At 40.4% G+C, this 111,046-nt stretch overlaps 3 protein-coding genes across 3 annotated transcripts; 1 reads left to right on the top strand and 2 right to left on the bottom strand.

Annotated features, from left to right (window-relative positions):
• Window positions 1-2,080: 2,080 nt before the first annotated feature.
• On the bottom strand, window positions 2,081-5,577 carry dio1 (iodothyronine deiodinase 1). The gene is made up of 4 exons (XM_022216664.2): window positions 5,153-5,577; window positions 4,931-5,074; window positions 4,174-4,373; window positions 2,081-3,805 (listed from the first exon to the last, which is right to left on the bottom strand). Exons 1-4 carry the CDS (start codon window positions 5,487-5,489, stop codon window positions 3,740-3,742), a joined length of 747 nt encoding a protein of 248 aa, XP_022072356.2. The 5' UTR covers window positions 5,490-5,577; the 3' UTR covers window positions 2,081-3,739.
• An 8,494-nt stretch (window positions 5,578-14,071) lies between these two features.
• On the top strand, window positions 14,072-96,456 carry LOC110967150 (zinc finger protein GLIS1). The gene is made up of 11 exons (XM_022216662.2): window positions 14,072-14,773; window positions 14,876-15,192; window positions 47,181-47,367; window positions 48,663-50,223; window positions 71,450-71,611; window positions 74,234-74,344; window positions 79,680-79,821; window positions 83,709-83,892; window positions 94,386-94,516; window positions 95,318-95,473; window positions 95,578-96,456. The coding sequence occupies exons 2-11, from the start codon at window positions 14,913-14,915 to the stop codon at window positions 95,712-95,714; spliced, it is 3,051 nt and encodes a 1,016-aa protein (XP_022072354.2). The 5' UTR covers window positions 14,072-14,773; window positions 14,876-14,912; the 3' UTR covers window positions 95,715-96,456.
• Window positions 96,457-96,514: 58 nt separating this feature from the next.
• On the bottom strand, window positions 96,515-102,791 carry elovl8b (ELOVL fatty acid elongase 8b). The gene is made up of 8 exons (XM_022223115.2): window positions 102,463-102,791; window positions 102,320-102,377; window positions 99,685-99,872; window positions 99,503-99,583; window positions 99,356-99,412; window positions 99,129-99,243; window positions 97,556-97,683; window positions 96,515-97,472 (listed from the first exon to the last, which is right to left on the bottom strand). The coding sequence occupies exons 2-8, from the start codon at window positions 102,375-102,377 to the stop codon at window positions 97,308-97,310; spliced, it is 792 nt and encodes a 263-aa protein (XP_022078807.1). The 5' UTR covers window positions 102,463-102,791; the 3' UTR covers window positions 96,515-97,307.
• Between the last annotated feature and the right edge of the window lie 8,255 nt (window positions 102,792-111,046).

Raw genomic sequence — 111,046 nt, 5'->3', positions numbered from 1 at the left:
ACCAAAGTGAACGTCATGTCGTCATGTGATGTAATTTGATCATTATTAGTGTCAGTTTTTTAGCAGCATCTTACTGTTGAACCTTCTACTGCCAGAACTGCTTTATGTATAGTTTTATATGCAGAGACACCAGATAAATCTGAAGGGTTACTGGATGATAAATAGGAGAGGAATGATGAATAATCTAAATTTTGTTTAGACAAATCTGGTGTCTGTTTTTTCTCTTTCATTGTTAGCAGGACGTTGGATCATTTGAACATCTGTTGAAATGACACCATGTGAGAAGTTTCGAGGGAAAAAAAATCACCATTTAGTGGCGCCATCTGAAGTGTGGCTCAAACTACATGTGGCTTTTTGTACAATGTCAGAAGCCCCAAGAATGTGAAACGCATAGGTTTAGTCCTTAACACAGTTTTGCACTTTAAAGGCTGTTTATATCATCCATCATGCAAAGTTTAAATCTTAAGAGTAACTAAAATGTATTAATCTAGGGGAGTAGAAACAACAGTATCTCCCTGTCAGATTTGGTGGAGCAGAAATAAACAGCAAAGACGGAAAATTCAAGGACCTCAAAGTACTCAGATCAGTTGACAGCCTTTAAATGGATCATCTCTTACTATCCAGTCCACCAAAACTACATCTGTGAATAGCTCCAGCGGATGTTTATCGAGATTCATTTAGATGTCGTCTCGTCTTGTTTAGTCTGTTTTCGATTTATTGCCACCTGCTGGTCGCAGGTGTGAAGGTAAGTCCAGCTGAAAGATAAGATGTGACGAGATCAGTGAAAACTTTAAGAATCCTGAAGGAAATTTTAGAGTATGTCTTGAGCTTGGAACTTCTCGTATTGAAGAACTGATTGATTCGTGAGGTAAGTATGGTTTGTTGTGAATATTTGTGCATTCTGTAGTATCTCTGCTGCCTTTCTGCCTTTAATTCTGTCTAAATTTATTTTATTAATCTTAACAGGACAAGTAATTTAAAAAGAAATGACTAAACTGAAAACAAAAAAGCCTAAATGATGATTTCATTGCATCTTTATGCTTGTTTTTTTCCTCTTAATTTATGTATTTCTGCAGTGCTAGCATCATTTCCTCAAGTATATTCCTTTAACTAGCCCTGTTGTAGCATTTTCATTATGCTGGTCTTGGTGCTGTAAGTTGGTCCTGACACTTTTGGGTCCATTATCCAACTCAGTCCATGGCTAAATTTATTCAAGTGTATGTGTTTTGTAATATTTCTTGATCAGTTAAAGCTGTTCTGTCTGGTTTAGAATTTAAAAATGTGTATCTGGACAATTTTTAAAAAGTTTTCTTGTCATAAATTTCTAATTTTAACATTTCTTTTCTTTGAGCTGATCTATTAAAGGCTCTCTTTTAGGTTTTAATGACGTGTGCAGGTGGATGTAAGTTGGATGTTTGCCATCTCATGTTGTATTTTAGAAACACCTGCCATCAATGCCTCAAATGGTGCATCTGTTGTCTTTGTGTAAAGCGTAGTCAGGTCACAATTCAGTGCAACTTAAACCCACTTTAAGCTGAACGAAGCTGATTTGAAAGATTTTAAACATTCAGCTGCACCAAAGTCCAACTATCAAACGGATAAACAGCTCTTCAAGTGCTGCTCCGTGTCTTCACATTGCCCTCTGCTGGGCTTCTGCAAACTCTCACACTTTGCAAAGACCTCAACGGCCTCGACACAGTATTTACAAAACACCTCCCGAATGCAGCTAACTCCTAATGCTGCACAACCAGGGTTTGGATTTTACTTTAAGACCCGAATTTTAATAAAAACTCCTCTGCTGGGAGGGTCTGACAGCGTTCTGCTTTGTCTCTTAACAAAAGGAAACAAGGCTAAGCTGCTGCTGGCTGCTCTCCACAGGATGTGGCCTGGCTGGGCAGGAGCCAAACCTATTCGCCAACTTCAGAGCCACACAGTTAATGTTATGAAAGCTGTAGCGACACAAAACTGCTTTGTTCGCCGCCGTATCCATGTAGTCGACTCGTAAAAGGAGCAGTAGTTTTCTGCGTGGTTTCTTATGAGGGGTTTATCATGGGGTCGTCTTGTGCTGCATGAGATAAAGTTCGCTTCAACATGGTTTATTATTACAGTTCTTTTAATACAAATCAGATAAGTCATGGTTGCACTAAGGCTGCTTTTTTAAATTTCTTGGAGCATGAATTTTTTTTACAGTTATTAATGGTGATAAGAAGAACTAGTCAGTTAAACTTATAAATAATACACTGCTGCACAATAGAGAGTCTGATTATTCTTGAGGCACATTCAAATTTGACCATTTTAACGACAACATTTCCCAGTATCCCTTGTGTTCAGTCACCAACACACAACCCATGAGAACACAAAAATAAAGAAAAAAAAACACGTTTGATTTAAATGTTATGTAACTTTATGGGTACTAGATGCCAAAATCGGTTAATGTGCAGCGATAAGACAGTTAGGTATTAACTCACATCAGGGCCTGAATGCCACACTGCAGGACTCCCATGTACATATGTGCCTGCAGACGATTTGCCGAAGTTGCGTAATCTGCATACCACACAGGGGATTTATCACTTCCAGACAAGACAGCAAACAACCGCCAGAATCTCACGTGGAAGAAGGCCGCTCGTGTGGGTCAACATTAATGCCCTCAGAGCTTTTTCTATAAAGGAACGTGGGGCAATAATGAACGCTTCAGCTTTGCAATGCATCAAGGGGTTTGTTAAAATCTTAGTAGCAGGGCTCAGTGAAGTGGCAATTAAATGGCAAAAGTAAGCCAAACAGTGTTGCACGAAGAGTTCTTCTGCATCGCATTTTAGTTTTATACTTATGCAGAACATGCATGAACTGAAAAACCTGATTTAACTGCAGGTTTTTCAGCTTGCAGGAGGGATACGGAGCACACCGATAGGCTGGTTTAATTCACGAGTAGAAACTGAATGCTGGCGTGCTGCCACGTGATTTCTCTAATGTAATGCAAACATTCCTTGATAAATGCCAAATAGAGCGGATTTATTCTGACACAGGACCTTGTTTTGCAAGATGCTTGCTGAGAATCGAACGTGTCAAATCCTAAATGCTCCATCGTAACTCGGAGAAGGCCTGCTTTTAAAGGAATCTTCCATCAAATTACAGCTACCAGTGGTTTGCACTGTAATCGTCATGTAAAAAAGCAGCCTCCTGTGGGATCACTTTGAAGAATTTAGAGACACAGATGAGTCGCTGTGATAAATACAGTACATGGGGGTACAGTGGCGCTGATGGTAACTGACCCTGGATGTGAAAACAAGTACTTCCACTGAATATTAAGGAGTTTTAAACAAGAAAATTACAACAACTTGGCAAATAAACAGAACTGACAGAACACCTCCTCCAAACTCTGATATCTCACACCCTGAGTGCACCATCTCTCTAGTGTTTCACTTCATCTGGCTGCAAAGGCCAACAGTTTAATCTGCAGCCGTCATTAAGAAACAAAGAGGCGGTTTCGAGCTCAGAGGTCTTCTGTCAGAGTGCAGGCGAGTCGAACGGCAAAATTAGTGCAAGTTTTCGAGGGGTTACAATGAGGCGAATGTAAAAGAGGCACTACGCAGCTACATGTAGACGTGGTGTTTGGATTTGAGAGGATTATAACAGTTATACATGTTGACTACAATGTAGATGCCCTAAAGAACCCCTCATTCCTCCATAGAAGGCCGGTACGGATGGCAAAAACGTGGCTCAGTTTGATTTAACAACCTTCTTATTTCATCTTCTGCAGGAAAGATCGAACCTCAGGTGGACTGTAGCCCCAAGGCCCCTCTGTTCCCTGGAAACACAGACAAGAATATGTGTGCGGAATAAATAACAGACACCAGTTTAATCCCAATCACAGAATGACCAACATTATCCTGCAGAAACATGCCTCCGTCTCGTAATCTACATTTCTGGCGAGGCGATCATGAGCCTGGCTCCCTGCCAAGAATTCCACTATTGTGTCTGTTTCTTTTCAGTGCTCCTACCCACGCGATAGCGTGAGTTGAGATAGCACCAGGGCATTCACGCCCTTAACGCTGGTATCACTTCCAAATCACGCTATTGCATGAAAGGAGCAGTGAAATCATTTCACCCTTGCCTGGAAATCTTGTAATCTCCTTGAGTAAATAATGAAGACAAAAAACTACTCAAACATCTCACCCTGTAGACGACTTTCCCGGCATGCAGCACGTAGAGCCTCTCAGGCAGGGCGCCGTACTTGATGGCGGTGATGTTGCTCATGTCATCCACCACCACGGGACACAGAGGATCCTCTTGGATCAGGATCTTAGCCGCAGACATCCGGTCCTCCAGGCTCTGGTGCTGGTTGATGTCGATGTTGTTGGTGAAGGCCCAACCATCTGAGAGAAGGAGAAAGAATGTGGTGTCACTGGAGGGGCCACTAAACGCCACAGTTAAGGAGCATACGCAGATGTGCATTAAAGCATCAAGCTGAAGCAGACCAGAGTAGAAAAGTGATCCTGGACCATCTGCAAGGACAGAGTCATAGATCTAAAGCAACTTTTTTTGTGATTAGTCATCAGACTTTTGGTAAAATGCAAAAAAAAAGATCCAAAGAGGATTTTTATCATCTTAAATAATTACTTTCTGAAGCTATAATTATGTTAAAATCTAAATTCTAACTTCTGCTTTTACATATTGTAATAAAGTGTTGACTATTACTGTTAAAAACAGATTATACTGATTATTAAGTAAAACAAGAAAAAAATCAAATGCATACATGCATCTGCAGAACTAAAAGGTTTATTGTTATCTAATGTGCATCTTTTAAATAAAAAAAAAAGTACAAATCAATCAAATTTGCTTTTCCTGACAGATCCTGGAAGCACCATTTCTCCACCAATAGGTGTTTATTGGTGGAGAGCCTGAGCTCACCTGGCCTGTTGCTTCCACTCACCTGTTGAATGCGCCTCGGCGATGTAGACCACCAGGAAGTCTCCAATATCGCTGAAGTCCTTGACGAGTTGCTTGAACTCCTCAAGTTTGTACATAAACGGGGGTCAGGTGCAGCTCCCGAAGCTCAGCACCAGCGGTCTGTTCCCTGCGGGAGACGAAAAAGGCGCAAAAAATTAAGCGCAAAATCCCAACAAAGCAGCTCCGTCTCCAAAACTGGACGCACCTTTGATGTACTTGCAGATGCTCGTCTTCTCTCCCTTCATGGTGAACACAGGAGTGTCCGGAGCAGCTTCGCCCCTGAACGCCTCCTGACCCAGAGACATCCACATGTGGTGGGTGACTGTTGCCATGAATTTGAACGACATTAAGGTGAGACCCCAGTCCTCGTACTTAAACTTGGGGTTCTGGGTCATGGTGGTCTTTTCACCCCATTTCAGGATGATCTTCTTGGCGAGGCTCGGACTGATGAAGTGCAGGATGGACAGGATGATGTTGAGCCCCACCATGAAGCAGAACGTGTAAAGCAGGTACAGATGCAACATCACCTTCTGCAGGAACATGGTGGCGTCCTGGTGGAGCAGCAGCCCCGGTTTCCACCGTGTCTCAGGCGCAGCTGTTTAAACGCTGCTGAAGTCCTCCGGTTACACCCACTCTGCCCACTGTTTGTTAACTGGTGCCTTCACGGCCCCTCGGTGAGCTCGTACTTTCCGGTTTACTTGTTGTAAACACTTCAAAGTTCAGCTAATTGGCTCCTTTTCAACCTTTAAACCACGAATTGGTGATAAAAATTGATGGGAAACTTCAGTCTGAGCCAAAATTCAAAGGGATTTTCAAAAACACACCTGCACAGACGCGCATTTTTGCAACATTTACTGCATTTTCTAATGTTTTGTCACCATTCTTTCTAATGATTCATGCGCTTTATGACATGATAAGCTTTATTAATCCCACAGTGGGGAATTTTGCATTGTTACAGCAGCTAATGGGAAGATGCAATCATAAGAAATATCACTAAATAAATAAAAAATAATAATAAATACAGTATAGTATAATGAAGTTCAGATTGTCCACATTTCTCTCCATGTGGACAGTAATATTGCACATATAACAGTATTGCACAGACTCATGAATAGAAATACTAATAAAGAAGTATTAGTATGGCACAGATTTTGTTTATTTATTTTGCGGGTATCTGTTTTTTTGGACTGATTTTTACAGGACTTTAATTTCCTCGTTCACGCTATTTTTTTTTTTTTAATTTAGCCTTTGACACTTTACGGTGGATTTTTCACTTTTTGTCCTTTTTTCAAAAACACAGAATGTTTTACAATTTATTGTGCATTTTTTACTTTAGTATATTCTTATTTGTAGCTGAAAAGGGTGCTTCTACTCAATACTGAGCACAGGGTCTGAATACTTCTGACCATGTGATATTTCAGTTTTTCTTTTTTAATAAATTTGCAAAAATTTCTACATTTCTGTTTTTTTCTGTCAAGATGGGGTGCTGAGTGTACGTTAATGAGAAATAAAATTAACTTTTTTGATTTTGGCAAATGGCTGCAATGAGACAGAGAGTGAAAAATTTCAAGGGGTCTGAATACTTTCCGTACCCACTGTAGATGTATAGTCCATGGGTATTATTATTATTAGATTAGATTAAACTTTATTGTCACAGGGCTAAAGTACTAAGACAACAAAATGCACTTTGGCATTAAACCAAAAATGCCACATGAGCTTTAGAGTGCATTATGTAATCTGTAGGTAGACACAGTAAGTTACAGTGTGAACAGAACACAAAGTATATGAATATATGAGATGTAGATAATAATATAAAGATGGATAAATGCACATGCACAGTTAGGAAGAAAGAGAAGTATGAGCATGATAAACAGTATATGCAGTATATTACATTGATTATTATCCCCCGCCTCCACGAAGTGGAAAAGAGGGATATAGGTTTGGCGTCCGTCCGTCCATCCGTCCGTCCGAGATGAAGGGGACAGCTTTTCTCGGAAACTGTTACAGCTAGGATTACGAAATTTAGTGTGTAGCTTCACACCATGGACGCCTTGATCAAGTTCGAAAATGAGACCTGTGCGATAATATTTAACAGAGTTATGGCCCTTGATCACTATTTTGGATATAGACTCATAGACATCACATGTGGCGGGGGATATTGATGACCATGTCGTCTTGTTATTATTGTTGCTGTTGCTGTTATTATTATCATCCTGCTAGGGCCTGTCCCATAAAGCGCACTAAAAAAAAAGAGCAAGGGTTAAAGTCCAACATCCGACATATGTGAAACCAGTTCAACAAAAGTCACTCAAATCTGGCAGTAAAGTGTGCTAAAGGCTGAAGTAGTTGAGATAATTTGTGTAATTCTGAAATAGATTTTCTGCAAACTTCAGTTTTTTTCTGACTGATACTGGGTAATAAAATCAAATAATATGAGAGTCAGTGGCTTTTCCATCAGGTCAGTGTTACAGGGACTCCGGTTAACTGACAGTTGAGCTGTTCTGGACCAGGTTAGTTTGCCAGCATAAGTTATGTAAATAGCTTGGCTTGAACTATGCTTAATTTGCTTTATAGAACCAAGATAAGCTCAAAGGAAGTCAGACTAACTGAAGTAAGCCTGGATTATTTGGTAATTTTGCTTTATAAAACAGGCCTCTGGAACTCCTGGCAAAGCTTTAATTTGTCCAGGTTAGTGTTCTCCTGTAGCAGGTCTCCTCTTGTGAAGGTATTTCCTGGTTTCACAGATGTTTAGTTTCCAACACTAAGTAAATAAATGCTGCTTGCATCAAGAAAAGTCAGTATTTTAATCCAACATTTCTTCAAACTTCATAGCTGACTAGTTTGTTGCGGTAATTTGAGATTACATCTGATTTGGATTTAGTTGAGCTATGAGTTATGAGTTTTGACCAGGGGGAAAAACAAAACAAGTTTAGCAGATAAATCAGGCTTATTTCATTGGTCTGAATTATTGTCAAGTTATTTAACTTCAATAAAGCAAGTTCGAGCTTAGTTACAACAGCTACAATATGCTAAAGTTATAAGTTTAGTTTTTTTTATCATTATTCCTATAAATCCAAATATGAATAGCAAGAATAAGAAAACAGATGCAAATTAGCTGCTGCTGCTACCTGCTATGCATGTAGAAAATATGTCAAATAATAAAAAAAGATGATGTTTTGCAGCCACACTTCATCAGAGATTTTGGGAACAGTATGGATGCTGGTATCCTTCACGCCTGAATCAGACTTATACCTAATTTTGCATATAAAGATACAAAGAAATATAAATGTATGGCAAAAACAGGATAATGTCAGTATGTTCTGCTTAAGTAATTCACACTGCATCACATACTGAGTTGCTACATGCATTAAACCAATTAATTTCTTGCAGCCTGTTTTTCTGGTTGTGTCTCTGGCAGCAGCATGACATTTGTGCCCTGCCCTAAATCAGACCCTGATTTCTTGCTTATTTTGATCTTAATAAGAGGATAATTTACCAAAAAACATCATGCTGCATTGATACAGTCCTGAAACTAGCGACCGAAACCCAGAAGCTCAGGAGGAAAATGTTTACTGAGTTACCAAATCATGTGAGAAGTAGGCTCATTTTCTAAAAGACCTCCATACAATCGGACTTCTTTTTGTTATGAGAGGAGTCGCCCCCCTACTGGATGTTAAAAATAATGCAAGTTTTGGGCACTTCTGCATTGGCTTTACTTTTTAAATCATCCATTTTTAAAGACAGCTAATGCATAAAGACAGGCAGGAAAGGATTGTTTTACTTCTAAATATGTAACTTCGATTACAGAAATGAGTTTTTAGGGGTGAAATCAATTACAGGAGATGACCCAGGTCACACTTTCATAATTTCATAATTAAATTATTCCATATTTAGAAATGAAAAGGACTGAATTTGGTCATCTAATGTGCAACTGATACGTACTAATAATGATGAGCTTACAACTGGATTTTCCTGGCTAGCAGCTAACTTAATCTGAAATATTTCCTTCCAACAGACTTCTCAGAGTAGGAGATGACTCATTTATTTTCAACAACAGAATACTTTACACAGATTTATTTTTAATAGTAGGAAAATTCCAAATCAAAACTGATTATCCCCAGCCATGTCATTGTGCGCGGTGGCCGGGAGCCTGGAAGTCCCCTAACTGGAAAGCTGACGTGATAATAATGACAGCTTTGTATTTCATCATGACAAGCCAATGAAAAGAGTCTACATCAAGGCTCCAAAGCAGTTTCGCTACATTAATTTTACTGTTTAATTTGTGTTTTTCTCAGTTGTTCAACCTGTCAACCAAGAAAAATTCCCATTAGTTTCAAAAGTCACAGAAGCTCACTTTGTCTCTTTTGGTCAGTGATAAAATAGTTAAATGCACATTTGACTGGGAATATGTGCCTCTAAAGCACAGTATCAGCTGACATGATAAGAAGTTCAAGGCGTTTGCAGGCCACATTATCTGGGGGCCCTGTCGAGGAAAATTGAACGGCCTCCATTATTTTGGGGAATTACTCAATCCTGGTGTCTCTGAGGAAAAAATATTTGTTTAGGATTGCAACTGATGATTGTTTACGTTCGGATTAATCTGATGAATGAACATTTTTGGATTGTCTGCTAATCTTTGATCTATAAAATGTCAGTGAAAATTCCTTTAACTGCATTTAAAGCACAAGATGACTCTTCAAATTTAGATTTTTTTCAACAAACAGTCTGAAAATGATCACAAATCAAACTGAAACTCTTTACATTTGTGAAGCTGCACCTGTTGGTAATTTGGTGATTATTTTGCTTGAAGAATAACTTGCATGATTAATTTTTCATCAAATTTGTTTCTGATAAATGTTCTATCTATTGACTCATCAATTAATCTACTGTTTCAACTTGAATAGCATTAATATTATATATGTTGCCCAGTGAAGCTCACTTCTCCTTGAAATGCACATTTCAGATTTTCAGCTCTAACAACAAATTACCTTTCAAATTGTTTTGTTTCTTTAGGGGGGTACTGTGTCTGTTTTTTCTTCTCTTTAAAACGTATTACAATTTGTTTTTTGTTTTTATCTCAAACTACATGTAAAATTATAGATAGATAGATAGATAGATAGATAGATAGATAGATGAAACCTCTCCTAGGTGTGTGGTGTGAAGCTGGCGGCAGGTGTGGCATATCATAATCAGCGGATGGATGAGGCACAGGTGGGAGCCGACTGATTGGGTTTCCCAATGGGCATAGTCTAATCTGATAGCAAAAGCCACAGGCGTTTCTAGCCCATTTTTGGGGATGCTCAAGCACCCCTAAATTGAATCCCAGCACCCCTAAAACCAGCACCTCTAAAATTTGAGGGTATTTTGTATTAACAAATTTTTGTATTGTGTGTCTTTTTTTAAACAAACCACTCAAATGTAAAAACCACACAGTACTTGGTTGATACGTAATGTTTTAGCAACAAAAAGACAGCCCCCTCCCCCCATCTTGCCTCAAAAATGGTTTGATCCCGCCCAACTTTCCCAACTCGGTCTCTGAGCCTCTACCTGCCTCCACGAGAAGCTAATGTGCAGTAGTGGTGTAAGTACCTGGTTTAAACCAGGCTATGTGGCACAATTATTAACTTCTACCACTCAATACCAACACAGTATTATCATTACAGGTCCTCATGTTTGCTGCATTTAATCATAGGTTACTGTTTATGTTGTTAGGTAGGAGTTAGCTGACGTTTTTTTTCTAGCTAGCAAACGTTACAGGTGGTCAGTGTCTGCTTGAACTGGACTGAGACAAGCTAGCTGTTGTGTAACGTGCATGTGTTAATATTAAAGCCAAGGTACTACTGACTAGCTAACTGACTGGATGGCCAATAACATTATAACTCCTATTGTGTGTGTGTGAGTATGTACAGACAGCTTCATCATGGAAGTAAGATCGTTTTTTCGAGAAAAAAAGAGCCAGGTTCTTACAGGTTCAGATAAGAGTGTAAGATCAAATGGTCTATCTGTCAAGAGTAATGTTTTAAGTTGGATCAGTGTATCAATATTTATATCTCTTATTAGATATAAAACATATTGTTTGGTTATTTGCCTTGAGGTTAACAGTACAAAGAGAGAGAGAGGATGTTATTTATTTGTATTTTTTCATATTTATGTAATTTTTCATCTAGTTAAATACAATCTATTTGTGTAAGCTTGTCAGTCCAAAGAGGGAGAGATGAAAGGGGAAGGAGAGGAGAGAGTGCAAGGTCAGGAAGAACCAGGTAAGAAAACAAACAGAGAATAGTGGCACGCAAAACACCACCTGTTAAGCTGACAAAGAATAACATTCCATTCACAATATAATTTTACATATATGTCATGGAAGTTATGTGTTCTCCCCACATTAAATGGTTGACTCCAGAAACATACATGCTGTTGTGTATGTTGAGGAGCTGCTGTATCTAAATGAGTCTTTTCCCAGGAATTAGGGTTATGATATGTTTCTTTTAGGATTCCAGTGCATTCCTCCTTTGCTGTGATTCAGCATTTTAACAACCTTTATCACATTGGTTGTTTTAGTCACAGACTTTTAAAAAAAAGTGTTATGCTTTTCTTTCACAAATTTGGGAATGAAATTGTGTTAAAATGTACAAAACAGTGAAATTTATCTTGCCTGGCCGGGCACCTCTGGGTGCACCCCTAAACCTCTGATCCTAGAATCGCCCCTTTGGCCAAAAGCTACATTTTGGTGTCATCAGACCAAAGATCCTTCTTCCAGTTGACTCTCACATGCCTTTTGGTGAACACTAGTTAATTTTTTTTTTTTTTTTGAAATGGTGGATTTCTCTTTGCCCCTGTCTTTTCCATGAAGCTTTGACTGGTGAAGAACAGGCTCAATGCAGTCTTTCTCATCTCAGCCGCTGAATCTTGCAACACCTTCGGAGGAGGTCATGGTTGTCTTGGTGGCCTCCCTCACTAGTCTCTTTCCTACACAGTCATTCAGTTTTTGAAAACAGCCTTTTCAAAACAGATTCATTTCTTACACTTTCCATTTCTGAATGATAAATTTAACATTCAATGGCAAGGAAATTTTCTTGTATTATCCCCTGACTTATGCTTTTCAATACCTTTTCACAGAGTTGCCGAGAGTTTTCTTTTGTCTTCACTTTGTAGTTACAGCCATTATTTCATTTCTAGCCTATACCGAGCATGATCATACCACCCTGTTCACTTTGTTAATACTGTATCATTCTGTAGTAGTCATACTGCATATACATTACTTTTGCATCTTGGATATTCATACATCTTGTGTACTTGCACGCACAGTTTATACTGTTTATATTCCTCATACTATATATATCTTAGTACATTTATACTGCTACTTAAAGCTTCTCCACTCAACCATGTCACCTTTCACTGCATTTTTCCTGCTTCTTTTGCTCTTCTGTTTAGATGCTAAACTGCATTTAGTTGTCTGCACTTTCACCCAGTGCAATAAAAGGGTGAAAGTGCAGCTGTCAAATCTTGCTCTCCAACTATCTAAGTAATCCATCTAAGTACAAGAAGTCAAAGTTCACAGCACACTCACAGTCTGTTTAACCCTCCTGTTGTCTTCGTTTACGGGCACCAAAACATACTGTTTCCTTCTCTGAAAAAAATAAAAAAATAAATTAAAAATTCAGCCAAAAAAAATCCCCAAATTTTTTGAAAATCTGCAAAACTTTCAGGGAAGAAAATCCCAATAATTCCTTAAAAAATTTCCCTTAAAAGTTTTATTTTAAAAAATCACCCAAATTTGGGAAGAAAATTCTTGTAAATATTATCAAAGATTTGTAAAAGTATTCCAAAAAAAATCCTAAAAAAATATCTAAAGAGATTATATATGTATCAGTAAAACTTCTAATATTTTCTTTAAGAACATTCACAAAAAATCAACCAAAATCCAGCGAATTTTGCTGGATTTTGGTAGATTTTTTGGTGAATGTTCTTAAACATTTTTAAGCATTTCTTTTCCACCAAAAAATGTTCAAAAATGTGGACACCAGAAGTTTCGCTGTGATTATTTTTTCCTCACATTTTCAAACTCTAGAACGTGTTAATTTGACCCGCAGGACAACACGAGGGTTAATATTCAATACTGAAGATGTGGATTATACCACATCTGCATGTAACAGCGTGTCCTGGGTGAAGGGCTTATCTAAGTAACTCATTCATGAGATTTCCAACGGCACGTGAAGGCAGCACAAGAACCAGTTGATCCTGTTAATGGCCATTCTCGCATTTCCGCATTTTTTACAGCTGAGTTATCAGATTTTAGCGCCACGAACAAACAGAAACAGAGCCCCTCTCCATCGTACTGCTTCTAAAATCCCGCTAGACGTGTTTGTTCACCGCTGTACGTTATTTGAACAATAACAGCCTGTTCTGTCGCCGTGTGCGGATCAACTTTGTCCACACTGAGGAGAAGGGAATGTCTGCAGAGCCGGAGGCAGCACCGAGAGGCCTGCGCATTCTTCTAAGGCCGCACATTTAGAGCACTTTTTAAAGACAGCGCCACCGACCGCAGTAGATGATCACTGAAGTGAACAAGTTGCGGTTTTAAAGGGATGATTTCACTCAAAATATACTTAGAATTTAAAATGTTTATTCAAGGAGTATTCCACTTTTATTTTGTCCCCAGTAAGTTTGTCCACAGAGCCAGAAGATGGATGCACTTTCAAGAAAACTTGATCCTTAGAAGACGTGTGCAGCCCTCTCTGCAGACACATTAGAGGGTTGTTCCCTTCCGCGTAAAAGCCACTAGATGGCGCTGCGTAATTGCACAGAAAAATGCAGCTTGTGTTTCAAAAACACTGAACACTGGGAGATAATCGATAATGAGAAAATGTATGCGATGTTAATCAGTTTTTCCCCAAAGGACATCTCATATTTTAATTTGTTACCAAGATATGGAGTTCTGCTTAATATTTTTGATGATTGGCAACACTTTCTTCTCATCTTTATGGACTTTTATAATCTATTAAACTCAAGGAAGCGAGATACCAGGTGCAGATTATATTTTTTAAATAATTCAATAGGATATGTAGTTAAGATAGTGAAGGTTGCTGAAAAACTCCATCTTGATGCGTTGTTATGAACTGTTTTTTATTCAGATTTTGGAAGGCTTCATGTTCATTTTTGCGTAATTTAAGCCAGTTGTCACTGGAAAAATAAAACAGTATAAAAGTACAAATTGAGCAGCATGCTGCTTTCCTTAATTAAATGTCATCATATATGTATTTTAAAAACCAGACGCGCATCTTATCACATTTGTGCGCATTTTCCCCTGAAGCTGTGCCGCATTGAACACTTGATTTCAGCGTTGTTGAGCAAACTGGCGCACTAATCTCTCCACAAACTCTTAATCGTAATAAAACTGTGCAGACGTGCTGTGCCAAAGTGCTGAGAAACAGTAAATGACCTGTTTTACATCCACATCTGCAGGATCATGGCACCACGTTGGGTGCGTTCTCCTCGACGGCACAAAGGATACAATTACGCGCAAGAATAATGTTGCAACATTTCCTCTCCAAAGCTCAGATTCACTACTACAACGTCCTGATCCACATCTTATCCTCCCACAGAAACACGGACGCTGCCTCCATTGGTGCTCCTGAATCCTGCAGATCAGTGGAGCTATTGGGTGTCAATCTCACAAAAGGAGAGAGAGGACGGAGGGGGGACGCACGGGATGCTGATCCTCGGGATGCTATCGATCCGGCTCGCAAATGCGCTCCTCTCCAGTTTGATAAACATGCAGATGTGCGTCATTACGCGTTTTCTGCTCCTCCTGAGCTAATTAAACAAGGTAGGTGTCACCAAATCCCCGACGTTTTAATCGGACTGTCCAAATATATGGATGCATATTTGCGTACTCAGGACCTAAACTCCGTCTTTCCCAACTTTTCAGGTAATGTGAGCAGCAGCGGGGAAAGCCCAAGTCATCAATGCAGAACTCCTCAGCGCTGTTCGGGATGGTGAGCCACTGTCAGACCCCAACTTTCGCGGACTTCACGGGCTTGGCGCTCTCCGTGTACGGCAGCAAGACGGACATCTGTGCGCGGCGAGCCGGCAACGCTGGCTTCGGATCTCCGATTTGCAGGAGCCCCCACGACGCACCGACTCACATGAACTGCGCCAGCCCGAAGCGAGTGACCGCATCCGAGGAAAAGGCGCATCTGGCACCCAAAACCCCACGCTTGTGTTTCTCTCTTCCACCGGTGCAAGGTAGGATTCGTGCTCTAACTGATGCTGCAGAGCTGAGTGATCTCCTAAAGTGAAATATCGTTTATCTAAGCAACTTAATTGCTTTTGTTCCAATTGCAAAATGACAAATTGAGCCAAATATCTGCAGTGTCAGTCAGCGACAGTTGAGCTAATTATCACTTTCAGGTTATATGATGATTTAGAGCCCTCATTTAAAACAATGCTGCCTCCACATGCCTCCTCTTGAGCATCCTTTGATGCAGATGTGGATTTGTGTTTGCAGTTATGGATTAGGAGCCTTAATTAAACACAGGGCTGCCTTTTTGGATCACTGTCCCATTCATAAATTACAGCAGAATCAAAGTTACTGTATCTCCGTGGCACCATAAGGAAGAGATGTGGAAGCAAAATAAGCAACAACAAGGCATTAAAGTTGACTGATTTATCTAAATATGGAAAATGTGTCACTTTAAACATTTTTAGATTTTAAATAATAATTGCATTTTAAGTATTTGTGCAGTTTTATCTTAATTTCTAGTTGCTAAATGCTCAGTTTGCCCCAAAATTAGATCTGAACAGGCTTTTACATCTTACAAAAAGAAGAAAAAGAAAGAAAAGTTTGACCTTGGCTCTTCAATGAAAGCCAGCTTTTTAAAACAACAATTACATAGATGAAATGAACACTGTCACACAGACAGCATGCAGAGTGGAAACTGGGCTTTCAGTGTGTGTGTGGAAAGCTGCTCCATCCTGTTTAGACACAGCGTTGTTGTGAGAAGGCGGAGGGGTAATTGCAGCCCCATCCCCTAAATTATGATTAGACCGAACAGACTTTTATATTAGCAATCATCCTTGCAGCAAGAAGAGGATCAACGGATTTGATTATTGTTTCTTCTCTGCAAACACAAACCATATGTCTGCCGAAATGCGTCTCAGCATTTATGAGTTCTCTTGGAGTGCCCTCAGCCCTCCATCCCCAGCATCCCAGAATGAATCGTCTCATTGTCTCCTGCGCCGCTTTTGAACTCGCTTCTTGTAAACTGTGGCAACGCAAGATGTGTTTTTGTGGATTATGCTGAGCCGATTAAGCAGACATTTGTTTTGTTCAGACTTTGTGGAGCAGCTGAGCGATGTTTCAATAATTTCAGTGCCCTGTGAGGATGTGAATCAGAAGAGTTTTCAACAAGCACGTGATTTGGAACTGACTTTCTAACTTTAATTAGTTCAAAGTTTCCTTTGTTTCTGCTTGATGCTGCCATCTCTAGCCTGTATGCTGTATTCCAGGCATTTTAATGTCATTTTATGCTCCTTTTAGGCTGAGCACAGAGTATGAAAGTGATCTCAGTGCTCATCAGTCTTTTGTATCATGCCTCATTTCAGCTTGATCATATTACATGCTCCCATTTGGGGACAGAGCTGGAGTTTAAGCTGCATTCTCCACCGTTGCTTTAGATTTATACAGAAAGGAATCTCTGAACAAACACAGGCTGTAATATTTATCCTGACGGAGACAGCGGAGGAAGAACTTACCTCAGACGGGAGATTTCTGACCTTTAACATGCACCCTGTGATTGCACAAAAAAGTGAACCATTACTCTGTGATAAAAAATGATTCAGATGTATGTGGTGATGTTTCATCTAATCCTCAGAGGAAAGCTGGATAAACATACTGTGAGACATTTGCATTTGTACATTCTGTACTGCTTTGCTGGTTTTCTAATCAGCTCCAAAGAGCAAATCCATGCTTTAGGGGAAATTTCTAATCATGTCTGACTGTGCAAGAGTGTAAATATGTGTGAGAGGAGAATTGGGTCAGGTAAGAGATGACACAGATGTAAATTCTGTCTTTTAACACTGTTCTGTATCCTGAATGCAAACATGATTTAAAACTGGGTGTTTTCTGTGCAGCTTTCCTCTTTCGACACCTTTGCATTTGAATTCAAGTAAAACTGTACTGTATTTTTGTACAAATCCCCGCCTGATGCCACAACCTGGTGTTTGAATCTTTGCTACTTTTCTAGTGCAATAGCAGCAGATCCTCTCGAGTCCACAGTGCTACAAATATTAGATAATACAAGATTAGATCCTTTATCCTGAATGCAGAAATAATTCAAAACGTTTAGCATTTTCTATGCAGCCTCCCTGTTTCTTTGTCTTTAGCATCTAAATAAATTTTAATTCAAGGAAAAGTTTTAGATATACATATGGCCAAATCCCTAACTTATGTCCCAACCTGCTGTGGAAACCTTCCCTACTTTTCTGGTGGAACAGCAACTGATCATTACAAATCACTGCAAGTCCACTGTGCTACAAATATTAGATGATACAAACTTAGATTCTGTTTTTAGACGCCATCCTGTATCCTACATGCAAAAAATAATTCAAAACTCGCAACGTTTTCTATGATCCCTGAAGGTTTCTGTGCCTTTTAGATAAAAATAAAAAAACTACCCTCAGTATGAATTCAGTCAAAACTGGACATATTTTCTTTGCATTAAGTCACACAAATCCTCAACTTATGTCACAATCTGTGTGGGAACTTTCTGCTTTTCCAGTGGAACAGGGCCTGATCACATGAAATCACTGCAAGTAAATATTAGATTCTGTTTTGAAAAGCCATTCTTTATCCTGAATGCATAAATAATTCAAAACTCTCAGTGTTTTTTTTTCCTGTTTCTATGTCTTTTGCACTTAAAGAAAATTGCTCTTAGCTTGAATTCAAGGAAAACTTTTACATACTTTTTAACTCAAATCCCTGACTTATTTTACAACCCGGTGTTCAAACCTCTTTTTTTTAATACTTTTCTAATGAAACACTGACTGGTCATCTCAAATCACTACAAGTCCACTGGGCCGTAAATATTACGATACAAGCTCAGATTCTGTTTTTAAAATGCCATCCTGTATCCTGCATGCAAAAATAGTTCAAAACTCTCAGCGTATTTTATGCAGTCTCCCTGTTTCTTTGCCTTTTGCTTTTCAAAAGCTGCTCCCAGCCCGAATTCAAGGCAACTTTTCTATATTTTTCACACAAATCCCTGCCTGATGTCACGGCCTGGTGCGTAAACCTTCGCTGCTTTTCTGGTGGAACAAGCGGCTGATCACCTCAAGTCACTGCAAGTCCACTGTGCTATAAATATTAGTGGCCATCAGCAAAGAAAATATTTGGCTTGCAAAGAAAAACACTTGACCCCTCTTGAAAACAGAATATGGGGTTTGAATGAAGTGTGTACTCTAGCATCATTTGATACCTTACTGAAGTTTCTCCTGGCCAGAAACGATGCTGCTGTGAGCCTGTTTGGGGGGGAAATGTTTGAGTTAGAGGAGCGAGTGGGTTTCAGTCCCACCGACCTCCTTCTCAGATAAATGCAGAGGTCTGTCTGTTGATTCAGCCTCTCAACAGATGAGTAATGGGCTCTAGTATTTGATCATTGTTGAAGCTGGATTCTGTCATCTTTTGCCAGGATACACATCGCCTGGTGACACGTTTTCTCTACATGTAGTTTTATCCACCTGCATACAAGTAAGCTCAAAAACATCCATACATGCTGAACCGCACGTTCACTCATATACATGCACTTTTTTCTTCTTTTTTTTTCCCCAGCAAAGTGGCACTGGCACCCACGTCGAATTCCCTCAAACTGACTTAGTTTCCTGTGTTTTCCCCTGCAGGATTTGTAGACGTCAGACCGCAGGGCGATAATCTGACTGTTATGAGAAACAACCTAGCGTTGCAGCGCCGCTTTGAGCCTCGGCAGTGTCAAACGTTTAATGACAGCTTCCCAGTAGCTCGTGAATAGTTCTGGTTGCACATTTTGTGAGAAAGACGTTAAGTGCTTTCGGTAAAGTCAGACTATGTGGTTTATTTATCATCACCTTATAGAAAGAAGAGTTGGCATTGATTTGGTCTGAGACAGCAGACGTTACTCTAGCGGCCCGGCAGTGTTTTTCCTGCTTAAAAATCAGATATTTAAGAGTAATTAGATTTTCCAAATGATCTTACTTATCATCAAAGTCATCAAAACAGAGCTGCTGAACTAAGCTTAAAAGGAAACTGGTCTAAGATATCCGTATTGCTTTGCTTTCTGTGGGTATTTGTTGACTTTCATCTGAGTAAATCATTAGATTTGCGTCACATAAAATGTTTATGTAACTATAATTCTGGGTAAACGTTTGCCCTCTGCTGTTTCAAGGGGTTTTAGATTTCTTAAAATGCCTCTAACTCGAGGCTTATAATTGCGTTAAGTTTGGCTTTGATGTTTGCACACAAGATATTACTCATTTATATTAGATTTCTGTATTTTCTTTTTGGATTGGGCGTTTACGCAGTTGTCGTTTCTGACAACTCATTTCGCCGGAGAGTGTGAAAATAATCCTTAGCAAATCAGAGATTAAAGAGTTGAAGTTGTGGTTAAATGGCTCGTTAACTTGTAGCTTGATGTTAAAGATCACAGAGACGTTACTGGAGCCCAAATCTTTAGAAAAGGCTGCTTTAATGGAGGCTGGATCACCATAGAGGGGAAATGAGTGAGCAGGTGATGCAGTGCAAATAATGAATGAGTCGACTGTAAAATTAGAGCCGAGCAGTTAAACAGATTATGCCTGTTTTGATCTTCTATGTGGGGCTCTGTGGAATAAATCAGAGAATTGTACTGTAATGTCTCATGGGGAGAATTGACTGTGGTGTCATAGTCTGCTTTGGCCATCTAACAGTGAAATTAAAATCCAGTTAAATTCCAAATCTTCTACATCTTATAGAGGAAATTTGAAGAAGAAGCTTGTAGAAGTTATACACTTTCAGCCTACTCAGCTGCTTTAAACAAATGGAAATAAATAGCAAAGCTAACTATTCAGTATATTTCCAAATGTTGCACAAAATTCACACCATTATTGCAGCTTTTTGTGCCATTGTGGTTTTTATTTAAAATGTGTGCATGTAAGATACATTATGCTGTATTTATGTATAAATGAAGCATGAAACTTGATGCCGAAGTTATTTTTTTATAAAATAAATCGATGTTTTTACTCCTTTTTTTACTAAATCAGTTGTGTTATCTTGGGTCTGGGAGAGTTGAAAACCAGTTTTAGCTGAATGATGCTCTATCCCTAATCACTATTTCCTTATTCCAAAACAAATTTTATTTTCCTCTTGCTGGATATTCAGAAAGACACTTAATCCCTGGCACCTCTGCTCATCATTTCTCCGTTGAAAAGCTAATTTGTCAATTCGAGTAGTGAAATATCAGTATATTCATTGTGGTTTTAAGTTTGACAGAATAACTGAGGGTCTCTCCGTCGCTGTTTGGCCAAAAAAAAAAAAAAAGTGGCAATGAGACAAACTTATAGCAGCTTTGTCTCCCACATGTTGCATTTTGCTGCTGCTGGAAGAGATCTGACCTTTTATTGAACTTCAGCTTCCACTGCTGAGGTTGACCGAAACTATTTTCGACCAGAAGATTATCTTTTTCGGTATCATTTTTTTTTTTTTTGCACCCAGCTGCACTTTATTTGGAACGTGTCAACAAGAGCCGACAGCCAGACATCCGCTCTTCCTGCGTTTCTTGATCCTAAATCACGCGGATGCGAACATGCGTGCCTGTTTATATCAAACTAGTACAGTGATAGTAACATTCTTCTCATGGGTTTTCTCACTAGTCAGTGCATTCCCATGAGCTAGAGCTGCCTCAGCCCACGTCTTTGCAAATTGCATGAGCTCAGCAGTGAGTTATGGGCAAATGTGAGGGTTGCTGCCTGGGAAGGGTGTTGCAGGGTGTAATGTTTGCAGCATGTTCCATTGATTCATAAAGCCTAAGCCCGGTGATGATGATTCTGCAGCGGTATTCCCGTAAAACCTCTGTCTGCATGAGAAAGCTGAGGAGGGAATGCTGGGTAATGGAACGAGAGCGCTCCTTGAGTCACAGCCACCAGAGATGGAGGCCGAGAGAAGAACAACCCCTGGTCTGGCATCTGCTGAGCTGAATCACCTCAGTCAAACTTGGCCCGAGATTCACATTACGTGTATGGAAACAGGAGATATGTGGCAGAGGAGGAGATGAGTGTTGCATCAGCTCGACTGAGGCTGGCTTCAAGGAGAGATTTATGGGAGTCTGTGGCAGCTTCTATCATCAGATGGTGCAAAAATGGGCATAAAATGTAAAACCTTAGCTCCTCTGTCCTGCTCCTTTTCCATTCTTGGTGTCAGTAAGGTCAGATGGTTTCATTTTTTTATGTGACCAGTGTGGTATGAGTATGGCATCTCACTCTAACCAAAGGCATTCTGACTTTCATTCTGCCAATGAATCCAAACAGTCACACAGCAGAAATATGATCTGGTTTGAGTAAGTGTTGAAATATCTCTGGAATACCAGAGGAAATGTGCTCCGGGCCTCGGCTTAATCAAGAAAAAGCTGCAGAGTTGGCTCAGATATGTCATCATAAAAACGTATTTTTAGCCCAGAAAGTTTAACGCGCTTTTGCTGATGAGAGAAACATGCTGCCAGGTTTAGTGAATCACAGCAGGATGTGCAGAAAAGATAAGGAAGACGTGTCTACTCTCTCTCTGGGCTCTGGACAGACATGCCACGGCTTCCCGCATGTCTATAGAGGCTGCATTACTCATGCATTTTCAGACGGCAGCGACTCCTCTCCGTGTATGACTGAGCACATGGGTGGGTTTTTGATTTACATCTCGGCTGTGCCACTTGCTGTTCTTGGCTCGACGCTGCTGTGTTTCATCAAAGAAAAATCCGCTCAGCTCTGACTGTGGCAGTGAAGACGGCCGTTCGCCACCGTGCTGCCGCTGCCAGAGTCGGGCTGAGAGCTCACCGGGCCCTCACAGCTGTCGGGTTAAGAAAATGAGACATGGCAGCGGAAAGACGTGGACATGAGGGCTTCACTGGCCTCCTGAAACAAGGAGTAAGGGCTCGGATCGTGTGAGCAATCATGAGGAAGCTGCTTTCTTTTTTCAGTCTTTCCCACTAGAGAGGACTGTCAGCAGATTATTTGTGATCAAGATGTGAGTAACATTCATAACAAATAAGAGTGCATCAGAGCTGTGTAAGGCATTTTTAAACTGCAACCTTTTTCAAATACTCATGCTGAACTTGTTTAAACAGTGTCTGTAACTTCCCCTTTTTTACAAGGCTGCAGATTAATCAGCCAGCCAATCAAACGCCGGCTTCAACCGAGTGGTCAAAAACAAACGGGCAAACATGATGTGAGCCGAGGCTGTTTTAATGCCTTCATTAGAGCCGAGGAGAAAGCAGCCAAAAAGCTGGAGTTTTATCCTCGCTCTTGTTCTCTCTCTGTCTCTGCCAGGAAGCTGCCATGGGGCAGTGCCCAGTCAGCTCACTGCTCCATTGGCTGGCGCCGCCCCAGAGGACTATGAAAGACATTATAAAGTCTAATAGTGCAGTTTATATATTTTATTAGTCCTCGTTAATAGAAGCCCAGCGTTCTGGACGAATTAGTTATTCTCTAGTCATGTGCAATGCAATCCAGCCCCAGCGCTGTATAAATTTACTTACCAGGACTTAATAAGTGCACATAGGATGGAATGAAGGTTGCTCGGAGAGAAAAATACTCCTGCCCGTCTGCGAAAGATGTGGGTTGACATCAATCACAAATCCCGAGCGTGACAACTCGTACTTCTCCACTCCGCTGATTTGGACTCAGATACGTGCATTATGTCTTGGCAGGTATAGATCTGTGTGCATTATTGTCCCACGTAGAGAGCCAAGTTTCATCACAGTCAATATCTATTGAATTATCTTTTGAAGGATGGACTCTAAAGCACTGACAAGCAAATCTCTGAGTCAGAATTTATTATAGCTTAGTGAAGTCAGTGCAGGGGAGTGATATCATCCCGTTCATCCAATCTAGCACAGGTGGACCCGGTGTTTTGTCAAAAATCTTTCTTTTTTAGTAGCAAATCTGGACAGAGCGGTACATGAGCGTGATGGGGAGGAAGTGGAGGATTTTGGGAAAGAAAAGGCTGGTGTCCGGATCAGGTTAATGCCTGTAAGTCCGAGTTGCAGGGAGCTGGGAGCGTCGCCAGGCCGACTCTGGATGTTAATAAAGTTTAGAGGCTCCTTGCCAGCACTGTGATCTGCAATGCTTAGGGTTATTTTTACAGACTTTTTACAGACAATTATATTTGAAAGGGAAGGCTGTTTTTCAGTGGGCTAATATCAGAACAAGGAGATAGTGTGTGAGATAAGAAGATGCAATTTCCCATGATGTGGAGCTGTTTTTTTTTCATTGTGTGGGAATATTTTTAGTTTGAGAACTTCCCATGAAATTCTGAAACAGCAAAGTAGTTTTCACTTGTATTAGTTTAATTAAAGATGTGTTTAAAAGCAAGAATGATCTTCTGGTTTTCCACAGAACCTCACAAACTAACACCTGGTTGTTATCTAACTAAAACCACGCACGGATGAGTGCCCTTAGGGATGCAGCGTACTAAAAAGGAGCATTATTGATTCATATTCTTTCTCAATTTCTGCAGAAATTCCAAGAATTGCTTGTTTATTCTCCCCCTCTTTTCTGCAAATGTCTTTGTTTAATCGTCATTTTGCCAACCTGTTGCCAAACAGGGAGCTGAAAGAATCTAAAATGACTCTGATTATAGCTGCTGTACTCATGTCAGCTTGATTTCATCCTCTGGAGCTGAAAAACCACATTTCACAGAAATTCCCACTGCAAACAGTAGACACATCTGTTATCTCCTGGCTTCTGTAGTCTCTTCCACATTGTCTTAACTGCAGAATCTGTACAGTTTTCATTCTGTTGGCTTTGTTTACCAGTAAAGAGAAGAAAGAAAATCAGTTGTAAGCATTAAAGGCAATCACTTCTGTCCTTCTTTTGATTTACCATTGCCAGGACTAAATGCTCCTTTTTCTGCATTTCTTACTCATGCAGGCTGTGCAGTAAGTGTGTTAAATGGCTCCATATTACACTGAGTAATAGCCTCAGTATGCACTCTTCATTAACGTGCTTAACATTCCCCCCAAGACCCAGAAGTCGGCTCATATAATAGAGCGCTTAACACAAACATCATGTTGTACAATCTCTTATGGGGCTCGTTGTTGGCTGTTTTTTAGCAGGGAGCTGATTTGTGTGTCAAGGTGGAGGACGAGACGGAGAAGTTGAACTCTGAGCACGAAAAGTTAATAAAAGATCCAGTTTTTTTGCCAAATAATTAGAGCAGAGATCCAGTGGGAAGCTGTAGGGAAGAGGTTAATACGCCGCGATGCCAAGTGTTTTTGTTTTTAGCTCGCTTTTGGCTCGGAGCTGAAGTCTGTCGCAACACTGGTCAGCCTCATGTTGCGTGTTTCCAAAAACAGGACACACAACTTTGTTTTTGAGAGTAAAGAAATCTCAATACTTGGCAAAAGGAAATACTGAGCCACTGATATTTCTCAACAATCCCATTAATCAATAAAAAAGATTTTCTGGTTGTTTAATAGTTTGGGACAGTTATAGTGATTATTGCTGAATGTAGGCACATGTTTGTCTTTGAAAACCACATTTTGGACATTATAGAGCGTGATTTCTTTCTTATTTAATAAAGATGGTGTGAAGAAGCTTGTGGTAAAAGTGGAAATTTAAAGATTTAGGAACCGGGTCGTAGCTGTCCTGGCGTTCAACCTTCACAACGGAGCCAAAATCCATCAAGAAGAACTTCATTCACCTTGAAATCGATGTGCTGAGATTCTTGGATTCACCCAGATGAGAGGCTCGAGTTCACACGGCTTCAGTAACCAACAAAATAATACTCTTTTCCTAGCAGGAAATGTGTCTTATATATCACCAGAAAGTTTTTTGACAAGAATATTTAGGATGAGTATCTGGCTTTTTCCCCAGAATGTCCTTGCCAAAGCTGAGTCACAGATTTACTGGAGCGATAAAGTGAGTGAAGAAAGGAGAGCAGAGCCTGATTTCTCCAGTCTCTTCTTTCTGTTTGTCTAACTCTTGCCCTTAAAAAAAAGTCCTCTCACAGCACATGTTGACTAATACTGCTAAAAAGACTAATCAGGCCCTTTCAGCTCGTATCGACAGTGATCTAATAGGCATGTGTTTGAAAGTTGAAATGAATTAGGCAGCGTCAGAGCCATGACAGCCAGGTGCTGAGCACTTGGCCGAGCGTGCTGAAACCTCAGCCAATTGGAAAATGCTTTGCAGAATTTATCTGCACCCTTCTCCCTTGACAAATTATTTTATTGTTCCTACACAGTTGGTTTTCATTTAGTCTTTTTTGGCTAATAATAGGCTGAGAGCATGTGTGCTATTGTTATTCCTTTATTCAACATAGATACTCTGACTGGAAATGTTCACATCTGATAGCATGCTGCCATGAAACCTATCAAAATCTGACACACAGAAGGAGGAAACTGAGCTTTTTTTACCTTCATATGCTGCATGTGGCTCCATCTCATGACCTTAGTGGACTCATATCAACCTGGTAATGCTGCAACAACTTCTATGTAATCTCCCCTCAGTGAACTCCAAGCACCTTTAATCATATTATTCAGTGTGTCTCATGTACCGGGACTAGTTGAAAATGCTGTGTGAGAACTGCAGATGGTGGAGATACGGGGAAGCTCGAATCGCGTCTGACCGCTGCACTTTGCCTGACCTGAGCTCGAGTACATCAGGACTAGGCCGCTAATCTTTTACAAATGCTGGGAGTCTCCGTGGCCGGGCCCTCGCTGAGATGGCTTAGTCAAAACAGCCGCGCTGCTCCTGAACACAATCCTCGGCCTCTAGCTTAATTCAAAAACGCTGATTAACTAACAAATACCTGCTGCTTGTTCCACAGCATTACACAGCCCGGTGCGCTCCGCTGTGCTCCATGGAGTTTGACAGTGTATTTGCTGTTCTGCAGGGGAACACACAGACCTACTGTGTTACAGGATTTGTTGGTAAAACGATACGGGACATGTTAAGTGAGCGGGAATAAGCGAAGAAATACTTTGCCGACATCTTTCATTTTTTTGTCTCTGAACTGGTGCTGACCTGCATTGTGAAAATCTGCAGTATATAAGAAGATAACCGAAGAAAAAGCTAAAAATCTGGACAACAAAGTCGAGTGTTTTCTCCCTGCGAGCATTTCTTACACTCAGATTGTGGAAATAAATCTTCAGAAAGGTAACAATTCACACAATAAACCATAAACCAAACAGCCAAGATTCAGACTGTCTGGCTTGGTCGCGTCATCAGTTTTCCTGCCAACTAACAGATGAAAGCAAAGCCCCTTTTTTTTGACCAGATAATGCAGGTAGAAGTGAAATACGACTGCCTTTTGTCCAGTATCAAATCCTGAAATCACCCTTCATGGTCCCCATTTTCCTAAGAAAGTCTGTTAGTTTTACTGCCAAACACATTTCCCATTGAATTAAACATCACTACTTGTGCTTTAGCTCTTAATCTCTGAGAAATATCCGATTGATTTTTTTTCATGTTTCAGCAGAATGTATTGTGAAATCAAACCCAGTACATGTGGTTTCAGTAGTTATTGTACTTGATAAATAATTCCAGTTTATTCTTGAGTCATTTTTATGCATCTGTGGTGCTTTAATCGTCATGGAACTCGTGTCTGATTGCACAAAAATGGCATAAATGGTTTAAAAGAATGCTGCTTTCTATTCCAACTTGAAAAGAATTCCAACAGTAACTGTAAACTGAATGATTTTTTTTTTTTCAAAAATAGGAATGTTCATACGAATGCGCTTCAGTTTGAGGCCTGGAAATGACTACAGTTTTTAAAAAAAAGTTTAACTTACGGCCCCCAAGTTCAACAAAAGTCAACAGGACTCGTTAGCCGTGCCCTTGATAGCTTTAGCCGTAAATGTAAGCACATAGTTTACCGCAGCGTCCACTTTTACTGGGCCAGACCTGTCATTTGACACGAAAATATGGCCAGTCGAGGCCACTGTAAAGATGCCAGTCTTCTACAAGCCTCAAGCGCTGTGAGCCATGAAGGAGTCCAGCAAGAGCGGCGGAGCATCAGTATATGTACACTGCAGCCTGCCAAAGTACACTCATTTAACAGCACAAAAAGACTCGTACTGAGAAGCCGCATGTTTGTGTTAGGGATGATGTAAAATGGCTAGAATTCATATTTCACATCAAATTTCTTCTTTCAAGATGGCTTCTCTCAATTTTTACATGCGAGGAAACAAACATTTGCATTTCAAAGTTCTTCAAATAAAAATAAATGAAAAGCAAACCCTTTTATGGGTTTGGAGACTATATTGGAAAACAGGTCAGGGGCGAAATGAATATTTTTTTATGGTTCATAAAAGAGCTTCACAATGAATGCCAGGTTATGTGAAAGGCTTGACACATGGTACAGGCCAGAGCCCTTTGAGATTCCCTCTTTATTCAGCCCTTATAGGCTCTCTGGCCAAGAGCAGCCAAACAACACACATGGCAGAGGCCAAGATCCAAATGAAGAATGATTTCTTTATTTCTGCTTGTTATCGTCTGATTAGGCTCCTTCTCACCACAAACCGGTCCAAAAAGCGATCAGCTGACAACCTTTACCTTTTCCTGTTGGGTTTGTCACTCTGGAGTTGAGGTATAATTAATTCTGTACTCACAGTGATTCCTGTTCACTTAGTGTTTGCTGACTTTTTTTTTTTTTACCAAAGTGCAAAGCAGTGAAATGACATAAGAGGTCCAGCTTCAAATATGTAACATGTTGTGTATGACCACATACATAAATATATGTCAGCCACATCAAAGTTTGCAAACAGGAATGCAAGATGTTTCGATTCTTCTTAGGAATTCTTCTCAGGAATGAATTATAAGCCTCACTGATGGTCAGCGAGGCTTATAATTCATTCTGCAGCATGACTGCGACCCCCAAAACATACAGCAAGTGTCATAAACAACTCATTTTAACAACAAGAAGCACACAGGGTCCTGCTACTGATGCGATGGCACCCACAAAACCAACTTGCATCCACAGATAAACAGTGATTAGGAACAACGTGTTTATCTGGATTTAAAAGTTAAGTTCTTTCGCTTTATATAATCCTAAACAGACTCCATGAGGTTGAGATCAGGACTTCGTGGATGCCACACCATCTGTTTAAGTCTCTTGTTCTTCTTGTTGCTGAAGATCCAGATGTTTGGGTCAATAATGCTGAATGAATGTGGGACAGAGCAAATGTCCATCTACTATAAAAATAAGTACAGGAATCTAAACCTATAATGCCTAAAGCTATTGAACGGTACTGCTTATGTATGTATCATACACAAAGTCATCTCTTTAGCTTAATCAAAAGCAAGGCAATGTCTTTTATTTTGTTTCTTAATCAAACTACATAGCTTCTAGGTAACAGGTATGTGTGGCATTCTTGGTCTGTAGCTGAGAGATGCTGTGTTTGTTGAAAGTGAACTGAAAAAACTGAATTGTTGAACCAATTTTAAATGAACTGCTCTAACTCTAGTTTAAGTTAAATCTACGTAAACCATTTGATTCCTCTCAAACAAACAGTTTGTATCGCTGCAACTTAATTTAAAGGAATTCGATTTTTTCTTCTTTTCATTCAACTGTTTGCTTTACCACAACACAAAATGTAAAAAAAAATGTGATTTTTGTCATTAGACTTGCTGTTCTTTCCTTTTGTTCACTCAAAGAAAACATCAGTTGAGCTGCAGAAGAAAAATCTCGTAAATCTTGGGCATTGTGATGCTGGAAACCTAATTTTTGCACTTTAGCTCAAATTGGAACATTAGTTTAAAGGGACAAAGTGTAATTTCAAGCTGATAGAATCCACCAAACTAAACTGTTATGACAGGAACATAAATGAGATTCATCCCAAGCCTGCTTCAACTGCAGCTCAAATCCACTTTCTACAGTGTGCCTTTATGTCCTTTTGTGCTACATTTCTATTTGATGTGTGTAAAAATCCAAATTCAGTCCTGTAAATCACTTGTTTATGTCCTTGTGATTTTACCGAAGATGCTCGAACTGACCTACTAGCAAAAAAAAACGTATAGTTTCCGACTCTGAAATCATTTCACCGTTGAGACCAAACCCGTGTCTCGCTTTGGCTGTAACTGTCGACTGACTCACGCGGCGGAGCGACGCAGTGAGAGCAGAAATCATAACAAAAGGAATCTTATTACAGCCATTAAACAAGAGAAGGGAAAACACAGGAGGCCTTTAATGCCTGGACATCTAAAATGCTTACGCAGTGAGAATATATTTGCTCATAAAGCTCTTTGATGGTGGCCCTGTCCGTTCCAACACGCGGGGCTCCTGTCTGGGTAAATAGCTGTGTATTGACCTCCCACCACACAAGATTGAATGTGTTTCCATTGGTGTCATTTGGTACCATTTTGGGTTTTTTACAGGCCCCACTGTGCCTTTAGTCGCTGTAACCGCGGGGGCTCAAGAGTCCAGCCATCACTTCTCAAATGGTGGCCAGCAGTGGGCTCTTCCTGAGGCCGAGGGCTTCGTTATGAACTGCAGCCCCCTCATCCTCCTTATGGAGCTCTGTTTGATGTTGGGTGATGTATGTCTGCTGGACTGTCCGTCTCAGGTTACCTACATGTTGCTGTCTCTATGTGTGATTGTGAAGGGGTGAAGCCACTGGTGAATGAGGACTCCCAGCACAATAAAAGAATGGTATTGCTGACTTCCTTAGGTATGTGTGGTTTGAAACTCAACACAGGTTTGCTCAGTGGAAAACCTGGGGCCCTCTCTTATTTATTCTGTATATTTATGAAAACCCCAATTCTGTGGTGCCCTGTGAGTCGAGGAGGTGGTCCCCAGGCCGGGTTATGGTCATTTTTCAGCGGCGTTTATGCCCTTCTGGTGGCAAACTGCTGTGCAATAGCACATTTCCTCACTGTTGGTTACAGAATATCAGCCATTTTGCTATTTGAGCCTGCAAATTAATGACTTTACTGAGACCCCATAATCATTGAGGCTATTTATTTAAATATAGCGTCATAAATTGTTGAACAAGTTGAGGGATCTTCTTATTTCGGGATATTTGTTGGAGAAAAATAATGTGAAACAGGATAAACAATGATGTCAACAAGTGAAGTCATGTTTCTTTATGACCAGACTGTAAAAACGTTTTTACAGTGCGTCATTAGATAGTCATGGTTGGTTTCTTTCAAATTATCAAGCACCATAATGTACTTTTTCTTGTGTCACATGTGTTGGAAAACATTTGTATGTCATACACAATTTACTTTGTGTATTAAAATATATAGATTTCGAAACTGGTGCCATGAAACAACACCACGAATAACATTAAAAAGAAAACTGCACTTCTGTTCCTCAAATTGTGGGTTTTTCTGTCAAAGAGCTGCTTGCCCGGCCATCTCCACTGGCTAATATTCATCTTGGACACTGTGGAGAAGCACTGACCCCAGTTTTAACCAGAAACTTCAAAAGCCAAAGCAATTACTATGCATACTTTGAACATATCCTTTTCACAAAGTAACATTCCATTATTCTTCCTGCACTAAAACAACACAAAGTTAGAAAAGAAGTAGGAAGTGAAATTGGATTCCTCTTTTGGGTTCCCAAAAACATCTGGTTTGGCCCTTGTTTTAAACAACTAGCATCCCTTCTGAGAATAACAGAAGGTTATGTGCACTGTGTGTAGGTAACAAAATAATCATTTTCAAATGTTGCTCCATCCAAATGTGATCTAATTACCAACACTTAAATTCAACCTCTCGGTCGGACCACCGACCATCAAGGGAGTTTTCCTCCAGACGCTTCCCTAACTATTCATTTATTTCTCCCCCACTGTTGCCTCAAAAGCATTAAAAATATACAGTAATTGCTGCAAATTGATCACTTGTTTTACAGAAGTCCTATAAATCTCCCCCTCTTGTCAAACTGTAATCGATGGCAGGAGGCGGTGCTGGGCAAGAAGAAGAGCGAGTGTCTGTCAGACAGGCCTTGATGCTCCGGCTACATGGAGATACTCTCATGTTGTGCGGTTTGAGTTTGGCCACTGTCATTTCCGAGGAATTTCCTGCCATCTGTGTTCAATCGAATTCTCTCACAGATCTGGGCTTGCTTGTAAATATTGGGTGCTGGCTGAGGAGGGCTGAAGGAGTGCTGTGAGTTTTGTACCGACGCTGGCACACAAGGACGAGTGAGGCTTACAAAACCTCATTAATCGCAGCTACAGTGGGACGGTGTAGAAACAAAGAGCTGGTCCATATCTGAAGTTACTTATAAGGAAATCAAGCAAGTCTTTTTCAGTGATTTTGCCCACTTTGGTAATATTAGCTGGTAGCTTATACTGGTTGGCCGGTCCAACATTTTGGTCCAAAGTGGAGTTTCTCAACAACTGCTGGCTGAAAAGTCATGAAATTTTGAAACACTCAAGTTGCCCAGAAGATAAATAACTTTGGTTGGTTTCCTGTAGTCACCAGGCATTCAAAGATTTCCCTAATTTATTGAAATATCTCAACATTTGACATTGCGTTTTGAACAGACATTTGTGTTTCCCAAACAGTTGACACCAGTGAACCCAGTAAACCTCTGACTTTTACCATCTATGTCTTCACACTTGTAGTTTTCAGTGAAATGCCTTGAATGGATGGCCATGAAATCTGGACCAGATGTTCACTTCCCCTCAGAATTCATCCCTCAATGTTTCCCTTTTGTACCTTTTATCAGGTCAAAATTTAAATTTGTACAGAAAGTCGGTTCATGAGCAAAGAAACTAAAGACATTCCCATCAGCCCCAGCTCTAGTTCATGCTTAGTGCTATAAAGGAAATGCCGCTATGTTAACTAGCTAAACTAAGATGGTGAAAATTGTTCATTATACCTGCTAAACATCAGTATTTTTGGAAATATCATTCTTGTTTGTGTTCCTTGCTTCTTAATTATTACCCATTAGATAATTACTATAAGAAACCCATTTTATTCATTTCTTAAAGACCCTCTCTGCAGAAAATCTCTTTTTTTAACCTGTTTATTTCCATTTGCTGTTTTTTTCTAATTATATGTTAGAAGGCACATCATGAGTGAAATAATCATCCAGCACTGTGGCTAAACATTTCCACCTGAAAACTGCAGTGTACTGATGACACTCTCAGACATAGATTAAAACAGGCACATTTTCCTATCTAACAAACCTAAGAAACCAATTAGAGGTTCTCTAAAGAACCATTTCTTTAAACTGAAATAATCTCAAAAGTGCCTTGAAGAACCATCAGAAATGGTATAATGTATAAGCTTTTGCTTCATCCATCCCCTTTTCAAACCAAGATATAATTTTATGTCTGTTGTCAAAAGAGCTGTTGTCAAAAGGATCCTTAAGGCGCTAGAACAGGTGCTCCAGCGTTGCTTAAGGAACATTTACAAGGTAGTTCTTGTGGACACACCTGGTTCTATTTTGATAACATAACTTGGTAATCATTGAAGTACTTTTTAGACAAAAAAAAAGGTCAAATGTAATGATGTTTCCTTATAACAAACTTATCATTTGGGGCAGTAGGTCTGATGGATTGCTATATTACAAGATCCCAACTTGGACGTTTGTCACTATTGATATTTTATTGACCTGATAATTAATCAACAATAAAACTGATGGTTAGCTGCAGCTCTAATTTCATGCTAAATGAAGAACCTTTATTACTTTAAAGAACAGCATGATGCATGCGAAGAACCATCCCCGAAACAAAGAGCTTCTTCAATTGGAGATGGTGCCTTAAAGAACCAGAGAGACATCTGGAGAACCAGCTAAGAAACAATAACTTTTCTAAGTCTGTCAACTTGCAGGGTGGGGCGTTCCCTATCATTATTCTTCATAAAGGTTTCCGTGTTACTCCATTATTAGGACTTATTGTGTAGATCACCATTGTGCTTTAGCTTCAGCTAACAGGGATACATGAAATCAAAAGCAGGGACTGTATAGATCCACATGTTGTAGAGGAGGTAATAGTGTAGTCGCTTATAAAGTATTTTAAGGCAGGTTGTGATTTTAAAAAGCATATAGATTTGTAAATTTGATACACTAAAATGAGTTTTTAGTGATTTAATGTCATATCATATACAGGTTATAGAACTTAATCATAGTATACAAATATGCAGTTGTTGTTAGTTTTTAAATATTGAATATTATTCTAATTTACAAACACGTTTAAAATATGGAAGCAATTATTAACCTAACTCTAATACTTGGAGTCAATAGGGGTGATTTCACTGCACATGTGCTTTAATTTGCAGCATTAAAGATCTTTTTGAAAGCTTATTTGCATCATGACAGGAGAGAAAAAAACGGAATCTGGAAACTTCTCTGAAAGTTTTTTTTTTCTTTTTGCTATGGCGTTCCTTTATGCCATTTGCATTCAAAACATGCAAAATAGGGGCCATAAAAGTTTACTTTAATGAATCGCGCCCTTGCTGTCGTGTCACATGGAAGAGATTTCCACATTAGAATGAAGCCATTGCTGCAAATGTCATGTGTTTCGACAAAAGTTATTTTCCTAGCCCAGCCGTTCTCAACACAGCAGATTTATTGCGCCGTTACAACAGTTTTGACATCGAGAGGCTCCACGCTGATGTTTGACGAATGGATGAGATTTCGATGCCGTTTCTGAGGGACGTCGGCTGTGTTTTGATACGAGCGCACAGAAACTGAGGCCTATTGTTTGTGCAGGAAAACGCAGCTTCTGCACTAAATCGACGTGCTTTTTTTTTACGGCAGATTTATACACACTGGTTATTCTCATGAGTGAACCCAAATAAACATGACACATGCAACAACTTAGGCACCCAAAAGTAGCCTTAACCCACAAGATCTTAAGCCGTTCAAGTAAACACTGATTTAAACCATTTTGAAGTGCTTTGCAACACAATTTATATCCAGTTGTTAAGAGAAATTCTAATGAGAAGTGCACCAGATTCCTCATTTCACACTTCCTCTGAGGGTGTGGTGCTTCGAAAACTCTGCACCGGCTACATCACTCTGCCGCTATTTACTGCTGCCTCCCCAAACAGAGTAACCTCTTGTCTGGCTTTGAAGCGCCTCCTGATCCCATGCCGAGGTTTTCAGCGCTCTTGGCCTCGCTCCGGAGCGCCGTGTTGTTCACCAGCCCTATAAAGGTGTCTGTCACGAAGCCAGACGTCCCTGTCGTGTCCACCGGCCAAGTGCATCACCATTTGTCAGTCTGCTGCTCTATCAAGTCAGCCGCCGACGCTTTTCTTTCTGAGTGCACTGTTTTGGCCTTTACACTTATGTGGCTTCTCTGTCAAATTATAGGATGTGGCTTGGCCGAGCGCTGCTTGTAAAACGTTGTGATTGTCTGTGATTAATCCCGGCAGCGTACAGATTTGTGGGGGGAAAAAAGTCCTGCTATGATAGCGATTGTCAGGACAGAGTTGAGGCTACTTGCGGCTTTAATGTGGTTTGTTGACTGTGCACATTTTTTTGCTTTATTAACAGCTAAAGACTTGAAGACGGAGGATATGCTTATTTTTGTGACAATCAATCACTGCTATGATGTTTTGTTTGTTCTGTTTTACTGCTTCTCCCCAGAGGTCAGTGTGCAAACAGTGTCCCTGAGTCCTGTGAGACCTTATTATTGGATTTCCTGATGCCTAAGTCTGGTTTTCTATTTACAAAGTTCTTTTCTTTCTCTGTTCAGTTACTGTTATCACTGCTCATGCAAATTACTCATTCCTGTTCACTGTGAACCTGCTGAATTTATGACAGTGATATGAAACAGATAGTTATACATTAGAAGTTTTTAAAGGCTTTACTGTCATGCAGCAATAACAAAGTCATCAATGCAATGGAATTCCCTGTTCTCTGTCTTTACTTAGCGTCATAATTAACTTATTTGCAGAATACATTTATTCAGACACTGTTATCTCCTCATACATTCTAAGGTAACAAAAAAAAGAAAATACAAAAACTGTAAAAGAGGGTATGTACAGACAAAACTGAAAACAAAACTAGTAAATATAAGACATGCTGGATTTTTAGACCGGAAAATGTAGGTTTTATAAAAACGTTACTCAGTCTAATTGGCAAAAAAAAAAACGACATTCATTTGTATGTAAAAATATAAAAGTGCAATTTGTATGCATGCACAAACATTTAAAACATGACAAAAATCCTCATTTGAAAAATCCAGTCCAGAAAAAGAGAATATTTCATTTACCACATTTCTTTTTTTTCCTGAATACTTCACATTTGTGGAGGTTTTCTATTAAAACCTTTTGAATGAACACATGAAAATGCTAAAAAAAAAAAAACTGACTCCGATGAAATCATGCAATAATAAACAGAACGGATATGACATGAGAACCGGTGCTTTAAAATTCAAGCAAAATATCTTCTAACTGCAGTCTGACTGGTGTGATCTTTAAATGTCTTTTCTCAGATTGTGCTTCATCTGCAAATGTCCGTTTTAAAAAATGATAACCTGTGAAGCGCCACCAGTGACAAAGTGCTACCACCAGGTGGTGACATGCACAAGTGTAAAGCTCTAATTATGTTAATCAGGGAGGACAGCAGAGGAGATGATTGGCTCTGATGGTTGATGAGAGATGACAGCAGCCTCTAAGAGCATCTTCCTTTGTCATATTTCAGTGTGAATGTGATGTTTTCTTTTCTTTTTTTAGGCTGAGTTGCGTGTGTACATGTCAGAAACAAAGAAAGAGTGTATGTGTCTAATGCATTCTCTCCTGTGTTTGGGTTTTGAATGACAGCGCCCTTCTTTTAGCAGTGCGGTGAAGTAGTTGGACTTGGCGGGCACCGAGTCTGGCGCTGGAATGGGGTGGGGCGGGGTAGGCTGGTGGGGCTGGGAAGGGTTTGCTGGCTGCCAACTATTTGTTTGTGTTCATGACTGCGGTTAGCCCTGCTCCATTTGAAGAGCCTGGTGTTATGAGGACGCCTGCTTCCCACAACATGTTCCATCTTCTCTAAAAGACAGGAGGGCTAATCATTTACCGACCGCTGGCTTCATCAGAATGGCTTAAAACTGTGTAGCCACTTAGCAGGAACAACCAGTCGTATCCACAAAGAGGTTTGTTTGGATGGCTGAGGTTCGGTCCTCCACAGTTGTTATTGACAGTGTACTAATGATTTCTCTAATGCTGTTGCTTTTTTTCTGGAGCTGAAGTAAGAAATTTCCCTGCTGTGCCCAGGAATAGTTTGCAGCTGGAGCCACATGAGCTTCCTTTGACTCTGTAGCAGCTAATCTGGGGTTACTATATGACCGAGCTGATCATGAGAAAACTGGGAAGGAACAAAGTTACCTGGTTGTAAAATCAGCCAGAACAAATTGATTTTATCCTCATGAAGGTTCTCATGTCTGCTGGTACTGGTAATCCCGCTATGAAAACACTGACATTTCTGTGCTCCAGCAGTAATTTAATCGAGTTTTTCTCCTCTGTGAGCGCCGCACCTGCTTTAAGATGAGCTTCCTCCCTAGACATTGTTATTTTTCATTTACTTGTGCCCCCAGGTTTTTCAATCATACATCCATTACTAAGCAAACAAATAAGTTCCGGGCCTTTTGCCGCAGACACAAATATAGACACGAGTTATGAGATTCAGAGGAGCCGGAAAAGACTTTTGGTCCCTAATACGCAACATCTGCACCGGACAAAACCAGAGCATCCCACTACAAAGTCCTGCAGTCTGCTGTCGCACACTTGTATGTGTTGACCTGTCTCATGTTGAAAAGAGAGGAAGGATCGGAGGGGGGAGAAAACCGTGGCAGGTGGTGCTGCCGGGGGAGCCGGGAATAAAATGATCATTATTAACTGTTTAAGTGCTGAATGTTATGATTTATGGAGCCAAAGTGGGGCCAGTTGAGGTGTCACGTCGGATTTCCAGAGGCATCTGTCTTGCGGTTTTGGCAGCTTGTTGTACCTTGGGTTCAGATGTTTGCATCGCGCTCCTGACAACCCGTTTCCCCCACCCCACCAGCCTCCTCCTGCTTTAAGTACAGTACACCTCTGATCACTCGCTCCCTCTTTCCTCTCCTTAAACCATCCATCCATCCGCACATCTGCTTTTCATTGAGGCCTGCATGTCTCCGAAGACTTGAACGCATTAAACGCTGGCACAAGTGCATGCTCACTCTGGCACTTAACACAACGCTTAGGTGACTTAAAAGGGAGAGGCGAGAATTATAGAAAATGAAGTGTCACCAAAATAAAAAATCGCCCCAGATTACCACCAATTACACTTAATAATGCTGTCCAGGCCATCTGTTGATCAGATGGTGGACCAGCATTGTCTGTGAAAGCAATAATAACAGCAGAAAGAGTGAGAAGGAGAGAGATTCACTCGGCTATGCGATGATGTGGTTTGATCTTTTCAGCACTGTATGGATTGGAATGCTTTGTATGGCAATGCAGTCATAACTGCGTTTCTTGGGATAATAGCCATGTTGTTCCAGAGGGGTTAAGTTCTGCTAGATTGGAGACATGTGTCTGCTCAGCTTTATTAGTCATTTATTAGTCACTGAGGTCAGGGGAGAGTTTTTTAAGCCAAGGCACAACACTGCTGAACTTGAACATGAGTCTGATCATCAGCCCCTGAGGCAGCTCCAATAGGTGTACAATTACGGCGCACCATAACCGGCCCGCCATCCCCGACAAATTCATCCAGCTATGCGAAGCGTGCTTAACAATCAATGTAATCGCAGTCACAGCGACCGCAAACTCCCACTAAAGAGTGAGTCGTGCTCTAATTATCAGAATTAGCGAGTCTGCATTCACTCATTGTTCCTGTCTATTGTCTTACTCTTCAGCCACAGTGGCCGCATTAATCAGCAGGAAAAAACGATGAGAAAGCCCTTTTCCACTCACCATCATCTGAGTTTTATAAGTCTGTGCGCATGTGTTCCCAGTGGATTTTGACAAGAAGGGATCATGACAAATGGATGACATCAGAGCAGACACATTGGAGGGTGATTGGAACCCTCCACATCCTGGGCCGGAAAATAATCAAACATGTCCCAAAACAAGTTCTCAAATAACCACGTTTATCCCTTTATAATTGCAATCTTATTTGAAGTATTAGTTTTATGTATTCATTTCCAATGGAGCATACATACTGGCACACTGCTCCTTTAATCTTCCTTCTCCTCTTATAGCGAGCTCCTCAGTTTACCGTCATCCTTTAGCGATGCTCACTGAAGGGAACGTAGTGCTTTAATTATACAGGAGAGGAGGCACAGTGAGCAATAGATACCATGTGATGACATTTATGGAACGGAAGATCCAACTTCAGCTGTAACTTAGTATTATTAGACACCGTGTTATGAACAGGGCCTGGTTTAAATGAGACGTTTTTTTTTTCTTCTTTTTAGCGGTGCTGTTTTAGGAGGCCGATAACAATAGAGTCCTTATTTGTGCCTGCGTCTTTAGTTGGCAATGCTGACATCAGTGGCTCTTTGTGAGGATGAGCCAACACATCTGTACATGGTCTCTGCACTGAACACAACACTTGCCCCTGGTGCTTCTGGCACCGTCCTGCCTCTTTCTTTCTGCCCCTGCATCACTGATCTCACGCCCTTCAAGCGTCATTCCTAATTGGGCCTGAATGCTTGCAACTGTGTATATCAGAGCACCATCCCACCCTGCTTGTTCTAAAGTGCTTACCAGGATTGGATGCAAACACTAAATTTAGTTTCCATTGCAGTACTGTGACGGATTGAGTTTAGTTTAAAGGTACCTCCTCAGCTACAATCTGAGAAAGCTCTGCAGAGTTCTAGTGATGTTTTTGGCAAATTTTTTAAAAGTTCCCAGAGTTTTTTCTTTCTTCTTCTAAAAGACAGGATAAAATCCTCTAAAGACACATTGAAAATATGCTTCCTTTGTTGTAATGCAACATTGTAGGAACATTTTTTGGAAGAACTCACGAGCAGCGTCCCCAAAACTTCCAAAATGTTCCTCCTCATGTTGCTTTACACCAAAATTTTATAAAAACACACCCTGTCTTCTGAAGCCATTATATAATCGTGAAAACATCTTCTAAATGTTGGTTTGAAATCTTTTGTTATCATATAATATAATCTAACAACATCCTCCAAACATCCTCTGAATGTTCTGTCTTAGTTTACTCTGACCCTCATTCGAACATTATTTGAAATGATATCCTTATTGTTTGAGCATTAAAATTAAAATATTTTCTTTAAAACATCACAAGAACTTCAAAGTAATATTGTAGGAACATTCCCTGCTTGCTGGGTTGTGAATAAGCGCTTTTTATCAAACCAAACTGTGTGTATCCATCAGGTTTAACAAATGTGTTGAAGGCATTTCCTTCCTCGTAAAATATTTGCAGAAGTAATTTATTTCTTTGGAATATTTTGCAGCTGCTACTGTTCACTTTAATGGCTATGTCCCAAATTCATACTTTTTCTTTTTTACTTTCAGTGCAGCTGCATTCTCAAAGTACATACTGTTTTACACAGTATTCATACAGTTGGAATGTACTACTTCGTCATGCTAATATGCCTTAAACTTTGACTGTTGCAGTCTGTATTTCTGTGGCGTACCTGTACAGAGTATTGTGGGTCAGAATATCCAGAAAAGCATGCTGCCTTACAAACTATAAAATCCCACTGGATGTAGTAGATCTTGGTATTTTTAGCCTACTACATATGACATACTATGCATTTTATCACACTAAATCCTTTTCTGGCAGGATATATAGCATAGTAGAATGGATATTGGAAGAAAGCCCATGTTTCTTTGCTTGCAACCTTCTTCTGCATGCCTTTGCTTGCACATTGCTATGCGTTTTTAAGTGTTACTGCCACCAATTGCCCATCAGGGAATAGCATAAAACTGGTGATGGAACTTTGTAAAATATTGCCTGTGAGCTTGTGCACTCACTGCCATGAACAATAATTTAGTTACACTTGTAAAGACCATGCATATTATGGCAGTCTTGACTTCACAATGACCATTGCAACTCTGAGTTTTCTATGATGGAATCATTGGTCAAAAATATAGATACAGAAACTCGAGTTATCAGTTGTGGTAATGTAGAAAGCTGTGTTAAGTCAGTCCTTCCTCTAGAAACAGCATCGTAAAGATCAACGGAAGTTTGCTGCTGATCACATGGGCAAAGAAAAGGCCTTCTTGCAACAAGTTCTGTGTTCAAATGAAACAAAAAAATAGCTATTAAGCCACAATGACCCAAAATATATTTGGAGGAGAGAAGGCCCCCAAGAACACCAAACCTACCATAAAGCATGGTGGTGGCAGTATCATGCTCCAGGGCTGTTTTGATGCCAGTGGAACTGGTGCTTTACACAAAGTAAATTGAATAGTGAAGAAGGTAGATAGTCTCCACATTCTTCAAGAAAACCTAAAATCATCAGCCAGAAGATTGATCTCGATTGGAGTTTGGTGTTTCAACAAGACAATGACCACAAACACGCACGTCAAAAGAGGTGAAGAAATGGTTAAATCAGCCTATAATTGAGGTTTTAGACTGGTCTCTCCAAAGCCCTGTCTTTAAACTCATTTAGAATCTGTGGACTGTGCTAAAGAACTGCACCAGTTCTGTCAAGAGGAGACAAAGACACAACCAGAAGCTTGTGGATGGCTGCCAAGAGTACCTAGATGAGGTGAAAATGACCAAAGGACAATTAAACAAATATTAGCATTGTTGTATGGATATTTTTGACATAGCAGATTTTGTCGTATTTCCAGAAGACCTTAATATATCTATAAATGTACCAAAATGCATGGTTGTTTTTGGTGACAAAGTAGAATGTGCTTAAATGATTCCATCAAAGAAAATTGAGAGTAATAGGAGCCACTGGAAGCTCAAGATTGCCATGATTTAGATTTAGCCTTTACAAGTGTATGTCAACTACATGGCGCAACCAAAAGGGAAGAAAATTGTAAAATCATTGCTCCATAGCGCTGACTTCACTGGATACCTTTAATTTTTATGTCTCAATTAAACCAAGTGATCACTCACACAAATTTTTCATTTTCAAGTTTTCCCCAAAACATGGAAAATATTTAACCCCAGAGTCAAAGGAATGTGAAGCATGCTGAACACATAGCTGCCTTGCTCAACAGACCACCCATAAAGTTTGCACAATTAAAAGACCAACGATTCATCTCGTCTCAAAGTCACGCGCTCTTTCATTCACGTGCACCTTCTTCTCTTCACCTGTCACTGCTGATGGATGTCTTACATTTGACCTCCGTCCCCGCTGCTCTCTCTGGCTTCCACCTCCTGATCAAACCGGCCTCTAACACACAATGAAATGTTGAACGCTGAATTACCATGGCACATTCAATATAAACCGAATTTACTGTTGGGCTCCATCCAAGCCACCATATGCTGAAGAGCCTGCTGTTTCCCCAACCGGAGCATGACTGATTCTGTTAATGTAGCAAAGCTCTAAATCACTGGGGCGCAAACTTTCTGCAGAGGGGGGATCAAGACCTCTAGCACTCATTTAACACTCTGGCTTTAACATTCGAGAGACACACAGAAGGTCTCCAGACACTTGAGTCCACTTAGTTACAACATTCATCGTGAACATTGCGCACACAAGGAAAAGAAAACAAAGGAATTGCTTCTACCTGTTTGAATAAGTAAATCAAAGCCATGCATGTAGGGCTTTGGTGACACCCTCCATCTCATCTCCAGACCAATTGATGATCTGTCACAAATTGTCACGCAAATTCCAAGATTCTAATTAAAACACATGTGAAAGTCAGATGTGCGTGGGACGCTCTTTTGTAACTTAATCTGAAAAAGCACAGTTAAAAATGGCTTACAAACAAAGGGGACTTTGAAGCTGTCATAGATCATTTTGCGTGGTAGCTCCAAATTTGTTCAAAAGCTAAAATCCAGACATTAATTTTTTTTTTTTGTTCTGCATCTTAGTTTGCTTGCTTTGTGAGTTCAGCAAGCCAGGGGAGATTGTTTTAAATGCCGCTGTATTCAGTATATTTCTATTAACACTGGATCACATTGCTACTTGTATGTGAAATAAGTATGTAAAAGGATCTGTGGCAACCCTGTTGTGTTTTGGTGTCTTTTAAACTCATCATTCTGGTTTTACAGTCTGCAACTTTACTGGCTTAGTTCACTCTCACCAATCCCAACAATCTTTTCCAGCTGCCGCCTGCAGATTCTTTCAGTTTGAAAATAGAATTATCTCACACTACCTGCAAACAATAAATCAGCGGATAGACAAACTGGGAAGCTTAGTGCAACATTTAGTGGCTATAGATATTTCCTGATGGAAGAGGTGGTGACCAAAATCGGAGCTAAAAGGAGGGTAGTATCTGCAGGTGGACAGAAAAATTCAAAATGAATGTTGCTATTAATCAGCTGGATTTGAAATTATGCAACTTTTGCTTGAAAAATGTAATATGTCAGTGTTTACAGCGAATTTCAGCTGCTTCCTAAAAAATATGGTTTTTGCAGGATTAAACAAGAGCTCTAAATGACAAGTGGTTTAGAGCGTGGTGGTCTATTCTATCATACTCATGTCGTCACACTCTAAAACAAGAAAGCACTCAGAGAGCGCAGTACTCCACGAAGGCTGTTCATTCCCCGTATGGCATTGTCAGAAATGCAGCATTTTTTTTTTTTGAAATACAGCATTTGTTTTTAGTTATTGATGATCAGAAATCACGGCACTACAGAATGTGGCCATTTAGTATAGATGTACCCACAAACAAATGACTTTGCACTGAGCACAGGTGTGTGTTCTGCATGTGTACGTTATGTACGGATACCGAATTCCGTGACCTAAATATGTAGCGGGCGGCGTGAATTGATGGAACTCAGAAACACCCCCACAATTAAAGCAGCTGTGAATTTGTAGTAAAATCGCAGTCGTGATCGTCATCAGGCAGCTGACGTAGCGTTCACTTGTTGTCATAGTTACAGTGACGCTGTGCCGTTATCTTGCAATGATACAGAAATCTTTAACAAATCTGTAGTTCCAGAGTATAAGTCGCATCAATGCCAGAATCTAATGAGGTGATCCTTGAGCCATTTCTGACCTTCCCTGAAGATTTCATCCAAATCTGTTCGTCCGTTTTTGAGTAATGTTGCACACAGACGGAAGGACAAACGTATGTCGATTGTCACATAGCTTCCACATTTCTCAACGGAGTAAAAATCATGATTAGGCTCAAGAGCAACAACAACAAATTAACACAACATTCCCATTTCTCCTTTTTTTTTTTGGAGTTGTGACAAATAGCAAAATTGTGTTCAATCAACAAACCACATCGAATTAGGGGAAATAGTTTCTCCTCTACAATCAAAAGTATTTTTAATTAAGTCCTAACTGTCTGAAAATGTCCAGGCATGTTAAAAAAAAAAAAAGGAAGAGACTTGAAATCCTAAAATGAAGGTAAAGAAAAATGAAGTTATCAAACCAATTTTATAAGGTTGCCTCCACTAATGCAGCAATTTGAGTTGAAGCTGCACATATTAGGTTGATTCAATTAATAATGTAAACATAAGTGTTTATCTCACTCAGTTAAGCCATTTTTTAAAATCTTGCATTTAATTCAGTGCTGGTAATAGGTCCCTTGATTTACTTTCTAGAGTGCAGTTGAAGTATGTGCACCTTAGTAATAGAAATAATAGCAGATGGGGTTTGGCATAACTATACAGGACTTTTATCAATACCATACAGTATTTGGTGAAAAAAAAACATTAATTTAGTGAAAGAAATAGATTTACCCGACATATATGCTGCCTAAACACATGCAGATGTCCAAAAACATGAACAGATTAGTGTAAAACAGACTTTTTGGTACCATAAAGTATTGAGGTTTGATAGTCAGTCCTGTTTATTTGCATAAAACATGTCAAATCAAGTTCAGTGTGCAGCCCATGCTCACTGATGTCTGCGTCCGTTGAGATTTTGCTGCAGAACAATGGCTTTATTATCAGTCTGTTTCTGCAAAACATTGTGCAGAAAGGTAATTGGTGTTCTCAGATCATCTCTGTCTTTCCTCTCTGCTCATTTACATGGTTAACTTTTCCTGGCAATCATCCCCCAGCGGAGCAGAGCAGCGAGCATTGTCCTGTAATTCACATTAGATTTATTGGGCTGCCTGGTTCTGTGCGGTTCTGTGTTTTTTTTGTTTTTTGTTTTTTTTTGAAGGCTGGTGACTCTGATATGTGTGTGAGAAGAGAGCATGTGCATTCAGTCAAGGCCTCGTTGACCAAATGCCAGTCCATTAAGTGCTTTACGATGACACTGTTTTTATTTAGTTGTTTTTTTTTAAATATTCTGTACACACATGAACAGTCAAGGCCTAATTAAAAGACCTGTTTGTCATCTCCATTCTGATTCATATCACTTCTGGCCATCCTGATTGAATTACTCAAGTCGAGGGGGAAACACTTGGCTTCGCGTCAGCAGGCCTTGAAACTCTCATACGGTTGTATACACTAACTGGTGGGGATGCTCGGCCAAGAAATGGTGAAAAAAAAAACAAAACACACTCAACCGAAACAAAAGAGAATGAGCAATCCTGATAAACAGAACAATTTGTATTGCTTGAAAACAGACCAGAGCTGAAAGACAGTTTGCCTTCTGTGAGCAGCTTTGAGTGAAACCAGCGTCGTCCCTGCGGTCCCTCCTGGCCATGCCGGACTGTTTGCGTTGCTCGCTTTTGCCTTCTCGCTGCTTCTTTGTGTTTCTGCCGTGACCCGCGACAAGACAAATGCAGAGGAGACTGTGGACACATCAGCTGTAGGCGGGAAAAGATGCTCGTTAAACTGAGGATAACACGGCCATAAAGTGCCCTTGTTTTCTCTTGTCTTTTGTTCTTTCTTCTAACCTTTTTCCCATATTCCAGAACATTTCCTCCCTTTCTCTCCTCTCTTGTTTACCCTCTTTTTCCATCTGCTACTCATGTTGTAATATGTTTCTTTGTACTTTGTTAGGCGTCTTATTTCTCCCTCTTTTAGATTCAGTTCATTTTTTCCCCTTACGTTCTTGTGCATTTCCCTTCCAGCACCTTTTTTCATGTCCTCCTTCAAGTGCAGAATGTTTGTGTGACTTTATTAATAATAGCTCATGATGTGTGATAGCATTATCAATAACATTGTTAGGAGAAAATTAAATTTGAGAAATTGAGTTAAGAGAGTTGGAACAGGGGGACGCGTGGTCGCCTGCACATGAGCGTTCGGGGATATCGACTTACCCTTCACAAACATTTCCTCATACAGCGAGCCCTCCCTACTCCCACGTTGACCTTCCTCCTTCCTATTTTTAAGACATTCATGAAGTTTTAAATGCTAGAAATTATAAATTATTATGAGCTGTGTGCAGTGGGTTGCCCTTGAATTAGAACTTTTGGATTAAATCGCGGAGTACTTTCAGTTTTTTTCCTCCAAAAATGAACAATTTATCAATTAACAAAATATAAATAAAGAAAACAAATGAATTAAGTCAATTAATGAGGTCACTGTTGTCACAAAAGAACTGATTGCATGAAATTTAAACAACTGATACAAGTGTAAACGAGCAGTGTGCGATTAAAACGACTGTATGATGAAACGGTTCCACTTTTTCTGCCCGGACCTGCGGTACAAATTCATTTGAGCTGGTTTACTTTTCCAAACTGGATGTATTACCATTTGGAATATAATTCCTCAATTACTCCAGTAATAATATTTGGCAGTTAATCTGCCTGCCGTTATTCTTACTGCCACCAGTTGGACTTTGCCAAGGAACTCTCCATATATCACTAGACGCTGCAGTGGTGGCAGCCAACGATTATTCCTCAAGAGAATATTCATAATGTAATAAGATTTCAACATGTCACTGATGGCGTGGATCCCATTATAAAGCAATTATTCATCTAGGACAGTCAGCAGATCAGTAAATGTGATCCACAGAGCCAGTTTTTAACTGGAGAGTGACACTGGCTCACTGCTCTGGTGCTATAAAACTAAATATTAGTGCATGTTAAGTATGCACTAGTCTTTCTGTGGGGAAAAAAAGGGGGGGGGGGGGGTGGATGTGCAAATGTATTTAAACAGTTAGCTACACTGTAAAAATGTATGTTTCCTTAACTACATTTTTAAACAATTTACTCTTACATTAAAGTCCCTGTTTTAGTAAACTACAGATGTTTACTAAAAGCCCAGAAAAAATATTCATTTGTCTTGATTTTAAAAGAAACAGCACATTCATAACTATTTCTACTGTATTCAAAAACAAGTATTACGTACTTTTATTTTAAAGAAGAATTATGGTTATTAGGATTGCAAAATGATAAATAATTTTTAAACTATTTCAGATTTTTTCTGTTTTGTTCAATTAAAGATAAATATAATGTTTTAGGTAATATCTAAAATCACAGGAAAAAGTAATAATTTACTAGTAAACAGTAAAACAACAGAAAACAAAACACGGCAAGACTGTGAATAATAGATGATAAAATTTCACAATATTTTACAGATGTAAAACATAATTATACTGAGGAACGGTTATTTTGCAGATTTTACAAGACAATATCTAGTAAGGTCTGACAGTATTTATGTACTTATTTACACATAAACCTTGGAAAAGAAAATAACAAAACTGGTCAAAATTGTAATAATGTCCACATTATTTTTTTACAGATAATTTATTCTGTCATAACATTTTACTACTAAATTATATTATTTTGTCTGTTTTAAATCTGAAAAAAATCAATATTTTACAGATAGAAAATTTATTAACGATTAAAAAATCTCAGCTAATTTTTTTAGCAGTTGTTTTGCTAATTTTTTCATACTATAGCGAGATTTTTTGGAGTATTAATTTACAAATAAACCGTGAAACAAACCCATAAAATCACCCTAATGTATTTAAATCAGTTAAAATGTTTTTATGTTGTAGATATTTGCTTTTCTCTTCACAGTTTTTAACATTACAATATGCCACCCTTTAATGCATAGATTCTGCTATCAGATTTTCAATGTTTTTACAGTGTACATTGTTTGTAAAGTGGCTAATATACTAATATTGTCCTTGTTTCTTTTCCAGTGAACGGTGCCTACTGCTCAGAGAAGGATGCTGAGCTGGGCGATGCTGAGGGCAGCTTGATGCGGTGTGGGCAGAGCTTAGCGCTGCCAGCTGGGGGTCATTCAGAGGGGATTTACCCTCAGAGCATCCAGTGCAGCAGACCCACACCTGACCTCCTCCTGCAGGACGGCCCTCACCAAGACACCAGGTACAGTGTCACTGTTACTCCTGTTTCATAATATTCTTTTCCCAGTTCCAGTTTTGACTGTTTCCTGTTTGGTATAGTATTACTAACAACATGCAGGTACAATGTGGTTCTCATTACCTTTGCTATTGTGGATCGGATGCACACATATGTTGCTGGAAAACTTTTCCCAGTCTCATAAAAACACGCTAAGGGGGGGCTGAGGTACAACATTTATGTTGCACTAATGCGACTCTTCTGTTGAGCAACCTGCGACTACTGTTGGTCAAGTCAGAAGGAATTTCCAGAGAGTTGCTCAGTTCGTTTCTCCTCCTCCCCCCGTCTTTCTTTCTGTCTATCCTCGATGCTTCTGGAGAGATTTTCTTTTCTCTCATATTGTCTCCCAATATTTTCACTACAGCCAAACAGGAAATCGCGCTCATGAATAGAAAGAGATGGGAGGGGAAGGGGTTGGGGGGGTGGGGGGGAGTCACGTATTTATTAACAACAACGATGACAAAGTCTGCCCAGTGGCTTTCTGCAGGCCTAGCTGGCGTTAGCTCTGTTTTTTCCCCCCGGTACACTCAGGGGAAAGGGACAAAGACGGTACCTTCATGAGAAAAGAGAGCTCTTGTCACATCACTCAGGGGCTTTGGACAAAATCCATAATGAGCCAACTGACAGGAATGATTATGTAGGAGATCACAGCAACGCATGGAGAAATCTGACCTGGGTGCCCCATTCAGCAGGGCAAAGATTCCCACCATAATACACAGTATTGTAAACGGTGACCCTTCATAGGCTGCAATTATTGCCACCAAAAACAGGTGACTCCCTATTTATCCCCAATGTTGGGTTGGGTTTAACCCCTTTGTGTCATCAAAGCCTGCCAGATGGACACACTAGCCAGTGGCCTCTCCGTCTCAGTCGCCATCTAGCCCTCCCCCATCTCTCTATTCTTAAATGCCCATTCATATCCTCTCACTACAAGAAGATCCTGTTTCATTTATTCATAAAAAACACTTTGGATCATCAGCAAGTTTATGCTACGTGTTTTGCAACATCACATAGCATAAGTAACAATACTCACACAGCGTTGACTGATCACTGATTGATCGTCTCAGTTGAAATATTTTAGGTCAGTGGGACTCATTGGATGACGTGATTTTCATGTAAACCGAGAAAAAGATTTTAAAGAGGAGGGGCTGCGGGAGGCAAAACGCTGACAGTGCTGCTGGTGGGAAGGATGAACCAGTCGGTGTCTGTCAACACACGCTGAGCTAATGGCTCATATTCTCTTTGTGTTTTGCTCCTTGCAGATCCTCCCCTGCTTTCCAGAGGAGCCTGCCAGGAGCCTCACCCGGTCTGGGCTGTGGTGCCAACGGGACTCGCTCCTCCGTCCCATACCCAATCAAACAGGAGAACTCAATGGGCTACAAGATTTCCAGCACGGGATCCAGGGTCTGTAGCGCACCTCAGGGTGGGTTTCAGGCCTGTAGAGGAGGTCAAGATTTGGAGGTGTCACGGGACGAGATAGTCGGAGCTCTGCATGTTAGCAACAACGGTAATGGCGTCTGCTCAGTGAACGGCGTGGACAGTGCACTGTCAGGGGACGTCGTGCAGTCGTTTAATAATGAAAATGGCTCCTCCCCGCTGGCTTTGTCCCCAACTGGCTCCCGTCATTCAGCGCGGCTGCTCAGTGCTAGCAGTCTGAAGAGACGCTGCCTGTCTCTGGCCTCACAGTCATCCGCCGCCGCTGCTGGCACCAACAGCGTCGCTGCCACTGGTTCCCCATTAGCTCCTGGCGCTGCTACTGAGGAGATCAATATCACCGCCATCATCTGCTCCTCCTCCCAGATGTCAATGGTTGCTTGCGTCAACGGGTTCCGCGCTAACCTCTCGCCCAGCCACACCAGCAGCGCCGGCTTCTCCTCCTCTTCCTCCTCCTCTTCCTCCTCCTCTTCGACGTCTCCACCCTCTAACTCCTGCTCTCGGGAAACCCTCCAAAGGCCCCCGCCTCACGCCAGCCCCCAGCAGGCCTCACTACAGGAGAGCTGTCAGCTGTCCTCACCTGCCACCTGCCTGCTGTCTCTCTCTTCCTCCTGCTCCTCCTCCTCGTCTTCCTCTTCAGCGTCACTAGTGGAGCCGGAGCAGGGCCAGGGCCAGAGCCTGGGGCTGTGTGAGGAGCCGGGCTCCATGCTGCCGGGGCGTGGGGCTGGAGGATCAGCCGAGGGAGGAGTGGAAGGAGGCTCGGACGGGTTGGGCCTGTTGATGAGTGGGGCCCTGATGTCTGGGACGTTGCATTCGGGGCCTGAAACCGGGGGTTTCCTAGACGGGATCCAAAGATCTGGAGCTGCCCTCAAGCAGGAACCCCTCGATGACTTCTCTCCCAGTGAGGACGAACTCTTTCAGCACCACTATCACCACCACCATCATTTGAGTGGCCGCAGCGGGCACCTTCGCCACCACCCGCCACGACCTGCCATGCCTCCGCCTTACCACTTGCACCAGTACGTGGGGCCCAGTCCCGGGGGCCCACTGCACCACCAGAGCCAGCAGACGGCAACAGCCTCCTCCCTGGGACTCAAATCAGCCTCTGGAGGTCCTTCTGGGAACCACACGGCCCCGGAGAGGGAAGACGTTGGAGGAGGAGCGGTGGCGGATAAGCAGGTGTGTCGCTGGATTGACTGCAGTGCTGCGTACGAGCAGCAGGAGGAGCTTGTGAGACATATCGAGAAGGTCCACATCGACCAGCGGAAAGGTGAGGACTTCACCTGTTTCTGGGCCGGCTGCATTCGCCGCTACAAGCCCTTCAACGCACGCTACAAGCTGCTCATCCACATGAGGGTCCACTCTGGAGAGAAACCCAACAAGTGCATGGTGAGTCTCCATGAACCAATAAATTATCCCAACTCAAAAACCACTGGTCAGCCTCACAACACACACACACACACACACACACACACACACACACACACACACACACACACACACACACACACACACACACACACACACACACACACACCGCATACTGTTAAAAAATCCCCTCACAGTCAGGATTTTTACTAATTTTGCTTCTATTTGAAGGTATTAGGTTGTATTTATTGCTTTAATATGAGTCTAATTTATCTCATAATTGCAACCACCTGTTAGTTTTTTGGTTTAAATTAAACATAAGCACATTTCACAAGGTAATACAGACCTTTGAGATGATTTTTTTTCCTCAGCAAGATACACATCAATCGTGTCCAAAAACAAGACTGGACTTGCTTGACTGCTGATTATGTTTCAACAGAAACTTTTATTTTGTTTTGGTTGAGAAACAGTTATGATTGTAATGCCTGTATTTTTAGTGGAACATGTTAAAAAAAATTAAAAACAGACAGGTTTTTTTTTTTTTCCACTGAAGATGTGAGCTGCTGTAGGAGTAGCGCTAGCTCGTCAGTATAAATAGATTTGCGGTTGTATTTCTTTACAGGTGAGGCTCCAATTCCACAAGTGAACACTAATCAATGTCAAGCTGTCACTCCCCCCACATCCCTTCACAAATGGAAAAAGCCCTCCAACCTTAAGAATGATTTAGTCCAAATACACAATTAGTCCACAATTTGTGTAGGGCGAAGCCATGTTTATTTTCACAAGCACTCCCGGTTTTGTTTTTTTTTGAGCAAGGATTCAGATCATGCAAAGCCAACACATATGGTTAACATAACCAAACAATGCCTACACTTGATCCTTTTAAATGGGAGCTTTAAATGTTTAACTGTCCCACAAGTATTAAGTGAATTGGCCTCATGTCCAAGCCAAACATGATGAGAAATGTAGTAGTCTAGAGCAGGGAGCCGCAGAGGGATAGCCGGTAACATTCGCTAGTCTTGCTCAATTCACAGTTTCACCCAAAGCCCCCCTGTCAGAAGTGGTCCTCTTCAAGTCCAGGGAATCCATCCAAATTCCTAATTCTAATTGAAAAGCTGAGCCTGTAATATCACTGCAGCACCTGTTTTTTCTCAAAACCCAGGTCTTGTTTGTTTTTCTGAATAACACTGACTTTTGAAATTAGCTGAGGTGAGAGTCTTTTCTCATTCGTGGCTGTTTTTCTGAAGAGGGTTGAGTAAGAGCTTCATTTTAATTCTGACTGATACATGCAAATGCACATCTGAGCTGAGCTCTGCTTGCAGCCAAAACGGCACAAACTCAAATAACGCTGCCGCTCTGCCTGCTTTGCGTCACTCCGGAGTATTAGTGTTTCTGCTACCTTGGCTCGACGTGAACTTCAGAATTTGGAAGTAATTATTCGTGCTGTACGTGCCCAAACTGTTAATTCAGCTGCAGGAGTGTGTTGTATTACAGGCTGTCATTTGTCTCTTTTTATTTGTCGTCATTGTTGCACTTTGGAGCGGCTGTTGTGTCTCTGCAGCAGCGAGGACTAAAGTTTGGGTGCAGCAAACAGACACCGTGTGAATGTTTATGCCAGATAGGTTTATACAGAAATGTGTGTTTTCTTGGAGATGTTTGCCATATGTGAGCACAAGAACAATTCGGCTCAGTGTGGACGAGCCGCTGGACTCTGTCTGAGGCTCTGTGAAACTGTGCAACACACCCGAACCTCCTGATCACCCTTATTTGCAGCACACAGACACAGCAATGCAAAAATGGGCACATTGTGTCCGTCGACTCTCACAATAGGAAGTATTGATTCGGCATACAGTACGTCCGGCTGCTTTTTCCGACAGAACCTAAACATGAATGTGAAATGTTGTCAAGCTTGAATCAACACATGTAATCAGCAGGGATTCGATGTATGTTGATGTGGGACTTTGGCAGATAAACCTGGAGGCCCTGAGAAAATAAATACCCTCTCTGTGTGTATTTGTAACTCTGTTTGTGTTTGGAGTCTGTACGGATTTGAATAAGTGCTCCTAGGAAACCTAGTGTGCGTCTGCAAGGCTGTGTTTAAGTTATGTCTGTCCCTTGTATTTTTGTCTGAGCACTTTTTGCCACTAGCGCTGCAGCCCTGTTGTGTTTTGCCGCAATAGACAAAGGCATTCAAGCATCCGAGCAATTTTTGCAGAGGAAGCGGATGAGACATTCGGTTTCGGGGAGCAAACGCTCTAGAAAAACCGGTTCTAATCTTTCTGTTATCTTTCCAGCGGCAGATTCCAGCAGGCGTTCATGAAGCGGGGCTCGCCTGACATCCAAACATAACACATCTCCCTCCTCTGCCATCTCTGTTCTCCACACAGCTGCACAGCGTTTGCTTCACGCTGCTTCTTGGCAGCAAAAAGTCATTATCACAACACACAAAGTCGTACCTCGACCCCTGCGTGGGCCTGTCGCGGCCCGTACCTGACTGATATTTTTCAGAAAGTTTAACAAATAAATCAGCCATATGTAGAGTCCTGCTGCCTTCTTTACAAAGCATGTTCGGTTCCCGCTCGCCTCCCAATTAAAGCCGGTTGTGGGTTGTTGTGTAGTTCAGGCAAGCGCTGAGGGACACTACGGGTGAAAGGGAAACAACATAATCTCTCAGCAATATCCTGTTGTGTTTCATGCCTAATTCACTTGTTGTTTTAGTTTATTACATTTTTTTCCCCTGCGTCTGCATAAATATTAAAAATATATCCAGCAAGAGCAGCCCCTGTCATGGTCCTAGACTTTGATATTGTTCTGCCTCTGCCCGGTGGATTTCAAGCGTCTGAAGTTCTTGTACTGCGAGCTATGAAATTTCAAGAGAACATCTTCCTGAAGCACTGAGGCTCGGACACAGTGTTTACATGGCGGAGTGACTTCAGGCAAGAGTGCAGCATTGTGCACTTTTATTTGGTTTGTTTGGCAGCGTGGGTTAGATCAGATGTTGGAGAGAAATGTACCCCAAAAAAAGAAAAACCTCAGCTGGCTTTTAATATTATAAGATGCTGTTGAGTGATGAATGATTAAATCTGTTGTTGAAGGCATGAAGCGAGTTTTTGCTGATGCCAGTGTGTTTATATGCAAAGAAAATCATGTTTTGGGAAGATTTATTAATTTTTAGAAGTTTGATGAAATGCCCAGTTTGCACATGTTGAATTATGAGCTGCACATGGTGAGTGTAATATTGTTTTATTATGACTGCTTTGGCCTGGATGCGATATTAAGGCGTTGCTTAGAATTAATTTTTTTCAATATATATGATGTAAGGTGGTTATTAAGTAATATCTCATAGAGTAAAGAGATGCTTTAACTATTTAAACTGCCCTCTTTTAAAGGCTAGATCCACATATTTTGGTGTTGCTCATGCATTTGAGCCAAAAGCCTGACAGTGAGCCACCCCTTTATTTCACAATGACAAAACCCAGCCAGCATTAGCTGCTTAATGGAGCTCTGTCCAATGCACATGCACACAAACACCAAAACACACACACACACACCGAGTCCAGCCACTTGTTGAAGGAAACTTGGATGTTGACGCCTGCTGGAAAAAAGGCGCAGATCATGGAATTTCCTCTTTTTTCACAGAGTGTGAAACCAGCTAACGTATATATTTAGATTTACTAGACTGATTTTTGGAAGAGAGCGGCGAACTCCCTCGGCACTGAGACACCGAGTTGGTCGCTGCCAACATGTCGTGTGTTTTCGGGGGTAAATGGAGTCTTTTGTGAGCAATCAGCTCAGGTGCAGGAGATAAAACAGGGAGCACCATTAGCTAATTAAAACTGAGGTTCTGCACATGACCCGACTTTTCCTCTGAATGCTGCCTGAAACTGGAGCTGTCTGGGCGCTGGGTGCCGGTGGCGAGTGACGCTGATATTAATGTGTTTGTGCCCATATGAGCCTCTGGTCTTTCTGTCTGGCCACAGTCTCCGAGTAGAGCCTCGGAAAGCTGCGGTGGACATGCACGGAGATCAACCAGATTATCCTAAAAACAGAACTAAAGAGGAGACACAGGTGTAATTTCTGCAAAAATGCTGACTTTTTAGTAAGTTTTTTCCCTATTTGTGCATCAGCATATCATTCATCAGTGATAAAGATCTACAGAACAACATGCAGCCACTCAAACTCACCCAATTACCTCCTCAGGCTGCTCACAAACCTTTTCAGTCCAGCATAAGAGTAGAAGAAAAGGTGTGTGTACGGCTCATTTAAACTAATCAGTGTCTATCGAGGAGAACAGGCATCGATTCATTGTGTCAGGAGTAGCTCCATTCTTAGCGAGCAGAGCTGCTAAAGTCTGTTAAGTTGGCACAAATGCAACCACCTAATCAGAACCAAATAAGCGCTTGGCAGAGTTGAACTTTTAGCACTTTTGTCTGAGGGTCCTCTTCAGCTCGTTAGATCATTCTCAGCATCAGCTCTGTCAGTCATTCCCGAGGCAAATGAGTTCATTAGGCAGCTACTTAGTCTAATTTCTTCTACAAACCCACGATAATCCCCCCATCCTGCAGATATCCTCTGTGCTCCCGTCAGATCTGCACTCCGGCCGTCACGCTGTTTGGTAACACAACACTGTCCATGTGTGATGTTCGTATGATGAAACTGCTGGTGGAGCGGTTCTGAAACTGATGTTTTGGCGAACGAATGAAAGGCCTGGATGGACGAATGTTGCTTGTTTTCCGTGTTGTGCGAACCGAGCCAACTTCTTGTCAGGTCGAAAAAGTTTTCCAGTCAATCTTTTTGCGGTAATGTAATCCAGTACTCACCCTCACCTCCCTCTCTCAGTCTCTCCCATTATCTATTATTTAGAGGTGAATTTAGGACTGCTTTGATACACTCAACACTGACTGCATCTGCACAACCACAGCGTATAACTCCATGTAACCTCCTGATCTTTTTTGTTTAAGTAAATAGCGAAACAGTTTACCTGTTTTCTGTGGTCTTACAGACGTTTAATTAAGTTATTCCATGGTGTTTGTAGAACTGATCAAAAAGATAATCCTCATTTAATGACTGTTAGGTCTGCTTTTGGCATAAAGATCAAGCCTTTGTTTTGTGCTGTTGTTGCGTTTTGTTGGGTAGCACTGCCAAAATTAGTGTTTTTGTGGTTTTTTTTTAATCCAATTTGGAACTTAAAATAAACTTAAACATACTTTAAGATAGGATTTATCCTTACAAAATTATTTTAAAAAATGATTATAGTGAACTGAAATGTAATCAAACTAATATATATATATATAATTTTTTTGAATATTCTGTCTGTGAAAAATTGTTTTTTAAAGAGATTACAGGATGCAATACAGACGTAAGAAGCAGACCTCAAAAGCTGCATGTTTTGAATAAAGTTTGACTTTAAAGATACCTTCTGAAGAAATACGTTCTGTTAAACTTATTCATTTATCTATTGATGACATGAACAAGTGAACATTTAAAAAAATATTGAAAAGTTAACAAATAGACAGTGTATCAATGCAGTACACTTGGGTATAATTAATAGATTATGACAAAAAAAGTTAATGAATTATAGTCTAGTACAAAATGTAAATTATTAACTCCATTCCAACAGCTAAAACCTTAAAGAGCGTCCATTTTTAATGATGTGACATATTTTTTGCCGTCTTTTTCTCAGTCTATATGATGCTCATCAGCGTGTTAAACTGGAATCGGTGTGTTGCTGAGATGTTGCTCCAAAGCAGAAATGGTGCAACTTCTCACAGCCTGCTTATTTATTTCAGGTTTGGAAGAAAATTATACTTTCACTTCGCCAAGTTTCCAATTTAGAAATTTCCAGGGACATTCCAAATGCACCCTCTGGTTGACCTCTAGTGATTTGCATCAGTTAGTATTGGTACAAAAGTGTGTTTTTTCATGTGTAATAACTTATTGTTTGACTTTAGCCAACAAGCATCACAAACAGACATGTCTGAGAACTGCCAGTCACGATCTTTTAGCGTGTTGGATCTGCAACTGGATTATTGTCATAAATCATAATTTGCAACCAGAAACATGTCAGCGTGGATTTGTTTTTGTTTTATTTACTCATGTATTTTGGGCACCCGTGTGATAAAGCAGGAGAAATTGTGAAATTGAACAACTGAAATCGTTGATTTAAGAAGCACATCCAACAGTTGGTAGAACATGCACTGAAGGAATAGTGGAGCAGTTCTTGACATTTTCTGCAGCTACAGGTACCTTCCTTCCAACCTCCTAACCAGGTATCAAAGCGTGCAGGATTTGCTGCATGTGATACACTTTAATTGCATTTGTCTGGAATGCAGTATTTTGAGTTTCCCCATTTCCTCAACATTTAATCGCACTCTGGTATCAGAAACCTGAAGACTGAGGGGCTGCGGCTGGTCATACATTGCACAGAGGTTGTGTCATAATTGTGTCCCATCCAAAAAAAAAAGCCTTAATCAGTTTAACCTCTCTACTGAGCTGGATCAGTTTACTAATACATGGGAGATATGGAGCTGGGGTGAGCGTTTGGGGTCTCAAACACCGATCGTGGAGCAGAAAGAGGACAGTAAAGAGCTGTGGGATGTCTTTTACGAGTGTTTTTAGACTCCCCTCTAGACTTTTGCTCAATGGTTGTGTACAGTCACGGATCATGTGCGTTCTGTGTGCGTAACCATTTCTCTGCGACGGTCAAACAGATAATTATAGCCGCAGTTTGTGGCGTTTTATAAGGCCGAGACATAACAGGGTCTTTCTCGTCTGATCCTCGTATTCACACACCGTCCTTGTTTTGTGCCAGACGCATTTTGTGCCACAGCTCTGCAAACAAACCCACCAAACCGGTCGGTCGGTCGGTCAGTCGTATATGCGCAAACTAAATCTCAGATGTTTGTTTTCTCATTTTTCGCTGACTTGTTAGTGTTTCAGAGGTCAGTGCAGAGGACCAAGTCCAGCCCCAACCGCCTTCACATCATCTCCAACCAAATAAGAAGGGCATTTATACACACCGGGACTACTTTAACCTCAGGGCCGCAGCACAGCCCTCAGGATGACGGTATCCTTTCACCCGCACCAGAAGAGAGCAGCCCGGACCTGAAACTTCTATATGAGAAACTGAGTTGCTACCGTACAAAATAAACACAGAGAGAAGCACGGCTAAATTATGTAGCGAAAGACATGTTTACGTTTAGGGTGTCAAGTTTAAATTATGCACCGCGGCGTTCTGCGGTTAGTGTGCCGGCTTTAATTTGAATGTTTGGGAGTAGAAGTGACGGCTGAAAGAAACGGAGCCAGACAGGCAGTCCAGCTCCACTGATGTCATCCCGAAAACCGGCGTTTTTTAGAAGTTTTTCTTAAGCCCAGATTTCAACACAAGACATTATGCACGACAAGTGATGCCGGTATGCGCTGAATGTGGACTTGAGAGCATTTTTGAAGCGTTAGCAAGAGTGTATGATACAGGTCGACTTCAGCATTCCAAGGTGAGAGTTTGGGTGTGTTTATGCAGTCAAACCCCTCAGAGAGCCAAATGGAAACTCAAGGTAGAATGTCGAAGCTTTTTCTGCTGCTAAACTGCACATCTACTGCAGTGATTGATAAGAAGAGGCAGATTTGAGAGAGTTAGGACCAAAACTCTTCTCAGTGGGACATGTAAGGACATGACACGCATAATGATCCACTTTCTTATTGCCCTATTTTATGATTATGTGACCCAGCAGAACTGGCATTAGAGACTCTGATATTTAAGCTGGGATTTACCTCTCCCCCATGGAGTTTTACATCCCAATAATCTCCAGAAAGTACCCCCTTTTTCTCTCTTTCTCTCAAAGCATCTGTTTCAAGTTCAATCTGTTCTGCTCTCGGAATTAGTTTAACATCAATGTGAAAGAGGTTTTAGAAGCAGATTGGTTCACTTATTTGGGCAGAATCACAGTAGAAGTCTTGAAGTTGTTTCTCGTGTGTTCTACCAGCTTCTTTCATACTGTATCACGTAGCAGCTGTCACTGAGGCAAAGCAAACAGAACATCAGTATCACCAGCTTTTTGTAAGAAAGAAGGAATTTAGATTAGGTCATGCATGATTTACAGTACAGTCAGGAAATAAATATTCTATATGGGGAATGATGTTGTAATGCGCCCGCTCTCTAACTGGCAAATTGTGTGAGTACCAGGCTTTGGACTCGTATTACAGCTAACATAAACACACGTCTGATGAGAAATTTGAAGGAAATATTCTATAAATATGAAAACATTTACCAAAGAATGCCGGCGAGGAGAGGAACCTGAGGGTCTTTTCTGCCCGTCGGCGGCTCGCTCGAGCGCGTCGTAATTGCGCAGGAATGGGGAGTGGTTTCACACCAGAATAAATGTGTTTTCCTATAAGGACGGCAAACGCAGAAATGCAAGCGACTTATTGAATAGAGGACCGTACACTGAAAATGCGGTCGGCTGATTTATTGAAATGCGAATGGATGCTGATGCGCTCGCTGAGAACGCTTGAGCCGTGATTGGACTTGACACATTGAATGTCTGATGTATTCCAACCAGCCATATCCACATAACTGGAAACTGGACCCCGAAACCCACAGAGAGCAGAAAAGAACACAACCTTGGCACGCCGAGGAGTGAACAAATCTAGGGGCACCATGGCATCGCCGTTGCACCACATTTCTTTGGCAGCAGCTTTTTTTTTCTTCTTCTTTACCCAGAAGGCTTTGTGGTCTGGTCTCCCTCCAGAGGGTTGCATAAATGCACTCTCTTCCCCTTCGCCCTGCTCGAACGAGTCCTTGAAGCTGGCGTTGATCACGATGCCATGTTGACCTATTGTTTAATTCTGCTGGCATGTTTTCTGTCTGAATGCTATAGTACTTCTGGCATCGAGGTATTTGGCTTGGCAGCTCGCGGGGCTTCTGCAATGTTTATTTGTTGTCACGTCAGAGTTATAGAGTCGCCAGTGTGCTGCTGCAGCCTTTAGACAGCTGTGTCAACTCTTGCATTGTGTGGATAACGAATAGTCTGGCAGATAAAGGGAGAAGGGCTTTTATTTCTTTACCTAACAAGTGTGTATGATGCAGCAACACTTCAACCCTGGTATTCATTCTGTCAGGTTGTCACACAACAAAATTTAAATCAGCTGAGTTCAGTTTATCAGCTTTAATAACACAACAGTCAAAAGTGACCGTGTTTGCATAGAAATGAAAATAAAACTATAAGCAGACCACAGCAAGAATCCATATTTTAAAACAATAACCCCAAAAACAGCTATTGGCACCGATTGCAGCGGTTTCGTGGTGGATTTATTTTCTGTTTTTGACCATGAACGGTTAATGTCACGAGTTGGTTTCTTTCCAGCCCTGTGGCAATATCCAAAGATGCCAAGTTCTCCGTTACCAGCAACCTTAATAGACCAAAATTAAATGAAATCACAACACATGTTGCGTTTTGAGCAAGCAGTGTGGCACAACTTTTTTGGGCAATTTTCACTCTGGGAGATGAAGAAGTAAGAAATAAGCAGATGTAGACGAGGTTTGAAAGGCATGTTGTCTTTAAAAAACTGCCAGAAAATGTCAAATCAGAAAGAATTATGGGATTTTAAGCTTTCCAGCGATCCCTAAACTAATTATGTGTGACGTGTTGTTCTGTCGGGAAAATCAATCAAATCTGACCCTTAAAATCAAAAGCACTTTATTCTACATGTCTCTTCTAAGTAATTGCCAAAAATTGATGTTTTGCTCTAACCAGATTCTGTTAAAAAAAAAGCAAAAAAATCTCCATCAATTGGCACAAGGGTGAAGATACCAATGACTCCGCTGTGATTAACAGTGATATGACAAGAATTTAGGGAATTTTCGGCTGAACTGCAGGCAGTGTTTATACAGAGTACGTAGGAGACAAATAGGGAAAGAAATTAAAATTATAAGTAATAGTCAGATATCTGTAGTATGTGGATCTAGCAATTGTTCAAGTATTGGTAACATTGTATAGGTTAATTCCTTGTATTTAAAAAAGCAAAATAGAAGAAAAATTCAATTTTAATCTGTTCTTTGTTCTTTTTTATAACTTATTGCCATTTTTTAAGTTTTGTTTACTTCTAGGTGTGGCTTTTCCATTTCCGTTGAGGTGCAGGACTTTAAATTACAGTAAAAAATGTGAATAAAAATGTGACGGGAACAAAAAAAAAACAACCTCAGAAGCTGCTTTGAGTTCAGAAGGTTAAAGTAAAAATCGAGAAAAAGAGAAAGCCTGGCTCAAAAAAAAAAATTCGGGAGGAAAACATGGTGATGGTCCAATAAAAAGATGGCTTCAAAGCAGAGGCTGATCATCACAGCTGATTATACAGCATTCGTCAGATAATCTAATAAAAGAGCGATAAAGCTGATCACTTTAGTGTAGCGTTCACTGTCTGACAATGAGCTGGTGTCTGTCGTCTCTCAACATAAACTGGAGACATGGAGCACAATGAGGTATACCCAAAGATGCCAATTTCTCCATCACCAACAGCCTTAATAGACTACAACGAAATGAAATCGCCACACGTTATTTCGAACAAGTAGTGTAGCACAAATTTCCTCTGGGAGACAAAGAAGTGTTAGTCACTTTATTCTACATGTGTAATTTTTTTTTTAAATGACAAAAATAGACCTTTGGCTTTATTCAAATTCTGTAAACTAAAAAAAATCTGCATTCCTTGGCACAAGGGGGAAGCCATTAAACACTCATGTGTGACCAACAGTGACATGTGAACAATTTAGGGAATTTTTGGCTGAACTGCAGGCAGTGTTTACCCAGAGAAGATAAGAGACAAGTATGGCAAGAAATGAAAATTTAAAGTAGTAAAATATCTTTAATGTGAAGAGTTGCCATTTTTCGCATATCGATAACACCGTGTTGATCCAGCTTCGTTAAAACTGTTGAACATAAAATTTTAACATGGTTGTTTTTCTTTTTTTGTGACGTATGGCCATGTATTGGAGGTTCTGTTTACGTAGAGCCATGACCTTCCTGTTTCCACTTGAGTGCAGGACTTTATATTGCCGTGAAAAAAAGAGCCCATAGTAAATAACAATGTGACAGGAGCAAAAAAAAAAAAACGCACAAAAACTCCTTAGAGTTAAGACAGTTAAAGTAAAAATAGACAAAAAGAGAGAGTCAGGCACAAATAAATTCTAAAAAATGGACAAGCTCTATGGAAAAGTGACAGAGGGAGGAAAAAACATTGATGATCCAATATAAAGATGACTTCAAAGCAATGGCTGATCATCACAGTGGATCATACAGCAAAATTGCGATAAAGCGGATCATTTCAATGCAACGTTATTACTGGCTGACATTGAACTGGTGTCTGTCGTCTCCCAGTGCCGCCAAAATAAACTGGAGCACACCGAGCTACATAACACTCCATCACAGAGCGAGAGGAGCTTACTGGCAGAAGGGGGGTAAAAGAGAGACGGCGAGAGAAAGCGAGAGTGAGAATGGAAGCAGGTGTGAGTGAAAGGTGCTGAATAGATTGAAGTCCGGGTGTCAGAGGACGCTGTAGCTCATGGGCCTGTCAGAGTGGATCCTGTATTGACTGCCAGTAACATCAGTCCAGGCGCCGGCTCGGAACACAGATCATGTTTAGGATTTTCGTTGCGTAACCCCCAGTCTGTCTTTTTCGTGGTGGGTTCGGATTTCGTGAATGGGTTTATAATTAATGCCTCGATGGTTACTAATGGCCGCGGCCCTGGAAGCTTTGTGTTGCACTCTAATTAGCTGTTATAAATGGTTGGGATTGCTGCGAGCATAAACACGCTGTCATGGGACAAAGTGGGATGGATCTCTGAAGGAGCCTTTCATTGAAGGAAAGCTCACGTGATCACGTCTCACCCCAAATCCTTCTCATGTTCAACAGTTATTGCATTATTGTGGAACACTCATGTAAGCAGATATCTACTGTGCAGTGTCAGAATGCCACAAGTCCACTTCTTCAACAGTTAAATGAATCGAAGAGTGCGGCAGAGTCCCTGTCTAAAGATGGGCTTAAGAACCTGCAAACTGCCGCTGTGGTTCTGGTTTTGATGCATACAACATCGACATGGATGAAATCAGAAACATGATCTGGTGTCATAAAGAGAATCTGTTACAAAGTTAACTCCACATCTGGCCCCTGTTCACGCAGCTGAGTTTCTGACAATGATCTCTTGACACCCTGAGTCTCTGCCCAAAAGGAAAATGAAATATGCCGACGCAATTTCGCTGGAATTGTGCTCAGAAGTGTTAACTGGAGCCAGTGATGATTCTTCAGTGGTGCCATAGAAGAATCATTTTTGGTTTGACAAACAACTTTACAGCAGGAGGTTCTTCAGCCCCAAAAGATGCCTCAAAGAAGCATTTAGATATGCTATTTTAGGTCCAACACGAGGGGCTTCAAACAATTTTAGCACATATAGTTTTTAAAGAAACATTTTTTAGATGGCTCTTTGTGAAAAGAAGCATTTTTGAAAACAATTCTTTGCAAACTCCCAACGGTGCCTCTAAGAACCATCAAAAAAAATGGTTAATCAAAATAAATGGTAGAAAGGAATTAACTATTGTCAAGATAGCTCTTTATGGATCCAGCTGGATCCATAAATAACTTCTTTTAAATGTGTCTAAAGTAATTTTTCAAAATAAATGTTTCTGTGAGCGTTTTAAATCAAATTTTTATGTGTCGGTTCAAAAATGAGCACATTGATGTAGTTGTTGGCCATTTATTAACGTTCCACTGTCCTTACATTAATGCAAGTAAAGTATTAAAAATGACAGCTTTAGAGAAGCAAAAAGTAAGTTAAATGGACTTTTTGGCCAAACACAAACCCAGGCACTTTGAATCAGAATCAGAATCAGAGAATTTATTGTCATTGCACACTTTAGTATACAATGAAATTACATTTGAGGGGGAACCTAAAAATCTAAGTGCATTTGGCAGCAATAGACACATTTATTTTAAAAAACTTTTAAGTTTCAATTGTATGTAATCCTAATAAAAAAGCAACTAGATGGATAGAGCCATTCATAGACGCACTGATAGATGTTTTATTGATCCTTTGCAGTAAATCCCTTTGTTCCAGCTACTACAATCATAAAAAAAAATAACCCACATTTATTACAAAACATAAAACATTTAAGGCACAACAACTATTCACTGAAAACTCATGACAATATTTGTATTATGCAATGTGCAAAATATGCAATATAGGAAACATGCAAAGTGCAAAGATGTAAAAAAAAAATGCATAAAGTGAAAAATCTAAAATGTCCAAAATGACTTGCATAGACAAAATGTGCAGAAATGTCACATTTTGCAGCATTTCTGGGCCTTCTATCACAGTACATTTGATATGTTGGGTTCTGGACTGTGGATCAAACAGAACAACATGTCACAAGACGCCAACTTGGGAAACTGTGATGGACACTTCTCACACTTCTCTGACATTTTATTGACTAAATAACTCAAATTTACCACTTTAAAGAACCACATAAAGACCATGAAGAACCATCCTCTAGATAAAGAAGTTCTTCCACTGGTGAAGATGCTTTGAAGAACCATTTCAGAGCCATTACAGTATATTTCCTAAAGCAAGTTGAGTTTCCTGCTAACGCTGCATGATAAAACACCGTACGTATCTTTTCCCCTGTCAGTCCACTTCATCTCTTTGAGAACGTGACCCTGTTTTCCTTTTCCCCCTCAACCTGGTGAACCAGTAAACCCCAGGCTGCCCGCTTTGAAAGGAAATCACATCTTAGCTCTCTAATCTGATGCAGGGCTGTGGAGCTGGTTGACATTTGAAAGAAGGCCTCTGAATCACAGCAGGTTAAGTGCTTCCATGAAAGCTCACCGTGTTGTTGTGCAGCCAGGCCGTGCCAGGCCTCCATCGCTGCTTCACTTCCTCCTCAATCTTCAGCAAACAGCCTGCGAGAGGAACAAAACAGCTGGGCAGGCTCATTATGTGAGCAGCTCCCATTTAGTCATCATAGGAAAGGCTTCCTGTTGTGCCATCCACATAGTTTTTAATCTGGCCCCAAAACTATTCGGGCATGAGTGCAAAATGGCTGTTAAGTACAATTTCTTTCGTCATTTACATGACTACTTCCTCCCACCAATTTATCGGCTGAGCTCTTGCTCTGTTTTCATGTTCATTCGCATCTGGACAACACTCCCAGTCGTTCGGTCGGTGTGTGTGTGTGTGTGTGTGTGTGTGTGTGTGTGTGTGTGTGTGTGTGTGTGTGTGTGTTCATATCTCACCATTCATAAATCAAACCTTCCTAAAAATTACCAGACACTGGGGAGAGAGAAGACGCTTCAAGAAGATGCAATGCAAGTGAATTAATTTCTCTTGTTGAGAAAAAAAATGGCTGTCTTTGATTCTAATTAAAGCCCTATTCACAGCAGATGAGGCTGGCTGCTAAAAAAAAAAAAAAAAAAAAAAAAAAGGGTCCCGATTCGCAGTGGAAATGATATGTGTAAACTATGTAATGTGAAATGTTTTAGCCAAGCTGTGTTTAATTTTGTATCCTGACGAAGCGCATGAGAAACCTGCCTCTCCTTAGCTGTCTCGTTGAATCATATGGATATAATTTCATCCATTTACGTTTTTCTGCTCTTTGCTGTGGTTGCCACAGGGCATTTGGAAGCAGGCAGATTAAATGCACATGTTCCTCTCATCCGTAGCCGGGCCACTCTGCTGCTCAGCCATCCCTCCGAACAGAATCTGAAGTGTTGGTGGTTTTCCTCGTTGGTCAGGGCCAGAGAAAGACACCTTGTGATAAACCAGCTCAGTTCCTCCAAACCCTCCCTGTGTTTTTTCATAATGTTATACAACCTGCTTTTGAGCTTTGGCACTTTATAACATGTTTTATTTGGCTGATTTTTTCATTTGCACCCTAAACTTTTTCTTTCCCCTTCATCTTGTCTGTCAGGCTTAAAGGATGTTGTAGGTTTTCTTTTATTGGGGGCCTCCTGAACATGAGTAATAGTGGATTTCATGCTAGTTAGCAGGCGAACAGTCGAATATAATCTATTAGTCAGAGACCTGATCTACAATTACTGCCCCAGGCCCAGAGAGATTAGGGCTGAAGGAGATATCAAAGGCTTCCTTCACATCTGTAGCAGAAGAGAAAATCCTGGAGAATAAACTTAAAGAAAAAATGACTTCTGTAGATGGTTGCAAGGACCGAGAAGCTCTGTCCATGACCTGCACTTCACATCAGTTTCTTTGGCTTCCATCTAAAAACCAAGAAGAGAATTTTTAAATTGAATGTTGTTGAATGAGCCTTTTTGCATTTTGTGGTGTTCTTGCATTGTGCATACTAAGATAATCCATAGACTTTAATGTGCTGTATAAGGTCCAGACCTGGAATGAAGATGGGGTTGGAAATGCTCACAGGGTTTAAGAGTCAGGCTAATTCCTGGGTAGGTTTTCTGTGGTGCAGACCAGGAAGAATCTGGGTTGCCAATGAAATCACAATTTTGAGGGATATCCTCCCTAAACAGTACTCATTTCTGACAGTTTGGTCAATATTTGTGCAATACTTTTGCCACTGAAATAGGAAATGCTCTTTTAAGATGCATATTTTGGACAAAGTCACTTTTATAATGTTAATATAATTTTTATTTCCATTTTGATCCCCAATTTTTCCCTATGAATCTTTCATCTTTCTTCTTCTTCTTCTTCCATTCATTAAGGCCCTTAATCAGATTTCTGTTGCACATGTCAGCAGCCATATTTCCCCCAGCGCCCCTCCATAACGGCCGGTTTGTTCCCGTCATCCGCAGCTCCTGCAGGTTTGCTAATGAGCCGCCACATGCGAGCAGCGAGCGGCACACTGCAGCCTTTTAGCTCCGACACTGTTTGGCCTTTTCTCCCTGCCAGTCAGGAGTCATTTCCCATGAAGGCCTCAGGCGCGTCGCACCCTCCACTCGTCCGCATGCTGGGCCCATAATCTGTCTGTTGTGATCAGCTGCCCGTCCGGCCTTTCAACCGGCTCTCAGCCCCCTTCAGCCGTGTCAGGACCCCGCTGTCATCCCCAATGTTTACCGAGCTCCTGAGCCCCCCGACTCCAGAGTGAGATGGTGTCAAACAGGGCTTCGTGTGGCGATGGGGCTGGTTTACGCCGAGACAGGGGTTTTCAGAGAGAAAAACTAAACATGTTTAAAGCAATTAATGTGATTAGCACCGGCTAAAGTGTTTTCGTAGGTGATATCAAAGGTAAAATTGATCCTAAGTCTGTGCTTTCTATACATTTTATATTTTTCCTCGTGGATGATACTGCATGTATTATTTTTAGAAGCTTTTAATGGTCAGTTTAGTGGGAATGAAAACACAACTCGGGATATGCAATTGCCTTGGGTCACTTTTTTTCCTCCGTAACCAGAAATATGCCCACATGAGCACTGTTTCACATCCTTCAGTACCAGCAGCAGTAGTGCATTTCATTCAAACAGAACCCCAAATGTACAAAATGAACTTGACAGCCACTGAACTCACTGAAAGCGGTCATTTAAACCAGCAGATTGGCCACACTTAAACATCTTACTTTAAGCATAAAATTTTTCATGCAGGCTTTCTGGGTAGCGTCCATGCCTGGAGGTGGCAGTGCCTTTTGGCTTCCCAGCAGGCAGGAAAACCTCCGGCCGTTTCCCTACGAGTCCAGCTCCCCGAGTAATAATACGCTCGACACGATTAACACGCTTTCCTCCACGGACCCCTAACTATAATTCAGCCTCAAATTTGTATTGCGGAAAAGAAAGCAATGAAAGAGTGATTATTCCCTTATGCATAAATACACAGGTTTGGCACGTCAATAACAGCCGTGTTTGTTTTCCAAACTCCGAATGCTCGGCGCCATGTTTCAGCAGTCAGCATGGCCTGTGTCTGTCATGACGGCTGTGGCGGTGCGGATGTTCCTCAGCACTGAGATTTTTATTAAACTTTCCCACCGTCTCTGCCTGCCTCCTTTCCATCCAAAACATTTGATTGGCATAAGTCTAGAATAATAAGTTTCCGCTACACAGGATTGTGTGATCTTTTAAAGAGATTTTCCACGGTTGTTATGCTGAACCTTGGACAGAATGTGTCTGTGTGTAATGTTGAGGTTGATATTTTTGCCTTTTCTTTCATTTCAGTCCTCCTTACTGCAAGTTTGCATTGCTGTGTAGTCAGACAGTTAGACGTTGTAGCCGTGCACATTTTCTGCATTTCCCATCGGTACACATTTACCACCACACCTTACCTCGGCTTATTAAACAACTGTTGAAAGTTGGAATTAAAATGTTGGGTTAGATTTTTGATCTGACAAACAACACTTTCTGGTAATAGGGAAAAAATATAATATACAAAAGCATGAGATTAATTGGAGCCTCACAGTTCTTTATTCCAAGCTTCCAAGGTGCACCTTTGCCTTGAAATTTGAAAGGGGTGGTCGCATTCAAAGGTGACACTCTTTGCAATGTAACCAGGAAAATAAGAACATGACCTCTGCAGTATATTTAGATTATCTGGAAATGGAGCATTTTACCTAAAAACACATTCCATCAGTGGTTAAGAGTACAAGATTACACTGGATATGGAAGTAACAGTAGAAAAAATGTAAATAAAACAATTAAAAAACCATCACTCTCTCTTCAGACTTACTGTAAAGCCCTTCATGAATTGACAATCACACAAACTTCGCTAAACCAAGCTGAACAAGTTGAACAATAAACCAAACTATAAGTAAAACCCACAATGGAAATGAACTGAAACTGAGCTGAATTCAAACTGGAAATTAGATCGAAAGGGAAAAAATACAGAACTATTAACTCTAACTACAATATCTCTGCAACCATATCTTTAAATTAAGCAAATAAGATGTTACAAAAATAAACATTTATATTTGAATTTAGAATAAATTTTCCAAATCACAAAACAAAGTAAAATTAGCATCCACATGCCTGTTTTGGCCACTTCCTGTTTACTAGTATGAAAGGAAGTAATATTTTGTGGAAGCAAAAGCAACCCAATTAAATAAAATGAACTTATGCACATGAGTATAAATCCTGTAGCATTCTATCTGTAGCTAACATATACACACATATGAATATTTCCTACCAGATTATGGTTTTGAACATTTTCAGCTTTAGTCTTCATCTGGATGAACCTGCTGGGATTTAGTCATTAAATTAAATTTGCTTCCAGTCATCTTTTTTTTTTTTTAAATTTAGTTAACTAAAGTCCATATATGTGTATTTGTGCATGTGTACTGACACTTTGGAGATGCTTAACTGATCAGACAAAATAGTTTTATAGAAAAGCATCTTTATTTTTAGCTGAGTAGGATATTAAGATTATTTATTATCGTCCCCAAAGATCGGATGTCACATTGGCACCAACAATATTCAGGCGTACCTGGATGCGATAATACAACTTCAAGCTTAGCGTTCTTTTGAAGACATTTATAAACCTGCATGCTATGTTCTAGCACATTTATTTTTGCCCAGCTTCACCATCGCTGTGTAAATTTTTAGTTTGCGACTTCAGACAGGTGGAGACAAAAGTGTCCATCTCATCACAATGAAGGGAAGCTTTTGTTTCCAAACTCATCGGCTCAAAGCTCTTTCAAACTTCATGAGGACCTATGTGTTGTGTGGCCATAATTGGGCAGATTAAGACTCTCTTACTGCGCCGCACAGGCACGTGCACAGATCAGCACGGTCACCCAAAACGGCGCTACCATGACAGGCTTAGGTTTCGCTTATATTAAATGGAGCCCGGGTGAATAGAAGGCCCGGCCGGTGCTGCCTGAGTGAATGAAGGAGACCAGGGATGAGCGCTGAGCCTCGATGGAGCTGAAGGCCCATTAGAAGAATGGTGTCACTCTCTCCTTAGTCGTAACCCGACCTGTTGTCAGCCGGCTTCACTAAAGGTCAGCGGCACAATGGACAGTAGAGACCGCAGCATGCCGGCAACAGGTTGTAGATGAAGGTTTGTTCGTGCTGAGATCAGCTTAGGCATGTGCAAACATTCACCACCTTTAGAAGACAGAGTCTGACTTTTAAGACGAGATAAGATGGGAAAAGATAAGACAGGATGAGATGAGTTAAGAGAAGACAAAGATAAGATAGGAGAAGATCAAATACGATATGACAAACTATGATACGATTGTCTAAGATCAAATAAAATTAAGATAAACTAGGATAGGATAAGTTAGGATGCAGTAAGTTAGGATATGATAATACAGGATAAGACAAACTATAACAAGATTTAGGATAAGATAAAGATATAATAAAACTAAGATAGCATAGAAAAGGATGAAGCAGGATATAATACGATTGGACAGGATAAGATGGGATGTGCTAGTATGGGATAAAATAAATTGTATGGATCCCTCAGTGGGGAGATTTATATGTTGCAGCAGCTAAGCCTGGAAGAAGCAAGACAAGAGTAACGCTAAAAATAAAGATATAATAAAGACTTTGCACACCTTACATATGTACAGATGAGGCCTAATGGATATGCATATGGATATATGCAGGTGTTTCAGGATGAATAATGCACCCAATGGAAGGACTTACATAGTGTGTAGAATTGTACATTTATCCAGAATAGTGGTACTAAATTTCTGTCATTGCACCCAAAAAGCCATCAAGAGAAAGACCAGCATTGACCTGATGCTTTTACACATGAAGTGTCACGGTGTAATTTTTGGGAACCCCTGAGAGACCACTCAGAACAGCAGAAGGCAGATCAACTTAGTTTATTACAGCGACTATATTAACAATCACCAGCACTCTCAACAGAACGGAGAGGATGGGGTCGGGCTCCAGAGAGCGGCAGTCCGGGTGGCCCTCATCGGCCGGTCGGGGCAGTCCAGGGAGGGGGGGGAAAGGTCCACGCCCTTCTTGGCTAGGGTGGCAGGGGTCCAGTCCTTCACACAAGGACGACGGGGTGAGAACGCCGGTGGCTTGTGGGCTCTCCTCTCAAGCCTGTCCACGAACTGAACAGGACGATCCGCCGTCCCCTGCCCTGTGAAGCCGGTCTTTATAGCAGCAGATGGAAATGCGCTACCGGTGTGGGGCTCCCACAGCTGCGACCAATCCACTGATTAGCAGCTGCAGAGAGCCTCACAGACTGGCAACACACCGCCGGGGGAACGGGCGGCTGCAAGGGCCCAGCCTGAGCCCAGCCTGTGACATAAAGAGAACAGTGTTATATTTTGTTGTTGATCTCAGCGAGCTATAAGGAGAAAAATCAGCGTTACATTTTGCTGTTGAGCTGTATGGAAACAAGTACATACTTAAGGTGAATATTTAGTTTGTAGTTGTGTGTTTTGATCTGAGTTTCATTGCTCGCTGTGAGTGTTTTAAACTGAAGAGTTTTCACTTCTCTCCTGCTCTAATTGCATCCTGTGAAAGTCTAGTCTCAGTGATACTAACTACCTGTGGGACTAAGTAAAAACATGCAACACTGAACTCTGCTTCCCATACTATTGTGCATCTTGTGACTCTTTACCCAGCAGGCCCTGCAGGGGGTCCTGATGGAGGAACCGCCTTCGTCCACCAATCGTCCGCGTTTTCTGCTTAAGAGCGGCGGCGGACATGCGAGAAGCCTCATGAATCATTCACATGTTAACAAATCTGTGGTGTTCATTGGCTGAGTGGTCGGGATCAAATGAGCCAAGCTGGGTCGGATATGAGCTTGTTTACAGTCACTGTCACTTGTCAGTCTAATGCACTATACACAGCAGAATACTTATCTCGTGCTATGCATTACAGCCCATTAAGCGCCGCCGTATGGCACACTCCAGTTTCCCCCTCTGCAATTTAGACAGGCGGCCTTGAGGCAGGTGTACCGTCATGCGTGCTTTTTTTGAAGTAGATTCAACAAAAGGTCCTTGGATTGGCAGCGTAACTCAAGAGCAATGGAAAAAATGCTCACAATTATACCACCGGTGTTCTTGTGCATTTTCAATAGCTGGTGGAGTGTGTGTGTGTGTGTGTGTGTGTGTGTGTGTCCATGTGTGTGAGGGAAAGAGTGGGACAACTTATTTCTGAGTCACACATATACAGAACCCACATTGTGCCTAAATTTACAGCTTCACCCTGATTGATTTCTTTTCTTCTGTGCATGTGGGCGTATCGTTTATTTCCCCCCCATGTGTGGTCCAGTGCATACCTGCCTCGGCCTGGTTGTCTATGTGCCCGTGTGACGTTATTGTGTCTTCCCTTCCTCCTTCCGCAGTTCGAGGGCTGCAACAAAGCGTTTTCTCGTCTGGAGAACCTGAAGATCCACCTGAGGAGCCACACAGGAGAAAAGCCGTACCTGTGCCAGCACCCCGGCTGCCAGAAAGCTTTCAGCAACTCCAGCGATCGAGCCAAGCATCAGCGCACTCACCTGGACACGGTCAGAAACTAAGTCTCTGCTCTCTCACCTCCCCATGTTTCACCAGAGTGGATTCATGTTTAAAATGTCCTGGGCCAGCAGTTAAAATAGTCTGGGTGGTCGAAAGGGTTGCGGCATAAAATTATGACCTATAAATGTTTACATATGTCAGATAAAGGCTGCATTTACTTTCTATTAAATCCATTTAGGCTCATGTGCTTGATGCAAAATGCAAAAATGAGTTGCAGAGAAGCAAGCAGTGATGTATGTGTGATGTATGCTCATACTGCACCCCTCCTTTGCTTTTACAACGTTAAAAACCTGCGCTGCCATCCAAGCCTCAATGGGTATTTCCACATCTTGACAGTGTTACACTTTAATTTGCCGTCAGTCAGCGAGCCGTGCGGCGTTCTCACTCTCTGTGCTCGAGCAGTGACATGCCACAGATCATTAAACGATCAGTGCCATTAGACCAAGTCGCAGTTTGCGCCGTAGCGGACTTGGATCGGGGCTGAGAGCTCAGACAGAGCTTCGCCTGTTTCCCCGACCTGTGCAAAGGGAAGGAAAGGTTGAGTCAGCCATCGCTGCCACTCGTCATGTCTCAGTAACTCCACTAATTTACCACCCACTTTATCACCATCCGCACGCCAACACAGCCAGGGAGTAAATAAGTTGTTTGGCTCAAATTATGCACTTAAGTAAGTTGGGCTTATTTGTTTTCTCTGCTGTTCGAGGGAACTTTCCACTTTTCTATACTATATTTTTTCACAATTTGCACATTTTATCACACTACTGCAGCCTAAACTCATTCTGATGATGCTAATAAAAACATAAAGTCAATGACACGTGTGCAGTTTAAACCAACCCAACTGGGCAGCTCTTTAAGGGAGCCTTGCAAAAGTTAAAATACATAGATTTCATGCAATTATAAAGCAGGTGTTTATATGAATTCAGAATTTACACTTCTTGCTGCTGCCATAGAGTGATATGCAGTCAGGTTTAAGGGGGGAGAAGTCTGCATCTCTGCAAAAAGATCATTTATGATCAGCAAGATAGCATATTTAGATGTAAGCATGTGCCAGATTTACCATTTCTCTTGCCTCTGTTTTCACATTTTATCTCATCCTGTGCGCGAGCTTGAACATGCACAAGCCTGAATGTGCATACAAGTTGTATGAATCAATCTGAGACACATTTTTTCCCATTTAGAGCCAGGGCTATGTACAAAAACTGAATTTTTTCCCCCAGCTAATAGAGCAGGAGGAGATATTTGACTAAATTTGACTAAGTGCATTGGATTAGACTGACTTATACCAACATTTATGCTGGTATTTTTATTGCAAATTTGTCTCAAGAGGGTTTAACAATCTAAAAAACATGCAACCCTAATTGCAGACTAGGAAAAGTCCAAGAAAAGAAAACAAGAAGAAATAGGAGGCAGGATGGACAGACAGGGACACGTATAGCCTCTAAAACATTTACTTGTTTTATTCTTTAACAGAGATGAAGATTTTTTTTCCTCAAAATCTAAGTTGTGAGCCTTACAATATTGCAATAGAGGGTCTCTCTTTATTTAACATTGTAAAAAGAGGTTCCCTTTTTCCATTACCTGATCAGAAAGGTGGATTCATGCTTTATGAGCACAGGGAAAGAGAACAGAAAGAGAGCTTAAGCAGCACAGAGTCACCCTTAAATTCCCTTTCATTCACTACTTCCTATTTAAAAAATATTAACTGAAAACCAATTTAACTTAAGCAGTATTTTTATAATATTTATATTACCAGAATACTTTCCCCTGTGTTCCTGCGTTGGCCAGACACCAATACGTTGGTGCATGCAATAGTAAATCATTCAGAATTTTCACCTACGTTGAAATGTGAATGCAGACTTGTGTTATTCTATCAGTAATGGATTTTTCTCCCACCACCCAGTCCTTCCACAGTAGGCCAAATGATACAACTAATCTGGGACCCCGATGCTTATGGCTTCACATTAACACCCTGCTTAGGCCTTCGCGCTGCCTGCCCAGCCGCCTGCGCTGCCAGAAGCACTTTGGGGGAAAATCACTCTCAAGCTTTAATGATATTTCGCCTCCACAGAAGTTGATTTTTTTTTTTTTTTGACTCGGAGGGGTTTTGTGCTGTGTTGGGTACGTTGCTTGGCAAAATAAACATGGCGGATATGAGTGGGACTGTTTGAATAACAATGGGTTATTTAGAGAGAGCATGGCGGTATGGAGCCAGAGCTAATAAAGACGTATATCACCTTACCGGTGAGAGAGGGAGTAAAAAAGTGGGATACTGTAAATGCAACTGTAGTGAAACACAATACACAGCAATCAGCTTGAATTCATGAATAATAAATAAACCTCAACTTTGTCGTGTCTTACACGGGGATATTTTGGTGTTGAAATAATTCTCTTTTCCTTTCACCCTTTTTCTGCTCTTCCTCCCTTTTTTTCCGCTCAGCTGACAGGTAGGCCTTTAACTTTGCATTTACTTCAACAAGTTTCACATTTTCTGTTTGTCTTTGCACTTCTTTTTGCACTTTCTTCTTCAGCTGTTCTGCTTTTTCCTTCGTACAAGTGAATTTTAATGCATTTTTATTCTAAAAACTGATGAGAAATATGTTCTCTCGTCACAGAAACCGTACGCATGTCAGATCTCGGGCTGCACCAAGCGCTACACGGATCCCAGCTCCCTACGCAAACATGTCAAGATCCACTCGGCCAAAGAGCAACAGGTGCGTAGAAAGGTAAGAGTCTCTGTGCTGGAGTGGAAAGTCTTTACATAAACCAGCAGTGTAGCAAGAAAATAATGTCACTAAAGGACCATTTTATTCGCTGTTTTCTCGTCTTTTGAGCATTCAGTCAAAGCAAAAATTGAACTTGAAGTTTGAAATACTGTAAAATATTTTCTGTCACGGTCCATTTCACCCCTAAACTCTAAAAAATAACATTTGTGCTCAGCAGCAACAACAAAAAAATGAACAGTTTGCATCATTTTTTGCAAGTTATTACAAATTTTATAGAAATTGTCTTCAACCAATAAACTACACCGAGTTAAAGGTATTAGCTTTTTCTGTGCAATTAAAGGTATTTTTCATCACCAGTTAATTACCAGTCTTAAGGTCTGATAGAGAAGGAGACCTGAAATCCTGAACTCAAGGTGAAGAAAAGTTAAGTTGTAAAGTCAATTTTAACCCTACTTCAATTAAGATTTTAATCAACCGGTGCAGAAAATTGAGTTTAAATTACACATAATATTAGGTTGATGCAATTATCAGCATTTTTATTTCAACAAAACTCCTCAAAGTAACATTTGATAAATTAGTTAATTTGATTTTTTTATCTTGCAACAATGCATCTAATTAAATGGTGAGAATAGGTTCCTTGAATTACTTTTTAGAGTGAAGAAAAATTAAGTCATTTTCATTAAGTTAAATCAACTGACAGACATTTGACTGCAAATTATGCACAATATTAAGTTCATGGAACCAATTATGTCAAAACAACCTATTAAAAGATATATCTAAATCAGTAATTTAGGCTTTTTTAAAATCCTGCATCATGCATTTATTTAAATGATAGATCTAGGTCCTTACATTACTATTCATTTAATTACATGGTAGGGGTAGAGAAAAATTTGATTACCAAGTTATCCTTAATCACCCATCATAGATATTTGCAGTTTAAAAGGTTTATCAAAATCAATAAATGTGATTTGTTTTAACAGGCAGTCTTATAATTAAGAGGGGACTTCAAATTCTCAGCTTGAGATGAAGAAAAAGGAGGTTTTCCTGTCAGTTTTATTACGTTTTCTCAACTTGAATTTGGCTTTGAATCACAGAAAATGTATTAAAAAACGACTCACAATATTAAGTTGATGCAATTACCAGCATTATTATTTCAACCTAACCCTTCAAAGTGATGTTTGCTGTTTATAAGTAACATTTTTGGTTTAAAATTAGAATGAAGTGATAGGAGCAGGTTGATTGAGTTATGTTTTAGAGTGTAGTTGCCATGTGTACAGTAGATATGGATGGTTTAACCTGTATGGGCTAATTACGACGTATCCAAATTGAGAGCTACTGTTTCTTTTCTTTCTCAGTCTCTAGTGTAACATTTAAGTCAATTCAGCAACAGAGCAACAAGTTTTCCAAACAGACCACTTCATGTAATCTGTCCTGATCTGATGCACATTATCCACAAATCCATTCAGTCGCGCTAATCGAGGGGTTTTGAGGCCGGGGTTGGAGATGGAGGGGCATCTTTGAGAACCGCTTCCCCAACAATAGATCAGGTTCGACCACATTTCATCGTGCTCATGGTCAAAAGCTCATTCTTTCCCCTGACTGGAAGCGAGTAAATAACAGAGAGAAAGGGCTCATTGTTGTGGAAAAGGGCTGGATAGTGGCAGGCTGGATGATGTGTTCCTTTGCTTAGCGTCGTAAAGGGAAACACATGTGTGCTTGTAGCATTGTTAATAAGCTGTAGTGCGGAATACCCCAGTGGCCAGATGTTATGGACAAATGTCAAACAAACGCTCTTACTCCAGCTCTTGGAGTCGGCCCAGATAAAAAAAGAAACTGTTAGGAGTGTCGCTGTGGAGAAAACAGAGCACCAATTACGTGTGATGAATGCTTCTCTGGGCACTCGTGAGGATCCCCAGCACACACACACACACACATTCACTGATATACAGTATCTAAGTGTGAAATCAGAAGGTGGAGGATGCCAGCTGTAAAACCGAAGAACAAAAACATGTTGAAAAGCTTAATGACTTGTGATTTCAGGAGCCAGATAGGCTGAAGGTCTTGAAAGATGGAAGTCAGAGATAGAATCATCTGTCCGCTTGGCTCACTGCGGTCGATGAACTCCGTGGGAATAATCAGAGGGCAGAGTCGAAGCGTTGATACTAACAAACGTTTTCACCCACGGTTCAGCCACAAAATCAAAATGTGGGGTTGATTTTTTTTTTATGGAATAACCGAGGCATGGATGGACAGACAGAAAAACTGACTGATTTAAAGAGCTGGATGTATGACATTGTCGCTGTCGCCTGCAAATAGAGCTCCGTGTTGTAAAAATACACTTGACTCACTGGTTTGAATGACTCACAGCAGCACTGCCAGGCTTTTATGCCTCTTGGCATCATAAAGTTATCACTTCTCACTATGACACACTCCAGCGAGAAATATGGATCAGTCAATATAGTTCACATCACAGCACGATGACAGAAACTTGACTTATATTGAATTTAAATGATCATTTCAGATTCAGCCAAGTTCTAAGAGATGTTTACTAGAGATATAAATATTACTGGATTATTCTGTGACCCCCATAACACAGCAGGTTTGAAAGGCCTGTTAGTTTTTAAAAAACCACCAAAATTACTCCATTTATCAGAGTCAGAAACTGTAAAAAACGTAAAGAATCGTCATATTTTCAACTTTCTGACCACTCATTTGTGACTTTTGTTCAGTAAATATCCAAAACTGAATCTTAAAATCATGATATTTCATTCTAATCACTTTGTTCTACAGGTCTCCTTTAACAGTTTGCCAACAATAAACTATTTGTTCCAACCGGAGTCTATGATAAACAGAGAATTCTGCTCTCCTCAGCACAACAATGAAGACATTAGTGAGTCATCTATGAGCAACAGTCATGTGGCAAAAATTCAGGGATTTTTCAGCTACACTGCAGGCTGTGTTTACACAAAACAGATAGGAAACAAACAATGTATGTCGAGCCAACATTTACTTTCCAATATTTGTAACATCTGTGGGCACTTGCTGAAAGTTAGATATATATTTTTTTCAAGATTTATTTTATAGTAACTTTGTTATACTGCAAACAATTAATTTGTTTGTTCTCTCTACTTCCATCCATAGTTGTGCTGTATCCATAGAGGTGTAGGATTTTATATTGCTGTGAAATATTAGCCCACAGTGAGTAAAATGTGACAAAAAAAAATGTCCAACAAGAAGTTTTGCCAAACTTGGACCGCCTGGCGACAAAGATGACCCCTGTGACCTTGAAAATGAGGTCACGGTCACCCAATGCGAACTTGACCTGTGTCTTATTATGGTACACCTGTCTACCAAATATGGTGAGGCTACATCAATATTTTATCGAGTTATCGCGCGGAAACCAAATTGTTACAGACAAACAAGCAAGCAAGCAAGCAAGACCATGCAGCTGAAAACAATACCTTCCGGAAAACGCAGTTTTGCCGGGCGGTAAAAACTTCTAGGGATTCAGTGGGTTTGAAACTGGAAACTTTTTTTTTTGTGAACAAAGCCTAGAGAAAAAAAACATGCACTTTTTAATTCAGATTTGAAAATATCCATTTACCAAATGGACATATTTACTGCTAAGTAGCTAAAAGACCTCGCTAGCAAGGTTAAGGTTGTCTTGCTAATGTATAGCAGTTGACCCAATCAGATTAAAGAGGAAAAGGTGGACCAGAAAATGCCCTGACACTTGATCAATACCATTTTGAATTACACAAATGATAGCAAGTTCAGCATGACAATGTTTAACCATTAACTAATCACATAATGTTGTTTGGTTGAATGCATATCTGTCCATCATACTGAGGAAACATAACACTCAGCAGACCTCCCTAACCCCTTGTTAATGTCCGTAGGGTGTTTTTAGAAGCTGGAAGACTCATCATGAGCAAAATAAGTAGTAGATGAGCATTTCCACTTTGAAGCTGCAGCGTACTGATGACGGTTTGAAAAACACAGATTCAGACTTCAGGGTTTCATACTTTAACCTCAGAAACCAGCTCTGTCTGCTTGCAAAGCGAGGTTTTCCGCATCATTGTTCGTCTTCAAAATAGGCTTCCGGTTCAAGCGTGTGTGGCTGAATTATTCCAATATCACAGCTTTCAACTGTGTAGTGCAGAGTAGTTTTACAGCGTTTAGTCATGGGTGAGCTGGTGTGCTCAAGCTGCAGTAAGTAGCAGAGAAGTTCCAGAGGTAGCAGCAAAATAGAGTTATACCTGAGGAATTTTGTGGCAGGAATTGATTATTTATATAGAGAAAAGTGTAAATATGTCATTTTTTTGATGCATGGAGTTGAATTTTTCAGGGTTTAATCAAAGGATTATAAGAGATTTAATCATTCGTGGACAATAGTTGAGCTGCATGGCACAGGCAGTACTTGTTAGTAGGTTATTAGGCTGGTTTTGGTCTTGGTCTTGGTTCATGAGATTAGTTGACAATAAGAAACCAGATTTATTGCTTAACTTCTCAAAGAAAAGTCAGCTGTACATGGTAAATTCCAGTAAGACCTTTGGTAGTTCCCCGTTTCCTCCTGTCAGTGTCTTAGTTCTGCCCATAATTCATTACACACTGTTGGTTTAAAATTACTTTTCTTTCTGCCTACATCAGATAATGAGCGATTGTACCGTCCCATTCTCTGTAGCCACTCTTCGGGGTCTTTGAAGCTAAATCTCCCGAGAGGTGGATCGACATGGTTGTTAGCACAGTCCTGGTGTGTACCTCAGCAACTGTAATGTTTTATTACACTGAAATCCACTGATGTGTACAGCAGAGGTCAGCTGTTGCACTGATCCATAAGGCAGATGTCCCATTTCGCCAACTGACACGAGTTTCCTTGGGTTTAGGTTTCTTCTCCGTGGCCTGTGATCGAATATCCAGCTGAAATGTGTCTTCGGTTGCCCCCATTACTGTTGGCAGCGACAGAAAACGAAGCAAATCTCAGATTGGCTCCGAGTTGGTACCGTGATCGGTTACCCATTACGTCTAAGGCCAATGCATGACTCAAAAAGTAGCATGTGGTCTTTCTTCTGGTTCCTCTTGACCGACGATTTATTATTATTTGCTGAATTACTGTTTCAGATTAACTTTACTATCATATTATTGCAAAAACTATGCAAAAGCACAAAGAAACCCACATCCCACAAAGGGTCCACCCCACAAACAGACAAAACTGAAGCTGTGCTCTGTTCTGAGGTTGAGTAATCTTGCAGTCCAGATGGAATTCTCTCTAAATAGCTGCATTTGTTGTAAATATTTGATATAGTACATTCTCATTTTTGTGTATTTCCTTCAGCTTCGGCCCTGCCCTCACCTGGAACCAGACGTCCTGAGCGACTGTCTGTCCATGCAGCACCTCCAGAGCTCCACGTCCTCACAGCACCTCTACAACGGCAAAGATGGCCGATCTCCAGCGCTGGGCCAAGACATCTTCACAGGTGCACACAAGATGCTGGCCTGTCATCCAACACCGTGACAGCGCAACTTCTTCCCCTAATGAAGCCATTAAGTAATCGAATCATTATGCGAACTAAAGAACTCGGGTTTCTAGTTACAATTTCGCAAAACATGCTTGAATGGAAGCTAAATAGAGCATAGATTCAACCAAAATGTGTATTTTACTAAGTAATAGTGCTTAATTAATTGAATCCAACATCCAGAAGGAGCAGAAACGTCCTCAGTGGCTGAATTGTGAGTGCAAAAGACTGGCCGTGTCTCAAATAAATCGATGGCCAGGGAGTATTTATTCCAAAACAGACGAACAGGCCAGCAAGCGAGATCTGACCGCCAGAAATCCCAACACCTGGCAAAGCAATCACCGAGTCATTGGTGGTAATCAGCAGCCATGTCAACATTCCTGCAGATGTATTGTGGTAATTTTGTGCTCTCAGGCAGCGAAAATCAAACTCGCAGTCAAATACAAACAACACAGGCAGCATAATTCATCTTTAATTCCTCATTTAATGTCAGCATATTAGCTGTTTCGGTCATGCTCGGGCTGTTTATAAAGGAAGTGCTACAACATCGCACGTTTTGTTTGGTTTGTACTCCATAACCATGTCGTGTTAAACCTGTCTTCTTGTCATGCAAAGTCTGCAAAAACCATTAGCAGCCGCCACAAACGGAAAATTTTATTCATCGCGTGTGGCCTTTAAACTTCCAAATTTTTCTAATTGATGAATCTGACCGCCACTGAGAAGTCAACGCCGTGCTGGATTGCGGGGAGCAGGAGGGAGATAAATGGATTATAACAACCCTGAAGACAAGACGAGATGCCCCGCAGCTTCCTCCACGTTTATGGACACATCTGTTTTCTGCCTCTAATCCGTTCTCGCTCCCTGTTTGCCGTTCTGTTGTTGTTGCTGGAACTCTGAGTGACTGTGAACGCTGAACTTGCCTCTAAATGTCAAAGCAGGCCTCCAAAATTTTACTTTTGTTTTTACTAAACGTCTGCTTCCTTGTGTTTCCGAGTGGATGCTGCTTGCTTCTCTTGTTTTAAATGCTTTAAAAAGCCCCAGAGGAACTGTCTTTTGTAAGCCAAAGCATTCAAGGATACTGTGTAATTCAAGACCCTGCAAAGATGTCTCAGGTTGGCAAATCAGGATCTCTTTTTACATGAGTTTTCACTTTGTTCTGCGGCCAATAGGATGCATGGAAGAAGCAAAGCGGGCAGCCGTCCCATCATTAACACTTGTGGAGCAGAAAATGACTCATGCTTCCAGTCAGAGCTCAACTTGTTTTCCTGTTCGCTGGCTAAGTGTGCTCGTATTCACATGTCTGAAGCAGAGACTTACGAGAAACCCCCTCTCTGTTTTATAGAGCCTAATTAGAGTGTTCTCTGATTAACCAGAGGAAGGACTCATCATAGTTTTAGTACAGTTGTTTGCATGCTCCTGTTGTTATGCTGAGTGGCTGATATATATACCTCTCCAGCTCCTTCTCACACACAGATTTCCCCCTTTAAACCCAACCAGAAGCCTTTCACAGTCAACCCGCAACGTGTTCGGAGCACAATTCTCTTAAAGAGCGCCATCAGATCCTCTCTCTCCGCAAGCAAAACTAGTGATGAAATTGAGGCAATCACGGCCATTATTTGTCGACTGTTTTTGCCGGTGTGGTAGCAGATGTTGGGGCTAAAGGGGAAAACATTTAAGGTCTGTGATTGATGATTTGGGGGTAATGAATCAAGCTTGTAACCATTTCAGAGCTCTGTCAGATCAGGCCTCGGCATGCTTCCACTTGAGAACAGCTGGGCTCTTTGGAAAACTGCAAAACCAGGAGCACCAATCTTTTCTCTTCCTTTCATCTCCTGCTGTCTCCTGCTCTAGTCGCCGGTTAACTGGCCCAGACAGTCGGTGCGTCGCTCTCTCCCCTCCTCGCGGATGCTGGGAAAGAAATCAGCCGATAAACGGAGCAGAAGAGTAAATTTACGGTGCGAGGAGCGGAGTCTTTCCCGAAAAGACTCGGTGCCGCTCCCCTAGAGAAACATGCTGATGGAATTAAACTTGCTGGAAAGTTGTCATGTTTCAGAGAATATGGAGCACCTCACTGCAGGTCACCAGCATAAGGAATAACTATTAAGGAGTGTAAGGAGTACAGAGTTTTTATTGCAGAAATTCTCTTTTACAGTTCATATTAATCCAGCTTAATCCCAGCTTTTCCCACAACCACACTAGTGCACACTACAAACCTTGCTCATATAAGGAGATAACACTTAGAAATTTTTAATTACTGTCATAGCCACCAAGTAATAAAACACCTCTTGAAGCTGCACTGACTGCCTGATTCAACTGTATTACGATTAATAATTGGTAGAAGAAGCAGATTGACAAAAAAAAAACATAAATAAAGAACAGAAAATTAGTCTTCAACAGATGTTTGTGTCCACTACCAGATGGCTAGTTCAATGCTAAAAAAATGCTAACGCTGATTCTCCTCAGGGAAGCGACAATCTTCCTTTGAAGTATACTGAAAGCATTTTATTACAATAACAATATTAATTTTATCATAATAATATAATAATACATACTAATTGAATGCTTACAACTAAATGACTAAGCTTTAAAATATCTGTTTTGTTCAACTAACCTCCTACTGATCACCAGCTGCCCACAACCCTGCACAGAAACACATCTGAAATCGATTAAAACACTAAATGTCGCACACATTTGTCCGCAAATCCATTGCGCTGCCCTACACACAAAACTGATTTAGGCTGCAGCAGAGTGGAGCGAGGTTATGCACCTGCTGGAAACATCTCAAGCTAGTTTGAGCTATCTTCATATCTGCAAATCCTCACTAATTTATGCATTTGGTCTTTTCTTGCAGTGCCACAGCATTCAGATTCAGATTCATTTATTAATGGCCACACATCAAAATTGGTGGAATTTGTTTTCAGTACAGCATTTCATGCTCACATCTACTGTGTCATTAAAAAATACAATGAACAATACAATACTAATACAAATACATGACAAGAACAAACAAACAAAGCACAATAGGTCACATCAGGGCATTGATTTGTTTAGTACAGAAGCATTGCAGCAGATTTGTAGCGAGAAAAGAAATTCCCAAAGGGCTTGTAGACACATAAACAAAGTGAGAACATATTATGAGAAAATGCAAGCAAGCAAAAACTCCTCATTTGTTTAGATTTACTGCTTTTGTCTGGTTGTATCTTTGTAACTTTATAAAAGGAGGAAATGAATTCGTTTGGGTTTGAAACTGCAGGTTGGACAAAGCAGTTCAAATCAACATGGCAACTTTGGCCTTGCATTTTCACTAAAACTATTGGTGACAGTTATTAGTTGCAGTTCCTGGTTTGCGTGGCATCCTGGATCAGTTTTTAATAATAGTTTGCAGCTTGACGCAGCAGTGGAAGTTGGCAACGTGCAGCCAGCAGGAGTAGAAAATAATGAAATGTAAATCAAATATGTAAAAATGATTAAAAAAAAAACTAAAAGACATATTGAACTAGAGCAAGCCAGCAAGTAAAAAAAAACCAAATCCCTCCTTTTAAATGCCCTACTGTTCAAACACATGCAACATTTTAGTTCATTTATTGTGTAATAAGGGAAAAAAATAGCTGAAAGGACAAATGGGGCCAATCCCCGTGGCAGTGCAAACAATGTATCCTAAATTACAACCAGCACAAACAGAACATTTGATTTCACAAAGTGCTCTGATTGGATGAAGGTTGTCGAAACAAAACAAAAAAAAAAAGAAATCCCGTTGCCGTGAAATGACTTTTAATTGGCTCAAAGGAAAGCTGAACCCTTGAGCTTATTTGGCACATTTTACTGAGTTAGCTTTGTTTGTCTTTCAGGCCTGTACGCCGGCTCCAGCACGCCCCATCACAGCGCCTCGGTGGAGCTCCTCTCCCCGACCCCCAACCCCTCTGCTTCCACCGCCGCCGACCTGCCCTCCTCCCGACAGCACCGGCTGGATCGGGACCTCGGCAGCCCCCATCACCTGTCGCCGCTGGCTGCCATGGATGGAGCGAGAGACGGGTGAGTCCTCCGTGGAAAACAAACCGTGGATGTTTTCAGATGTTGGGATGCGTCATGCTCCGATGCTCCGGGTCACTGAGAAGGGTGGGAAGATTAGAAATGTGTCAGCAGGGTGGGACGTATAAACATAAATCTGCACTTTTACTGAGTTATGGGTGGAAAATCGTACAAATGATCGTGTAAGGCTTTGTCATAGTCCTGTCACATGACCAGAATTGACCCCCAACAGCACTAAATACATATATCTAAGTTTTAGAGCCATTTTTATGTCTCTTTTCATTAAACAGGAACAAATACAGTATTTCTTGAATCTATATATAGCGCCCTCCGTAATTATTGGCACCCCTGGTTAAGATGTTTTCTTTAGCTTCTAATAAATTAATTTTTTTTCTAAATAATATAGGACCACAATGAAAAAAGAGGAAAATCCAACCTTTAATTCAAGTGCATTTATTCAGTGAGGGAAAAATCACACATTAAGAAATAATTCTTTTACATCAAATCATGTGTGCCACAATTATTAGCACCTCTGATGTTAAGACTTTGTACAACCCCTTTTGCCAACAAAACAGCACCTAGTCTTCTCCTATAATACATTTTTGTACAATTTTCAGTGTGACAGTATGCTTCTACAATAAAAATTTATTTATTTTAAGGCTTTCACCACATCTTAACCAGGTGTGCCAATAATTATGGAGGGCACTGTAGGTACATGGGGGGTGATCCCACCTAAATTCACCAAATTTTAAACCAAGTTCATGCCTGATCTTCTCATATTTATCAGATTTTTTCTGTGCATGTTTTAAGGAAAACGTGCTAAATCTGAGTCCACGTGTAAGTTTTTTAGTTAAAAATTCTTCACCATTTGTGCATAACTTCAGAAATAGTGTAGCCAGAGTCCTGAAGTTTTAGAAGTTCAATGATGTGGACGTCTGGCCTTCGATGGTACAACCCTGCTTTGACAGGACTACACAAATCAGTTACATGATGGTCCAGATTTGGTCTAAGGATGTTTTTTCAATTCAATAACTATCTAGATTTTACACATTGTCAGCTCAAATAATTTTCACCACTTTATAATAAAAAAATCTGTCAATTTGAAGATGCTCATTTGGTGAAATGAGTTAGAATGGCTCATATGCATCCTCACCAGTACATAAAAGTCAGTAGCACTTAGTGAACTTTCTCCCTGTTAAGCCTCTCTCTTGCTGCTTCCATTGTTTTTTCACCCACTTATCATCTCGCAGGCCGAACCCTCTTAGATCATGTTGAGCCTCGTGTGTCCTGCTGACAAACCCATTTGGCTTTTCTTACTCAAAACAAAAATCAACCTTCTCAACTCTTAAGATGTCCCCCGTGGGAAGAGAAGGCAGCGCTGGTCACCAAGCGGTCATCGTGACACATTTGTACTCCGGGCGGACGTGATTCACACTTTAAATGAGAGTAAACTATCGACACGATGGAATAGTATCATCTTGTGGCGTTTTACCCTCAACAGATTGCGTCATTTCGTCCAAATCTACCGCAGGTACTCGTGTTTTATAGACCAGCATATGCTGCTGTTGGAATACAAACAATGAACTCTCAAATACAATGATGCATCTTTTAGATAATTATGAAAATCGCTACATCTGGAGATGCTTTTGAAGACAAAACAATAAAACTGAAGACAATTCAGTGTTATTTTGGCGTTCGTACCACATCTTTTGCAAAAGAATTCATTGATTAACTGCAACGTCTTTGCCAAGTTGCCCCCTATGTTAGATACAAAGCTTGTAGAGGCGTAACTGCCCTGCTCAAGGACACTTCAGCTCTTTTCATGTATCTGTTTTTCCTGTATGTGTGCGTGTGCATGTTTCTTATTAAAGCCAATGATTTCCCCAGAGAGCCTACAGAGTTACAGAGTGTCGTCAGGAGGCACAGTTTGTACTGCGCTGAGCAATGTGTCTAAAAACCAGGGAGGTAGAGGAGAAAAAACACCCTTTTACAGTTTAATAACATTGAGAAAGAGTGGAAGGAATCAAGCATCATAAAGTCAAAAGTGACTGTGTTGCATAAACGTGCTTTCTTCTGCCGCTCTTTGGGTGTCTGTGTGCACTTTAATGGGAGTGGAAGGAGAAGGAGGTTTGATGTCTTCCTTACTTTGCGTGTCTCTGTGTGTGGGATTATGTATAGTAGTAGTGCAGGAAACGTACATGATTGCGTCTGATTGGGTTGGTGTGAGGTACAGCAGACATCGAGCACAAACAGTGCAGTCGAGCAGCTAAACCGTCTGGATGTAAACGTCCGAAGCGGTGCTTGGAAGCGTCTGGAAGGCAGTGTGTTGTTTCAAGCCTTGAAAGCAGAAAAAGGAGAACACCGTGAAAATTACCTTGCGGTTTTTCTGTGCTTCTTTTCTCGACAGCACGCGCAATTAGCGGCGCGAGGACAGGCATGGAAAGTGAAAAGGGACCTTAGTAGGGGGAGTTACACATTGAGGGTGACATATTGGATGTGAGGTTTGTTCCTTCATGTGCCTGATGAGGAACAGCTGATCATTCTGAGTGTGTGTGTGGTGAGAATCCACCTTTTTTTCCTAACATATGTAACCTAAGTGCCCTAATGAGTAACCTCCCTTGTTCATGTATATCTTTCCTTCCCCAGCTTTAAGCTCCTACTGATGTGATGACAACGCTGCATTAAAATTGCAGCAATTTCCAAATTTACAGATTTCATCGAATCAAGATGTTTGCCCCCAAAAGCACTCTCGAGTTCACCTACACACTGTCTTATCTGTTCATCGCGCGGTATAGACGGAGGAGTCAAAAAGCGAGCCGTGGCAGGGACCCGCGAGAAGCCGAGCATGAAACGTCGACTCGCATTTTCCTGAAGATGGAGCATTTGATTTACATGTTTAAAGCCTTGAGTATACAGGCTGCTGCCAAAGTCAATATCAGCGCCGCACTTGTTTTTCCCAAACGGTTTAGCAGGACATTAAACATTTTGACAAAATTATCAAACTAACCTGCCTCTAGTGTGGCAGCCTCTGACCTCATGGCTAAATGTGTTTACTCTGGCTCAAATGGGCCATTTAGACTCCTTTTACTTTGCAAATACCAGTGTCATTTTTCTGAAGCTAATATTAAGATATGCCAGTTAAAATACATTTGGCGATCGCCGTGGCACGAGGCCTCTCTCATAGAGGCGGCTGTTCGACCATGGCGGCCCGAGCTCAGAGAAAGATGGGTGGTAAATGTTGTCATTCACTGCTTCGGCCATATGTGGTTATATAATTGCAGAGGAGGGGGTGGAAGGGAGGCTGCTGCCTTTTACCTGCGTATTGATATTAGAGCCCCTCTGTAAATATTAGTCTGAGGTGGTTTGATACCTCGGCAGTGATTGACACAGGCTAATTGAATTAGAGTGGCAGCACAGAGCTACATTAAGAGTTCCTGCTCTGAAGGGGGACGTTCACGGCTCGTAACTCTACACTGTCTGTCTCCCAGCCATTATCATTCCCCAGTCATCCAGTAAAAATGAGTGTCAATCTCGCAAAACCCAAACAAAGGCATTTTTTGAGGTGGTCGCTCATGGCAGCATGCGGTGAGTCGCTCATTTTGTGGTGCTCGGTTAATAACGGGCAGCCTTCAATTAAGCACAAACGGTTAAACTCGGAGAAAAGATTCAGATGATTTACTGTCAAATCCCCTCTAAGGAGGGCAGCGATTAAAGATGGATCCTTTGTGTTTGGGGGCACCGATCTTTCTGGGACTAACTGAGAGCTTTCAGGGCCTTAAAAATATCACATTGGGGGCCTGCAGGGCTGGCTTAGCTTTAGCTTAGCTTAGCTTCAGCCAGGATGCTGCAGTCTGTCTCTCAAGCAGTGCTTTAGTTTGCTAACTAGAACCAGAAGCGTTCCCACCGATCCGCGCCAGAGAAGCCCCCATCATCCATCAGAAGGGCTTAATGGTCGACTGCAGAAGGGGGGAGATGAGAAGGGCAAGTGGAGGGTGTTTGTGGAGATCGGAGGGTCTGTGGAGGACGAGGTCTGATCCCTGCTCCCTGGTGGGACAGTCCTCTGCAGGTGAAGGAAGATGAATGAGGAGCAGAGCAGCTCTGTTCATGAATCTTTGGGGTTTCTTTCCATACAATCATGCCTCCACACAGCAGCCGAGACTTCACGGGTAGATTCTCTTTAATAAGACAAGCTGTGATGCGTTTGACGTCCGTGTACAAACATCTGAAGAGTAATTTTGTCTGGTCTTTTTTGACTTCAGGGCAGCTTTGAGTAGTTTGGGTTCAGATATCTTTGTGATCTTCTACTGTAGCATGCAAAAGCCAGAGTTTAGTCACAAATCTCATTCCCAGAAGACCGTTTTAACGTATGGGGATGCATCAAAAAGCTCTCAGCTTCATCCAGAAACAAGTGACGCAACTCCCATTTTGGAGTGTATCTGTATACTATAAAGCCTTATGTCACTGCACACAAATACCCAAATATTTGAAGCATTCAAAGAAAAAAGGAGAGGAACATCCAATCGTCATAGTTTTCTGTTTCCCAGATTGATGATTAAGTCGTGCAGGCTGTTCAGGAGCATGCACAACTTCATCACTTCCGCAAAAGGATGGCAATAGTCGACCAAGTGTTTTAAAGTTAGAGATTATGTTGGAAAAACAATGCAAGAAGAATCTTTCTCCTGTTTTCTGGTGAGGATGAGAACTTTCTGAAGTACCCTCATGTTGCTCGAAAAAAGAAATTGAACAACTCAAGCTAAAGCCACTAAGCTGGTGTTTGTTAGCGGTGCAAAAATTCAGCCGTCATAAACAATAAACCCAGCGAGCATGAAACGTTCCCACAACATCACCTACACATTCTAGGAATGTTTGAAAGAAAGAAATTTTATCCAAAGAACGTTTTAAGGATATTTGTCATTTCAAATAATGTTGCTACGAAGTTAAAAGTGAACAAAGACGCAGCGTTTAACATTCAGAGGATGTTTGGAGGATTTTGTCAGATTATGTTACATGATAACAAAACATCTCAAACCAACATTCAGAAAATGGTTTCAAGATGTTATCGAGGCCTCAGAAGACAGAATGTGTTTGTGTTTTGTCATATATTAACAAAGGTGGGACATTTTTGTCTGCATTATTCTGGTGATGATTAGCTGATGTTGCAAATGTGGCCTGATGACAAAGGAAGAACGTTGTTGTTGCAAAATACGGAAAATGTTTTTAGGACATTTTTAGAGCATCTTTAGAGAACTTTATTCTGGGAACTAAAAGAAAACTTCCTGCTGAACACATTACTGGAACTTTACAGAACATTTTCAGTACAAAAAGAAATCTAGCCTGGAAGTTTCTGGCCCTTGTTTTATTATAAACTCTCTGAACATCTCTTCCTGAAGCAAGTTCAGCAGCAGACGAGTATTTTCCACATCTCTTTCTCTGTATATCAATCTAATGGCTTCACCTTTATGTTCCCTCCAGCTCCACCTTCAGAGATCATCAGGTCAGTGGTCAAATTGCTCTCTCATTACAGCTGGACAGGAGTGTGTGATCTGCCTGGAAAAAGCAGAGGATGGTCAGTGAAGATGAATTTCAGGGGAGAGATTAATGCGGCATATGAAAGATTCCCCTCATACCTTGAGTTTGAGTAGGTAGCAGGCTGGAGAGCAGCGAGAGCAGGGCTGGGGGCAGCTGGCAATGATTAGCTTATGATTCACTTTAGCTGCACATAGAGGCAGCTTGTAAAAATATGAACAGTATAACTGTTTCCTGAGTTTGTGCTGACAGCAGCTCCTGAGGGAATGCTGCTCTCTGCAGGAACACATGGCCACGCACTGGGCCTGTGCCAACACACGGATTAGCCAGCCTCACTAGCAGCTAGCCTCTCCAGGGCTGGACTAACACAAGGTGCCACACAAGCATCCTCGGTTCTGTAGCGATAGACAGTGAAATCAGGTGCAGAGTGCATACAATCTGCACTCACACTGGGTACTCAAGTGATTTCAGAATGGCAGGTAGAGGGCACTCAGTGAAATACTTCCATTTCTGCAACCGTGCATTTCTCCCAAAGTCAACAGTCCTCAATTTTAACTTGATAGATTTGCTAGTTCTGTGAACTTTGGCATTTGGAAAGTCCCTTTTTAATTTGGAAAGTCCCTTTTTAATTCTACAAAACTTAAAGTAGCAACACCATACTATAAAAAAAAATACAAATGTTTAAGTTTTTCCAAGTCTTGAATCCTAACTTTTACTTGAGTAAAAGTATTGGCATCAAAATGAAGTTAAAGAATCACAAGTTACTGAATTTATCAGGTGACTATCATAAGATTATGATATACCTTGTAAACAGCATTTAAATATATTAGCTGCTTGAGGTGGAGATGACCCTGTCCACTTTAATAAAAATAAATCCCATACCATTATCTCATCGTGCTTTTTCTGTAAAGATCTTTATCTGCAATGTAATAGAGATTCAAAAAGTGCAAAGTTTTCCCTTTAAATGAGGTGGACCTTTAATGTTTGCTGGTCTGAGACTTTTTTTGTCCCCACAAACATTTTGGTTTTGTAGTGACGGACAATTCCAATTCTCCAACTGTGCATTTCTCCCAGAGTCAACGGTACCAGCACCTCAGCTTTAACTTCTATTTATTTGCTAATTCTACAACGCTGGCATTTAGAATTTCCTCTCTTTGTTTCTTTCAAAGTGAAGAGGTTTTGATAACTTTTACAAAACTAGAAGTGGCAACGCCGCACTCTAAAACATGTTCCTTTTCAAGTCCTGCCTTAAAATTGGAACAATAGTGAAGGTATTGGCATTTAAAATGTAGTCAAAGAATTGTAAGTTACAATTTTCTTTAGGAGACATTTATTAGATTGTTATATTACTATGTAAACAGCATTTAATTGGCTGCTTGAGGTGGAGATAATGACGACCATTTTCATCTGAAAAACAGATGACATTTCTTGAACTTATCGTGCTTTGTGCGCAGAATCTTTATCTGCAATGTAGTAGTTGAAAAAAGGTCAAGTATTTTTCCCTTTGCTAAACTAAAAATAGCAACACCACATTATAAATATGTTGCTTTTCAAGTCCTGCATTCAAAGTGCTGCTATTGTAAAGAATTAAGCATCAACGTGTAGCTAAAGAATCAGAAGTCCTGCACTCAAAAGGTTGCTTTAATAAAAGCAGCGTTAGCATCAAAATGTTGGAAAATAGCCATAAACTGCAGTATTTATAAGGTGACTAGTCTGTTTATTATAGATTGTGATGTATTGCCATGTAAACAATGTTTTATTAGCTGCTTGTGGTGGAGTTAATTCTGACCATTTTAAACTGAAAAGCAGACGACATTTCATAAACTTATCGTGCTTTGTGTGCAAAATCTTTTATCAGCAGTCTAATAGTAGGGGGGAAAAAAGTGCAATATATTCCTCTAAAACTGGGTGAAACTAATATTTGCTGGCTTGAGGCCTGTTTGTCCACCAGATTTCCTGTAATCATGCAGAAGACAGACAGTAAACATGACCTCTCTTGCAGGACCGATAGATTATCCCAGGGAGTGTGATTTCTGTACAGTTGTATCATGATCTCTGTTGACAAAGACAGAAACGCCGGGCGCCTGAAGCTATGCCCTGCGGCTAAACTAAAACACAAAATAAATCCAGCACTGGCGAGAGGGCCTTCCAGATTCTTGCACTTTCCTTCGACATCGTTTACCATCACATCCCCTCACCGGTGAACTCGCTGCCAAATGCCCCGCACCGAGCGGCTGCCAGCTACTGAGTGCTGGGTGGGACATCGCTTATGCATAGAGCAGGAGGTCGTATAGCAGAGGCTCCAGCCAGGCCAGCAACGAGCAGTCATCTGAGGGCTCGGTCGCCTCCAGCAGCACTCTGTCATCACATTCGTATAGCGCTTAGTGCAAACCATATGCCTTAGCAGCTCATAGTAACACAGCAGCAGTTTATGTGTTGGCATTCCTGATGTGCAGTCATAAGTAGCTGCTGAATATTTCGACGAGGTGATTGGCCCGCTTTCTTTCTTCTTTTTTAAAGCCAGGTCTGTTGCCCATCAGTCTGGATTTGGACCAGTTTGCTGTTTCATTAAGTTAATGTCAAGTGTACAACGTTAAGTCGTTAAATCGCTCATTGTGAGTTTAGTGTAAACTTTAACATTCAAGACAAGTGGTTCTTACCACTTCTGGGTGCGTTTATTGCCATTATGTGATGAAGGCACTCATTTAATACATTTTTTGTGTGTTTATTTAAACGTGTGCTGGTTGTGTAGCCTCTGCTAAAGGAATAATTGTTTGCTTTGTGCCAAATTAAATGAGAAGATTGATCAGCTGAAGGCAGTTTGCTTATTTTAGCAGTGAAAATGGACAAGCAGTTAGTGTGAAGGTAAAATCTGCCTTCCAGCAACTCTGAGCATCAATAATTAACAAGTTATATCTCATTTGGTGTAAGTTCTCATTGTAGTGTGTTTGTATTGATTAAATAAATGAGTGAAAGTATGGTAGTTAATCAAATTTAAGGTTGAAGTCGGGCTTATTTTCTTACCTTTTGACCGAGCCAGGCTAGATATCCAACTTTTAGCATATTTTCCAAAGTATCCAAACAGTCTTTTATAGTGACAACATTCAGTTCATACTTGCGCCGTGTTATAAATATAAAGAGAATCTCACCGGGGGGCAGTTCTGTGAGACTTTTAAGTGACTCAGACACTTATTTCGAGCCTCATGTTAGATGTTCTCCCTGTGCCTGCGTAGGTTTGATGTGTACTCTGGCTGCTTCTCGCAGTCCAAACACATACATGGCAGGTTAATTTGTGAGTCTAAACTGGTCGTAGGTGTGAGTTTGCATGGTTGTCTGTCTGCGTTAGTCCTCTGACGGACTGGTGGCTTGTCCAGCTTTTATGTAGCCTGGAAGAGACTCCATCACTCACATGAAGCTTTACAGCAGGGGTGTCAAACTCATTTTAGTTCAGGGGCCGGAAAAGAAGAATCACAGCAAAATAACCTATAGATGACCACAACTCCAAATTTTTCCCCTTTGTTTTAGTGCAAAAAGGTACATTCTGAACGTGTTCTTTCTGCAGAACATTATGGACAAACGGACATTTCTGAAGAAAATCAAATGCAGTTTAAACAATATAAAGCCTCAGTTTATCGTTTGCATGTTACAACTTATAGATCAGTGTTTCTACAAAGGCTCAAAACATTCACTTACAGGTATCTGAAAGTGAACAATATAGTGTTTTACTGTACGATCAGAGCAACTTTTCAAGATCTGGAACTGTTTTTAATTTCACATCAATTCATCACAAGATTGAGGTTTTCCCAGAGCACACTCTGGCTTTTAGAAGCTGAGAGTGAAGGAAACTCGCTCCATTTAAATATTAGTCAAGGGTGGCACAGTGTTGGCAAGTTAGAGACCACAACCTGCTGTAAAAAAACAGAATAGTGGGACCGACCTAATAACTGATGAGCTGTTAAATGAAGTTTACCGACCTTTACTTTGCCACCGTTTTAAGTTTGATCTGTTCAAATAATTTGATTCCCTTTCAAGTAGACAATCTAAAGTGCTGCAGCTTAATTTGAATAAAAGTTAACTTAAAGTTACCAATTTTTCCAAATAGTTGTTCACTTTTACCAAACACAAAATGTAAAACGTGATGTTGTCATTAGACTTACCATCATATAATCGTTTTCCCGATTTAAACGTCAAAGTCTTCAATACGATTGGACACTGGATCTGCATTTTTGTTTTTCCTCGTTCACTTTGCATTTCTAGTCAAAGAAAACACTGGTTGTCTTCATGATGTCAGATGCACAATGCTGAAGGAGCAGTAGACCAAATTTTCACACTTTTCCTGAAATTCAAACACCAGTTTAAAGATGCAAAGTTGACAGAATCCACAAAAGTAAACATCCATGACCAAAGCAGGAAGATAAATGATCCATTCTGAAACAGTACTTCAATTACAGCTCAACCTCACCTTTTTTTTTTTTTACAGTGCACTGAATGACAAATGCATCCAATAAACAGGACAAATCTTGACTTAAATCATCAAATATCCACAAAACCGGGAGTCCATATAGTCACACACATGTTAACTTAATATTCCTTCACTCAGAACTCTTGAATGTAAAAACTCCTGGCCACAAAGTCACGGGTTACTGCCACAGTGTGAGAGTGTGTGTCCATTTAAATGCACGCTCTGCTGTTTGTTGACTTAAGATCATAATATGTGGTAGGAGGACGATTACGTGTGGGGAGCCCAAGTTTCCACACGCCTGGAGTGTTTCTTCTTCTTCTGTGTGTTTAGGATCACAACTGCTCCGCCGGGTTTGTGGGATCATGTGGTCGGCGGGTCGCTCTGGCTTTGGTTGGGATGTCATAAAGCATAACAATGAGAAGTGACTGAGAGCTGTCAAGAAGAGGGATAACAGTGAAGGGAGAGGTTTAGATTCAGACTTGAGCCGTCTTTTCTGCGTCTCCTGCAGGGTGTCGGGTCCCCTCCTGTCTCCTGGGATGAAGGGAACAGCGACGCCTCCTCCTCCGCTGGAGAAGCAGCACATCCACCAGCACCACAAGCCCTACGCTCACTATCACCATCACCAGCCTGTCAGCGACGGTAAGGCTAACCCAAAGACTTCTGGCTGCATGCAGCTTAGCTTGTTTCAGGAAATCTGTTCTGGCTCCACTTTGAAAACATTCATTGGTGTTCAAATTTAATATCCTTAAAATGTTTCCGGTGGCAGGTGATTCAGTAACAGGAAGCCCGTGTGTTGCTTCCTGTGATGGAAGCACCACAACACTTGAATATAATTCAGTTCTGAACACCCTTATGTTCCTTTTTTAACGCTTGCTGTTCCACCAGACCCACATGAAAGGCCTCTGAGAGAGGAAGTTGTCTCTTAGAGCAGCGATACTGCCCCTGTGGCTCTGTCAGAACATTTTCAGGACAGAGAGAGATTGGAGTTGTAGAGACAGAGTGGGGAAAACCACATGCCGGAAGCCTTTTCCCTGCTCTGAATTAGCCAACAAAACGCTGGCTCATGTGTTCAGCTGTCTCTCAGCGTCCTAACGCGGCAGGCTCGGCTGTCACTCCCGAGCCTTTTTCCTAATGCCTTAAACACTGTTTTCCCTGTAAAGATCTACACATGGACGTCTCTCTAACCACGCTGTGGCCGGGGAGTTGCGTAAAAGCGCTCCAGGAAGGTTGCTTTCCCATTATCATGACTCCTGCGGTTGATTCTGAGTACAAACTGAGACGATGGGGACAAATGCAACACACTATGGGAGTTTATAGTTAGCACAAATATAGCATTGTCATAATTTCAGATCCACGTTAGGTTGGAAACAATCGGCCATAGTGGCAGCTGATCAAGTCTGGCTTCTATTTTTCTCCTCTACATCCTCTCTGGTTTCCTAGAATACCAAGGCAGCTTTCAGAGCTGCTTCCAGTTTGGAGACTCCTACAGGATGGAGCAGACGGTCGGTGGTGTCCACGTCCCCGGAGACTCTCACGCCTACACTCCCCATCAGCACAATGGCTTCCACATGCCGGGCAGCAACACTGGCTCTGCAGGTGAGGAGTCTGTACCTGAAACCTGTGCACCAGATTCATAAAAGATCACCTGAATGACTTCTTTAAAATATTAAGCAAGCTGTGTTTTCTCATATTTGTTCTAGGTTTCAGCTTGACCCAGGAGCTGCAAGGAGGCGCAGGGTGCCAGTTCTCCTCCAGCCCAGAGGAGAGCATCTTCTTCCAGGTGGGCAGCTTCGACCGCAGCTTGAGCCACATGTCATCCGTCTACACAGAGACATGAAGCAACACTGGAGCAGGACACGCTTCACCACACCCACTCTGCTCTGCAGTCCAACTTCCTCCACACTCAGTTTCTTTTCCAAAATATTACCGGTCACGTTGTAAATGAGTAGTTCTGTCTTAGTTATGCACCAAACGGAAACCAGCAAAATGAAACACATTAAAAGTTTTACAGGTCAGTTAAGCAGCATGTAATTATGACACTGAACTGACATTATCTGAATGGAAAAAACACAGCTGTGGTTCCCAACCTTTTTCAATTATGACCCCTTAAATGGAAAAAAAAAGTCTGTTTGGGACCTCTCATCAGCAGTTAAAGCCTAGAAATATGATTTTCATTACTTTACATAAATAATTTAACGTTAACTTATTCCATAAATATGAGAAAATGAACAAAGATGATTATCGGATGCATCACCGGTATTTTCTACCTTCATATTCTGTTAAAGGCGCCATTTTTACACATAAAAATCTGTTAACTTTGGATATTTTTTTACCTCTCATCTTCTCGTGGATCAGTTTTGACCGTTCTGTTGTTAATCTGGATCTTGCTTCATAAAAGCTACTCACTAAAAGGTCCCTTTTAAATGATCTTGCAACAATTTTGATTTCTACTGTGACTCAGACCTAGAAGTTGGGAACCAGTAAGCTAGAATACCTTTCAATATTTCAGAAAGAAAGAAAGAAAAAACAGTATTTAATCTGGTTCCAACTCACAGAATTTTACTTGCTTAAATGAGGGAATGATGCGAGTCAGAAAAATGACTTGGATGTGAAGGAAAAACAACATCTGGCCGTCAGTAGCTGAACAGTCTTTTCTTTCTTAGGTTCACGTTTATTGTCCAGGAATTCATCACGTACAGGGAATCTGACTTTAATACGCTGGTGCTAAGAGTTGCACACTTAAAGTTCAATCAGACTGAGCTTATTCATGCAATACTTTGTGGTTTTAATACACAAACACTCCTGAACAGACTTTAAATCAAACATCCTCTCTCTCCCTCCCTCCTCTTTGTGTTATTTTCTCTTTAATCTACATCTTTCAATCTGTTTTAGACTGAAGTGTAGATAAGAATATATCATTTTGCTGTGCTGTTTTTAGCAGTGGAAAAAAAAGTTTGCATTTCTGTATTTTGTTAAGTTGTTTTTTTTTTTGTTTGTTTTTTTTTGCTTTTGGATTTATCCCTGGAGGAGGTTTGGCCTCATTAATTCTGCAATAATGCAGAGAAACCAACCTACTTTATTATTATTATTATTATTATTATATGTATAAAATGTACAGTTTGTTTACATCAATCATTTGAATGTTTGTCATTTCTCAATTTAAGAAATAAATAACTGAATGATCACACAATTGTTAACATTATTCCTGCCTGTAAAGTACTGAACGTTTTAACTGTAGCACCCTGAGAAAGACCTTCAGATTGTGGGCATGTTGTGCCCTCTACTGGACACTGATGAATACTGCAGATAAACAAAAAAAAGAACTGAATTCACTGTATAAAAACCTTCCAGCTGACAGAACACTCTCATATCAGCGCTTTGCATAAAGCCTCAGTGTGTTTGGTTATATGTAACGTCTCATCACTGCACCTCATTTCTGCTTCTTCTTACTGACGTAGCTCTTATAATAGAAGTTACTGAAGAGGATGATGAGGGTGATGCAGTAGCCAAACACCAGCATGTTCATGGAGTCGGGGAAGTCGCACTCTGCGTATATGTTCTGGCCGGTGTACACGATGAACATCACAAACTGCACCTGGAGAGGCAGCCGACAGAGTTCGCATTAGCTTAAAATATATAAAAGTGTAACATCTGTTCCAGAGAGGCGGAGGAGCTCACCAGCTGCAGAGACGTCAGGTAACGTTTCCACCATAAATACTTCTGCATGTGAGGCCCGATTGCAGCCAGGCCGTAGTAAGAGTACATGACAACGTGAACAAAGGTGTTGACCAGGCCGATGAAGAACGCTGCAGGATGTGGTGCAGACAAAAGAATATAAAACAAGAGTTTGTAAAAATTAAATAAGATATTTAGTTAAGAAGATATCCATCCAATATCCACACACTGCTTAATCCTCTGTAGGAAAAGACTAAAAACCCAGCTCCTCACTGCACACCTTTGCGCTTGACAGACTGCAAAAAAACTTAAAAATCCTATTAGGTCTGCACTGCCTACAGACACTACAGTCCTATTGTGACTCTTGAACTTGTTTTATGGCACTTATTCAAGTTGTTTTCTCCTGATTAGATCCTTGCTTGTGTTGCATCAATTTTCAGATGTACGTCGCTTTGGATAAAAGTGTCTGCTAAATGAAATTGTAGGATCACGGGGGGCTGGAGTCTGTTCCAGCTGACTTACGGTGAAGGAGACACCCTGGACAAGTCGCCAGTCTGTCGCAGCGCTACACAGTGAGACAACCAAGCACACTCACATTCACACCTACAAACAATTTAGCATCACCAATTAACCTCTGCATTTTTTGGGGTTTTAGAAGGAAGTCGGAGAAAACCCACGATGCACAGAGAGACCATGCAAACTCCACACAGAAAGATCCCAGGCCGGGACACGAACCAGGGATGTTCTTTCTAAGATGGCTCCACTGAATTTCAATTTGTATACCCTGTATTTATTATTGGAAAATTATTATACATGAATTACGAAGCAGCGTCTAATGTTGTGGTGGAGCTACAGAATACAAATAAAGTGAGCGTCCAGTTTAATTTAAACCTCAAATAATTACATCACCTCTCAATAATAGCATTATTTCTAATCTAACATATAGAATATTCCCTCATATGAACGATCAAAAGCTAATATTTTTGAAACACTATACTGAAAATACAGGCCCCAAAGTAGAAACACTGACACATAAATGAGATCACTGAAACTGCTCCTGTGATTTCCAATTAGTCATAATCACAGTCAACAGACTTTAATCCAACAGAGCACCTTTGGGTTTTGTAAAGGAAAAGACTGAGCAACACAATCCCTCCCATTTGATTAAAAATAGTCTCCAAAGAATGCATCTCTGCAGAAATGTGCAGAGGAGGACTGAGTCTGTCATCAGAAATAAAGGTGGACATAGGAAGTATTGGAAAAAATTAAAGATTTGAAAGTCAGTAATGACTTTCCTAATGACGTTCCTACCGTGGGGTCTGCATTTTTAGTAGAGCTACTGTTCAGGACTAGCACAATGACTGAAAGGAGATACAGTTTTAAACCACGTTACATTTAAATGACAATGCACAGGGAAGCGCTCACTTCTGTTGTAAACTGTAGTTCCAGTTTATTGCTGATTTTAGGGTTGTTATGTGATTAGCTGGCAGCCAGACAGCAACCTTTACCAAGGTCAAACAACTCTTATTTAGCTGTCATTACACGTCTTAGATCATTACTACAGTAGCTGACTTACACTGTCCTCCAGCCACATACTTGACTCCCAGCCACCAGTTGAAGATCATGGTGCCGTGGTGGTAAACGTGAAGGAAAGTCAGCTGATTGTTCTTCTTCCTCAGGATGAAGAAAAGCTGCTCCGGAACACAGAGAATCAGACAGATCGTCACCATTCTGCAGTGTAAAGCTTTGAAAAAAATGTCACAGATAATAAATAGAGTAATAAATGTAATAACAAAAGCATACAGTGTCGCTGAGCTCTATGACTTTGGAGAAGAAAAACCACCAGCACACTCTGGCCATCTGAGGGAGGAGAAGATGTCATTACAATCTGAATAGATTAAACTTCTGTTAGTAAAATGACTGCATATATCCAGTGAGAGAGCTTCTTACCCTCATTGCCAGCGGACTGGTGCTGTAATCTACAGGCTGACAGAGGAGGCTGTAGCTCGAGAGCCACGATGTGACCAGGAACTGAAAACAATCAAGAATTGTGTATTTGCAATTTAAATCATAAAACAAGCAACAAGTAAAATGAAACAAATACGACTGTTTTCAGTCATAACGTCACACACCTCATAGCACATGTATGAGGACAGGCCAACCATGGCGAAGTTGTAAACAATGAGAACTATTTTGAGGTCCACGGGTTCTCTGTTTTTCATCAGACGTGGACCAGCCCAGACCACACCGAGGTAAACCAGGAAGATGAGGGCCACCGGGACGGGGGAGTAGACCAGCAGCCATGGATCCGTCCTCTTATCTGGAGGATAATACAACTCTACGTCAGGGACTGTCAATGAATTATTCACAGTTTAACAAATAAATGACAGGAAGCATCTCTAGTTTGAGGCAGAAGTTGTAGAAGCTGTCCTGATTTCACCCAGCTTTCACCACTAACTTGTTTTAGTCCACTCAAGGTTTCATGGTTTGTGATACTGTGTTCAGATGCATTTGCTGTTTTGTAAACAAAATTGAGTTTTAACCACTCATAAAGCTAAACTTGACAATAGAAAATAGCGTTTTCTTCTGATATTTAAGAGTCAACCAAGAATCAACAAAAAGCAGGTCTTCAATGAATTAGAAACTGATGTAAAACTGGTGTCAGTATCCGCAGTGTGTAGCATCACTATGAAGAAAGTCCGTCCTCTAGAAACAGCCCCTCAAAGCTCAACTAAAGTTTGCTGCTGATCACAAGGACAAAAAAAAAAGACCTTCTGGATGAAAGTTCTGCGCTCAGGTGAAACAAAATTGAGCTATTTAGCCACAATGACCAGAAACATGTTTGGAGGGAAGAAGGTGAGGCCTTTAACCCTAGAACACCAAACCTACCATCAGGCACGGTGGTGGCAGTATTATGCTCTGGATCTGTTTGGCTGCCAGTGGAACTTGTGTTCTACACAAAGCAAATGGAATAATGAAGAGGGAGGATTACCGCCACATTCTTCAAGAAAACCTGAAATTATCATCCAGGATGCAGCTGGGTGTTTCAACAAGACAATGACCCCAAAACACACAACAAAAGTCGTGAAGAAATGTTGAAATCAGGCTAGAATTGAGGTTTACAACTGGCCTACCTAAAGTAATGACTTAAACCTCAACAAGAACCTGTAGACTGTGATGAAGAAGCAAAGTCTGTTTCAGAAAGCCAACAAATTTAGTCTAGCTGTCAAGAGGAGGGTCTAAGATACGACCAGAAGCTTGTGAACGGCGACTAAAGGTACAAAACTGAAGCAAAAGAGGTCAAAAGACATTCAACTAATCATTAAAATTGCTGTACAGGTCTTTTTCACAGGGCAGATTTAGTCGTGTTTCCAGAAGATGTAGAATAAATTTAGAAAAGAATCAAAATGCTCGATTGCCTTTTACAAACACAGCTAAAGGAATCATTGGAAGATCAAGACTGCCAGGATTTGCAGATTCTTTACTAGCTTATGTAAACTTCTGTTCATAACTATATGAGCTACTTTAAACTTATTTAGATACTGTTTTATTCACAAGGACGGCATTAAATCCGAGGACTTGTCACGTTATTAATGGGGCAGGAAAGAACAAATCTGTTTATAGTTTTGAGTTTTCTCTAGTCTTTGATTTTTCGTAACATATTGGATCACTTGAACATTCGTCGAATTAAAACCACAAGAGAGGTTTAAAGGAGGAAATTACTACTTGGTACAACCGTTAACAACTCAGCACGTGAAACACGACCCAACTACACACTCCCTTCCGTAAGACATCAGATGACAGCCTTTTGTTGTGTGTAGAGGAATTTTTTTTGCGCTTTCCAAAGACATTTAAGTTGGTGATAAAGTCACCTGTACCTCACTGATAAGACGAAACAATGTTGTTGATTCGGATTTCATTCATTCAAGCATACAAGGTGTTTTCGTTTTCTGTAAGGCAGCACACTTCTTGCCTTTTGTGTGCACGGACTGATCACTCTTACTCATCTAACTGGACTTTTTAACGGCGATTGGGATATGAGTCATGATTTGAGAGGCAACTGCAGCTTTTGAATTCCTTTCCACTGAGATACAACTAGAAAAATAAAGTAATGATTGGATTTTTGCTGTAGACTGTACACCCGCATATTCTCTTACGTCAGTAGACATGATTTATAGATCATCTGTTCAGCATCGCTTCAGCATCAGAACGCTTCATTTATGATGGCATGTCATGACGCATTACAGCGTTATCAAAAAATTTGCAGCTCTTGCGAGTTGGATATTGCACTTTACAATATACTAATTTCACTAATTAGCCCAGACAAGCCTGTCCTGAGCCATAAAACCTTGTTAAAGTCAGAAAGGTTGGAATCCACCAGTTTAATCTTTAACAATGCGTTATATTTTAAAAGCACTCAAAACTGTCAGATGATTGTCATTGGAGCAGGAAGTGGAATTTTCCCCTCTGAAATGTGGTCAAGTTTAGGTATAAAGTAGCAAAAAAAAAGATGGACTTTTTCAAATAAAGCAAAAGCACAGCAAAACTGTGCTTAAGTGCAATACTTGAGTAAATGTACTTTGTTACTTTCCACCACTGGTACAATTCACAAAGCAGTCATTGTGAAGGCAAACAGAGGAGCAGCTCCCACACATTTATCAGACACACAAGGCTTTCTTTTACGCTGCTAATCCGCTGTACAAGTGCAAGGAAGAGACATGCAAAGAAAAAAAACTGGACATGTGGGAAACATAATTACTATCATACCTCCATTGTCCACTATCCTCTGGTGCGCAGACAGGACACTTTGCCATGCTGATTCCATCTGTAAGCAGGAAGGAATTCAAAGATTTAGAAAAGAATGAAGGAAAAATACTCAAATGTGTACAGATCTGCTGAGTAGTGCTCACCTTGCAAACGGTGATTCAGCAGAGATCCTCGGTGCCAGCAGTAGAAAACCTTTGGACACTGTCTGAAACGGTTTGTTAAATAACTGCAGGCAAAGTTGAACTTGAAGCCCGCCCTGCAGCAGCAGCCGGAGTCAGATCCTCTGATAAATGAATGAAGACAAACCGGAAGGAAGGTCTGCACCGACAGGTATAACCGCTAAATAAGCTCTGTAGCTATGTAGAAACCGCCCTTCTTCCGAGTAACTTTGAATTAAGTGGAGAAACTGCTGAGGAAACATCGATCACTTCCTGTTTGTTCTGCTTCAGATCGTCTGGTGGCAGGCTGGAGCCACCAGGGGGCGCTGTTCACTGCCAAACTGTGACCTGCAGGGATTTCTGCTTTTAATCTGTTGCTTCTGTGTTGTCATAACATTAAATATTGTTTTATTAAATAGTAATAAATGCTTAAATAAATATCAATAATAAATAAGTAAATATAGCTTTGAAATATATTCTGCAATAGAGAAATGTGGCATGATGAGAGAAGTCCCCTGAAATAAATAAAAATGGGCATAAGCCCTCTAAAATCAATAAATGTAAGAATTAATAAATTCCCTATAATATAAAAAATGGATAAGTAAATATGGTAATTATAAACTAAATAAACAAATTGGACATTAATAAATACATCCTCTGACATAATTGATAAATGTCGGAATAAAATTTCCTCCAAAATAATAACAAAGCAACATTATGATAAACATTTTTTGAAATACAGAAGTGGTATTATGGAATAAATTGCAATAAATAAAAGTGTGGCATTATGAAAATGACCCCTGAAATAAATCAAATTGGGGATGATAAAAGAAATCCTCTAAAATAGATAAATATGGGACCTGGTAAATTATGGAGTAATAGGAGTGCCAAATCAAAATATAAATAAATAAATAATTAAATAAATAAATGTGGAAATATAAAGAGAAATAAATAATTAAATAAATAAATAAATAAATGTGGAAATATGAAGAGAAATAAATAAATAAATAAATAAATGTGGAAATATAAAGAGAAATAAATAAATAAATAAATAAATAAATAGGAAAAATTTGTCTTTGCTTTTACCTTTTCTGTTTTTTCCTTTTATTTATTTATTTATTTATTTATATATTTCTCTTTATATTTCCACATTTATTTATTTAATTATTTATTTCTCTTTATATTTCCACATTTATTTATTTATTTAATTATTTATTTATTTATATTTTGATTTGGCACTCCTATTACTCCATAGTAAATAAGTTACCTAAAATATTCTAAGTAGAGAATTATGAAATATGTCCTCTGACTTAAATATATTCGGGAATTATAAAGTAAATGCTTTGAAATGAACAAATTGGACCTTAAGAAATACACTCCTGGAAATAAATAAATGGGAAATTTCATGGAAAAAGTCCCCCATGTAAGTAAAATTGTGGGTAAAAATGTATTTAAAAAAAAAAAAAAAAAAGGCAGTGTAGAGTTCAGGAATGAACGTCATACCGCGATGGATTATGGGATGCGCCCGCCATGTTTGTGGCCTGCAATAGAGTTCGGGATTGTGACGCCACGTCGCAAAGCATCTTGGGATTTGTGGCCCGCTCACGAGCGGCCTCATTAAAACCTACACATTTTTACATGTTTTTAGCGCGCAAACTTTCTGGTCATCAGCAACAATGGGACGCAGATGTTGTGTGGTGGGTTGTGACAGTAAGTCTCACCACTGGTCTGGGAGAAAATTGACCAACAGACTAAAATATTTCAGTTTTCCTGTTTGGAAAAGACATCAGAGGAGCGACATCTCTGAAATGACAAAAAGACGCCGAATGGCTTAGATTGCTGCCATTAAACTAAAGTTAATCTCTTTCGACAATATTCCCAAGAGGATGGTCGTTTGTTCCAGGCATTTCCATAAGAGTGAGTTGGCTTTCTCTTCTTGTTCCTGCCTGTCAATCGTGATATCCTTAGCCCAATTTTTTTTGGACAAAATTCATGATGATTTTTTTAAGATAACTGCCCTTTAGTGTTTTTCAGAGCCTACTTTACATTATTTCTTCATATGGCATGTTTTTACGACATTTTGAAAAAATTGCATTTTTTGGACAAAATCCATGATGATTTTATTTTTCCAAGAAAACTGCTCACCATTTTTTGGCTTTATTGGATAGACAATGTGAGAGAGAGACAGGAAATGTTGGAAAGACATGCACCAAAGGGCCGCAAGCGGGAATCAAACCCAGGTTGCTGCGTCAGGAATCAGCTCCTATACGTAGTTCACCTGCTTAACCCGTTGAGCTATACAGGCGCCCCCGTAGTATGGCATAGGAACCATCGGACTGTAAGGTGTAAAGGGGCAACATAATGAAAAAATGGCATTTTTTTCGACATAGTATAGTATGGCGGTTTTTTTGGACAAAATTCATGATGATTTTTTTTCAAAGAAAACTGCTCTATAGTGTTTTTCACGGCCTACTTTACATTATTTCTTCATATGGCATGTTTTTACGAGCCCTGCGACAGACTGGTGACCTGTCCAGGGTGTCCCCTGCCTTCGCCCGAGTCAGCTGGGATAGACTCCAGCACCCCCCGCGACCCTCGTGAGGATAAAGTGGTGTATAGAGAATGGATGGATGGATGTTTTAAGACATGTTGAAAAAATGGCTTTTTTTTCGACATAGTATAGTATGGCATTTTATTGGACAAAATTCATGATGATTTTTTTTTCAAAGAAAACTGCTCTATGGTGTTTTTCACGGCCTACTTTACATTATTTCATTATATGGCTTGTTTTTACAACATGTTGAAAAAAATCACATTTTTTTGGACAAAATTCATGATGATTTTTTTTTCAAAGAAAACTGCTCTATAGTGTTTTTCAGGGCCTACTTTACATTATTTCATTATATGGCATGTTTTTATGACATGTTGAAAAAATTGCATTTTTTTTTGACATAGTATAGTATGGCATTTTTTTTGGACAAAATTCATGATGTTTTTTTTTTCAAAGAAAACTGCTTGCTGGTGTTTTTCACGGCCTACTTTACATTATTTCTTCATATGGCATGTTTTTATGACATTTTGAAAAAATGGCATTTTTTGTGGACAAAATCCATGATGATTTTGTTTTTCCAAGGAAACTGCACACCATTTTTTGGCTAGACAATGTGAGAGAGAGACAGGAAATGTTGGGAAGACATGCACCAAATGGCCGCACGCAGGAATTGAACCCAGGCCGCTGCATTGGAAATCAACTCCTATACGTAGTTCACCTGCTTAACCCGTTGAGCTATACAAGCGCCCCCGTAGTACGGCATAGGAACTATCGGACTGTAAGGTGTAAAGGGGCAACATAATGAAAAAATGCATTTTTTTTGACATAGTATAGTATGGCGTTTTTTTGGACAAAATTCATGATGATTTTTTTTTCAAAGAAAACTGCTCGCTGGTGTTTTTTCACGGCCTGCTTTACATTATTTCTTCATATGGCATGTTTTTACGACATGTTGAAAAAATGGCATTTTTTTGTGGACAAAATCCATGATGATTTTGTTTTTCCAAGGAAACTGCTCACCATTTTTTGGCTTTATTGGATAGACAATGTGAGAGAGAGACAGGAAATGTTGGAAAGACACGCACCAAATGGCCGCACGCAAGAATTGAACCCAGGCCGCTGCATTGGAAATCAGCTCCTATACGTAGTTCACCTGCTTAACCCGTTGAGCTATACAGGCGCCCCCGTAGTATGGCATAGGAACCATCGAACTGTAAGGCGTAAAGGGGCAACATAATGAAAAAATGGCATTTTTTTTGACATAGTATAGTATGGCGTTTTTTTTGGACAAAATTCATGATGATTTTTTTTTTCAAAGAAAACTGCTCTGTAGTGTTTTTCAGGGCCTACTTTACATTATTTCTTCATATGGCATGTTTTTATGACATGTTGAAAAAATGGCATTTTTTTTGACATAGTATAGTATGGCGTTTTTTTTGGACAAAATTCATGATGATTTTTTTTTCAAAGAAAACTGCTCGCTGGTGTTTTTTCACGGCCTACTTTACATTATTTCTTTATATGGGCGTGTTTTTACGACATGTTGAAAAAATGGCATTTTTTTTCGACATAGTATAGTATGGAGTTTTTTTTGGACAAAATTCATGATGATTTTTTTTTCAAAGAAAACTGCTCGCTGGTGTTTTTTCACGGCCTACTTTACATTATTTCTTTATATGGGCGTGTTTTTACGACATGTTGAAAAAATGGCATTTTTTTCGACATAGTATAGTATGGAGTTTTTTTTTGGACAAAATTCATGATGATTTTTTTTTTCAAAGAAAACTGCTTGCTGGTGTTTTTCACGGCCTACTTTACATTATTTCTTCATATGGCATGTTTTTACGAGCCCTGCGACAGACTGGTGACCTGTCCAGGGTGTCCCCTGCCTTCGCCCGAGTCAGCTGGGATAGACTCCAGCACCCCCCGCGACCCTCGTGAGGATAAAGCGGTGTATAGAAAATGGATGGATGGATGTTTTTACGACATATTGAAAAAATGGCATTTTTTTTTGACATAGTATAGTATGGCATTTTATTGGACAAAATTCATGATGATTTTTTTTAAACAAAACTGCCCTTTAGTGTTTTTCAGGGCCTACTTTACATTATTTCTTCATATGGCATGTTTTTACGAGCCCTGCGACAGACTGGTGACCTGTCCAGGGTGTCCCCTGCCTTCGCCCTAGTCAGCTGGGATAGGCTCCAGCACCCCCCGCGACCCTAGTGAGGATAAAGCGGTGTATAGAAAATGGATGGATGGATGTTTTTATGACATATTGAAAAAATGGCTTTTTTTCGACATAGTGTAGTATGGCGTTTTTTGGACAAAATTCATGATGATTTTTTTTTCAAAGAAAACTGCTCTCTGGTGTTTTTTCACGGCCTACTTTACATTATTTCTTCATATGGCATCTTTTTACGACATGCTGAAAAAATGGCTTTTTTTCGACATAGTATAGTATGGCATTTTTTTGGACAAAATTCATGATGATTTTTTTTTTTCAAAGAAAACTGCCCTATAGTGTTTTTCAGGGCCTACTTTACATTATTTCATCATATGGTATGTTTTTACGACATGTTGAAAAAATGGCATTTTTTTTCGACATAGTATAGTATGGAGTTTTTTTTTGGACAAAATTCATGATGATTTTCTTTTTCAAAGAAAACTGCTCGCTGGTGTTTTTTCACGGCCTACTTTACATTATTTCTTTATATGGTGTGTTTTTACGACATTTTGAAAAAATGAAGTTTTTTTTGGACAAAATCCATGATTATTTTATTTTTCCAAGAAAACTGCTCACCATTTTTTGACTTTATTGGATAGACGATGCGAGCGAGAGACAGGAAACAGGGAAGAGACATGCACTGAAGGACCGCGAGCAGGAATCGAACCCGGGCTGCTGCATCAGAAACCAGCCCATTTGTGATTCATCTGCATAACCCCTTGAGCTATACAGGCACCCCCATTACATTGTGTAGGAACTATCGGACTGTAAGGTGTAAAGGGGCAAATAATGAAAAACATCGTATAGTATGGCGTTTTTTTTGGACAAAATACATGACTGTTTTTTTTTCAAAGAAAACTGCCCTTTAGTGTTTTTCACGGCCTACTTTACATTATTTCATCATATGGCTTGTTTTTACAACATGTTAAAAAAATGCTTTTTTTTTCGACACAGTATAGTATGGCGTTTCTTTGGAAAAAATATATGATGATTTTTTTTTTTTAAAGAAAATTGGAAAACTGTGCTGAAGCTCAGAAAGTCTGAGATGTTTCTTCAAAATAAGCTCATTCTCAAGTCTTATCTGAACTGTCCTCTTTTGTTTTAACTTTCCCTTGACTTAGGAGTTGACAGAGCAGCACATCCAGACTCGGTCTCATTTATGTAAAGGTTAAACTTCAGTGTCATTCATTGATGTTAAAGTGCAGTTTTTCAGATGTTTGTTGCTCATGCTCCTGACCAAACCAGTCCCGGTGGAAGACGATGTGAAGATAAATATCACACATTTACACTGGAAATAAATGTCCTTTAATTCAACATTGTCATGCAAAAGTTGAATTTCCCTTTAATGATGTTCAAATCTTTGAGTGTTTAGTTGATGTTGGTTTCTAAATGTTTTCTGACGCTCGGCCCCAAAGATTAAAACCTTTTACGGCTCACAAGCTGCAACAATTCACACATTATCAACTATCTTTCTGACTAAACTAAGATGAAAAGTGAAAAACTGCCTGATTCCTGCATCATGAATGTAAATCTTTTTGGTTTTTATGACAGTAAACTGAATATATGTGGGTTTGACATTTCATAAACCAAAACAAGAAATGAATTACTGGAGAAAACAATCAACAGATTAATGGACAAAGAAAATTAAATTTTATTTATATAATGCCAATTACAACTCAAATTGTCTCAAGATGCTTTATTTTTATATTTTTTGTCATATTTTAAAAAAAACAAAGTAAGAAATTTAAACCTCTTGACTTATCCAATTTATTATTTTTTAAAGAAACTTATCGACAATTAAAATAACTTTCTCCACTAAAACTAATAAACATGAGGTCAAATAGAAGAAACAGTTTTAAATCCTGCAGTCCCACGATGACAAGAATAAAGTTTCTCAACAAAAACTAAATCTGCTGGTGGATTCCATTAAAGTCCTAATAAATGACAAAGTGTGATACTGAAGGTTTGTGGTGCTAAAAATCTCAAAGTAAAGATATTAAGTTGAACATCTGGATGGAGGCTGATAAAAGTTGAACCCTTCATTTCTCTGGAGCGACTCCATGGATTTTAGGCATGCTGGTTAAAGACCTGTTCTTCTAGTCGTCTTCCTTCCAGTCGCTGTAAAAAGTCACTCCATCCTCGCCGACTTCAACACCTCTTCATGACAACTTGTTGGAACCTGGTGGAAACTCCAGAAACTCGGGAAAACCTGTCGAGAAAAAATCATCGGGCGGGGGAAGGTGTGGTGGGCGGTGGGGGAGTAGAGGGGGGAGGCTGCCACCCCGCCTACTCTCCACCCTGACTCCGCCTTGGCTCCACCCATGTGGTCACTTTATCAGGAACAGAAACTATGATGTCAAAGGGACGACGAGTTTATTTCTTTTTATCTGATCTGTAGCTCAGTGAGTTAAGGATTTGTCTATGGAGCTGCAGGTTGCTGGTTCAAGACCAGACCCTTACTTAGAAAGAAAAATGCCAGTGGTGGGTCTTGAACTCTCTTGGTAGTCTCTCTTGTTACCCCCTGAGCTACTCACTCAGATACTAATTTTTCTCTTTTTTTGCGCATTTATCGTGTATTTTTTGTCGTTTTCAAGATTTTTTTTAAACTCGGGTCTCGTCTCGACCGTTTTTCTCAGCAGGTTGGACTTCAGCCTTTGTGCTAGAGGGTTGAACCCTCAGTTCCAAGACTTTCCAAAGCCTCCAGACCCCCCCACCCCCCACCCCCACTACAGCCAAGATAAAGACACAACTTATCACACTTATCACAACTTAGTTATTATCTTTCTCTTTTTTGCTTATATAGCTATATATCTAATTATTTACAATGTATATTTTACATTTATATATGTAATGGCTGAATGTAGAAAGATTTTTTCTGTTTTTTTTAATCAAATGTTCTGTATTAATAGCACATGGCATCGACAATCAAGTAAACCACATGAAAATCGGTTGAGAAATGAGCAAATGATTTACCTTCAATGTATATGGATTGCTTTTAATGGGAACGCTGCCCCCTCCAAGATGGCCGCCACGTAGCTTAGCCAACTGCTACCGCACGCTAGCATATCTAATCTTTTATATATATATATATATATATATATATATGTATGGGAGAGCCTGCTGCCACTGCAGGAAAAAATCCTAGAGGAAACACTAAGTTCCCTAAAATATACTAATCACAGAATTATGAAATATGTCTCCTGAAATAAAGAAATATGGGAATTACAAAGTAAATCTCTTGAAATAAATAAATTGGACATTAAGAAATACATTACTTGAAATAAATAAATGAGAAATTTTCAAGTAAAAAGTCCCTCCAAATAAGTAAAATTGTGAAAACATGTTTTTTTAAAGGTAGTATTATTAAATAAGTTCTAATAAATAAATAGATATGGCATTATGAAATAAATTCCCCTGTAATAAATAAATGTGGCATTACGAGAAAAGTCCTCTGAAAGTAAAATTGGGGATAATAAAAGAAGTCCTCTAAAATAAATAAATGTAACAATTAGTAAATAAGTTCCCAAAACTATAACTGGAGAATTATGAAATACGTCCCTTGAAATATGTAAATATGGGAATTTTAAACTAAATCGATTGAAATAAATAAATTGCACATTAAGATATACATCCCTGAAATAAATGAGAAAAGTCCAAATAAAACATCCCTTAAAATAAAAATTGTAACATTATGAAAAAAGTTTGAATATAAACAAAATTAGTATTATGCAATAAGTTCTAATAAATGAATAAATAAGTAAATGTGGCATTATAAAATACATTTCCCTGAG

The sequence above is a fragment of the Acanthochromis polyacanthus genome, chromosome 4 (assembly GCF_021347895.1).
Source record: "Acanthochromis polyacanthus isolate Apoly-LR-REF ecotype Palm Island chromosome 4, KAUST_Apoly_ChrSc, whole genome shotgun sequence".
Taxonomy (NCBI): domain Eukaryota; kingdom Metazoa; phylum Chordata; class Actinopteri; family Pomacentridae; genus Acanthochromis; species Acanthochromis polyacanthus.
This window is presented reverse-complemented; position numbering and strand designations above follow the sequence as displayed.

Bases quoted from the DNA above. Each gene is read 5' to 3' on its own strand.
- LOC110967150 (XM_022216662.2), top strand. From the start codon at position 14,913: ATGCAGAACTCCTCAGCGCTGTTCGGGATGGTGAGCCACTGTCAGACC. The intron at 79,822-83,708 runs GTGCACACAAGA...TTTGTCTTTCAG, and splicing joins GGGCCAAGACATCTTCACAG to GCCTGTACGCCGGCTCCAGC. The intron at 95,474-95,577 runs GTGAGGAGTCTG...TATTTGTTCTAG, and splicing joins CAGCAACACTGGCTCTGCAG to GTTTCAGCTTGACCCAGGAG.
- elovl8b (XM_022223115.2), bottom strand. From the start codon at position 102,377: ATGGAATCAGCATGGCAAAGTGTCCTGTCTGCGCACCAGAGGATAGTG. The intron at 99,244-99,355 runs GTATGCTTTTGT...GTTCCGGAGCAG, and splicing joins TCATAGAGCTCAGCGACACT to CTTTTCTTCATCCTGAGGAA. The intron at 97,684-99,128 runs GTAAGTCAGCTA...CACATCCTGCAG, and splicing joins GTATGTGGCTGGAGGACAGT to CGTTCTTCATCGGCCTGGTC.